Here is a 125,078-nt window from a genome sequence, read left to right on the forward strand (position 1 = left end):
CCACATTACTGCCAGACTTACCTGACTTTCCTTATTAGTCAATGAAACTAAAAATATTCCTATACAAGAAATAGGAGAGGAAACCCACGTTTCTAGCAGTCATCAGACATGAATAACACATGGTGCAAAAAATAATAAGCAATATACAACATTCTACAAAACAGAAAGATAAAGATTGAAGATTAAGATGTGTTCTTCCATGAATAGTCCTAAATGTAGTCCAGCATCGCTGGTCAGTCTTTAAATGCTTAAGAGCAAGGATCAGGTCTAAGATGTCACATAAAAAGATTCTAAGTTTCTAAGACATAGTAAACATTAGGTTAGATTCACCAGGAGCCTAAAAGATCTAACAGGGTTTCCACTGACTTACTCCAAGGATAAACTGCATTTGAAAGTGTGGAGATTGAAAGTACGCCAGGTTGAATTAAGCAGCTTTATGTCTGCTTACAGGTGCTCTGAAAGCTCTGCTAATGCTGGCACACAAAATTCCATCCTGATTTAACCTATATCCTCCACAGAGCCACACTGGAGTCCACAGAGCTTACAAATAATGGTGCAAAATAGAGCTGTGTCCAGCCACTTCCAATCACTCAGCACCAGGCAAATCCAAATGTATTCATCTCAAGGGAAATCATTCCTCCAACAGAGTGGTCTCTAAACCAGTCAGTTCCACTTTAGGACTCCCAATACCAGCATTTCTACCTAGGCACTCATTTTTCATGTTTATCTTTGCTCTTTGAGTCTTCTTGAGTTTCAAGAGAAAAAAAAAAAATCTTTGTGCTATCCAGACATACTGATTTGCAGAGCTACTAGAGGTTAAAGACGATGAGAAGTGTGGTAAAATAGGACATGTACAAAAATCCACACCCATCCAGAGTACGTAGCCTGGAGGTTGGGGAAAAATCTGTATCCTCTACATTCCCCTGTTCTTCAGGTAAAGAGGATTTTCTGTGCATTTTTGCAAATAGAGATTCCTCTGGCTCTGTTGGTGTCTATTGTAAGTGGAAGCACTGTGGGGTGCTTTGTGTTCTGCCGAAGGAGCCGTGGCAGCCGTACGTAGGACTTGCTGGGGAAGAGAAGCTGCCATTTGGGGCAGGACTGGAGATTTCCTCTGACTGCAGCATGGGAAGCATTAAGTGGGCATAGAAATTGGAAGTATTTACTACTCTGTAGTCTCAAAATACTAAATCTGAATGTCAGGCTCGGGTGACTACTGCACCAGGTTGTTTCCCTTGTCAATCAGTCAGGATATGTAGCACAAAAATATCTTCAAATTCCATTAGTCTCAAAGCAAATTGTGGGGAGTTTTGAAATTCTTGGGGCTAAGATACAGAAATGCTAACGCAGCACGTGCCCAGTGCAAGTTGAACAGACACAGTAATTGCTCCTGGTTTGGGAACCGTGGTTATATCGCTACAGCATTTGTATGACAAAACCCTGACACTGGAAACAGTAGAAAATGTCTCGTTAAACTCAGTGGGTCCAGACCTCACCTTAATGCATTTTTTATTGTATTATAGAGGTTTTTCAAACAATATTTCAGATGTTTTTTACTAAATTGTATCACTACCATGTTTCCTATTCTGTAGTCACATATATTTTTCTTAAACTGATACATTGTCACAAATTGTTACACTGCTTTTATTTTAATAGTCCAATGCTCATATTCACATTATCGTATTTAGGTAGTAAGTTTGAAAGGTAATAGAGATAAATGCTTGCTTTAGAGGTATTTTAGATTTTTACTGCATTGTTTTTACTGTATCATCACAAATAGTTTGCTTTTACTATCTTGGATTTTTAAATGTGACTACTATGATAAACAACTGAGTTTTCAAACATTATGACCTAAAAAGTAATTATATTAATTACTATACATCAAAATCATTAGGGCTGCAAGAAAATGAAGGCAGTATTATCCTTTTACAGGATTGTAGTGAATGGAAGATCAGCTTCCATCTCTTCTGCTCTTTTATTTTACCTATTTCTCACTTTGTTACTGGCCCATCATATTCAGTTCTCTAGTCATTATTTTCAGAGAGAAAATGCTTTGAGTAAGGATATCCTGGAACAGAATTTGGTGTCTTATAAAGATCTTCTTTTTTTTCTCTACAAAAAGCAGCAAAAAATCTTCATTAACATTAAAATCTGAAGTGTGTTACAGTAAAATCTCTCTTTTCTAACATGCAAAGAGTCCTTAGCAGTTCTGCAATAAGCACTTTCATCAGTGTGCATGCTTACCTTGGCAATGTAATCTGCTGCTTCTAATAGCGATTTCAGTCCTTTAAATCAGCCACGTTTCCTTACTACATAAGCAGAGCCACCATGAAAAGCTAAATATAATCAGCATTTCATACATAAATCCCTTATTGATCGATTTCTCAACCAGCTAGTCCCATGTGCAGTTCTCTGAATTATTCCCAGGGAAGGACATGGATATTAGAAGAGGATTTCCTTGACCTAGTGATGGATTTTGAGATTTAGAGAGAGATGAAAGTGACAGTGGCAGTCACTATTATCCCTCACCTGAGCAGAAGCTTACTAGCGCTATCAACATGCACAAGAAGAAACAAATATTGGAGCGTACTCTGTCTGGAAACTAAAAAAAATCTTATTGTAAATGACTGTATATTCAGTATTGTGTACTGGCCTGTTTTCTTAATATTGCAGATGCTTTTTTACTGTAGTAATGGGTCTTTACTAGAATAGCTAAAACACCATAAATGGAAATTTCCTGTTTATTTTAATATGTTTATCATATTGCTGAATAATAGGAAATACCATTTTAAACTACTGACAGTTCTTAACTAATCTAACATAATTTTTACATTCCTATTTTGATCCTTAGAAAAGCCCACAAATTGTGAATATATATTTAGTGGAAAATGCTATGATGATGAAGTTTTAGGACACTGAACTAATCTTCAAGTTTAGTATGGATTATGACTTTGCAAATGGTTTGTAAAGTAGCTGCAGCCCTCCTCCATTAGAAGTGTGCAAGGGTTCATCTGTAGAGGCCACATAATCAAGAAAGCTCCCAAGAGGATCCCAGTGTACTTTGAAAGAGAAGAGGTTGAGGTATTTGCATACCTCAGCTTTCGTGTTTCACTGCTGGATACCATGAGAATGAGGAAAATTAAGTTCTCGGGAGCTTGAGTGATTGATTTTTTAATCTGGCATGTTTTACATGGCGCATTTTGGAAAAAAAAGGCATTGCTGAGCATGAAATCCAGTGAAGAAAATCTTTGAGGTAGCAAAAGGAGTGAATGTTCAACTTGAAATGGTATCTTTGTCACAACTGAGACATAGCTAAAGTTTCTGAATTACTTTTTAACTTTGTTTTGTGACAGGCAGAATCCAGGAAAGCAGTCCAGCTCCTGGGACCCCAGGATTAAAATACATTTGTTTCTGTAACCAAGAGCAGAAGAAAGCAATTCCATTAGCATTCATATGAACCAACTTAAATCTTGCAGCCCAGGTGACTGAGTGGTCATTCATAAGTGGATTGACATGCTGTAGATTTAATCACAAACCCAAAATGATGCTCAGTATCACAGGTCAGCCTCCTGACCAGAGAAACAAATTAGACACATCTGCTGCTACGACTTTCCAACCCTGAAGAGAGTCAGTCCATTTTCTGGGAAAGAGAATACACATTTGAAATTTAAAGAATAAAAAATGTTTTAAATAAAACAGTAATGGGCAACATGCATAACATGCCCAGTGGAAGCCAGATATACAAATCTACAGCAAGGTATCCAACATAACAAATGGATGAAGAAGTGAATAATCTTCTAAGTTCTGGCATATGTTTCACTGTTGTCTTCAAAGGACTGAAATACAACTCCTATCCTAAAATCATAGATATGAAAGGAATCTCGGAAGGTCATGGCATCCAGCTAGTATTGAATCAGGATCAGTTTTACCTCTGTCATTCTCATGGGTTTTTGCCTGGTTTGCAGTCTGAAAGATCTTAATGTTCAATGCTGAGCAGTGATTTTGTGAATATGTGGTGGCACTGAGTGTCTGGGACATATGCCTTGTGTGTCACACAAACATCAAACTAATTGTGAACCCCTGCATTTGGTGCATACCTTTGTCCAAAAGTTTTAGATGATCAACCAAGCCACGAAAGTCTATGTTGTGTCTCTCAAGTCAATATGAACTACAAAGGAGATACACATTTTTACTCTGGTGGAGAACAGTCAGTTTTCTTTTAAAATAAGCAGTCCTGTAAAGCAACTCTAACATTTTTTCTTATCTGCTTTACCGTGGAGCTTTTCAAAGAAGTTCTCAAACAGATGAAGATGAGTTCTACTGGCCAGACCAGTACCTTGTCTGACAGTGGCCAGGACCTCACTTACCTGCGAAGAGGTTTGCAGGAGAAGTTCTGGGTGAGCTCAACACAGTGGTCTCAATTCTGCCTTCTTTTAAAAGCCAATTACATAGTTGTCATTGACTTCACTGACAATTACATTAGCTTAGTGTCAATATTTTTTCCACAGGTATTTTTCCTGTCGTTCCGTATTCCAGTGGAGTAACCTTGACTGTTGGGAGAATGACCGCACTAATGGATTATTGTTTTAGTAGGCCAACTTTAATCTATTTTTGTATCTTGCTTTGTCATCATCTGTAATTCTTCTCAATCCTATTAAAGCTACCTATAGTTTCAGACACTCATAACCAAAACACTAGATACATTATACATATGTATTTATTTATAAATAAGTAGGTTTTAATGGCACAACATTGCCTTTCAGCTTACTGTGTTGTAGCTCTGAACACAGATGGGTGTTTGGATCGGGACCACAGTTTTGGCAGGCTGATTTTCTGCAAATACTGTTCTGTCTTTCCTAATGCTGATGCTATTTCAGCAATGAATGTCATGTCAGAAGTGCTGTAGCTGAGAAAGCTCCAGGGCTTCTGGCTTATTTAATATTCTTTTGTGTAGACCGGTGTTACAAGGAATTCAGTGTCATGAAGCACAATTGGCCCCAATGAGGCTTGGTGACTGGAAAACCATCAGCGCAAACTATCTCCACCAGTAGGTGGTACTGTATTTTTACTTTAGAGTTAAATAGGTGCTTGATGGAGAGGGAAGAAGTAGAAGCAATTTAAGATGTGTGTTGGTGTGTTAGATTCCCATAGGCAGATGAGGCTGGAATTGGAAAGCACTGGACAGGCTGCAAGCCTTCTGTGGACATGAGCGCTAACAGGTGTAACACCACACAGCATGCTAAAAGACTGTGTTATAGAATAATAGAATCATAGAATGGTTTGGGTTGGAAGGGACCTTTACAAGTCATCTAGTCCAACCCCCTGCAATAAGCAGGGACATCTTCAACTAGATCAGGTTGCTCAGAGCCTGGTCCAACCTGAACTTGAGTGTTTCCAGAGATGGGGCATCTACCACATCTCTGGGCAACCTGGTCCAGTGTTTTACCACCCTCATTGTAAAAAATTTCTTCCTTATATCTAGTCTAAATCTGCCTTCCCTTAGTTTAAAACCATTACCCCTTGTCCTGTTGCAACAGGCCCTGCTAAAAAGTTTGTCCCCATCTTTCTTATAAGCCCCCTTTAAGTACTGAAAGGTCTCCCTGGAGCCTTCTCTTCTCCAGGCTGAATAACCCCAACTCTCTCAGCCTTTCTTCATAGGAGAGGTGTTCCATCCCTCTGATCATTCATGGCCCTCCTCTGGACCCGCTCCAGCAGGTCCATGTCTTTCCTGTGCTGAGGGCTCCAGAGCTGGACGCAGTACTCCAGGTGGGGTCTCACCAGAGCAGAGTAGAGGGGCAGAATCACCTCCCTCGACCTGCTGGCCACGCTTCTTTTGATGCAGCCCAGGATACAGCTGGCCTTCTGGGCTGTGGGTGCATGTTGTCGGCTCATGTCCAGCTTTTCATCCACCAGTACCCCCAAGTCCTTCTTGGCAGGGCTGCTCTCAATCCCTTCATCCCCCAGTATTGATACTGGGGGTTGCCCCGACCCAGGTGCAGGACCTTGCACTTGGCCTTGTTGAACCTAATGAGGTTCACACAGGCCCACTTCTCCAGCTTGTCCAGGTCTCTCTGGATGGCATCCCATCCCTCAGGTGTGTCAACCACACCACTCAGCTTGGTGTTGTCTGCAAACTTGCTGAGGGTTCACTTGATCCCACTGCCTATGTCATTGATGAAGATATTAAACAGTACTGGTCCCAGTACGGACCCCTGAGGGACACCACTTGTCACCGATCTCCATCTGGACATTGAGCCATTGACCACTACCCTCTGGATGCGACCATCCAACCAATTCCTCATCCACCAAACAGTCCACCCATCAAATCCATATCTCTCCAATTTAGAGAGAAGGATGTTGTGGGGGACCGTGTCAAAGGCCTTACAGAAGTCAAGGCCTTTTACCAGCATCTTCCAGGTCCAGAAACTAGTTTTTGCATGACTACTCTGAGGAGGGAGTAGCACTTCTGAAATGTTCCCAGGCATGACAAGCGCTGTGGCTGGCCGTGTCCAGCAGAATTATTTATATGCCCTGAGCAGAACATGTGATGAGGCTCTCCTTGTGCCACCCAGATTGAGGTAGCTTGAGATGCCTCTTTTCCTCCCAACCTGGAACCTGCAAGGAACAGAGGGGCAGGCCCACCAGAAAACCCTCTGAAAAAAGAAACAGAACTTCATTCAATCTGACCATTCAATCTATTCTTTATCTGTGGGATAAAGAATAGATGTGGTGACGCTGCAGCAGTGCCAGTAGCTCTGAACAGTCAGTTAGGATTTCTGTTTAGCAGAGTTTTATTTCAAGCTAAAATAACATGGGAAATCTAGGCTGGTTGCACAGAATAATGATGCTAAAATATTTACTCAGACAAAGGTGATTCCATTGAGATTAATTCTATTTCAAAGAAAATCATAAGTATATGATATTGTCACTGATAAGAGTGGTAGAAAATGCACTGTAGTTAAAATAGATTTGATATATCTAGCCTTGCTTGTCTTTCATTCATTGTAAAGTAGTAGTTAAGGCAGCACTGTCTGTGCATTTTTAAGGCAACATGTATAGGAGTAATCTCTTCACAACAAGTACAGCAATCTAATCATATTGAACTGCATTCCAGAGGCACAAATTTTTGTCTCAGTTGAAGTTAATTCCTTTACCTGTTGCTCCTGCAAGGCTCCACTAAATCACCAGCACTGGGGCAGATGAAGTTCCCACGGTCAGAGCTCCACTCTCAAATATAGCTTGGCAATTTTTACATGGCTGCATGCCAGGACAGGTAATGAGCCTCTCTGCAGCTGCCGTATTGACCGTACTGTTTGGACCCTGTCGAGTAGCAGCGACTGCAGGCAGAGAACAGTAATGCGAATCAGAGAAGCTGAGCAGTGATGACAGGACTTCAAAATGCCATAGGCAGCTTTCCTAAAAAAAAAAAAAAAAAAAAAAAAAAAGATCTTGCTTCATGTCTGCACCTGGACTAGCTGCACAGTGAACAATTTTTCTCACTGTGGTGAAACCTGTTGTCATCATCTTCAGTATTTATGATAATATAATTAAATACTGCATAATAATACCTATAAGGAACTCTATGTATATGTGTATGAGAAAAAAAATCCTCAACAAAATTAAAGAATTCATGACAAAGCCAAGAAGTCACACAAACTTTGTTTAATTAAGTCATTCATGGGCAAGACAGAGGCAAGATGGGTTTCATTAAGGCACAAAAATGAGGTTTCCAATGGCTATTTTATTTACAAATGTAAAAGTATAAATATTTAGGCTAGATATTCAGTGCTTCCATTTTTATTGAAAAACAACAATTGAAGTCAGTGCTTGCTTAACAGTCAGTTTCAGCAAATCTTTCATTCATTGCATAAGTAACAGAATTTTAACATAACTTCTCTCTTGCATTTTCCATGCATTTAATGGAAAAAATTAGTCCAATATCCCAGAAAGATATAGCAGGGTTTCATAACATCCTTATTTCTCTTTTGAAGAAATGCGAACTGCCACAAAATTGCTTTGACTGTTGGTCCATGCATATTGTTACGTCATACACAAAAGGGCTGACCTGTGCTTCGCCATAGCTGGCATAGCTCCACTGAAATAAGTGGGGCTGTGCTTATTTGCATTAGCTGATGATCCAGGCATTGCTCTAAATCATAGGTGCCATTTTGAATGGCCAGCTAGCATCTTTTTCCTCTTTATGTCAGATGATAAAATTGTATATCAAGACTTTATTTGCTTTCCCATTTGACCTTTGCATGTCATCCAAAATAAAGAAAAATATATCAATGTTGATAAAGTACTTTTAGTAGTTTCTTTCTTCCTGGCATTGTCTCAAAGTCCTTTGAAACTAGTTGAGTATGCAAGGTACTATAGATCATCAGTGAAGTATACACACAGGAAGTATAGTCGCTCCCTTCTGTAGTTATATCATAGATTGCACTTGCTTTACATCTGTCCATTGACTTGGATTGTAAGCTATAAGTTTTTTGTGACTTCATATTTTTTCTCAGAAAAAAAGAGTTTCATAGTGTTTTCACAGTTTATTGCAGATTTAAAAACATGAAGCATGAGCTATATAAAGATTTTCAACCAAGAAACAAGTACGTGTATCTCAGATTAAGTATTTTATTCATTAATTGAAAACACTTTGATGTCCATGGTCTGCTATAGGAGTTGGCCTGTAGAGAGGCAGATCTGCAGCAGTGTTAACCACATTGTTTCTTGGTATTGTTGTTCTGGGTACTGCGCCGCAGTGAAGCCTTGACCAGCAGGTCAGCGAGAGCTGTGCCAGGGGAAGCGGTGGTCTTTGGCAGCTCAGCCTCTCCGCTGCTTCCGCAGGCTCTTGCGGATGTCACCACCTCCCTTCTTCTCTGCAGATCTGCCAACTGAGTCACTTGCAAGACTGACATTTCATGTGCTTCAGTCAAATTGCAGGAAGCTGGAAAAATTGACACATTTTGACAGAAACAGAGGTGTGAACATGCAGAGTTGACAGATCTGAGGGGGCACAGAACAAAACCAGGAGTTAGGAGCAGAGTGCTGCAGACATGTGTCTGTCCGTATACATGGTTTTATGCTATGGGCATGCTTATGTTGTACAAGAAGATGGAAGTTTGCTTCCAAATTTTCAGATTGTGCTTTAAGATTTTAATTTAACTGTTTTAAATACTATTTAAAATTATTACTCTTCTGTAGCAGTAATCTGTGTTTTAGATACGTTAAAGCAGAGAAGTCAAATTCCTTTTATAAGGCAACCTGCACTCGGTTCAGGCCACCTTCCATAGAAGTTCTCATAATGTAGACGTTGTAAAGATAAAGTGGATAGGTAATTAAATGCACAAACCCAAATGCAATGCTCCTTTTCTCCTAACATACTGTCTATATGTTATATAAACTGTTTATGTCAAAAAATAAATACAGAAATAAAAAATGAGACTAAGACATTGAAACTGATCTCTCGGTTTAACCCCAGGACTGCAAAGTCAAGGATGCCTAAGGCAGGGCAAACCGAGTTATTTTGCTGACACCATCACCATATTTCACCAGTCTGCACCAGAGCTAATAAACTTTGCAAAACCAAAGATTATTAGTTTAGGTGCTGTGCTGCAAAGCATGGTTACAACTCTGCTAGACTGGAGGCAGCATGTCCCTGTGGTGCTCTGTGGAGGCGTGTTATATTCATAGCTCAGTTTGGCTCCAGTTTGGGGAGCTCTTGTGCATGCTAAAGGTCCTCAGACTATCCCAGGAAGTTTGCTGGGTAACCCTAGGTTAGCATGGGATGGCTTATTAAGCCATACATTTTGTAAATGTATGTTGCTTAACCACGTGAAAAACAAGGGCTTAGACTTCTACCTCGAAACTATTGATTGGGTAACTAAGATAATTGGTTTTTATGACACCCTGGAGCCTGTTCAACCAGAGGGAGTCATCTACAAGACGATTTCTACTCCTGGAGTCCTGCGTGCCCGTTCCCCGTCACGACGCGCCCACAGGCGCAGCGGGGATGCCGCCTCCACCTCCTCCTGCCCGGCCGGGGGCCGGGGGGCGGGCGAGGGGGCGCGCCCAGGTGCGCCGGGCCTCGCCCGGGCGGGCGGAGCCGCCGCCACCGCCCGCGACGCTGCGGAGCCCGCGGAGGGGGCTGCCCGCAGCCATGGGGCACCGGCAGGCGCTGCCCGCCCGCCCGTCCTGCCGCACAGGTCAGTGCCTGCGCGGGCGCGGAGGGGGAGCCGGGAGGCGCGGGGGGGTGCGCGGCACTGCGCGCGGTGTGCGCTGGCTGCGCGGCGCTGGGGGGAGGCGCGCTGGGGACGCGGCGCTGCGCTGCGCGGAAGGTGCGCGGGGGCGGCGCGGCGATGGGCGGAGGTGAGGGTTCGGGACGTGCGCGGCGCCGGGCGCCGCTCCTCCAGCCCCCTGCGCCCGCACCGCCGCAGCGGCTGTCGTGACTCCTGCGTACGTAAGCCTTTGCTCCGCCGTGACGTCCCGCAGTTGTTTTCCGAGGAGTGCGGCGCTGCTGGCGGCGGGGAGGCTCCTGCGCTTCTTCTCCCGTGGCTGGCTCGTGCCCAAACCCTCTTTTCAGCATCTTTTGTGCATTTTTGTGAATGGGGGTGCGCCGGGGAACGAATCCTTGCCGCTTCTCAGTGCACCGACTTTCGGCCCCAGTAGCCAGGCCTCGGCGAAAGTGGGCTTGGTATTTCCCGGGTGACCGAGAAAGGCGTTTCATGCCCCTGCCAGGTGTGAGCTGGCTCGTGAGCACCATAAAAATGGTCAAATTACATGTCTAATCAAAGCAAAGAGTTTTCCAGATGACTTAGGACCAGTATCTTCAGTGGCAGGATACAAGCGAAGCTGGCTGTCACTAGCAAACCGCAGGGTACGTTAGTCCAAGGCTTTTGCAAGACTGCAAGTTGAGATCGCTACAAGGAGCGTGTAGTACCGGGCTGGCTGATCTACCCAACTCGGATAATATTGAGGTGTTTGAGAAAACATTGTCGGATTTAGCTGAATCATAAAAACACTTTAGAAGTTACAGCAGTGTCCGCCTGAACTCAGACTGGTTTCCTGTTGTGATCAGCCTTGAGTCAGAGCTGAGAGAGTTTATTTTTGCAAGGAGGGGTTCTGCTGACAGGTTCATGTTTGTTGGCGTTTGGAAGTGGGAGGTGAAACTAGCTTAGCTACAGAAACTGGGTGCTGAGCAAGCCAGGCGGCCTCAGAGATTTGTCACCTTCCTCAGTCCTTCCAGGTAATCTTTAGACTGGTCACAGTGGGGAATAAAGTTATAGTAATTCCTGGATCAGCCTCCTCTTCCCAGCTCTCAGGCGGTTCTTTGATCAGTGGAGTGACATACCACTTCACATGCAAGTGGAACAAATGACACATTTTTTAAAACTAGAAAAAGCTTCTCAGCACAATAAACAGCGATCACAACCATCCAAAATTACTCTTCTCAGCTGGCAGACAGAACAGGCGAAAAATCCAACGTCTCTTTGTCAATGTGAGCAAAGATTGTATTTCAGAAAGGAGAGAAGCATCCTGTAGCAGTCACTGAGTGACTTGCTACAGATGGCATGATTAAATTTTCATCATTCGATGTCATAAAGTCAGCTGGGGAATAGAAAACTTAAGAATCAGTAGAAAAAGTAATAGTAGTCTCATATGGAAGGGAATAAGCCTGCCGTTCATCTCCAGCTAAATGAAAGTACACCATTCACAAAAAGGGGGAGAAGAGTGTTACTTTCTTCACTTTAGAAACCCAACACACTGATAGAAAGCTGCCTTTACCGTTGCAGGTAGCTAAAAGACCATACTTACCAAGAGTTTTTGTCTTGATGCTTTCTTTTGATTAAAGGCAAGAACTGTTGCTGCTTCTCACATAAAGCCTGTAGTAGCTGAGTGGTGGTAGTTACCACCATCGCCAGTTGGGTTTAGCATCATTATAAGGTATTGAGAGCTAAGGGATTTCATTCACTGGCAACCTCTCCACTTTTTTGCCTTGCCCTGATGTGTGTTAGCTAAGAAAAACATTTATGCTTAAAGGACTTCTCTGTAATTTTCTTGTAATTTAATCTTTCATAATTATGTCAAAACTTAAGTATATGCAAAATTTTCTTCTTCTAAGACTATCCTAATACTTTAAGATTTTAAAATACTTTCAGATACAGATGCAAATCCCATTTCTTTTACATTATCCAGTTGCAACTTCTAGTAATGATAAGATGGCAGAATACTACCTGTCCTACACACTATGCAAAAGTAGTTTCATGTAGTTGTAAATTCTTTAAGATTTTAATCTTCAGCTGCAGAATATGGACGTAAGCCATCTTGTGGGACCATTTTTATGAAGTCTGGCTTAGCAATACAAAACAACTCCTGTTATATAGAAAGTCTCTTGGCAAACAAGGAAATGTGATTGCACAGTCCAAAAATCAAATGATAACTTACTGTAGTGTGTTTGTTGTACGGTATGGCACAGGACAACTGGGAGCAGGTATTCATTCTCAGTTCCTTACTTGTAAAGAGCGGTATGTCCCAGTGTTAGTATCAGCATTGTCAGCTGCAAATGAAGACATGCTGTCAAATTTCATACCATTTTTAATACTTCTGATATTTTAAATATTCCTTCCTAAACAGTATTAGGTGAGTTATCCAAGGCTGCTTATTGTTAATTGTGCAGTGAAGTACTTTTGACAGAACATTAATATTTCCAGAGCTTAGCTATGAACAGATTCAGAGGCACATCCTTTTCTACCAAGTCTCCAAGTGTTTTTTTCAGTTAGGAAAAAAAAAAAGTGAGTGTATTACTGATGTTGCCACTCAGCAGGATGAATCCTTCATTTGTCATTTTAATTACAGGGGAAACATGGAAAGCAAAATTATTTGTTGCATCCAGTGCTTTATATGAATCACAATGGACTGAGCTTTTGTACTTCTGCATCTTCTGTTTCATATTTTAACATTGTCTTTGCAATAAAACCTTTCTTTCCAAAAAGGCTGTCCTTTAAAAGCCCTTCCAGCCTAGATTCTCTGATCCACTCTGCGTGCTGCAGTCTACCGTGAGAAACTGTGAAACATCCGCCTAGACTACTGAGCCCTCTTGCAGCATTGCTGCCTGTCCCCTGCTTCGCCATGCAAAATAACTACTCCTTTTGTTCTTGGAAATGCAATACCTCTTCTTCCTTTAAAAAAGACGTCTAGGCTGATGGCAATGACGTCATTCCCACAGGCTGTCGTTGTAGTGATGCTGATAAGGCTTGGCTGGCGGAGAGTGTGAAGCTTCAGTCTTAGCTGAGGGTCACCCGGCCCTGCAGTTGGGTTGCAGGGATAGCCAGGGGGACTGTCCCTTGCAGGCTGCGGTCTTCCTCCAGCTAGGGGTTGTTGAGGTTAGATGAAAATTGCTGTACGTTGTAATGAGGCCTCCACCTCAAAGTTTTGTGATTGGTTAAAGAAGACTGGCTCACACAGTAGTCACTGAACAATTTTCATAAAACGTATTAGTACCCATATGCAGCAAGGGTTTGCTCCCTATATAGATTTTTTTTTCCTTCTCTTTTTTTATTTGTTGTTTCCAAATATCAGCTACAAATGTAGAAGCAGAAGCCTGGAATAACAGCAGGCTTACTCTGGCAGGCAAAGTCTGAAATCATGGATTTGGCTCTATGTTCGTGTTTCGGGGATGTGGTCCCTGCACAACACAAACGAACCCTTTCTTCTTGAGGTTTCAGGTTAGCTTTTACGATTTCAAGTTGAATTTTACATTGAAGATAATATTTTATTGTTGCATTCCTTGGTTCCCCTAATTGCTTGACTGAGCCAATTTAGTGCAAAAGGTATGTATAAAATAAGGCATGCACCTGTGAATAACAGGGGTGGGTAATGACCTGGGGCAGCATTGTGTATGTGACGTGGATTTTGTGAGTTATTTGCGTGGTCAGAAATGACAGTTGCTCTGGGAAGATGTGGAAAGGAGTGAGCAGAGCAAGGATGGGGCTCCTTCAGAGCTGTGCCTGGTTCATTAATCACTTGTCCTCCTTTTTCTCCTCCCAGGTGCTGTGCTCTCTTTTGCTTGTCATGACTCCTGCCAAGCATGGTGCCAGATCATCAATGTGTCTGAATCCCGCTCCTCTCTCCTTGCCTCTATGGACGGGACTCTCAATGAAATGAACCGGAGCGTTTCTGCGCCTGCTGGAAGCAAATATCGCCTCTACGTTGGCTTGGCTTTGGCGATAGGTTCCAGTATCTTTATTGGTTCTAGTTTCATACTGAAGAAGAAAGGACTTTTGAAACTGGCAGACAAAGGAGTCCCCCGAGCTGGTAAGCGGTGGTGCCCTCCTTGCTCCTGCTGGAGACCCAAACGCCTCTGTTATAACTCAGCAAAATCAAGGTTCGAGTCACAGATCACACGTTTAAAACCATCGTAGTTCAAAACCATCATCCTTTAATGGTGATCAGAAGTCCTGTCTTGGCTAGGGATGGAAGTACGGTGTGATTACAGGGACTGAGATTTCAGAATTCTTAGGGCTATGGGGGCAGTGGTGGGTATTAAATATAGTGAGCTGGTGATATTTCCTCCTTGACAACAGTTAATACCAAATAAAGTTTTCCCTTTGTCCTACCCTTCAAAATGCCTTTCTCTCTCTTTTCCCATCTTTTTTCCTCCCTCATTTGAGATGGAAAGTCTTAAAATGGTAACTAGATTTAGTTATTTTTTAAAAAAAGAAAGTGCAATACTTACTACAAAAGTTTCTACAGTTAGTACAACTATTCTTCCATCAAAGTCAACAGATGAAGAGCTAGAAAAATGTGGAGAGCTTTTAAAAAAGCCATTGGACTAATTTCATAATTCCCTTTGCAGGGATTTAAATACATAGCATCAGCAGTTTGTCTTTTGTTTGTTGTGTTTGTTGCAATATACTTTTTCAGAGAATTTGGTTATTTGGAAAAAAAAAAGTGTTACTGAATGTTCAATATACTACGTTTTACTGAATGTCCAATATACTATGTTCTATGTAAAAAAAAATTAAAGCATGCAGTGGCATTTTTCTTTCTAATTTCTCTCAATTTAAAGTATAAGCAGAGTCAAAATGCAGCTGACTGTGTATGAATATATTGGATCTGACCTGAGAAAGCACTTTGAAGCCTTTTTAAGCTCATCAGCAATCTTCATGGACATTTTACTTTTGCTTGGAACTTTCCCTCCATGTGTATTTAGTCAAATACCATTTTTCAGAAGTCCAAGTCAAATAGTAGTACAGCGATTAATAAAAAATGTCAGTCAAAGTCAAACGAAATATTCTTCATGTCACAACCAGATAACATGCTCATTCAGTACTTTGTGGGACTAGATGCAAATATGAAGCTGTGGTTTTGTTTATTATAATAAGGTGATCTCTTTCTTCTAAGATGAGATTATTTTTTCTGCTTTCAGGACAGGGTGGATATTCTTACTTGAAGGAATGGCTTTGGTGGGCTGGATTGCTATCAAGTAAGTCACTTCTTTCCTCTCAACCTATATGTAAATGCTACATAAAGCAGACTGTTTTAAATAAATTTATTCCCTGATTTTTAACTCCCCTCACTTAAAAGAAATGTCTTTGCAATCACCTTTATGACAGAAGCTGTTCTGATATCCCATTTCTCAAATACTGTGTTTGCTCTTTGGAGCTCTTTGCAGAATAACAACTTTTTCTTTAATATCCAGTCAAAAAGCAATGGGATTGAATCTCTCCAGCTTCTAGGAGTACTTAGGGGAAAAGTATTTAATTTTCTTCAGCCTTTATTATGTCCACAGGAAGTTAGATAATTTTGAAAGGAAAATTTGCATATATAGTGTAGAAAATATAAACAAAAATCTTTTTTCTATCGTAGCTATCGTACAAAGTATTTATAATAGTATGCCTTTTATTACCCCCCTTCAACCTGGTTCAAATGTTCTTTCTTCTGCAGTGGGATTAGGAGAAGCTGCAAACTTTGCTGCCTATGCCTTTGCACCTGCAACCTTAGTTACCCCCTTGGGTGCACTGAGTGTTCTCATAAGGTTAGTACAAACTGGAAGCAAACCTTGACAAATGAGCCGTTCACTGCGTGAGAGAAAAATACTGTCTTTGGCTGAAAGTAGAGAATTTTAATAAGAAAACTGAAAAGCAATACATGGACAAAAAATGCTTTTTGTTCCTGGGTGGAAAGATCCTTTACTTATTTCCAACTGAATTTTCTGGGTAGAGAGAATGAGAAGTCTTGTTACAAAGACTAATATAATGCTTTCCCAACAGCCTTCCACCTGTAGTATAAAGTATGTCTTATCAGCATATACCAGGTATACTGCTGATGTACAGTGGTAAAAGGCTGTAATTTATCTCTTCCTACAGAACTGAAGCTTTCTTAAAAAGTCTTATCCTGTTCTTCAGTTGTGACAAAACTTTACAAGAAAATACAGTATTATGTATTTTCATAATACTAGAATGTTTTCAAAAACATTTCTTTTCTATAGGAGCATAATTTCATATTAAGGCACACTTACTAAGCATTTTGAGTTTGTTTGGTCTTTTCCCAGTCCTTCTGGAAAGAAGGCAAAGAAAATTTTAGCTTTTTTAATATCCACAGTTAAAATCTGTGGTTCTTTTGAAATATGATGCCCTTCAAACACTCATTATTTCCTATGTATGAAGAAAGAAATAATTTCCAAGTACTTAAGCACATACATTAATATCGCTATTACAGAAGCAGAAAAGACATGGATTATGCTTATAACAAGCTTCCTGGGAAATAATTTATTAGCAAAATGGAATTATTGTCTTGTAAATGTGAAACTCTTATTTTTAAGACCCGAGTGTACTATACAAACCATTGTGTTTAAAACTAACCTGGGCCACATTTTTTGTTTGTTTGTTTGTTTTTAAAAAGATGCTTGCGTAATCTAACTGCTAAAAATGCAGCCGTTCTGTCATAGCAAAACCAGTGTAACTGTCACCTACAGATGTGCTGGGATCAGCATGTAGGTAGATGCAGACTAGCTGGCTGCCTGGCTGCTGCTTCTCAAAACAGCTTGAGTTTTAAGGCCCTCTCCTTTGATGTGGATAGCAATCTTTCCAATTTTCATGAAACAGAGAGGTCGTGAGAACTTCATGTCAGTGAGCTCCTTACCCTTGTGCGAAAAAATAGCTGTAATTTGATCAGTGGGTTGAAAAACTATTAGTGAGCGTGTCCACACACTGTTAAGCCTGCGTCTGTGCCTAAGGTTGTGCTCTAGCTGGCTAATCGTGTGCCCTGTGAGGTGGGCTCATTTGGGCCATGTTATTATCCTTAGGTTAAATCTTAAACCCCTTGGAGAGCCTGGGGTCAGTCCTCTTCGAAGGGGGAGACGTGCCTTCTCTGTGTTTTAGGGGGAGTCCTGGCAAGCCAGGCAGAAACTTTGCCTGGGTGGGAGAGCCTGGGGAGGGATAAGGAGGAACAGTTTCCAAAACTTGTGTGTGTTGGTTCTAATGGCAAATGAAGTGCTTTAAACCATTTGTGGAAGAAAATAACAGCTTATGTGGCCAATCTACAGGTGTGTGAAAGTGCATACCCCTGACCCAGGCAATCGGTAATGAGAAGTTCCTTGAGCAATTTGGACCCCTTACAACCTGGAGGGGAGGGATCAGGGTTGCTAAGCCCCCTAAAACCTGACCTGACCTTCTTGGTCCTGACCAATCTTCCTGCAAAACTCCTTAAAATTTGATTGTTTCAGGCTGGTTTCCCATATATCCAAATTCAAAAGAGGTTTTGAATTACTGTCATGTTACACAGGAAGATTTTGAATGTCTCGTGTGGCTGGTGGAGCTGAACCTTTTATTTATATTTTGCCAAACAGTGCTATATTGTCATCCTATTTTTTAAATGAGAAGCTGAATATTCATGGAAAGCTCGGCTGTGTACTGAGCATTTTGGGGTCAACAGTCATGGTTATTCACGCCCCTGAGGAGGAGGAGGTCACCTCTCTAGATGAGATGGAAAGAAAGCTGCAAGATCCAGGTCTGTATGCAATTGCAATGAACTTGTGCTACAGTTCCCAGGGAAGTGTTCAGGACACTGGATAACTTAATGTGTACTTGGATGTAGTCTGGTATTTTCTCTCATGCGCATTACTCTTCTTCCCTTTCCTCTTTCTTACAGCGTTTGTTACGTTTGTTGTTCTCCTAGCAGTTGTTGCCCTTGTGCTGATTTTTATCGTGGCTCCAAGGAGAGGTCAGACAAATATACTGATCTACATTTTAATTTGCTCACTCATTGGTGCCTTCTCTGTCTCATCTGTGAAAGGCCTGGGCATTGCCATTAAACAAATGCTGGAGCAGAAGCCAGTTTATCGACATCCATTGGTTTATGTTTTGGTGGGCACCTTAATGCTCTCAGTCAGCACTCAGATCAACTATCTCAACAAAGCGTTGGACGTGTTCAATACATCTCTAGTGACTCCTATTTATTATGTGTGTTTCACCACAACGGTTGTGACATGCTCCATCATCCTGTTCAAGGAGTGGAGTAGTATGGACCTGGGTGATATCATTGGAACCCTGAGTGGATTCTGCAGTATCATCATAGGCATTTTTCTATTGCACGCTTTCAAAAATACTAGTATCACCTGGAGTGAGTTGATGTCTACTGTTGCCAAAGAACCATCATTACCACACCGTGAGTACGAAACCTGTCACACTTTACTGGAGAGCATGGAAGAGCCAGCTTTGGCATACGAGGAGGACAATGTTTTATTCAGTCAATGAAACTCTCAAGCGGCGTTCATCATTGAAGTATCATGAATTGCAGACTCAGCCCACCTGTGTCTACCAGAATGCTCTTCTTTTTCTGCAGTCCTCTGGAAAACCATTTCTAAGGCCAGTTAAGTGTGGGCCACTCCTCTGTGCCAGCTGTTCATAGTAATGAATGAAAATGTTCAATAATTAACATGACAGACAGAAACCTGATGGTGATTGTATGTCAGGCAATGAACAACCTTGTCCTATTTTAATGCAGCATCTCCTATTGGAGAATTTTAGCAGAAAAGAATGGTCTTTCTAAGGTATGTTTACAAAGTGCAATTTTCCCATCATGATAAAAGATAATCCTTGCTGAAGTGACAAGCACTCTGCTATTATCTTAGTGATAGCCTTAATATTTCAGGCTTTCTTTATATTTTTATAATTTATTGCCAAGCAAACTTTTAGATAGTCTACTTGAAGGATATTAATTGGAGATGTAATATGAAGAAAATATTGTTTAACCCTTTTAGCTTTTAATATAAAATTTTATGCAAGTTTTTTCATTTTTTATGACCTACCAATGAATCTCAAATAGGAGTCACCAAAAAGTGTATGAAATGTGGTTCTTGGTAACCATTCTCCTTCAAAATCCGTTTTTTAACAGTGAAGTCTTAGCTCTTCTACCTTAGGAGTCCTGAATGGATTGCAGATCCCTGGATGTGCATATACCTTTTTATTTCAAAACTATGACCAAGTTACATTTTAAGAAAAAGCAAATTCATTAGAGGCCTGAACACAGTTGCTATTGGCTTAAAAAAATTATGTGAGGTAAAAGAATAAATTATTCAAAGGTAGAAGAAAACCAGAATGTGCATTTAAGAATTTCCACTCTGTTTTATACTGCTTTAAGGCTTAAGAAGGGGCTTTACTTATTTCTGTACTTCTTCCTAATATTGCCATCTATTAATCAAAATCCATTTAAGCTTTTCAAAATTTTTTCTCATTTTCCGGAAAGATATCGTTGTTTCTTAATAGCAAAACAGTCTTGTTATTTTATATTCCGTTATAAAAACGAAATCTATTTTCCAATTTGTGCACTATTTCTAAAAATACTAGGTAAAGGAAGGGCTATAAACAAGGGGTGAGAAACATCAAAACATCTTTTTTTTAGTTTGGCCTTTTCATCTTTTCTAAAAATGAGTATTCACCTCTATTAGATGTTTTAGCTATTAATCTACTGTAGGCCTTGAAGATTAGTATCTGTACCACAGTATGCTCCTCAGTTGTGGTCACTGATCTTTATCTCATAAAAACAGCTTGCACAGTCCATGGTTTACTCATTACAATCCACTTTGTTGCCACTTTGTGAGCAAGAAAGTAGCTTCAGCAATCAGATGTGTGGGTCATGACGAGCTCATCAGAAAGGTAGTATTTCCAATTTTTGGACTTTTAAGTGAGTTCAGAAGCTTTGTGAGAGGATGCTAGCATTTCAGCAATTAAAAATTGATTTTAATCAGCTGAGATTTATATACCAATCAGAACCTCCTCATGAAGCAGGCTGTATATTCTCTAACGTGCAAAGAGTGTAGTAGAAGTGGACGCTTTGGATGGATAGCGAATTGTTCCGCGAAAGAAAGCTCGTAATTTTCTTTACACTTTGCCTTTTAACAAAAACTTGCAATGCTTTTCACTGTGAATTACTCATACAATTTAAAGAATAACTGAACAAAATATTGATCCTAAAAAGAGAAAAAGAGATCCTTTTGCATAGCTGGTGGCCCCCCCATTTGCTTATACAGTCATCTTATACATCACACTGTGGTGTGACCAAATGGGTTATTTGTACAAAAAAGCAACCAATCCAATTCTTGAATGGATGTGTGTTGGCATTTTTTAAGATATGTAGTAATACTTCCTTTCAGAAAGGTCTGGGCTCTTTTTATACCAAGTCTGGGCTCTTTTTATACCAACTCCTAGCAGTCAATTAACTTGTGCCAAGCAAAAATTCTGTATTTTCTACTGGACCTGCATATCTGCTTTTATACATAAATAACATCTACTAGGAAAATAATGTTATTTTCTTACAATGTCAGAAAACCAAAGTTAATGCTTATTTGAATGGTGTACAGGAAGTCTGTCATGTTAAGAAGTAAATTATTTATTATCTTTTTGTATAAAAAACATTCTCTGTAAGAGGTGTTATTTTTCAAAATGTTTATATTTAGTTAATCATTTGGATTAATTTTTAGTGAAAATATGCTAATATTTCTCTTGTAATAAATTATTCACGGAGTATGTACTAAATGATCTGTGTTTCTTAAACACGGGATAAAAAGGAGTGTAATTCATATTTCTGGTAAGCATTTAAATGCTATTTGATAGATCTGAAGTGAATAATCTTGGTTTTAGCAGCTGGTCCTATGCACACATAAGTGGATTCTAGATTAAGAAGGTCTGGCTGATGTCCTTGCAGTTCATGTGCATCTGACCTGATCATTACCTTCTTTTAGTAGCTTTGACTTTTACTAGTTTTTCTGGTAGGAAAGAAAATTTTCTACTTCCCTAGAAAAGCCACGTGTGAGACTACTATATATTCACCTTGAGCTAACAACTCTGTAATGTTATGATGGAACTGGAGGGAAGAGTATGGGGAGATCAAGAGGTTTTAGCTTCTCTTACAAAATTACCCAATTTGTCCAGATGTGTTATTTTTACCCTGGTGTTCTGTGGAAAGCATCAGCAAGGAACATTTAATGCTGATGATTGATTAGAAGTCAAAATACAGGGATTTTGAGGGACAAAAATAATGGGCAAGTGCAAATGCCTTCCCTTCTAAACTAGGGAAGAAAACCCAAAGCTAATGTATTAGGCATCTCTTTCCCATGGCCAGTCTCAATGGAGAGTATTTCAGTGAGTTGTCAGGTTTTCCAGGCAGTGAAATGAAAGAGATTATCTAAAGTAATTTGAAGTGTTTTGGAAAGTAGGGGGAATGGTTAAGAACTAGAACAAAGAAAATCTCAGAGGCAATACATTGCTAATCAATTATGGCTTTTAAATGCTGATACAAAACAAATCTTGGCAGCTAATCATTACTACTGTACCTCAGGACAAATTAATGGGCAAATAAATTCATTATATATCTGTGCTGATTAAAAGTAGGTAGGTCAAAAAGACTTGGATAGGTTAAATAATCTGTAGGGAATTTTGAAGGAAGTACATAGGTTATTAGTTTCTATAGAAACCTGTTCTACCATCTTCCTTTACCTGCTTTCCCAGCCACGCTATGAAAAATTTTCATCCCAAAGAGTACTGATTCAAACCTTCAACCTCTTTACTCATCATGGTTGCATCCTGGAACTATATGGGGAGTTATATACTCCTTGCAAATGCCATTCTCTTACTGTTCAAATTCCAGCAAAACAAAACTGGCAAGTGTGTTAGAAAATACTCTTTTAGCAGAGCAGGGTTCCCGTAGCTGGCTCCTTTCTGGCAGGTTTTAAAGTGATGCTGAGGTTCAGAACAGGACGGGAAGGCTGAGCGGGAGCCAGGCTGGTGGTGCGTGAGGGAGGAGTGGTGCTTGGTGATGTGTGTTAGTGTGTCTGCAAGGCCTCCCTGTTTGTGAAACTTTATGGCAGGGGTAAAAAAAGTTGGTCTGAAAACCAAATGGCACTGGAGATAAACATCACCAGACTCATACACACAAGTACTTGATCTCCGTTGCTCATCAGAAATACTTTTGACAAGGGAAGTAATTTCATTTTCTGCAAATACGTTCCAGTTTGTCAACAGTGCAGCTTTTTTTAATAGAAAAGAGGTATATCCTAAGCAGCTGGCGCAGAGAGGCTGGGAGTTCTGCCTTTTTTTCCGTAATACTGACTTGCTGCAAGTTTTCTGATGTTTCATCAGGAAACATCAACCAAATTTTTACAAATGCTGAGCACTCGTACATTGACTAGACTCAATACTTTGACTAGACATTCACTGTATGGGGGTGGTATAGTGTCTCCTTCTAACCTTTACTTCTCTTCCAGGTCTCTCTTTTATCACACAAAGGTTTTAAAAAAACCAGCTGAAAGACATCCCTTTGCTCACATATGCTTCTTTATGTTCAGTGACATGGGTGGCATTTACTGTTCACCTGTATAAGTACTCTCATTTTTGCCTGTTTGAATATGGTTAGCGTTTAAGCTAAGCTCAGAGTCACCGTGAGGACTAAGGTGGCCTACTTGGTCTTTATTTACGGGTGTAGCTGTTCTGGTAAGTAAATACACTGTGACCTTTGTCCTGTAGACCTTTCTTGCTGATGATTAAGCGGTGGTTTCACTGACTCTGAAGCACGTTCTAGTGCTTTTTAATTTATTTACTGTCAGCCTGATGATAGCAGCTGTTAAATTTATCTGCATCAGAGTGTTAGTAACAGCCTAGTCATAATTTTCCCAAAGCAGCCTACAGAAAGATTATATTGAGAAGTCGAAGGCTTGGTAGGCAAGCATTATTGGCTCTGTGTATTAGAGCAATATGTTTCAAGGACGGATGCATATTCACCATGGGACAACTCAGTGAAACGAGCATGAGCAGGGTGCTTTGAGTACATAAACCTACCAGAGCTTTTTATTGCACGGTACTGTAGTGTATTCTGTATTAACTTGCAGTAATAAATGTGGCAAAACCAGTTTTACAAGAGCTCTTAAAACAGATGCCTCATACATTATTCAAAGAAGTCCCTATGTACTTTTATATTGCAGAGATGGTTTGAATTTTGCATTTGAAGCGCATAATCTGCTGAAAAGCCATGTACTTCTGTGGCCTGGGCGTAAAGTTGTGGTCAGCTCAGTGTGTGGTACTGTGTTGTATAGATCTGTATTTAGTCATAGGTCTGATAAGGAACAGAATGCTCATAAATGAGTCAATTATAAAAGGAAACAGTGACATCAGTTGGTGGCAATTCTTCTAGCAGATTATATGAAATGATAGGGATATCCTGCTTCACTTGAAGCAGAAATGTCTTAAAAGTGTGTTTGAAGGTACTCCCAAATGTTCAAACAATGGGATTAAGAACTTCCTTTCCAAGGCATGATAACTATCAAAATACTATTGCAGTAAAGGTGACTGATTAATGTCAGGAAAGGGTGTGACCCAAAGATGCCATCATCTTCTGGAAATTCAAAACTTGGGATGATTGATAAATTTCATTTTACTGTTGCAGGTTTTTTTTAAATTTGGAAAAAAAAAATTAAGTTGTGCAGAACTCAATCATTCTTCAGCTAGTGGGTTTTAAGTATTTTGTCTACAAAGTGCTACAAAATGAAATATGATGTATTTACCTATAAATAATTCACAATGCAATCACATATTTTTAAAAAACTATTTATTTGTAATGGTCTGACTCTATTCTATATTAAACAATTATTAACTTCATCTGCCTTTTCTTTTCTATATTTGTATCAACCAAAATTAAGATTTAAAATTAAAAGTGAATAATAACGTAACAAGTAAGGTTACAGACATTGTCCATGTTGGGTATTGCAGGATCCATCTGAGCTAGACTAATTCAAAGCACTTTGTTTTACTGTCAAGTTCCAGCTGTAACTTGTCCATTAACCATTCCGGGCACCTGCAAGGGGAGGACTAAGGCAAGCGTGGGCGTTTGAGTAGGCAGCAGCAGGCGAGGAGTGGGAGACAATACTGGAAAATTCAGGGAGAGGTTTGGATGGATAATCCCTACTCTCCTTCTGTTGCACAGAATTGGCAGAGAAGGCGCCTTGACCTGCAGCGCAGGTTTAAAATGCTTCAGGGATGCTCTGTCTTTCCAGCTGCTCAGATGTGACTTGGGAGCTGCTAAGTGATGACTGCTCCCTTTGCCCGCCTTTATCCACAGCAGTGGGTACGGGCACACGCGTGGTCTTGCTGCCCCTTCTGAAACACTGCTCCATTTCCTCAGTGCGGGATGCTTCGCAGCAAAAAGGCTTGCCTTTAAACACGACCTCACTAGAGCTTTATCAGAGGTTCTCCCATCGTTTTTGCTGCTGCCAATCAGTATTGCCCAGTGCACGAGTCATATTAAGTACCAAATAATTTAATAATATTGTTACAGGAATTAGTGTAGCTCTGAGAAAAAGAATAAATAAAAAGGCCTATACGGTGAGTAAGCTTTGTTACTTCTTTCCAGATTTTTCTCCCTAATCATGAAAACAAAGCCTTGAGAGTCCCAGACCAGTCTTCTGAGGCATCTTTCTCAAATGAGTAAAAATTAGGCCAAGCCTGAACAGCTGCTTCAATATGTAGGATGCTGGTACTGCAGTTTAAGTGGAGACTGCTGTAAAAGGCTGAGGTTTTCTGTATCAGCTACATTATTGACATGCTTAATGCTAACCTTTCAGTAAATACATTAATGTAAAATCTCCGATTATCCCATCTCTGTTATATCTGTGAGGATCTCTATTAACTCTGCAAAACTAGGACGTCCTTCAGGTTTCTGAAAAGAAAAGCAGAGGATAAATTTCTATTAGAGGAAAAAAGCAGAGGATAAAATTATATTTATTGATTGATCAATTATAGTACCAGACTTCAGAAGATGGTTACAAGTACATATGAGCTACCACTTAAAAATTACATTTTATTTTATTAATACAGAAGAAAAGATCAAGTTTATCATTTGAGGGAAAAAAAAATCATCTGTTCTTCATGACACCAGCAGTGTGAGCACAGCCACTTTTCCAAACATTTCTAAAATTTCTTTGTATTTATTTCAATTCAGGACCAGAATTCCTATAGGATTTCTCCCCTGCAACAGGTCACTGGAGAGGAAAGCACTACCTCTCAGGAAACTATGATACTCAGGAATGTTTCCTGGGCTGTTGAAAAAGGATCTTCACTGTTGTATCATCTGATGTATTGCAGCTCAGCATGGAACAAACTCCTGGGTGACGGCAGACAGGAGAAGAGAGAACTTCTTCCCCGTCCTCTCTCTGCTGGCTGGTATCCCAATGGATGTTTGCAGTAAGCAAGCAAGCTAGATGCAGTTTAGATTTCAGTCTCTTAAGCTTTTTTTACTCAGGGTCTAAAAATTTCATATAGAGTTAAAAGATGGGCAAGAAAGGAGAGGTAGGATAAAGGAGACAATGGTAGCAACAAGGTTCCCCAGTTGCTCTTAGTGTATGCCTGCCTATTCACATGAAAGCATTACACACAAAGCTCTTCTGAAAATACTTTTTATCTAAAATTAAAGATTCATTTCCTGTAGACACTAGAGAAGGAGGGACCTTAAGGGGTTACTCAGATGGAGAAGTTGATGAAATCAATGTTTTGATACCAATGTAGAAAGAAATAGGTGCTGGAGAAATGGAGAAAGAACATCAAGTACTAAATCAGAGTGGAGAGGGTGAAAGAGGTGCAGCCTAGAGCTGGAGTGATGTACAGAGGTACTGATGCACACCTGAAAAAAGGGGTTTAAAATCCACATTTAGTGGGCATACCCACTTTGTATATGAATGTGTTAAGGATATCATTCAGAGCAGAGCTAAAGCTACGCATGATATGGAGGTGTGAAAAAGGTGTTACATTTGATGCATGACAGTGAGACAATGGTGGCATATTCAAAACCAGGGATGGTCTAGACCTATTATACTGATGATGTGCTTTATATTTATTAGATGCAACAGTCAAAAGAAACAGAGGCTTGTAAACCTAGGTGTGATTTGTGAAAAGCATAGTGAGCGATACTGAGGATGCCCCAGATGTGAAATAAGGATTTAATGCCTCAATTTTTTAAGATTGCTTTTAGATCCACTTTACAAATTAATAATAAAGTAAAGTAATATCACAGGAAAAGAAAGGGCAACAAACCTCGTGCCAGCAGCTGTACATGACTTTGTACACGGTCTGTGATGCCAAATGTGGTCGATAAAGTCGGTTACCCTGAGAAATCTCACGGACAACTTCAGAATTTGACTTACTTTCAAAAGGCATTTTGCCTTCTGTGAAAACTTCCCACATCAGTACACCTAGAAGTGAACCAAAATATTTAGGACAAAACAAAAACCCCAAACCCACAAACTATTTAACAACATTAGAAGCACAAAAAACACTCTTGATTTTTTGTGTATTCCATTAAAACATGGGCAATGTGAGCTGAATGAAGACAGACTACCAGAAACATTTTCAGCTGATACAATTCTGCTCTCTTTTAAGTCAGCTAAGATGGTGGTCCATGAAACTGAGATGAATATGCATTTGGCTAATGGAGGCGTACCAAGAATGCACATTTCAGTCAAAATTTAATATTTAGGCACAGAGCCTTTCTATTAAAAAACGTACTCATCCAACATAGGCAAGATTTGAAAAATGGGAAGGACTCAAGCTTAAGATAGGTAGTATGGGTAAAAAGTTACACTTTCTTAAATCATATCAGTAGTTTTAGGGAAGCACAGTATGTTGCACATTAACCTAATCAACTCACCAAATGACCAGACATCTGATTTGCTGCTATATTTTTTTAAATGAAAGACTTCAGGAGATGACCATTTGACTGGAAACTTGGCACCTGAAGAGCTGATATATTCGTCATCAATGACATACCTAAAGAATAACAGGAAAGAGCATATATTTTAATGATAGTTAAATGGCAAGCAGTTCTGGCAACATTTCCACAGATCGTTTATAATTCCATGAAAATACACTTTTTCAATTTAGAAACAAAGAAATGGTATCACTAATTTAATTTAAAATGCACACAGATACCCACACTGGAAGCTATGCACTTAAAGAGATTTCTGTTTAAATGAATTATTTGAATTGTTCATGAGAAGTATGTTGGAATAAAATATTTTAATATGCTCTGTAAGACTGACAGGATGGTTGCTATTGTCATCTTCTGGGTATATATTGATAGGAAAGATCCCTACACCATAGGCAGGAAAACCAGCAGCAGTAAATAGTTATTGTCTCTTTTTAAAAGAGTCCACCTTTTCAACGACTTATGCCCAAACACTACTGACAGAGGGCTACCCTTCATAACTAATGGGTGGCATCCACTGCCCAGCCTCACAGATGCTATTTCTGGCATGTTGTTACCGAAGCAACACAGAAAGAAATGTTCATCACATATAAGGCAACAGCTCTTGCAGGTGCACTGGAAAAGTAATTTTCTTTGCCCAAGCGTATGGGAGCTGGCCTCCCAGTTAAGATGAAATTATGTGCCCAATGCAGGCATTTATAGGGCAACATTTTAAAAGGCTGTTAGACTGAGCCCCACCTACATACAAGCTCTGTGCACATTTCCCAGTATTAATGTTCCTGAGCAGACAACAGATGTGCACTACACAACATTTGTTCTTACTGAAGGCATAATGCAAAGGCACCTTTTAAGGCACCTTTTAAAACACCTTTTAAAGGAAATCATCTCATTGTCTCCCTTTCCTATTTTGGTGCAGGCACAGAAAGATGAGAGGTTATTGGATAAGGAACATATGAAATAACAGTACAAAATAACCAGTAGTGGCAGTTGTGCGAGCTCTGAATAATAAGATTGTGATCCCATCACCTCTCCATGGTCTCCCTGGGAGAGTGAGTGCCTGTCCTAGAGCCTCGCCACTGGTCTCCACTTTTTGGCAGCAGTGAGCCATTCAGGTCCATTAGTCTCAGAATGGACCCTGACAGCCTTTTGGTCTCTTACTGTGTTTTCTGGTGCATTTGGATGAGTCCAGGCCTCTGATACTGACCTTGCCCTTTTGGGGAGCTGTGCAACCAGAGGGCACTGCCGTGGTAGAGGACAGCCTTTTGAAAAACAAGTATTTAGTTATGAACTGCTGGGGTGTTACAATCCTTAGGTTAGAAATAAGAAGCAAAACCTCAGGGAAAGGTAAGCAGCGTGGCTGTGCTGATCTAATGACTTGCAGGCACAAGGTGAATGTTACCACCACCTCCCGCTCAGAGCCACACACTGCCGCCCTTCAAGCTCATCTACCTCCAAAGTGAGCTGATTCAGTCTACTAATCCAGCAGAAGAACCAGCCAGTAAAACACACAAGTGAAGAGCTTTGTGCTGGGCTTGCAAGGGGAAAGAAGGAAGGAGTGAGACAACCCCTTTGGGTAGCAGTCGGTCATTTGGTCAGCTCAGCTATAAAATATGGCACGTCCTCTGCGGGAAGTCTGTGAGGGCAGGGCTACGTTTCTCTGGCCTGTGCTTGTCAGAGTGCATCTTGCTCTCTTTCTCCATGTTTGGCTGGTCCTCTCATTAAGCAGAAAAACCACTTCCCTGCTAGAGCAGCGCACATCACACTTCCTGCCCGCCCTGCCAGTCCTCCCTGCCTCCTGCCTGACCTACTCAGCCACTGCCACCTCCGAAGGTCAGCACCAGCACCCGGATCTGTCCCTAGGGACTTTCTGTCCTTCCCACTCCTCAGAAAAGTTGGAGAACTTGTTTCTTCAAGCTTCTGGCAGCCCTGTGCGTGCTGGGTGTTTCTCTGTCCGTGAACTACTTTTGAAGTTTACCAGGCACTTTGTTTACCTGTCTTACACTCACCAGTAGCAAGAGGAGGACACAACATCCAGTTCATGGTACAACAGTTAAACAACATTATCATTTCCATCAGAATTCAAAAATTGACCACAGTGGGATTCCCCAAATCAGCCAAGCAAGCAATGATGTTAACTCAAGGTTGTGCTGCAGCAGACTGAGAACAGGTACTCACTAAACCTGCATCAATGGCCTCGTACCTTGCCATGCCAAAGTCGGATACTTTAACGATGTGTTCAGCATTGACTAAACAGTTTCTTGCAGCCTGGGGAAAATGAGAGAAACATATCTGAAATCTGTGCTAAAGCATTTTAAGAAAAATACAACAGCTGATTATTTTTGTTTTAGCTCATACTTTTTATATTCTAAAAGGACATGAGTGTCTTGCTAAAAAATTTAAGTGAATTTCTGGCTCTGAGTCAGTGAATGTATTTCGCTACTGTGTAGGTACGCATCCATAGCATCTATCAGCTTAAATGCTTCTAGTATGAGTTGCAATATTTTTACATATTCTTGCATGGTGAAAGAAATTTTAGGCTGCAGAGGTTGGTTATCCAAGCAGAAATTTTCCTGAACACTAGCATTAGGACACTCAATGTGATTTTTTAAAAATGTTTTGTGACTTTTTCATTACAGAAATCAGGAACTCCTTGGAAATTTTCAAAATTTTACATTTCTTCAGGCAACTAGGGAGGAGAGCAGGAAGATTTCCTCTCTGCATCCAGATGTGAGCATTGAACAAAAAGCAGAGAGTAAGGAAACAAGCTCCTCTCTTGTGGTTCCGTTTATGAGAGGTAGGGCAGAAAAGCCACCCAGATATCCCAGCATCAAGGTAAGTCAGTAGGGAGCAGAAAAAATGTAGACAGAAAAAGATTTTGTTTTTGAAAAAAAAATCCCCCTTGTTGCTGACCTTTTGTATTGCTGTGATTTTGGTTGTGTTGTGATCACTGCATGATAGTCTTGTATTGGGATGTCCTAACACTGGCCTGCTCCATGCTAATATCCCAATTTTCTCTGACTTCTCTCAGTTATCAAGTAGTTTTTCCAGATGTCCACAGACAAAAGAACAGCTGAAAAGTTTTGGTTTACAGGCAGCAAAACTCTATTTGCTTATTAAATCCTGCAGGGCTAAAGTCTTACAGGTCACTATTAGTGTCCCATAAAATGCAGTGGCATGTTCTATACTGCCAGTATTTACCAAGAACTTCAGAAAACTTATTGTACTTACTAAATCACGGTGAATAAAGCTATTTCTTTCCAGATATTCCATCCCTTCGCACACATCCTGGCACATGCTCAGCAGCACATCTCTGCCGAGTTTCCCTCGCCTTTGCCGAAGGTAATTGAGTAGGCAGCCGTTTTCCATGAATTCGGTCACAACATAGAGAGGCCTGTGGTACGTGCACACTCCGTAAAGCTGGACCAGCTTCGGGTGGGAGAGTTTCCTGTTTAAAATCGCATTTTAGACAGGCTAGCATTTGTCCTTGGCAGGTAACTAGACCTTTGATTCTCGTGATGTTTTTGAACAATACTTTCAGTACTTGATAAACGGTATTCAGTTCAACTGGCCCCAGAGTTGTCCCACTATCTAACACATTTCTGCCTCCAATTTCCTCCAAAAAGTGCGCTCTTTGAATCATAATTGTTCATCAGTTATATAAATGCAGTGAATGCAAAGCTTGATTTGGATGATGTGAAACGGGAAGGTCTGGTTATGACTGGCTTTCAGGCAGGGGACATGACCCTGCAAAGGTTCTTCTCTTCTGGGCTGCGCCAAGACCTGGTCTGGATACTTCCCTAATTTACAATATTAGCAGAAATGATAATATAGTTTCTCAAAAACTTTAGTTAGGTATGAGCTCTGCCAGTGGTCCTAGAGGCACTGAATGGATCTTTTATGGATGAAAGAATAGTTGCAGGACCACATTTATTTATCAGCACATTTAGACCCCATCTTGCCCCACAGCACAAAGCAGTGCACGCTCTAAAGAGAGAGTCTGGCAATGGGCGCAGCGAGCATCTGTGTGAGTCCGATTCAGACCTTTATATCAGCCTTTCCATCCTGCACATCCACCATTCCTGTCAAACTGGTTTGACTGTTTGTTTCAAATGGAATTAGGTTATATTTATTTCTTGGTCATCTCAATGTCAACTGTCAGGTATAATAGCTTTTGTACTTACATCATCACTTTGGCCTCCTCGATGAAATCATCTTCAGACATTGCACCTTCATTGATTGTTTTGATGGCAACCTTGATGGTTGCTTTCCATTTACCCAGCTGAACGACTCCAAACTGCCCGCGCCCAAGTTCTTTCATGAACGTCAGTTCAGATGGGTTTAATTCCCACTCCTCTGTAAAAGCAACCCAATATGTTACTAGTCAGATCAGCTTTCCTGAGCCGTGCTCCAGGAGACATGCCTTGCTATTTGCAGTTAACGCATGCAGCAAAACATCACAATTGGTCATCAGCTATAGCATGCGTTTTAAATATCTGAAGATTTCCACATGCTCATATACGTTTATATGTGAATGTTACTTTACAGCTTGTAGAATGTGATTAGTGTTTAAATTGCTTAATGTAGGAATCTCTGAGGCTTGAAGATAACACAAGTGTTTAGCTTTGATAACATATGAGAACTTTTTTGGCATTATCATATGTGATGTTGAACTCTGAACCAGTTCTGGATGGATCATATTGCTACAGAAATAGTTACTGGCTGCCTCTATTGTAATAACCACAATAGTTCTGCCCTTCAGAAATATTAAGCCTTGAGATTAATGAGAACATTCAGAGGAAAGACACATGATTTTGGAGGTTCCTATCATCAGCCAGATGATAGGAACTTCCTGATCTATACACACAAAACTGGCATTTATTTCTTGTTTTCTAACACTGTATAAGATTACATGCTTATTTCTAAAACTTGCAGAACTGACAAGGGAAATCTTCCCCATAAATAATATTCATTTCAATTTCCTAAGCATTTAAATAAATCAAATAGCTTTGAAAGCTATTAAATGTATATTTGAGTCTTAGGCCTGCTTAGGAAAGTCCAGATAGCTCTGAAATGCACTGTTGGTTGCAACAGAAACACAACAGTCGCTGAACAGAAGGACTCGGGTCAGGTAGTGACGCCGTACAAGGAAATGAGTGTCTGTTTCTGGTGAACATGTGGCTGTTTATGTGCTTCTTATTACTGGGAAATTTCACAGATACAACTTAATTATTAGCTGGGTGAATGCAATCTAAATTCTTGCCTTGATACCTAAATCTCCACCAAAAGATAAAAAATTTACCATAACTAAATCCTGCTGTTGCTGGTGAAGAACATCCACCTGATCCAACTGGATGTCGGAGACGAGTGATAAGACCTGTAGGAGACAAAACAACAATATTCTGTTGACCAATTACTCCATTTTAAAGTACGCTATATCATACTTCTTCTCTCAAACAAAAATACTTGGAATCTGATGTACATTTCTTATTTCTTGAAGTTACTTTTGTTTACAGCTTGTTCAGATAAAACACTACAGTGAGAAGAAATGGAGGAAGACTATTCAACAGGGCCCTGACTACAAAAGTATCTATACTTTCATACAATCAAAAGTGATACTCTTGCTTGTTTGTACGATGTTAGCAATCTTAAATAAATGAGTACTACAATACTGTATCGCCCACCTAAGCGGTCTCTTCCAGCATGATTTCTCAGGATTGTCTCCCATTGCAAGAAATATTTTTGTGTCTGTCATTAATTTGCTTTGACTACATGAGCCAACAGTACCAGTGAGTACATCCCTCACCAAGGACTCCCTGCATTCATTCATTCTTCCCACTGTTACTTTCAGGTCCTTTTCTGCTTCATGTGTTTCCTACAATCCTCCTCCCTCCAGCAAAAGGCTCTGTCCATTCCCATATCTTCCTTCCTCAGCAGTGCGAGGAATCTCTGTGTGTTTTCCCATGTCCACTCATTCAGGGTAAAACCATTTTATATTGTATTAAAATGATGGACAGAACCAAGGTGAAGGGCATTTTTTAATGCTAAAAGTTATAAAAGGCTGCTGTCAGCCAACAATTAGAGGTGGCTAACTCTGGTAGGCTGCAAACCAGTGTTAGAGAGCCCTCGTGCTCCCTAATTCTGCCTTTGATTGTTTGTGGGGTCGGGGTTTTTTGCCAAAATCAGTAGAATGCTGCCTGCTGATGCACAGCATAGCTCCTGCTTTTCTTAAATTGCATGCACGCAAGTCCTTGTTGTAGACAAGGAAAGAATTATGATCAAATTTCATACAAGTCCCATTCAGTCAAATATGAACCAAGAGGATACAGAGCTAGGCTTCTAGCTTTGTAAATTCATTTAATACGTGTAGATGAGTTTGGTAGTTTCACTTCCTCCGTGGTATATGCACACTATAGCTATGACTTTGGCAGAAAGGATCGTGGAATACTTGAATTCGTTAGCAATAGAAAAACTTGCGTCTCTTTGTATAAGGAAAGTATTAGAGGAAGAGTGATTTCCAATCTCTCAAAGTCCTGAGGAGCTTCAAATCATCAGTTGTAAAACCTTATCAGCTTGCATGCATTACCTGCAGCATTGTGTTGATGATATTCGATGAGTTCAGGAACAGATGAAAAGAGATATTTTTCTGCTACATAATATTGTCCCAAGTGGTTTTTCTTAATTTGATAATGTCGAATATCTCCACTATGACTTCTGAAATCAACAAAGGGTTATAATTTTCAGTAAAAATAATTTATTCCATAAATCTGATTAAATTTCAGTTTGAAAGAAAGTACAGAAAAATTGAAAACTTGGGGTACAATTCTCAAAGTAAAATGGCTGTGTGTACCTAGGATAGTGTTTCAGGGGAAAAAAAAAAAGGCTCTTTGAGTGGATCTCTCTCCCAACTTTGGGAGACACTGCACAATGTTTTTTATTGCACAAGTATCGTTGCACCCATAAGAAATAGCCGTAGAGTTTAACAGACGTTCCTCCTAATTCAGCACTTATTTGAATCTAAGCTTTTAAAATTAAAATGCTCTTCATTACCTGAGTTTCCCCCCAAAAGTTAAAAAAATATTAATGTACACTGTGAGATTACATTTTCTGTTCTGCTTCTCAAAAGGCTCCTCATTGGAGCTTTTATTTGATATATTTACTTTTCTGTATTTCTCCACATTATCTGTCTTCCTTGCTTTTTGTACATTTTGCTGCCCATCTACTCCTGCTTTCTGGGAGATTCAAAATGAAGAAGTTAGGTTTGCATTTCAGGCTGGAGGTGGTTGCTGAAGGTTGGTACCCTACTGCAAACATGAGCCTGTGCCCAGCACAGGGGTGGCAGGGAGGGCTCGCCCCACCTTCCCGAGGAGGGGAGAGAGAGAGGAAGAGGGTGCTGGTAGCAGCAATGCCTTTTCCTTGCTCCTCTCACCTCTGTCTTGCTTTAAGAGGAAGAGAAGGAAAGCAGATGCCACTGATGCAGGAGGACACAGGAGGGCTGAGGGAGGAGGGTATAAGGCAGCTTGGATAAGGGATAAGTCTGCGCTGTAGGTGATTGCTACTAGTGTGGGGGAAAAGCGAGTCCTGTGGCAGTCCTCTGGCAAAAGAAGTAAGACTGCCCTGTGAGGAGGTGAGGTGATTTTAGGAGAAAACCAGGAGAAGTTTGGGGACAGCAGAGTCTGGGGTTGGGTTTATAGTGCACAGAGCCTGCAGAGAAGGGAAGCAGTTCGGTGCGGCAGCCAAAGGCTGTGGCGGCGTGGTGTGGCAGCCATGGCACTTCATGTAGAAAGAGAGGCAAGAAGATGCACGTGTAAGGTCTTATTGCCTGTACTGCGTGGGTGGGATGCACAGCTTTCACAGCAGATTATTTGAGGATTTCAATGAGTGCAGTTAATCTTGTCTTGGCAGGACATTTGCACCCTGACTCCCAGGTCCACTGCCCACCATCAACATTTCTGCACATGGGGTAATTAACTCTGCGTGAACAGCACCCCAGTGGTTCCCTGCTCCTGTGCACTGCGTGTCCAACCTACCCACTTACCCCGAGGAGTTTGGGGGAAGCTCTTCCATCACCTCCTCATTCAAACCCTAACCATTCAGAGCAACTCACCCTTTAGCCCGTGAATACACAGACAGCGTAAGAAGTCCCTGTTGGCTTGAATCTCTGACAACAAATGCGCCTTCTTTGGACTGAAAAGAAATCCAAGTAGAGTTATTTTCTGCTTTTGAGCTTGAATAATTCTCCCTTGAGATAGGACTTGCAGCTGATTACCAAATTCTGTGGAATACCTATGACTAGTTGGGAGGGGAATAAAGCAGTGGAGAACGGGAATTGATAGCCAGTGGATAGCAGAGCAAAATTAACCAAGGGAAAATACTAAGTGCCAGGCAATTTCTTGGAGTTAAATAATTTAGGTGAATTATACTCTTCAGTGTGAAGTAGTGAAAATGCTCTGATTTATCAAAAAATCAAATTGTACAAATCACTAGAATAAAATACTGTAAAACAGTTCTATCTATCTGAGCTGTTCTTCTCTGGTGTGTCTTGCCCAAGCCCTGTGTTAGTCCTTGAGCAAAGACATAATGAGTTCAAAGTTCAACCGAGTTAGGCACTTTGGTAACTGATAGAGGGTAGAACGCAGTGTGGCTGGTTTGCTCTATGCACAAGGAAGACACAGGGGTTTTGTTAAGCTCTGCTAACCTCGCTAACTTACTACATTAATTTCAGTCTTCAATGTTTCATACAGAAGACAAGCACAGTAAACTGCACGTAATTCGATTTATCTAGTGTGGAAAATCTACACAGAATTTGCTGGGGCTACAACTTAAAACTCTGAAGTCTAGACAGTCTTCACTGTACGCTTACCCCAGAAAGCCTGTTTATTTTAAAGTACTCTCTCTCTTACCGCACACCAAACAGATTTGGATTTGACTGTGGTAACGCTCTTGATACCTCTATTGATAAATCTTTCTAGATATCATTAGCTCTTTGTATAAGCTGAGTTACCTTCTGGCGCAAGAGAATTTCTGCCTGGCTTCTGTTTATGTTTTTGCAGTACCACCTGCAACGAGGAGATAACCTATCTTTTAATTTCAGCCAGTAAAAATTAATGTTTTCTCTGTTTCACAAAAGTAATCCATCTTAATGTTTGCACTATTCCCAGTCCAAAAACCCAAACAGAACTATCATTGTATATAAGCATCTCTTAATTTGGAATGACTTTATTAGAACACTGTAAATATGACAACTCTTTTCCCCATTCTCTGTGGTTGAATATGAGCTCAAACAAAAGAAAACCCAGGAAACAGTTACACCAAACTGTGATGAAATTTACAGTCCCACTCGCTGCGTCAAGCCTCTCTTCTCTAGAATTTTGCAGAATTTTACTCTTCGCTCCAGTAAATTAGGTTGAAGTAATTTGAATTAGCTTCCAGTCAATGAATTACATGTTCACAACAGGAAGAGATCAGAATATAGAAACATTATGTAGTGAGCCTACAGAAATAGGAAACATCTGGATTCTGACATTCTGATTTATGCAAATGAATGCTGTTGAAGTACTGAGCGTTTGTAACTTCACGTTACACTCTCTGAGCAAATAGTTCCAAATCAAAATGGTTACTTCATTCTAAGAGTAATGTTTTGTAACAAAAAAACCAGAGCTTTCAATAAACATCTGTTCATGTCTAATAAAGACTGAAGAATCAAGCACCAAAATGTATCACTCCAATCCATTTTTAGAAAAGAAAGCACAATTATAATTTTCAAGGGTACTTACTCATATGTTTCTAAATTACTTTTCTTGTTCTCAGTAACATAGTTGCTGGGAATTAGACCTTCATTCCTGAAATGACATATTGAGGATAGTTTAGATTGGATATTAGGAGAAATTTCTTCACCGAAAGGGTTACCAAACGTTGGAACAGGCTGCCCAGGGAAGTGGTTGAGTCACCATCCCTGGAGGTATTTAAAAGAGTGTAGATGTGGTGTGTAGACACAGGGTTTAGTGGTGGACTTGCAAGTGTTAGGTTTGCGGTTGGACTTGATGATCTTAAAGGTCTTTTCCAACCTAAATGATTCTATGATTCTGTTATAGCATGATGTAAAATATTAATAAGATTAAGATATGCATCTTCCTTTTGGTGAATTATAAAGGTTACTTATACTATTGGCTATGTCGTTAGATACTGAATCCCAGTGTAGGAATTAAATAGAAGTCTGAGTCCTTTCATCCCAGGCACAATCTTTCTGCCCCACAACTGTGGATGGCTACTGAAATGAATGTCAGCTGGGATAGGATATTTATAGAGTGCTGAGAGCAGCATGTTAATGAGAATTTTCAAGTCAAGCCACCAAAAAAATTAGAAAAAAATGGCATTTCTTCTGAATCAGAAACCACTCTCTTCATTTCTAACCTTGCAACTATATGAAGTTTTTTTGTTTAAGTGTAAAGTGTATAAAGTGTAAAGTGTGTGCTTGCGTGTATATACAAAATAATAACCCAGTGGACTCTCACTACAAATACGAGTTGAGAAAAAGCATTTGAAAGTATTTAAAGGAGAAATCTGTATGAAAAGGAGACAGTTATTATATAACATATTACTATTCCCAGCATGACAGTACAGGATACACTGAAGAAAATGCAAAGGAGAAAGGGGAACGACATGAAACAAATATAAATGTGGGAAGGATCCTAACTGAAGTTATCCAGCTCTCGAAAACGTCCAGGAATTTTGGATCAGGGATTTTGTTTCAGGCACATGTCTTAGTAATCTCTATGGACTTTATGATGTGTTTACACATATACACTGCATTGTAAAGCACTTGAAGTATGGAAAGCTGGGTTTGCACATGGCTCGGAGCCCAGTGATTCACATGGTCCATAAAAGCCCTTATGTTGCTCAGGAAATTACTGAGTCTAGGACTTAACTCTGCATTCCCAACAGATTCTAGATTCCCCACCCATTTCTGGAGTGGCAAACACTGCTGAAAGTCTGCCCGGTCAATCCATGTGCCTCATACATAGCTGAACACTTTCAAACCTGCCCCTAAATTGTTGCACGTGTCTCATTCTATTTGCCCGGTTTTGCAGGTGTTGTTTTAGTTTTTTTTCTTTCTGTGTAGGGAGATTGAAATAGATGCCCGCTCTCTTACCCGTCTTGGTCTCTTGCCTTCCACCAGTGGGGATCATACTGTTCAAGGATAATGTATTCTTCTGACTTCTTGAGTGGTAAATCTGAGGGTCCTCTAGCATAAAAGTCATAGAGTGCAATAACTCTGGGTTTTTTTGTGTAGTCTTCCAAGACCTCGGCAGGTAGAGGAGGTAACGGCTTGTTCTTTAACTGCAATTGCCTTTTACGCTAGTGAAAAAAAAGTACCTTTCATAATTAGTCTTTTCTCCCTACTATTGCTTGCTTAATTCCCCTGCTATTATACCGTCTTGGTAACTAAAAGGAACTCATCGTGGTCGTTACTTCCCTTTGTAAAGCACTCTCACCTCATCACTTGTAAAACAGCAAGACTTACATTTGAATAGTTTGGTGTAGAAGGCAAAATTACAATAGAAAGTACAGTGAATAATAAACAAGCCATCTACCTAGTCGGGGTGACTTCTACATGGTATGAATGCTGGGACAAGTCTTCAGCTGGTGTAAAAGCAGAGCAGCATTGAAATCAGTGGAGTTACAATGTCTGGAAATTCAGTAATTTATCTGGAGAACTAACACGGAGGGCGCTGCAGACTTTCTTAGCAAATCGGCAGGAACATAATCATTTTCTTTTGCATCAAGTTAGGTTCTAGCTTTGCACTTGGTTATGCTTTGAAAGCTCAGATTAGTCAACTTAGATCTAGTAAAACTGAGGTTGATGTTTCACATGTCAGCTGAGCAAGGCGAGCTTGCATCTGCCCAACAGGGCAATCCCACCCTTCCCACCTCCGTCACCCAAACCCAAAAGCGGGAGAAGGAACCACCTTGTCCATGACAGAGAGCTTGGGAAACCTCACTGTGATGCTGTATTTACATCCGTATGAATCTCTGGATACCTTTACTCTATAATTTTTATGCAATGAAGCACCTTACATGCTCAAGAGTTAGTTACTCCTCTGCTTGTTCTGGTACTGAGCCACCATATGGTACATCACCTCAATTCTCTCTTTTCACCTGCCAAAATGTTACTTACCCTGCACTTCCAAGTAGATGTATAGGAAACGTCTGGTTGTGAGGCTGAGTACTGGGTCACCAGGTCAGTATCAGGGTCCAGGTTCATTTTTGTTCTCATTGCTCTGATTTTGAAAAACATGAAGTGTTTGTGTGAATACATATCTATAAATATTCACATAAAAATATTCATTTATGGATATATATGTCTTGCTTCATGTTAGGGATATGCAGGGTAGAGCTTCTTTAAAATTCTGTACAATTAGCAATTCTACCAAAAATAGAGGGTTTTTTTTAAAAAATGTCCTTTATGTGTAGATATTTTGATCATCCTAATTGCTGAAAAGCTTAAGCATTTCACGTACCTTTTTTGCACTGTGCAGCAGCAGCAGCAGCAGAAAACAGACTGGATGGTGTGATCTGTGAACAAGAACATTTCCCATATTTGCAGTGTTCCTCTTTGTTTGTTTACAAAACTTACAGAATTAAGGACTACGGTATGTGCTTAGCCTCATGATTAGCTCTGTCTTGCTGTGAGATATCTAGCAAATCATTAAGGCTGAATTTGCATCCACCAAAGATGGCGGACCTTTCCTGCCCCCCCTTCTATTTGGTCCCATTGTCTCCCTTACAATGTCTTAGCAGTTATGAGGCCATGCGATGAGCTAAATCAGCTCACTAAATCAGAAAGAAAAAAGACTACCTTGTCAGCCAGAGCAGTACCAATCTGACTGATCACACCACCCCGTGCAAGCTCTAACCAGTGCAATAAAGGGGATGAGAACATCATCAGGGACAGGAGGTGGAGAACTGTCCCCTTCAGCAATGACATAATTTTTAGAGCGTTCAAGCCAAATACAAAACCACACTTACACGACAAGCTTTTTCTTATTGTGAAGTTTGTTAAAGGAGACATGCTACATTCAATTCTTTGAACTAATACTGATTTTCCTGTTTCTGTTGCAGCCATTAATATAATATAATATATACATTAGCCCAGGTTTAAATGCTACCAAAGATGTGCTTTACACTTATGTGCCAAGTGGTTGATAACCCTGAGAAAAATACATTGGACACATCATCACATACCTCATACATTTACAGAGAAATTAATCTAGTATATCTTGTATGAGCAGCAGTGAGGATATGGTATTAAATAGGTCAGAAGGCATTATGAAGATCTGAATGAGGTAAATAAATGGTTGACATCTGCTCTGGTCCACTTCTACTCAGGCTGAGACCTACTTTCCTCAGCTTGTGTTCCCACGGCAGTTTAAGCCAAGCTGTGGCAGCTGTGGTCCTGTCCCCTTTCCCTCTGCACTGCTGCTCATCTCATTGCCAACAGAGCGAGGCGGGACGCTAAACCAGTGGGGTATAGCTCTCTGCTGGGTCACCTCCCTGAACCATCTCACCGTCATGCATTGCCGGTAGGTGGGAGGGCAGCCGCACCAGCGGGCCAGGCTCAGGCTCTCGGTTGGATGTATGCTCTCTTAGGAAGCATGAGTCAGGCATGCAGAGGCAAGGCTCCAGTCGTATTCAGCTGCACTGACAGAAAATAAACTTCATACCCCACTCCAATGAGTGCTGAGTTTTCTCTGCCACAGAGGTCATAGTACAAAAAGAGGTCTCAGAAAGTCATTTGAAAGAGAATATCTAAGGTCTCGGTATTTTATTGTTTTATCTTTCACAAGGTATGTCTTTCTCCCACCAGTGTCTTCCACTTTATTTGTTTATCTCTCATGGCGTTTTTGGCTTGTTGATCCTAATGACTTAATCCAGCCTGCAAAAAATAGGATGTCCCTTCTGTTGTTCCATAAGAGTTTTTGCCAATGACTGTTACCAACGTTTCAGCCAAGTGTGCTGAGAGTGTGCATCCTAGCACTCAAAACATTAAGCAACCTTACTACACGATGAAAATGTAATTATTTTCTCTATAAAGGTACCTAGTTTAGCAAATCTTGCACTAATAAAAGAAGGGAGAATGTCAGATGTCAGAAAGATAAGACCAAAACTAGTTCTTAGCTGAAGAGGAAGAGACCTGTCTCGTATGTGTTTTGGTTAGAGTATTTATCTTGAAAGTCGTGGGGCAATTTCCCTTAGACTGTTGCATCCTGTGAAGAACCTATCGCGTGGGAAGCTGGCGAGCCTACATTAATCAGAAGACACTATCAACTGTTTGATAAAAGTTTCCACTGACAGCTATGCAAAACGCAGCGATTACAAATACCCAAGCCAGCTGACACCAACAATTTTCTTTAAAGAAACCAGGCTGAAAAAATATGGGCAATGCAATTTATTTGCTGCATAATTTTCCAGTGTCCATTAAACTGTCCCTCAGCTGTTTGAAATTATAGTGGATGAAGTTTGCCTGACCATGGTCTCTAGCATGGTTTTACTACAGGGTTGAGATTATTAATATTCTAGGTAAGCAGCAGCTTGAAATGAAAATCACTTTTAAAAAGTCAGCTGGGAATTATTTCTGGTTTCCTACCATTGCTTTTTTGTTCCTCAAAAAACCCCATAAATTCAAGAGTAAAGTAGTGTCACAGTGTTAAGGAGTGAGTGTCTCTAAAGCAGTATTAATTAGTGCCTTGGAAGCATATTGCATGACAGGGTGATCTTGCAGGTACTGTCTTTTGAGGAAGTTATGGCAATTTCATTAGAAAAAGGGTTGTTTAAAATGACATGCTACTTACCAAACCTTCCCAAATATCTTGGGAAGGAATTGTGTTTGTCCCCTGACCTCGACTGTGTTAGGTTCCCATTTCTTTTTATAATCGCTTCTGTGTTTCATAAACAGCAAACACCATGGGTGAAAAAATTCTTGCGTTTCTTTTACTTCAGCCAGTGCCATGAAGTTTAACTGATGTTTATTAAGTATTTAGTGATGTTAAAAAAGGAATATGACATTTGAAAGCTTGTCTGCTTCTTCTGATTAAACCATCTAGTCTAATTAAATATATTATTCCTCATTAGACAACTTGCTCTCCTTATGGAACACTTACCAGAAATATTTAGAAGCAGCACTGCAGAGTTTCAGTGTGATGTTAGAATGATCTTCTAACAAGATTTTAAAGATTTGGCTGTCAGCACAAAAGCGAGGGGTTCAGACCGATGTTATGGACATGTAATTCTGTCTTGCGTTGCTTTATGAGCCCAGCAATTTGAATAAATTTATAGTGTAAGCTCACGAATCCATTTTGCCTTCAGTGAATTTCAGGCTTGCTCTGTTAATGGATGCTTTTTCTGTCTGACCCTCCCTTTACTGTGCTAAAAGCGATTAGCAATAAATGAATGTATGTGATGTTTTTTAAAACATCCCAAGCACATTATGATATTAAGTATTTAGTCTCTTATCATGTCCATAGAACCACAGAAAAGGTACAGGTTAAAGCTTTAATTACAGTGCTTCCTGGGACACATGCTTCATTTGGTGAGTGATTTTTCCAAGCCAGAGTGTCTAACCAATTAAAGATCACAAAGTATGACCAAGTTCTGCAGGCGAGAAGTGACAGATTAGACTAAGGTCATGGGCCAGGTAAGCCCACACTGAACTGAATTGCTGGGTCCTGAGAAGCAGCACAAAATTTGCACAGTTCTGCAACGTTTGGTTCTCCCCTTTCTCCTTATTGGAGTATTTTAACTGTCCAATCACGGCCTATCAATCCAGCAGATATTTATCATACTAAAGACGAGCATTTCCAGCTCTTTGAAAACAAACCTGTCTTTACACATCTGTTCTCAGCAACCTCATAGTTTCTGAAATTCTTCTGTCCATGCATTACTCCTAGAGCACTTGTGGAATTAACTCAGTAGAAATTAATAAAAGCATAAATTATAGCAGTGCAAACTGTTAATTTCTGTTTGGAAATTTGTCAGGTCTGCTGGAAAACATTATCAAGGACCATAGACAGAGGAAGGCCTTCAGTTCTGTAGAGCTAAGTCCTGCTTTAGTTAAACTGAATTAAGTCAGGAAGTTTTGACCCGATAGACCGGAATTTCAGCATCTCAGGCAAAGACCTGTGTATTGATCTATGCATTTTACATCCTCCCTAGTCACTGGTAAGCTTCTTGCACAACACTTTTTCTCCCCTTGATCAAAATCATATTTTTTGAGTTCCTAACTTCTGTTCCTAACTCCCCTTGAGTTCCTACCAGAAAGGCCCAAAGCTGCTCTGCGATGCCGTTTTAGAAAGACTTGGCCAACACTGCAAATGGTGAAAGCTTTGATACACTGAATGAATAATTTGATTAAACTGGCTCACATCTTGACCTTCTGCTAGCAGCTGAGGAAGACATTTACACGCGGGCTGGCTCCAGGTGCCCCAGCAAAGCTCACTGCAGGGCTACAGGAAGCCTGCCTTTCCTGCCTGAAGCTTCTCACAGCTACGCACACCCTCCGGTGACAGGCGCTCTTCCTTCCGTTCTCTTTTCTTCTTATTCAACAGCCATCAGAGAAACTAAGAAATAACAATAGTTTTTAAAACCCTGCATTTTAAGGCAAAAAAATTGCTATCTTTTAAAAGGCAAATAAGAATTGGAAAATAGAGTCTTAGAATTTACTCATTGTTTTAAATATTTCTTCTTGATTTTCCTGTCTGCTACACCCTAACTCAAATCACTGAAATTAATGGAACTATTCTATCTGATTTCAGACCAAGGACCTTTTCTTAAGCAAAACACTCTGGATTTGTCAAAGGGTGTTAGAGTCGCATAGGTATTAGCAGGCCTTGAGCCCCTGGTCCCTAACTCAAGTAACCATATTGAAATTTCATAAATTAAAAACTAATCAGTGATGGCATCAGTGAGAGCTGTGCTTCAGCAAGGAAATCACATTTTGGATTCCATATTTTGAAGAGAACAGAGACACCAATAAAGTTTACCATATTATGAATGACAGACTGCTTGGACAGGACACAGGAAAGAAATACAGGCTAACAGAAAGAACTATCCCATAATTGTTAACAGTGAATTATTTTTTAAAGTCTGTTAATAAAGTACTTATGGACCTATCATTATTTTCAGGCCCCACTTCTCTGTTTCCTACGTAATCAAAAATTTTCCCCGAACTTCCAGAAAAAGTGGTCAAAACTTGCTTCTTTTAAATCCACAGGAAGTGAGGTTTCTCCAGCGTCCACAGCCCCACTGGACCTCTCAGCCCACATTTCTCTGAGTTCTGTCCGAACATAAGCTACCAAAACACATTTGGCTTTGATCCTCAGGGTAAGTCATCATGGAGCTATTAAAGTCAGTAGCTTAAAACCTTAGTTTAAATCAAACAAGATGAGTATTTGAGCTGTTGAATCTAGAATTTGCCAAATCTTCCTTCTTCAGTTGTGTGGAGAATTTAATTTCTCCAATTTCTGATGAAAGCTTGCAACCTCAGACAAAGTTCAGCCAATTCTACAAATAATTTAACACGGGAACAAAAAATGTATCCCATTTCACTGCTCATGTCTTTTTCTTTCTGGAAATGACTATATTAGGATGAAGACACTTGTTTTTAAAACAGTGTCATATTATCTCCCTAGTGACAGGTTAACAAATAGGAATCCCAACACTAGCACAGAGCCATGATAGCCTATTGAATTCTGATGCCCAAAATTAGACCTTTTAGCGTGCACAGTTTCGAAACAAGAAAAGATATCATGGCAAGAGAAGCATGTGAATGAAGTAGAAATACTAGGAAACTGGTGTTGAAGCTAGACTGACAAATACTTAGCCTAAAAATTTGCAGCTGATATTTTGATAACCAACTTAAAGGCCTGAAAACAAATTTATCTGTGCACAACAGAGCAGACGGGATGCTAGAGGAAGAAGAAAAACATTGGTCAGCTGTCAGGAACAGCTGTTTGCTTGAGAAGCTGAAAGATAGTCACATGAAAACAGAGAAGGGAGAGTGAAAACACACAAGTCCTTTGAGATGGTCCATTGCTGCCAGTAGCTGTCCTGATAAAGTCCCACAACACCCAGCGGTATGCTTTGGGTTGATAACAGTCTGTATAGGTGGCCAATTCACACACCTTTGTATGTGCAATCTTCCTCCCATCTTCAGTTATAACTCTAATTTGCAGCCTTGGGGAAGTAGCATCAAAGATACAAGCAACAAGTTAGAGATTAACTTTTATGATTTGCATTTTACGATTTTATTATTTCATGCGTTTCTTGGCTTGAGTTTCTTTTCTGATTCACTGTTTCTCAAAGCATTACTAATTTTGAAAGTGCCGTAGTCCACATCTAAGACTCACACGCTTCTAGCATGTTTTGCACAAAGTTCTTGCTCTTGCAGCAGGTTAACTGTGTTCAGCACTACAAACTCAGCTTCACCCATCAAACCCAAATCTTTACTGTGACCCATGGTATGCCTCCTGAGCTGGTACGTCTGTCAGTTTTCAACAGTATTAGAAAATCAATAATCTAGTAGAAAGCCACAGTATAGTTTGCTTCTAAAAATCCTTTAGAAGACAAGCTTTCAGCTTCTCACATGTGCAAGCTGAGGCTTTCTGTCTTTCCTGCGAGTTAATTCTGCTCTGGAGGAGAGACAGCTCTAGTTCTACCAAACTTTTTATTCATATCAATGCTGTACATGCTTTTAAGGATAGCATGTGGGAATATCTCCCTATCCGTATGTAAAAGTAGTTGCTTTGCTGAATCCATCATACAATGGATTAATATTTGTGCAGCAATTTTGAAAGTCAAGACAAGCAGTCTGAAGAGCTCAAGAGAAAGCTGGTTGGTATTTTTATGGCAATAATTAAATAGCTCAGTTGCCAAGTACGCTGCTGCTGCACAAAACTGCAAGATGAAAATATGTGGCCCAGTTTACTTACAAGTAGAAAGAATCATGTCTAGTTGTCCGCTTAGATTCAAATGAAAATGCAAACCTCTCTTCATCAGTTGTGCCAGTAAAACAGCTCTAGTTGAGCTCTTCGCTCTGATATGAAACATGGTAAACCACAAACACTGCTTGACCCCACCTACTTACCTTTTTTTTTTAAAAAAAAAAAAAAGCAGCTCCAAACAGACTAGATACTAATCTCACATCTGTTTAAAAAAAAAAAAAAGTGTCTGCTTTCTAGTACCAAACACATATTTTACAGAAAAAATTAAACTGTAATCAGTAGGGCTAAGTATTTCTTTAAAAAAAAAGAAAAAGAAAAAATACAGATGAATTTTTGACACCAACATTTGAAAAATGTTCAGTTATTTTGAAAAAATTCAGTTATAATAAAAAGGGGAAGAAGGACTGAAGTTGCTTAAGGATAAGCGAGCTCACGCAGAAGAGATAATGGTGCAGTATTTCAGCCTGCCTTTGAAGACGTCAGCAGAGTCACCAAGACAGCTGCCTCCAGAGCTGTTCTGATCCTTTCCAAAATTAACCATCTAAGGCTTCATTCAACTAAAAAAATGCTTTCATCTAAAAACTAGGTGCCTCACAGTTCCTGACATCCTAAGTAAGTATCAAACCCAATGGCAGGTATGCAGAAATTATCCTCAGGTACTGGGAAGAGGCAGGTGAAGAGGTCAGATTCAAAGCACCCACCTCCATGCGGAAACTGCTGCCAAAAGTCAGCAGTTAGCGTGTTTTATCATATAAACATTAACAATAAATATATACAGACTTAAGGTTCATTGGAAACTATTAATTTCCTGGTTTTCCTATGCTTCATTTTTGTTTTAAGGGAAACATTACTTATTACTGTAGAATTTCTCATGACGTAGTGTTGAAAGTGTTGGCAATGCCATACTTTGCAAGGTCTCCACCGAGAAACTGGGGTGCAAAGGAGCAGTTAGGGAAGGAAAGATGAGCTTGGCTTACCTTAGATCTTCCATGTTCCTTTTTCTACTACAGGTAGAAAACCCTAGATTCTCCCCTTTAACAATACATGCAGTTGGTAGTGATTGGGTAGTTTGGACTCGACACTTTAACAGGTTTGTTTGCATAGTTGCAATAATCTTCTGAGATTTTGTCATTAAGAAAAAGGAAATAGCAATTTAAATCTTTTCTGACAGCTTGTAACTTTTCAATGGAATAGCAAGAGAAAAGGAAAACATTTCTTCCAAGAAACAAGAAGCTTCCTCCTTTTGAACATAAAGGTTTAGACAAAGCATCTCCAAAATTGATAACAGAAATACTCAAATGCAGCAATGACAGAATGTATTAAGCTAACTACAGTTACCTTTAATAATCTGATTTGAAATAGACTTCACCATACTCCTCTCTGCCTACTTGCAAAAAAAATTAAAAAAGGTTTTGTGCAATCTGTTTTCTATTACACATGGCACAAGGGCACAAGTAACAAAAGAAAAAGAAAATATGTAATAGAGTTACTCAGGAGGTGGCTACAGCAAAACTGAAGTGCAAATACTCCTCACATCCACTGGTACAAAGTCAGGTTAATTGAAACAGGCTTCAGCAAGGCCGTGGAGACATCAGCCTCTAGCAGAGGGGAACGGGCATGTAACTTCTACAGAGAGTTCAGGCATTTCTGCACGGAACATTTTATCATGGCCGAATTCATTTAAATATATATTCACGCTACTATATATATATATTTAGTATAGAGTGCGTATACACACAGAGATATATATACACATACATGGACTATGATAACACCAGATTCACATGAACAATGAGTTTGGCTTATGATGTACTGACAGTAAATTACTGGCAACACGTTAGTTGGTTCCAAACAATAGTTAACATTCGGTTTATTTACATACATGTGTAGTATGACATTTTCTGTTAAGAACAGAAAGGTTAGATCACTGTACATACAGATGACAGACAGAAAGAGAAGCCCTCCTTAAACACACCTGAGAGTGTACTTCCTTTCATTTACAACCCCATGTATCGAGTTGTGTATATAAGTGAAGGTAGGACAAACTTGTGCTTCAATATTTCAAGAGAAAAACACACTTTATATAAATAAATGCATGGAATTTATATATTTACAATACATACAGCATATAAATTATTGTATAATTAATCCAAAACAAGGTACTATGGTACACTGACAGCCAGTTGTGCTGAATCTTGGACTTATTTTTCATGAGTAACATCAAGACTAACTGAGAGAGGTCTCTGGTTGACCAAACAGCCTAGAATGGCTTGGGGCGTATCACGGCCCAGTTCTGAAGCAAAGCTTTTTGAGTGTTACACTAAACTGAAGACTGTGCTGTTAACAACCTACCATGTGCAAATTAAAGAGGCATGTTTTGTGTTCTTGATGTGTCATAAAACACCCATCAACTGAGAAAAATAATGTTTCTGGAGAATCTCTGGAAACATTTCAATGTCAGTAAATAGCCATTTATAGATACCTTCAATTTTTAAGCATGCAAATCACTACTAATACTAATGCCTGTGTAAAGAGAAACTCAAACATGGACTGTATGTACACGAACCCAATCCAGTAAACGCAAATTAGGCTCCTGGGCTTTGGCCACATTCTCTTTCTTCCTCCATAAAGGGCTCAACTTGCCAGCTATGCAATGCTGACTTTTCAGAGAAAATATAGACACTGCTGGTATCGCTGAAGATACTGTGCTCATTTCCCAACATCATGTAAAACTCTTTGTGCTGGAGTGGATCAGATGTTACAGGTTCCCCACGCTGTTTAGCAGCATCCATCAGCTTACAGAATCAAGCCTTTAAAAAGAAGTGGGGAAGCCACATCTCGGGAAAGTGGCTTCTTTCCTGTACTTGTGCTGCTGTTGTCTTTTTTCAGAAAGCATCTTCACCCTCTGCAATGTCAATGATTGTGTGAAGCAAGTCTTCAAAAGTTGGGCGTCCCTCTGGCTTCTAAAAACAAAAGCATGCACAGCTGTGATCAGAAAGCAACAAAGTCGTGTTGATTTTGATAAACTATTGGTCTTGCCATCATTCTGTGGCAGTGAATTTACCGTTTCATTAGATGTGACATGCAAAAATATTTCCTTGTGCGGATTTTGGATGTGTCGCTTAGTCTCGGTAAGCATCACCTTTTTTTTTTACGCTTTGAAAAAGCATAAATAGGTATTGCTGGACTACACTCTTCATATAATTAACTATTTTGCATAGTACTACACTTTCTCCTTTTTCTTCCCCATCCCCACCTCCCCCAGTGAATTGCTCCAATCTTTCTTTACGCAAGTTGTTCATGTTCCTAAGAATTTTGAGTGTCATTCTCTGAAGACTCTTTGACTTCAACGTTATTTTTTGGACTCCGAAATGAGACTGTGTCATAGACTTATGCAACAGCATCCTTCATCTACTCTATTTTCCATACAGTTCCTTATGTGTCATAACATCCTGTTTGTTTTGTTTAATTATGGCAATACACTGAGGTAGTCTCTTCTCTGACCTTGCTGACACAGTTAATTTAGCATCTTCTGAATGTCTGGGTAACTTGCACTTTTCCTCCATTTATCAGCCTCTTTAGATTTGTATCACCTGCTAAATTTTGAATCCTCAGTATTCACTTCCCTCTACAAATCAATAATAAATTTATTAAATGAGGACTGAGGTACCTACAGTTAATCATATTTTATGACAAAGATTGACAGTATCTTGCCATTGCTTGTGTCCTGTTTGTGATTCGCAAAGACTCTTTCTCTCCCACGTGATGACTGCTTAGATTTTATTGTTAATAACCCATGATGAAATCAATAAATTTTTAATTAATTAATTTGTTCATATAAATCTTATAAATACATATTAAGATTCAAAGATCATTAACAAATAACTTATCATTATCTTCCAGGTAATTTATTATTCCATTTTAATGACCATTTCAAGCAGGTTACCAAGTACATACAAAATTTAATGATCTTTACTTTCCTGGCTCCTGTGAATAGCTTTTTTGAACTACAGACATATTTGTCATTCCGCAGCCCTCCAGGGCACTGTTGGTTTTAATGTATTTTTTGCTGCATAAACCAACTGGTTTGTCAGTTTTAGATCTCCACCCGTTGGTTTGATGACTAATTGCTCTCTGTTCCAGCACCTTCTCCTCCAAGACAAGCATCAGACAGCATGTCAGCTTTATTACTGGAAAAGAGCAGTTTTTCCCCAGCACCCCCTGTGGCAAAGACTAACTAGAAATAAATCACGCAGCTCTTTCCATTCTTGGCTTCCTTGATTGCTCTCTCAAAATTAGAGGAATCTCATTAAATGCACCTACCCTTAGAGACTTTCCGCTTTAATACTACAAAAACTGTTTTATACTGATTTAGTTGATAAAGTATTAAATTTGGGTTTGCTGCCCCTTTGACCTCTGTGAAAACTGTACAGTCTGTATCTTTCTGGGTTAGGAGGATTAATAGTACAGTGTATTTTTATCTTTCTTTATAAACCTAGGGATTTGTATTTAGATTCAACTGCAAGTTAATCTATATTTCCTATATAATTTATAATCAGATAACAAACTGTTCCTTTAAAAATATTTTTGGTCATTCTGGCATGTTTCTGTAATGATTAATAAACTGAGGCAATATAAAATCAGATTCTCCACCTCTGGGCCATTCTGACTGAATTTTTTTTGCTAGGAGTATTTGTACGCAGATATAATCATGACCAGCACAGATTTAGCAATTATTTCATTTTGTCACTAAATGCCTTTGCATACTTAATCTGACAGTCCATTTATTTCAGAGAAATTTCCTCGGTGGATTTTCTTATCACAGCTCTAGTTCAGTTGCAAACCAGGGGGAGATCTTTGTCTTAGCGATAAACACATGAATAGCTGAGAGAGCTAGATACAGTAAGAATGCTGCAATAGGGATTAACTGCTGTTGCTAGATTGACCTTTTTTTCAATTCAAAGACAAAAAAAAATATAAAAAGTATATACCTCCTGCCAGCACATCATCATCATTTCATACACCTGCTTACAGGCTAGTTTAGGCCGGTACAAACGATGTCCTTGGCTAACCATCGTTACCACTTCATAGTTGGAGCTTTTTTCAAAGGGCATTTTTCCTTCTGTAAATACTTCCCACATTAAAACACCTAAAAAAAAAAAGAAAATAAACATTAAGAAAATAAGCAAATAACTTCTTAAAAATACATGTTTATTCTGAGCCCTGGGCTCAGGATTTCTCATAGATAAATAGTTTGAGATCCATATTCTAGAACGTGTTCACATGGGTCATCGCTGAAAACATCTTATTTATTAAAACCCATGCTACTAGAATAACAGTTCTAAAGGTCTCTGTGGAACTTTACACAAGCATAAAACCGTGCAAATGGTTTCTCTGAGCTTCTTCTCAGATGTCTGAATCCTTCCCAATAACTGGAGCTTAACTAGTATTGATAAAATGTAAAAATAGTGCTTTCTTTCAATGATGAACGTCTTACCAAATGACCAGACATCTGACTTGCTGCTGAATCGGCTATAATTAAAAACTTCTGGGGGGCACCATTTCACAGGAAATTTAGCCCCTGAGGAGCTTGTGTATTGATCATCAAGGACATACCTAAAAAAAAAACCAAAAACAAAAAAACATTATATCCTTCAGTCAGCCTCCAAGCCTGCAAATTATAATTTAGATCTGGATTTGAATATTAGAAGCTCGTATTGCCACCTAATGGCCACGACTGTTAGCATCACATGATAAAAATAGCTTCTCTGGGGCAGCATGGAGGTTTCAGTCAAGACCCAGTTCATTTTTATGACCTCAGAGTCTTCTCTTGTGATTATTAGCTATACAACACAGGTCTAGGCCACCTGCAAGTTAAAGGTCTGCATTATGAGAGAAAATGATGCAAAAGCATACATTTCTTGCTGTGTTTCTCACTGGCCAGTCTGAATTCAGATGTCAGGGGACACGCAAGCTCAGTAGTACAGAAAGGTGGCAAGAGCCAAGAGCAGCATGGTCAAACCACAGTGCTTGAACACCTTCCTTGTAGGCACTGCTCCCCACCCCGCCTCACCCACCCATCAGCCACCTGATGTAGCACCCACGGGTGCTAACAAGGGCAGGACATTAACCCCTCTCCGGGTCTCAGCACCTCCCAGCACTTCAGCTAGAGATATGCAACTCTGAACCATCTACCCCAAGAGGATCCCAAACTCACTGAACAGCCTCTTTCTATCATTTATTTACCAAAATACAGATTAACAACTTATCTCTGCAGCATGAGCTCTGCTGTCCGAGACACCAGCTCTAATATGCCTCCTGCATCACTACAAGATTAAAATTTGTAAGATTTTCACAGATGTTACAGAAAGTTGCTAACAGAAGACCAGTCAGACTACGGAGTCAGTTCGAAGCCAGACCCCTCATGGTAAGCACCAGACAGACTTCTCTAGAGAATAAACTGCCTAGTTTTGATTTTCCAGAATTAAAATGAGTAAGGAAATCGACACGTGACCACAGAACAAACAAACTTTAAAGGCACTGAAAAAAAATGACCCAAAGGAGAGGTCAAAAAAAAGATCATTTTTGCCTGTAATTTTGCTGGGTGTGTGTTGCCTTATGGCTAAGTACAAGGATTATCCCCACAAATGTGTTTGCACACTCAGCCATACCTTGTCATTCCAAAATCTGACACTTTGACCACTCCTGAGTCACTGACCAAGCAGTTCCTGGCAGCCTGCAAAGAGAATGGTTAGATTTGGATGAAAAACTTGCAGTCTCTTGCAGACAAATTACAACGGTCTAATGAGGACTTTGTCCTCACTGCTTAGCAAGTTCACCAATTTACCAAGTTCAGTGGTGTATTCTCATTATAAAAGGTACATCTGCATTTGCTCTTGATAGTACTGTTTTGACAACTAAACCATTTTGTAAAAAACCACCAGAAGAAATTATCATCTCAAGGGATTCATGAATGGTGAAAATGGCACCAATACAGAACAGAGATACACTATTATATCAGCACAAATAGCTATTAACTCTTTATAAAAATTTCAGAAAGATTTTATTCCACTTTCTTGGGAGAGAGAAGCCTCTCATCATTTTCTGTACAGGGCAATTTTAGAGACTTGATTAGACCCTAAAGAGCCAACTTCAACTACTTATAATTTTCTGCAAGAACAGAAGCAGTTATTTACAAATAGACTGTTTCAAAAAGGAATAGGTAAGTTCAAAAATAAAAATTTCAAAGAGGAGTGTATTGCCTAACGGGATGTTACCAGGTCTCTGTGGATAAAGCTGTTTCTCTCCAGGTACTCCATTCCCTCACATACATCTTGGCACATAGTGAGCAGGACGTCTTTACTCAAAACTCCCCGTTTTTGTCTCAGGTAATTGAGAAGGCAGCCATGCTCCATGAACTCTGTCACGATGTAAATAGGCCTCTGTTGTGTGCACACACCATACAGCTGAACTAATTTAGGATGTGTTAGCTTCCTGAAAAGATTGAGATCATGTCGTTATTACTTCCTCCGCCCAGTGCTAGCTCTCCACCCCACAAAACTGCAAAAATACCACCTGCCTGAAGTGTTTTATTTATAATCAGTAAATGGCATCAGAGGCCTGGAACTGGCAATAAAAGTGCCAAGCACACAACTCACATCATTACTTTAGCTTCTTCAATGAAATCCTCTTCATACATCGCACCTTCCCGAATTGCCTTGATGGCCACTTTATACTGCGCTCTCCATTTCCCAAGACGCACTACGCCGAAGAGACCGCTCCCCAGTTCTCTCATGAACGTCAGTTCCGAGGGATTAATTTCCCATTTCTCTATAAAACAAAACAAACAAGAGCCCATGACTGCTGTACTAGGGAACACACCGAACTGGTAGGTGATAGGGAGGAGGAAAGGGAAACTCTGGATTACTAGCAAATCAGGGAATTAGGGAGAAAACGTCTTAGAATTAACTTGAAAATGGAGCATTTCTATATCTCACAAAACAAACATTTAGCTAGACATAACCTTTAAGCAGTTCCTGACCAACACAGAAGGCAAAACTTAAACTTTCCTGAAGCCAGTAATTACACGCTGGTATTATCAGACTTGATTTCAACAAGCTGCCATTGTATAAAGTTGTGCCAGTGCGTAGCAGCTGCTCACGTCACCTGATGTGCCATGCTTAAAACAGGTTATTCAAAAAAAAAAAACCAAAAAAAAGTAACCCCTCCACAAAGATCAAAGGAGCCAAGGTTGAGTCAGCAGTCTGGAGGCTTATGAAGGAGCCAAAGGCACAGCTCTTTAATTGGGCAGAGCTCAAAGTGTCCACAAAAGCGTGGAGGAGGATGCTGAATTCCCCTGGAGCACCAGCGACACATTCTGCCTCTCCTCTCTGCTGCCCTTGGCACCACACACCTACCACCAGCCGTCATGCCGTTGCATGCCGATCCTCTGAGCAAGGGTCTCCAAGGTCCAACTTGGACCCGCATAAGTTAGTATAGCCAAACACAAGTACAAAACTAGGTCTTTGCAAAATTTTTAGAAAATATTGTGGCACCTTACATGTATAAAATCACTAGAAAAGCTACATGCAGATTAATACAACATGCAATTACCATAGCTGAATCCTGCCGTTGTTGGTGCTGTCGTCTTCTTTGGGGTCACTGGGTAACGCAGCCTGGTAACAAGACCTGAGGTTCAAAGATAATTCAAGAAACACAGCTTGCTTCTGAAATAGTGCCAGGCAGCAAATCAGCCACTTGTTCACTGCAAACTGCAACACTGATAAGCTTATAATTATATACAGCTTTGACCATATTTTCTACTATTGCGTTGTTTTGACTGCTCAAAGTGGCTATGAGAGGTGCACAAGAGCAGTCACTGCATCTAACTTGCTGCTGCTTCTTTACTGGTGAGAGATGGTTATAGACATATGCATACATATTTGTGCTTTACAGTTATGCTGGCACCAACAAAGGCTGAGGACCCCTTTCAGATCAGAAAGATTATCTAAAATGTATACCCTCAATGTTACTTTTGATCATTTCTGTTTCACGCATAAATCCCAGCAGTTTCACACCGGGATTTTACATATACAAAATAAATGCTGCATGCTAGCTGAATATTCTCCTAAAATCTTGTCAGAACTCAATACACCATAAGGTAAAAGCAATGAAGCAATTAAAAAACAAGTAGTAAAATCACTTATAATAAATTAAAAGCAGGGTTATGTTTTGGAGCATATATTCTGGAAAATGCCTTTCTGGAAAATCATCAGGAAATGCCGGGTCACCTGAATTAGATATAAACATCTGGAAAATACTGGTCATGAGGGAAGTTTCTGCAGAGACTGGATTTGAAAAAAATATACTGTATTAGTATCTGTGCCTTGAACCTGTTTCCTAAACTCTCCCCATCCCATCATACAGTGGGTGGACACCAGCAACAGCCATCAACTATAGATCTGAAGTGTCTAACCTTTACAAAGACTGATCTTTAGGGATTTCCTAAACAACACGTTACTGTTCTCCTCATCTGTTTGCTATATAGGAAGATTAGATCATTTTAAGCAGCGGTGACCTGCAGGTAAAAAGCTAGTGCCTGGAGAGTACTCTGGGGAAATACCATCCCTATCCATCTGCTGTGGGTTACAGCAGCTGAGGGAGACGCAATGTGGAGTTAAATTAATGATTTTTCCTGACTCGATACAGCTGTTCTTCTGTTACTCTGGGGACAGGAACATATTTATATATTTTTTTAATATATATTTACAGAAAACCTTTCAAATGATTGCCTATATTGAAAAAAAAGTGAAAATGCAGCGTCTCATGACTTCCCTGAAAAAGAAGGATCTATAAAAACCTAAAAACTTTAATTAAAACCCTAAAATGCCTCACACTCCTTTTCAAATCAACCCTAAGTGACAGAAAAAATCCAATTCATCTACCTGCTGCATTATGTTTATGATACTCAATTATTTCTGGAATGGAGTTAAAGAGATGTTTTTCTGCGAGGTAGTATTGCTTCGGTGATGTCACTGTTTCTTTTATATGGTAGTGTCTTATTCCTGATGAACCTTCTCTGGAAAAGTAATAACAATAGTAACGACAGTTAGTAATAATACAGTGTCATTTGTGGTGAATCTTTTAAGAGGAGCACATTGACTAGGAAAAGGAAACCAAAAGGGCCAGCGCTGGTGCCCGATGTCACATGCTTCAGGAACAGCTTGAATATCAAAGATCCCAAGCACTGGTGACTCACCTGCATCCCAGCGCTCAGACCAAGTTGAAGGTTAACCCATAAAACATTAATTTTCAGCCTGGCGAGCTCCCCAGTCCAGCTCACCATATGCTGACACAAACACTCAGGCTGGCAGGAGGGAAGAGACCAAATGGGGTAGGAAAGCGAGGCCTCCTTCTTTGAGCAGCAGTTCAGGTCTACTCTGGATTAAAGCAAACGTGACCTAACCATGGAGTCGAAAATGCTCCTTTTAGTCACCCGTCTTTCCTATCACAGCATCCCTCACTTCTTTGTTGAGCTCTCTCCTGGGCTTTCCTCCAGCCCATGGATTTGGAGATGGATGCAAATGGATTTGGATGAAACAAGGTGTGCAGAGCAGCCACAGAAACTTACCCTCCAAATTTTGTATAAAGGGAAACTGTATACAGGCCAGGCTGACTTGAGTCTCTCACCACAAAACCACCTTCTTTATCCTGAAATGCAAGCACATTGACAGTTTTGTACAAGCAGTTTTAAGCTGCGTGTCTCTTCTACTTGTTCTGTGATTTGTGCATGCCAAAATAAGCATTTGCTTTAATAAAAAAAGCTAATTTACGTGAATTTCATGGTTAATACCGCAAGACTGCTGTACTCACCTCGTTTCTGAGGAGCTGCTCTGCCTTGCTTCTGTTCAGGTTTCTGCTGTACCACCTGCAACACAACATCAGTAACCAAAACTTCTCCAAAGCACGTGATTTCCATAAGATGCTTAAAGCAAAGTATTACAAAGCTACAGATTCAATAATTTTACAGTAACAAAGGTCAACAACTGACCTTTAGTTAATGTACAAAAATCAGCCTCTATTACATTGTGCAGTTATCCCATAAAAATGCCCTGAAACAAATCCAGTGAGATCCCACAGAAGCCAATAAAGTTCAAGTAAGGGAACTAATTTTTCAGGAAAAACACTTCTCAAACACGCACAGGCTGATGGCAGCAGTTGCTCTGATCGGCAGCCCAAAGGCTGTCTGACCGCCCCAGAAAAGCAGCTGCCTGCACACTGGTCAAGCCACCTGCGGAGCTGGCTGCTAGACCGCCGTTTCATTCAATAACTTCACGGCTTTGATTTTCCAGGGAGGACCCACCTACCAAAGAAGAGTTCGAAGTGAATTAAATGTCACGGTTGCACATCCCTGAGCTCGGTGCTGCATGGGCAGGTTAAAGCAGCCACAGAAGCACTGACATTTCAGCCAGCTGCAGCAAGTAATATAAAAAGGAAAAACACGCAGCTTGCAAATGGCACAGTGCAATCATTTTGAGCTATGCTGTCATGGCAGTAACTGAGCAGGGAAGTGGCACAGCAGCCTCTAATCAAGTTCTGCTGTTCCGGAGATAGTGGTTTCTTGCAGTTGGTAGATGACCTGGATTAATCCTCCCTGGACTGCGTGGTGACTCAGAATTATGGCCCCTAGGTGGTAAGGCACAAAGTGGCTGGACCAGATAAGGCAGCCCAGTTCCTTCCTTTCCTTTCTGCCAGCCCCACAGCCCAGCCCAGAGCAGGGCAGGGCTCTTAAGAAGAGCCTCTAAGATGAGAAAGCACAAAGAACAAGTAATTCCCTCTAGTGAAGCTGAGGGCAAAATCCCAGAAGAAATTCTACCTTCTGGCAAAACACAGCAGTAGGAGCCATATGTGGCTGAGAGTAGAGTTTTGGAGCTACTAATGTGGTTTCGTAAACTGTTTTTAATTAGTATTTCCTTACAGCTCCATTTTATCTAAAAGTCATGAAATACATCTTAAGTTCTCAAGCACAACAGTTTATGCTGTACTGAAGTTTGAATATCAAGAACAACATGCTTGGAGTCTACAGTGTTAAAATTTAATTCACTCCGTAAAATTACGGAGTTCTTAAATAAGTACTCCGTAATGAAACATCAACTGGAAAAAGCTTTTTTTTTTTTTTTTAAAGCTACACTTTTATAGCTGGTAAGTTATATGCATACACTGAGACTTAAAATGCACCGAGTGATATATTTTCTTGAAAATTAGAGCTGCCTTCCAAAATCTCAGATCTGTTCTGTTTACTTTGAATGATTTCCACTGTTTCTACTCTACTACCTTACTGCCACACACTTTGGATAGACATGTCACTTTAATATTAAAAAAAAAATATTCAGCATACTTATAACGGGTAAATTTCCTTTAAGGTTTCCCTTTGTCTATCAGAGAATTGGGAGGGGTTTTTTTACTTTAATAGCAAGAGTCTAAAAATTGCATGCCTGATGGTCATCTCGCTAACTTGACTCTACATTATAAATCACAGCAAAATCAATGAGGAGAATTGGAACAAATATATGCCTATTTCAAATATTTAAGTTTCATCTCTGAGATAATTGCTATAGTATGTAAATAATTGCTTTCAAAACTTTAAAATTACATTGTCATTCTTAAAGAACAGGTTTCATTTTATGATCTTCCAGATTTTAATTCAAATATTCACTTACTCATATTGATCGAGGTTGTTGGACTTCTTTCCTGTTACATAGTTGCTTGGAATATATCCTTGTTTTCTAAAAAAATATATAATACATATAGTCTGAGTGAAAACATGTAAAATTGCATGCCTAGAAGACAGTTTTTCATTCTGCTAATTACCAGAGGTCCCTCGCTGTAATTTATTTTTTACTGACCCACCCGCTCTACTGCTGATTATACAGACACTAATTTTCCACATCAGCATTTCCACATTAACTTTCAGTGTGCCCAGAGAAGTGACACGGGCAGCAGCAATGTCCAAGAAAACCAGCAGAAGGGGTGAAGAAGAGTGACCCTCTGCTGCTCTGTCACTTCTGCGCTCGGAGGTCCCAGTCAGTCACTGGAAATACGTTTGGAGCCTGCCACAGCCTAACAACTTGCAATTACCCCTAACATATTGCAACAGGGACCTGATAAATATTGAAGTATGGAAATTTTCACCTTTAAAACCTCAGGGAAAAATTTTAATCCAAGGAATGTAAAGTTGTAGTCATTAAGGCATCTCACTGCAACTCTCTCTCAACTCATTCAAAGATTGCCCCTAATGATCCAGCTATTAAATAAGATGATGATTATTCAAGTCTGGAAGTCGGTGCCTGCTGAGCTGAGTGTTAACGATACTGCTCTCTAATGAGCTGTTCCCCAGGGAAGCGGGAGTACTGTACCAGTCTAGTGAGGTTTTGCAGGCTGGCTGATGCTTTAATTGGGAAACCATAAACTCTTAAATTGCTTTCTATGTGGGAATAAAGATACGGATGAGATTTCAGGGGTCTAATACAGTTATTTATTGACACATAGTCAATATAAACTACTACAACATGGAAATAGTCTTATGAATTTTATAACGAAAAATAAGGACCTCATGTTTACCCATATTTGTCTCTCGCCTTCCACCAGTGAATGTCATTCTTCTCAATCACCATATATTCTTCACCTTTTTCTAATCTTAAATCATGATGTTCTGTAGGCTCAAAGTCATACATTGCTACCACTATCTCCTCCTCTTTGTTGCCATTTTCTTCAACTGGAGGAACAGGTGGCGGAGGCCTTCGCTGAAAACAACCCAACATTATTATCAGGCCGCTCTGCTCCACGCCACCCCACCCTTACCATGGCAGCAGCGCAAACCAGCCGAGCATCCTGGAGGCGAAAGCTGGGCTAGCTCTGGGTTGCCCCAGGAGTGAGCTGCGGTGGCCCGGTGAGGCAGCTGGGGCACGTGGAGGATGATCAACGCGGGTGCTACCCATGGGGCTGGCTCGCGCTGCAGCTCTGCAGCTGCCGGTAAAGGGCAGTGCTAGCCAGCGTTTGCTTTCCAACCCCCTCTCCCACCAGCAGCACAGATACAGCTAATAGGCGCCACTAAATTTCAATGGGATTTTCTCCAGCCTGGGCTTGAAATAGAGCACGATGCCCATTGTCGCATATGGAAATAGACCTTTGCTGTAGGATATAGAAAGAATCACAGGAAATCTAAACACCATCTCAAAACCCAGCAATTATCTATTCAATATTTTAAAGACACTACCTACCACACTTTTTTCTGGCATTGGAGAGGGCAATCTCATTACACCTAGAAACAGAGCATAGGAAAGGATCTGTGTCTATCCATTTAGCTATAAATTTAAAAACTGAATTAAAGGTTTAAAAGGTTTTAGTATCTTAACTAGCTTTCAGGATAGTTTAATAAGTCAGAAAGAAAAGACAGCTCCAGTTAAGCATTAGGAAAACATTGATTAAATATTCTTGCAAAAATATCTTAAATTCAACGGCAAGCTACATTCACCACAGGATTTGGCAATATCTGTGCCACACAGGCATCCCTGAACCAGCCCTCAGATGCAGAAATATGAGAAATAAAAAAGAGACAGAGATTTAAAAAAAGGTAAACAAAAAGGAAGCAGTGTTCTTGTCACCACGATAATCTAAAGGTCTGTTCCTATCAACATCTGCTCTTCTAAAAAAATACTACTTCCCCGACACTTGCTTTGCTAAACAAGGGATAAATGTTGTATGTATTTTTTATTACTTCTCTCAGGTCCAAGAGTATTTTTTTTCTCCTGTGCTGCTTTTTCCCCCCCCGCTTAAAAGGTTGAGCTGTATGTCAGGTTTTACATCTTCTTGATGAATAAGGCTGACCAAGAGCCACTGTTTATTCTTCAAGTCTTATAATGCTACTAAATCCATAGGTCCTCACCATTCCCGTTTCAGGCCCTGATGTAGGAAACCATCTGGGCACTGGTGATTTCACTGGGAGGTAAGCAGTGAATTTTCCTTAAATCGAGGACTAAATAATTACTGTATCCTTATGTAGGACAATATTGCAGTGAGGGTCATGCTTGCACATCTGTGCATGCTACAGCATCTGCTGCTGAACAAGCAGAACCTGTGATTTGGATGCTGGAAGATGCACGTGCCTACGGAAGTCACGGTTCATCCAGGTTCGGCATACGGACGTTTACAAGCCCCTAAGAAAATTCAGTCATGTGTCTGTAAATACATTAAGCCTTCTTGTATCATTTTTACACTGGTGTAGTAACACTGAATGCAACACAGTTATTATTCTTTTACATGGCTATGTAGAAGTTAGTTATTAAAACTGAAGAGCTGGCAAGGATTTCTAGCTGAATCTTTTTTGCCATCAGGTTTTATCCTTAGTCTGAGGTAAACACTTGGTCAAATAAGTTTCAGATGGGAAAAACAAAGCAAGTGAAACAAATTCAGCAACCTCAATGATTCCTTTCAGCTTTTTCTAAACATTTTTTGACAGGACAGTTCACTGACTTTTACATTTTTTACAAAATGCTTGGAAATTAAACAAACATTTTGATTTACTTTAGGCACAGCATCACTGATTCACTCTGCTCTATAAATTTGTCTAATATCTAGGGCATTCAGGTATGATGACAGGATCATATAAAAAAAGCAGAAAAATATGCCAAAACAACTTCATATGAAAATGTCCTTATGTACATACATTCCTATGTACTTACTGTTTTCAAAAAGATTATACTTTTCACAGCCAGGTGCTAATTTTTCTGTCTGTCTGCAGCACTGATAAATTCCCTCTGTCCAGAATTTAGGATGATATTTTACCATTATATTGCTGTTGTTCTTTATTTCTACAAGAAGAAAAAGAGCATATATTGAAAGATATTTAAAAAAAAAAAATCTGCAAGAGGGACATTTTTAATAAATATTACAATATCTTTGAGAGGAGGCGTAATCTTCACTTCTTATTGGCCTTACTACAGCATTGCTTCTCTTAAGGACCTTCTCATAAGTTTACAAGGGGTGACACAATGATAGTAGAGGACATTTTTAGGATAATACATGACTTTGTTCCCAAAGAGAGTGCTATACTTCCTGCCTAAACTGGCCACCCCAGCAGGGGCAGGCGTTTGGTGCATCCATGCAAGGAGACCCAGGCACCCACCTGCACCCTGCAAAGCAGCCAGGCAGCTGTGAGGGCCCTGGGGGCTCTGCCTGTCCCTTTTCTTTTTATTACTGCTGCAAGTGACTCAATTTCCTCTACAAATAGTGTTCTGGATGGAAAGATAGCTGACATTTATCGCTATTCCATGGCACAATGCCTGTGTTTGGCTTAAAAGGCTCCTTACCCCCATCCTACGGGGCTTGCTGAGTTTCAGAGATTATTCCCTGCCCTGTAGTCCCCAGCCCAGGAATTATTTCTTATTACCTGACAGAGCACCTGCGATTAATGTGAACATTTCATGGTGGCAGCTAGCATTAAGACGTTCTTGAAAAAAACGTCTTTACTCACTATGATAGCATTTATCAGATCACATCTCAGTGGAGATGCTTCCTGTCATTTTACATCAGTGTAAGACCATCATCAGGCCCGCAATGTTGTCTAGCTACATTCAAACAAAACTTTTCAGTGATGCCACTAACTAGCTTGGATAAGCTTTTGGATGGTTTACACATTGTGCAAAAAGCATACAGTCAAATTCTGATTGCAGCTGGACTTCACAAATCAAGTCAAACACCCCGACTGATTTAATACTCCCAGGACCCATTATCACATGCTGTGTATGCAAATGACAAACTGGCCCAACAAAAATAAAAATCGGTGGATACATGCAACAGGAGCTCTACCATTTTATTTTTCTAGCTGCTTGTGGTTTGATGCCAGCCAGCAGCTAAGCACCCACGCAGCCATTCGCCCACTCGCCCCACCCAGCAGGACAGGGGAGAGAACAGAAAAAGCAAGAGGAGAAAAGTTGTGGGTTGATATAAAGACAGCTTAATAACCACAGAAAAAAAAAAAAAAAGTGATGTAAAGGCAATCACTCACCACCTCCCACAAAGCAGACCAATGCCCAGCCAGTCTCTGAGCAACGGCCAACGCAGATGCCAAAAAATCCCAACCACCGTCTTCCCCTACCCCAGTTTTTATTGCTGAGCACGACATTATATGGCCTGGAATATCCCTTTGGTCAGCCCAGGTCCGCTGTCCCGGCTGCATCACCTCCCAGCCTCTTGCCCACCTCCAGCCTACTCGCTGCGGGGGCAGAGGGAGAAAAAGGCAAAGCCTCCGCGCTGCGCAGGCACTGCTCAGCAACAACTAAAACACTGGCGTGTTTTGCAACACTGTTTTGGCCACAAATCCAAAACACAGCACCAAGTTAACTCCAGCCTGGTCAGACAGCTCAAGTAAAGGTATCTAAACATGTCAGATGTTAAGTGTGAGCCGTTTCCATTACCTTCTTTCAGATTCCTCACCCACTGATCCCGGCTTTGTGCACTTGGTGCAAAAATATAAAGTGTATTAACATCATATACAACCTGGAGGGTGGAAAAAACAAACAAACGAAAATCAAAAAAGACATTCACCTGGTAATATTCATTTATTTATTCCTCAGGAAACAGAACAAGACAAATGACTCTTACATTTGGCAAAATTAGTGTCCTCAGCCACAAAATGCAGAAACTGGGAAAAGGTTATTAGGGTTTACTATCCATATATGATGCTTTCAGTAGAATACGGAAAGATTTTGTAATGGTACATTATCTTGAGAGTATTCCTTAAAAATGTTTGCTTCACACTTTGCTTTGTTCATTCGTCTCCGTGTGTTTTCTAAACACAGTTCAATTTAATTGCTAAAGCTATTTCATAATCAGATATCCTTTGTTCCCGGCCATTTCATAATTCCTTGTGATTCTCTACTGCTCTGGGGTGATTCTTGCCTTCTTTTTCTTCACTGCGTGTACCGGTGGAAAGGAAGTATTGCCCTGGGAGAAAGGGGCCAGAGCCCCCTCTCCAGCAGTGGAATTCACCCCCACCCCCTCTATTGTAAGCAGGCACAGCATCCAACCCCCTATATCTAAACCTTTCTTTTTCCCCTCTAAGCACTTTGTTTTCTATGTTTATTTCCATTAAGTTCACAATGTGAGAAAATGCAACAAGTTTTATCTTGATTTTCTTATTCCTATATAATTTAATGGTAATTAAATTTAATTTAGTATGAGAGAATGAAGACAGGGAAAATGGGCTGCCAGCTAACCCGTTTTGGAGGAAGACCAGGACAAGGCACTGTCCAGGCAAAACCCAAGCAGAGAGGGTGGGGAAAAGAAAAAGACCAAGCGTATGAGGCACAGCTGCCAAGGGAGGGGACTGCAGGGGGAGCAGAGCTTGCTGGGGATGGGTTTTAATCACTGATCCTCAACCCCCTCCCACACAGCCCCAGAGAGCCAGAGAACGGGCTCAGGATTTAGAAGTGACAGTAATTTCAAGCAAGCTACATCCAAATGGCTTGGCGCTGTTGGTAAGAGCACTGTAATGTTTATATTTTATATAAAAGGAACATACCTGAAATGGATATTTATTTTGACAGGGAATAAAACCATCACTGTTTACAACTTCTACACATTTAATCCTTGAAATATCCACAGATCCTTTTCTGTACTTTTTCTATAAGAGAAAATAAAAAAACGTTATGTAAAATATAACTAATTTATCTAATTCGCTTTTTTTTCCAGCAGAAACTTCTTGCTTTCTTTTCCACTTATGATACTGATATTGCTTTAACTGCAGAAGTCGTTTATAAAATGAGAGAGAGAGAGAGGGTATAAAGATCTACACTGCTGAAAGTGAACAGAGTACAATATAATTGCTTAGTAAAAAGTACCACTTCTTTCTACAGAAAGTTTCCGATCAGTTGTAACCATAGGTTTAATCTACTCTTCTTTACAAAAATAGCTTGAGTACAGATGAAGGAAGGCTTCCCCCTTGCTGATTTTAAATTACAATTAAAACCGGTGAGGGAAATAGGTGAGACTGCATCATCTCATCTGCTCCCTCACTCTGTTGCTGAGTGCTCCCACCATTTTGTGACTACCGTCGTGTTTCACCAAGTTTCCAGAGAAACGGGGATGCTGCTCCGGCAACACAAGTTCCTGCTGAGGCAGGAAGCAGAAGATGGGGGTGAAACCCATCCCTGGGTCAAGCTGGGGTCTGTGTTGAAAGAACGTCTTTGCCCAAGGCTAGCAGAAGCCCTGAAGAAGCAAGGTCAAAAGCACAGACATCTGAGAAGATTTTGCTCGCCTAAACTGATAATTATGAAGATTTTAAAGAAGGAAAGGAGTGCCCACGGTGCTCAGCAGGTGCTGCCCAAAGTAACAATGCATGGAAATACGGTGTAGCTCAACACTGCAGAAAAGCAGCTCCTTGGAAGAACAGCCCATAACTGGAGGTTATGGCTGGGTTTGGTATGGAGGGAGGTTTACTACATGTAGTTAAAGGACATGTAGACTAAAGCCCAGTACACACCACCTCCCACGAAATGTAACAGTGAAGTCTGCACACGAGTGGACCTTTTTAAGGTGGCTGTTTCTGAAGGAATTGTTTGAAACCATTTTCCTTTACCTGAAGCACAAGAGGCTAAAAATGAGAGCCCAGCACAGAAATTTACAACGCGCTCTATTATGTGGCAAAGGGAAACACATGAACAATACATTTCTGAGAGCAAAATGATGATGAATCTATGCAGACTGTATAGGGCCAGCTCTCTCTTTTGGGAGAACCGAGTCTCTAATAAGAGAGGAAGTTTCTACTGGAATCCGGAACAAAACAAAAATGGCAGCAGTTCATGGCTGGTCCTGAATTAATCCACATCAAAAATTTTGACTTGCCAAGCACATCCAACACATCCAGTCCAGAGTGCAGCTTGTGAAAGATGGACACTGTTCACACAATGTGAAAATAATTAGTAATCACTGAATTATTTGAGATACTCCAATCCTTACTCAGCTGCCCTCTTCTCTCCTGAGGATGGAAATTTCAGCCCAAATAGCACAAGTCTGGCACGATCACAAGCAACTGAAAACACAGTCTTATAAACAGAACCAAAGAGCAACTTCAAATACAGCTGTCACAATTCCACCGCCCTAGAAACACAATAGTTACTACCCATGGAAAACATGGAAGTTTCGTCAGCATTTAAAACACATTTAGTACTCTGTCTCTTATGTATATTGTTATGAAGAAAGCAGGCAGAGAAAACGTGCACGCAAAATTCATGCACGTCATGGGCAGCATCAGGAAGAGTGACAGGAACTAAGTTCAGATAAAGCTGTAACTGTTATTTAACATCAGAAAAACCAACACACACCCCCAAAAAGAAGCCCCAATAAGGGGCTTTTTAAGGGGGGGTGGGGGTGGGGAGAATTAGGCATTTTAATGAACCATTAAAAAAAAAATCAAGTCATAAACATTACCATGAACTGTACTACAAAGCTGTATCATGTTATGCTGAAAAATAATTTGCACCAAGTATACAACCTTGGATTTTTGATCAAAAAATCGTTTCAAGTCCTCTGTTTATTTTATGGTATCCCCTTACTTGAACTTTGACTGCCCAAAGTAAAACATACATTCACGCAAATGCCAAAAATTGAGTTACTCAAGTCTCCAACACTTGGTACAGCAGTAAGTATTGCTTCCCCCTCTCCTTGTCACTGCGCGGCAGGCCTGGCAGCTTCAGGGCTGCCAGATTAGCCAAGGCAGAACAGGAGGATCCGAACAAGATGAACTTTTTCGTGAAGCACAGAATTCAACGCTCCACATAACTGTGCTGAAGACACCTCTCCAGATCTTTTCTCCTGCACAACATACAAAGAAGAAACAACACTTGCCACTTCTGGAACATACCTACCCAGCTTTCTGTGTCCAGTGGGGTACTCATGTATTGCTTGGATCCTATCTGCTGGTTAACTGAGGTTGTGGGACAGAGAAAGATGATATGCATTGGCTTTTTTATCTGGAATGACAGAAATTCCTTGGAGGAACAGGCTTTATTACTTTCTCCGAACCTGCCTCTCCTCCAAGAGTCAGCAATTTTCATGCCAGTTCCGGCATTCAGTGAGTGCTCACTCAAAAGGAGCATACATCTGCCAGAAGGACAAAGGACAGGAATCCAGCAAGGTAATCAACTAACACTTTGGGTAAAAAAAATAAAGCAAACCTCCTGATGCACAGCCCATCATTCTAGTAATCATATTTCCTAAGTTGTCCCTTTGTGCACTTTCACGATTTAAGGTGGCTCAGTTTGCTTCACCATGAGATGCTAAATTAAGTTAACTCAAAGTTGACCCGCCTTACAACTCCATCCAGCAAATTAAGCTTAACGTCAGAGAAGATTCTTCTATTTTTGCACACTTTACAGATTTAAAGAAACTAAATACAAATGTACTGCTCCAGACATGTTTCAGATTGCATCAGAAGCAACAGTTATTAATGGCCAGCAGGCTTCAAATTGTCAGGTGTGCAGCTGTGTTTTAGCTCAGCATTTCTCACTATTAAACCAAAGGGCACAGGAGCAGGAAGGAATGACTCAAGAAGAACGCTAAGAAGACTACTACAATTTCTATCCCCTCCCTACTTAAATGATTTCCCTTTATTATGGGACATCTTGCACACCATCGCTGTGTGGCATTTGTTCTGCAAGCCAAATGGCTTGCTCTAGACCCAGGTGTATGGCAGACATGAAATGCAGAATCAAGGGAGAGCTCAAGCCCTGAAGTAGTTGGGAAGTAGAGGTGCAGGCATGAGCCAGCCGTGAGAAATCCACCCACAACCACTCTTTCCAACAAGTGACCTCTGCTACAAAAAGACAAAATTAGTAACAATGGCTAATTATGCAATGTCGAACCATAGGAGGCAGAGGGACATTTTTCACAGTTGTTTTTGGAGGTGGAAGATGGCTAACATAGAAGAAAAAGGTTAGATTCACTGTAGAAATAGTGGCATTTCACCAGCACATTCCTGCATGCTGTCTCAACTGGACACAAGTATTAACGGAGGGTTTGGAAAAAATCACAGGCCAGTGAACCCAAGGGACCTATCAAAGCCGGTCCACCCCTTTTCTGAAGATAGATATATGCCTCTAGCGGGAGGCCTATAGAAGGAAACATGGTTAAAACAGTAAAAAAGGTATAAAAATACTATATCCCAATAAGAATAACAAATAGATAAAAATATGTGCTTCAAAGTCATACTAAAGGTTGGGTTTTTTTAAAAAATGTATCTGCTTGCTGAAAATAACAAAAGGGAAGTGACTATACAGAAACTACTATACAAAGCTTCTCAAAATGCAAAATTACATATGTACTTCATACTTGCCTATGCTTCAAAAACTTGATTTACAGCTTCAGAAGCCCTGCTCCTTGCTCACAATGAGGATGGCCAGTCCAGACAGTAAGTCTTGTTTCCACGCAATGCAAAAAGAATAAGCTATTCCTATTATTTAACATATAAGACAGTAATATCTAGAACTTGTAACACGATAACAGATGTGGAACAAATATACGATTACACAATTCCTTTCAAAAAAAATAATCTTAGAATACAGTAAGACAAGAAATATCTAAGCGTTAGATAAGTATACAATCAAACAGCTCATCCTCTGTACACTTGGAATTACTCCTCTGCTGAGTATAGTAGCTTTACAGCTAAGAAGCCCATATTCCCACTATCAGATAAAATGTTTCTTCAGTGTATTTCCTCTTTGCTGATGAATATATTGTGCTGCTTACCCTCAGAAAAGTGGGGTTGGGGAGTTAAACAATACAAAGCACACTCCACTTGGAAAAAACTCAATGAAAACAAGTTATGTCAAGAAATAACTAGCTTTTGTCTCGCCCATGCTGTCTCTCTCTCTCTCTCTTTGTTGTTCACACTGTTTCTTTCTGCCATGCTTATCCCCATGTAGGAAATCCTGAGGTCATCAGCATGTGACCCATGGAACTTGTGTTCTTACAAGTATAGAAGGTCTCAGCATTACTGACTTCTCCTTTTATGGAGCTGCTCTGCAATGTTACAAAACCTCAGAAAAGCCTGGCTAACTCAACATCCCCTGTAGAGAACTTCTCTGGTAGAATCTGCTCCAAAGCCAAAAGTAAGGGTGTTTGCATTTCTGGTTTTTGTTAGGTTTTTGTTTGATTGGGGTTTTTTTAAATAGCATTGCCATTTAGCAATAAGAAGCACTGGATATTGCTGCAGGGCCCTCTTGAGAGGCATTTTCACCTAAGCAATTACTGATTATGCAAATATAATTACTGTAGCTAGGTGTTAGATGGGCACATTTTCCATCCCCTTATTTTCCAGTGTGTCAGATATGTTGAGGAATGCCCTTCCTCCTTTCAATTCATTTTTTTAATTATTATTCTAAGAAAAGCAAGTATCAAGTATTTCTATTCACCTTTCCAAAATGGCTAGAATCGAGATAAAAAGTGAGAGGTGATTATTATTCTTATCTAGTCTGACCTGATCCAAGATCTGACTCTTGGGAAGAATTTCAAGGGGAAAAAAATACAAACAAAAGTGAGAAGGAGAAAGTCTTAAATCCTGTCCTGCAAAATAGGAAACTGAGAATCCTTTACCATGGCTTGGCTGCTCTGCAGATGCCAACCACCAGCACGGGAAAGACTGAAACGCACCAAAAGAAATTCTCCGTAGTAGCACTGGTGCAACTTCCTAACCACGACTACAACACATTATCTGTAATTTACTCTTCTCCTGCAATTGAGAGGCAGTCAGTCAAATGTATGCAATTACAATTATGATACATTGCTGCAATCACATAAGGCAGCGATATAAATAAGAGTAAAGGACACAAAATAAATCAGCCAGGCCTCTATCCATATCAGGCTCTAAGTCACCTGCAACCTTTCAACTTTCAAAATAACTAGCACATAGCTTCAGGTTCTTCAGACAAATCTTCTCTTCCCAGTTTTCTGTGAAGTCCTCACAGAGCTCTGAGTCTGGCCAGCCCAGTTGTAGCATTTCTGCCCAGTTTTCTCCCCTCTCAGGGCCATCGCTCTGTCCACAGGGCAAGTGACACCTTTCATTCGGTCACCCCTCTAACACAGATTTCATGCCACCTGAACACTAGACTCAGACAACTTGAGCAAAGAAGGGAGGGGAGCCCAAGTCCACAGGCATCACAAGTAAGCAACCAGAGCCCCAGGACAGGACCTGAGAGGTCACCTAGCCAAGGCACAGCTGCTTTACCTACTCTTTCAAGGTTCGGATGATGGAGTCCACAACTACAGAGCTGAGGGTTTTTTTTGTCTTTGAAGATTCCTGTCCATCACCAGTCCATCTCCGAGCTTTAAACACTTGCTGCTCCACCAACTCTTCACCACAGTCCAGGCTTTTGGCAACCTCATCCTTCCCACTGTTCCTGAATCTCACAGGCAGGTCCACATCATCCTTGAAACTTATTGCCCCAAACCAGATGCAGCACTGCAGCTGATGCCTTATCTTCAGATTGTAAGGATTCACAGTCCCGTTTATTCATCCTAATGTAACATTTGCCTTTTTCAAAACAAGAGGGTATCATTGATGCATATCCAGCTTATGATTCACTATCCTGTCACCCAGGTCCTAGCTACTTATTCCCATTGGAATGGGAATTAGCAACTTATTCCCATTCTGTATTTGAACATTTCAGCATTCCTGCCTAAACTTTTACCTTTTGCACTTGTCCACACTGAATCACATTCTACAGAATAAAAAAACAAACAACCAAACCCACCACGTACCTAATCCCAATATACCACTTTGATTTCTAGACTTTTTTTCCAAAATGTTTGCAGCTCCTTTAAGTTTTATGTCACCTGACAACTCAACAAGCTTCTATTTCAGCAACAATATCACTAGTGAAAATACTGAAATGCAAGACAGGACACTCCATTCACAACAGTCTTTCAATCTGAAAACAAGCCACCGATGTCTACTGAACACTGTACCAGTTTCCCATGTGTTCTGCAATCAGATTTACAAGAGGATTATATATAGGTCATTTCTAATGCTGACATCTGAAAATGTCTCATAGGGCAGTGCCAAAACCCTTACTGGGATAAGGGTTATCACAGGATATCTGCTGCTCCTCTGCTACCCATGAGACTTGTTACCCCATGGCAGAAAGAACATAGATAACTGAGATTTTTTTATTGTTGTTCTTGTCAAATCTTTGTTGGCTGATGTGCAATTTTGGTATCTTCCAGATACTTTCAACAAGCCCGATTTTTCCTAGCACTTTTCTGGAAATCATCTTCATAGCTTAGTTTCTCAGCTTCTCCTCTGCACTCTTTTAAAACTAGGCCTTCTCTAGTCTTCCAGAATCTCATTTATCTTCCAGCTCCTCCTTCTTAACACCTTTAAGACTCATCGGCTCCTGTCTAGTCATAAGGTACATATTCTCATCCATGCCTTGTCAGTGTCTCAACAACTACAACCTACACTTTTCAACTTCAATTATGTCTAATTTGTTCCATGTCATAAACATCAAAATTCTTCTAGAAAGATAATTACTGTAGATCCTCCTTTATATCAGACTTTTCTTTTGGTAGATGTTATAGAGAACAGGGAATCATTACTGCAACATAATCAACTTTTTACAACTCAAGTTTCTTTATGACTTGCTCTTTTCAAGTGAGTATTCCTGTGCATCAGTTAAGCTGCCTCCATTCACATGAATATGTGAATTAAATTATTTCTCCGATTTGAACAGCTTTCACTTGCATCTGCTTAAAATTTCCCCAGCTGCGCCTACTGTTATCTGTCTTCTCTTGGGTTTTCAGCCAATATTTGCGGTCTTCCAGACCATCATCAATACAATAGTTCTGCCTATGAGCAAAAAATTTATTTTAAAAAATTATTTTTCCTGAATCTGGGGGGAGGAGGGGAACGGGAACAGACAAACCAGGAACCAGCTTCATGGTTCCCAATGCCAACGTCTACTGCTTTCCAGTAGACCATCTATCCCAGACCCTCTCTGTAAGATTTTTCTTCTCAGATTCTCTCAGCTGCTTTCCTCCTCCCATGAGGTTTCTGGGGCCTTTGCTGCAGAACATGGTCTTCTCGTTCATTGACCTCAATAGCTCAAAATGCTGACAAATTTTATGTGAAGCTGCATTTTGTACAATTAATTCCTACTGTTTGATCTACCTAATTTCCTAAAGTAAAGCCACCTCCTTACTATATTTGCTCTGAGCAGTGGTTAGCTACAGTCCTAGCTCAACCCTCCTCTTCCCCAGCCTGCCATACAACAGCGGCGTAGATAACTAATCTGTGGTAAAACTTTTCCTGGTTACTGTAACGTCTCATCAATGCTTTGCACTATGTCTCTACTCACTTGTTGGCACATCTTATGCTTTGATAAGCAGCTTCTCAGAAGGACTGGGTTTTTGCTATAAGTGTTCAGTGCTGTGGTGGGGGACTAGCAGCCATCACAAAATAACTAAATCAATATAAATATAACATGGCTTATATCATTTTTACACCTGTGCATTTACTTGAAGCAAGACTCAGCTTCCTACATTGCTCTCTCTCATCAGAGATGGATATCTCACAATCCCATTACTCTAGCTGAGCAAAGAGATCTATATATAGGAATGACAATGCAGGTATGGCTATAGGAATCACAATGCAGGTATGGCAATATCAAAGATGCCTGTAAGTTTGCTTGACAAACTATAACCTGAGGAGTATCCATTGGTCAGTCATCTACAATTACCAAGTCACTTGCTAATTCTCTCTCTTGATTTCTGTGTAATCAAGTGCAAAGAAAATAAGTTAAAATTAACTATTTTCCTAATGCTGCTAACCTGTAAAAGCAATGGTTGTAGTCATTATAGAGGTATTATACAATTAGAAAGGGTGGCTACTCATATTCTGAGTTAGGATTTAAATATAGATCTTGTGAAGAAGTTTGAAAAGCTCTCTATTCCATAATGTATTTTTACTCTTTAGTTTTTCATAAGAGGTACAAACACAATATTCTCTATCCAGATGGATGTGACAGGCATCATTCTAGCTGGGATAACTTCTAAACACATTGTTGTACTTCCTCAGCAATATAATTTATGCTGAAAATCACTGCTACAAGTTAATTGTTACATCTTTAATTTTATTCTTCTTCTTTTATTATTATTCTTTTTATTATTATTCTCACTTATTTATTATTATTTATTATTATATTTTTATATTTATTATTATATAATTATATTAGAAATATAATTAGATAAATTTAATTGTTATATTTATTATTTATAATTAAATATTATTATATAGTCTTATTAATTTTATTGTATTATTTATTATTATTTTTTATTATTCTCTCTTTTATTATTATTCTTTTATTATTCTTTAAAGCAGATATGTGTGTGTGTGTGTGTGTTTTAAACTATCTATCTATCTATCCTGACTGCACTTTAAAAATTTAGATTCATTCTTTTTCTGACAATGCTGGGAAAAAAATGTGTTTAATTCCATTAAAAATTGCTAAACAGTAACAGCTGAACCGATTTAAAGCCACAACCTCTCTAAGAGAGACAGTTGTGAAGGTATGTCCCCAGTAAGTACAGCTAAGGGCTTCTACACGATTTATGTGGAAGTATATATCCACTTCTGTTTCCTAGAGGGGAAACAGCAGCCAACTCACAGTTCTCTTCCAGGTCTAGCTGGAATAAAGTTATTGTGCAAACTTGCAAGTATTTTAAGAAAGCTCCATCGTTACTACCTATGACTTGGAACAAAAAAAGGCTCTGCCAATCTACTCATTTCAGAAGCTATTTATCTTACATTAAAAAACAAGAGTAATCAGTGATCAGAAGCATTTTAATACTGAATTGTGCTTTCATTTACATAAAGAATTAAATCACCCATGCAATGACTAAGGAAACCATATAAATCAGGGTAATTAAGTTAAAAATAATAAAGGATAAGCAGTATAGGAATAAACAACAGTAGAATCCATATACATTAATGTTCTGTTAAAAAAATAAAGTAACTAGCATAGCTTTTTGGAACTCTATAATGTTATTATGCTCCAAAGGAAGTATTTGCACAAGGTTAGTGTTGCAATTAAGCTACACAATTTTACCCTGAAACCTGCAGCTTTAGAGTGGGCCCCAGAGCTTTTAAAGTTATTTTTCCTTCCTTAAAATATCACCACGGTAATTTCAGTAGCTTCTGTCTCCTCTCTATTCAAATTACAAGAACCAAATACAACTCTTGCAGAACCTTTTTTCCTTAGGAAGAGATTTTCAAAATTAGCAACCCCCACAAACGTTCAAGTTTTTATTCTGTTTTTTCATTTATATCCTGGTTGGATTTTGTTAGTTGTAACAGTTCTTCTGTTTATGCAAGACAGTTTTCACACAAGTCTGATCCTGATGGCAAATCCCACTACCGCCAGTGAAGACAAGAGCACTCTGCACCTCCCAAGATCAGCTCATCTGAAAGCTGCCTTCTCCTTGACTCCACAGAAGCATCCTTCTAAATAAGACTTTTTTCCCTCTGGGGCTATTATTTGCTTTCTCTGTAGAAGCAAATGGTTTCGCTATACTAATAAATAGCTAAGTGCTGTGCCTACCCCAATATCCTCTGTGCAGCCCCCCCAGAGCTAATGGGTATTGCAGCACAGACTCTCCCCCATTTTGTCCTCCCTCTAACACCGCAGACCCCCATTCACCCAAACACACGCAGGGTAACCACAGGGACCAGCATTTAGCCTATACCTTTTGAAAACGCAAAATCCAATGTAAACCGTTTATTGCTGTAAACTGCAATCCATACAGCAAGCACGAACAAACAATAAAGATGCTAAAGCTTAAAGTAATTTCATAAGCTCATACTCAGCTTCATACTCAAGGTCAGTGCAAGTTGCCATGGGCTGGAAAGCTTAATGTGAGCATACCGCGCCGTGCGTGGGAGGGCAGGAGCCAAATCACACACATCAGCACACTTTTAAACTAAAGAGCATCACTGCTAAGCAAGCTGAGAGAGAGAGAAATACCATGCTGAGAAGGAACATTCGATAACTCCGATAGATATGAGGATACTAACAGTCTGCACATTGATAACAATTTATAAAATTATGACCAGATCTATGTCAGCTCTGTGGAAGCACCACACTCATGCAAAACATCAGTGTAAAATTTTTCAAACCAACAAACTAGCAGGACATCTCACTTGCACAAACCAGTTCCTTTCAACTACTCCAGTGACGAGAAGTACTTTAACACCTACATTTATTATCTTGCCTTCATCTCAAAGAATTTCCCTCACCTAAAACGCCATCTAGAGCAAAAACCTCTAGTCTGGTGGCACTTTTAGTTCCAGCGAGCTGTTCTGCGAGCATGAGCTAACTAAAACATGTTACCTGCTATCATGGCTATTCTGTAATGCAGCAGTAGGCCTGCTCCAGTCAGGGCCATCGGACTGCCCTAATGTCTTCTCCCAGTTCAGAGACATCTTCTGACCATTCATTGAGAAAGAATTCATAAAACTTACTGCCACACAAGGAGAAAGAGGATAAAACAAGAGTACTTGGTGGACCACTCTGGTGGACGCAGTAGCTTGAATGCTATTTCTCTGTGGTTTGCCCTGTTGGCTAACTCAAGAGGAATAAAAGATGGTGTTCCTTTCCATTACAACTGTTCAGCTGATAGTTACTGAAGTATTTCCAATTTCAGTGATAAGGTGGACTCCTAGATAAACACTAAGGTTTGATTTTCTAAACAGAGTCAGCTGAAAGTGTGAATGCACCACACCTTTGAAAACAAACTCCAGAGCACTTTAAGTTGAATATGCAAGATATGAGGCCACTTTTGCCAGAAAATGGCCAGAGGTACCTAGGGCTGTGCATATATGAAGTTATTTCCACAAATTCCTCCTTGGATTTCAGACCTGCACTCCCTTCAAGATGAAATTAGCGATTTGGAAAAAGTCATACTAAAACTTTATCTACATTTTTGCTGGTCAAAAATACAAAAAAACATTCCAAATTAGATATATTTTTTTTAATTACTGCATTAAATATTTGATTTTCAGACAAGCAGGTTTATTTCAAAATTGCTTAACTTTGCTTATTAATTTCCTACAGACTAGTTTTTTTTTATTTCTTAAAAAAAAATAGTTCAGGCAAATGAACAGAAGCATACCTGAAGTAGTATGCTGAGCTTTCAAACCACACAAATTGGGAAGAGATTTCCTAATAAAATATTTCACGCTAGTGTTTCCTCACTAGAACACGATGTGCCTTTGCTATGCAACCAGATTACCTGGAGTAGTTACACTGCAATCGATGACTCCAGCTGACACCAGTAAGCACAGTGCAGGAGTCCTCAAGAGCAAGGGCCAGTTTATGCAAAAATGCCTACTACCTTGCACTTCCAAACCACTGTAGTTACTACTGTCTACGTAAATTTGTTTAAAGCTGGCTCAGTAAGTCTACAATGCATATTTGAGAACATTGTACATACCCGAAGTCTTTCTGACTGTAGCATATTCAGTTCTATAGCACATCTCCATACTCAGAATAGGAAGACGTGCTAGATTGAATTTATAGCTGTTATTGCTGTTTAGCTATTAATTGGCAGGCTCCTCTGCTTGCCATGGGGCTTGCTTGCCTTACTGTATATTAGAGTCTAGTGCTCGTTAGTGGCTGCTTTTTGCTTTCACTGCTTGCTGTGCTGCTGTACTGCTGATCACCTTACTCTGCTGTGCCTGGGAACATTTTGATAACAGCAATGGCGATGTGCCTGGGCTGGCAGATGGCCAGGGCATCGCTGCTGTTTCTGTGCTGCTGTACTGGACAGGCTGGAACTCCAGTGTGAACTCGAGTCAAAGGGACTGTGACCTGTGGGTGAGTCCACACAGGAGCAGGACACCTCAAAGTGTCTGTGGATAAGTCCACGCCAGAGCAGGTACATCTTGAAACACCTGTGGCCATGGTTATGTCTGTGCCACAGCAGGTATACCTCTGAAGGGATTGTGGCCCAAGGATAAGTCCATGCTGCAGCAGGTACACCTTGAAGCATCTGTGGCTGTGCGTGAGGGCTTGCTGGAGCACCTCAAAGTGTGTGGCCATGGATAAGCCCAGGACAGAGCACGTAGAGCCCTGGAGGGACTGCAGCTGTGGGTAAGGCCATGTTGGAGCAGGTTTACTGCTGAAGGGACTGTGGCTGTGGGCAAGGCCACACTGGAGCAGGTCTATCTCTGAGGGCATTGAGGCCCATGGAGAAGGCCACACTGGAACAGGTGCACCTCAAAGTGACTGTGGCTGTGGATAAGTCCATGCCGCAGAAGGTACACCCCTGGAGAGGCTGTGGCTCATAAATAAGGCTCCACCTGGAGCAGGTACACCCCTAAGGGGTGTGCAGTCTGTGGATAAGTCCAAGCTGGAGCAGGGGCAAGGGGAGGAGTTCATTGCAATGTTAAACCCGATGGTCTAGTCCAAAGAGACCAGGGGTGGAGATTGCAATGGAAATACCTTTAAATTGTTGTAACCCATGATTTGAGTTGCATGTTATGGGAATTACTATAGCAGGAACCACCTGAACCAATGGAGTACAAGCCTTACAAGAAGCAGTGCAAGTGCAGCAGTGACCTGAACTGAGCTGGCTTTGGTGCCCAGTAACTCCAAGCAACACACCACCTCTCCTGTCCTGAGTGACCACCATAACAGATGGAGCCCATGGACTAAATGAACTCAGTGGGCATTTGTGGACATTTTAAAGACATTTTACAGGGGTGGTCCATAGACTAAGGGAATGGTATCTGTGTATTGTATCAAAGGATGGGAAGGGGGTGGTTGTGGCTAACGAGGATGTATTGGATAGTGTGGGACCTGAGCATGATGTAAATGGTATGGAATAAAGGGTGGAGAATGTGCTGGTTTTGGCCAGGACAGAGTTAGTTTTCTTCATAGAAAGAAAGTTGCCAGCTGGGGTTAAACCATGACAATATTTTACCTCTTCCCTATTTTTATACATTCATGATCAGTACTCTGTGCTTGGAGGCTGATTCACTTATTTCTTACTATGGTGAGTTTTTGTCTTCATTACAAATGGAATCCATCACATTCAGATGTCATCAGCCACTTTTGCATCATTAAAGAAAAAAAAATACAGAAAATACTCCTTCCAACAATGACAGCTGATAAACCATTAAAGGCTTCATGAAACTTTGAACATTAACTCAGCCTTTTATATGCTTGTAATTATTGTTAGTCCAATATTGCACAATAGTGCAATAATCACATTTCCCCAATGCGCATTTCCACACTTACTAATTCACAGAATTTATGCCAAAAAAAAGAAAACCAAAAGCCATCTCCAGCTTAAACAAAATATTCCTCTTTTCTGACAACATTAAAAATTAATCTCCATGATGCTTAAGGCAATTGGGTATCAATAAAAAAAGGTATCTTTATTTTCAAGCTTTTTAATGTCCATCTTTTTAACCAACTTTAAGGTGATACATCTCCCCTTTTTTTTTTTTTACCAAACAGCATAATGCCCAGAAGTAGTTAAGCCATAAAAGCCATGGTCCTATTGGCTTCCTACACAAAATAAGTTTCCCATGACATAACTCATAACTGTAGAGCTTTGCACAGGTGACCTAAACCAGGACTCTCCTTCCTCAGGTTTCTGTGCTTTGAAATCAGTCTTGAAATTCAGCCTCTTTACTGATTCTGTAGTTACGCTTCATCGATAGTTCACACACCTCCTCCATGACCTACAGTCCAACAATATTCCTAAGTGCAGAAGCTACATTCTTCCTTCTCATGGCAGCAGTGCAGCTCCAGCTTCACTGTAGGCACTTTGTACCATGACAGAGTGCCCAAGCTGCTTGAAAGCACGTATAAAAAGACTTAAACAGGTTATAAGCAAGTTTAAACAAGATTTTACCCTGTTGCTAGTAGTCATGAGATAATTGTTTATTGCTCCAAGTAGGTATATGGCACTTTGTCAAGACATAGGACAGAAAAAAATAGATAAGAGTGCTCCTATAATGTGCAGTTTCTGGTCAAAGAACAAGTGACCCCCCACCACCACCAGCTGCATAGAACAGGTCAATTATATCTCTCAGCAGCATTTACAAGAACAACATTTGCTATGGTTGACTGCTTTCCGTTGTCTTAAATGTTCCACTTCTGTCACCAGACATACCAAGTATCTAATTCTGTTGCCTTATTTACCATCCCAACTTGCCCACACTTTGAGTATTGACTGATCTGGTTAACGAGATTTAATTTAATCTTGTTTTTAAAAAGAAGTGGTATGACTATTCACATGACCACAAACCCTGGGTTCTTCTTGAACTCTCTCTACTGAATTCCCACAGAAGTTAAAATGGAAAAAACAAGAAAATACTTCAGTTTGGCCAGTGACCACACTGGGAATCATATACTTGCCTAAAGCAGAACTCAGCCACCCTTGGCAGAATGCTACCACTGCAGTTACATGATAAAAATGAGGGTGTGGGATCCTCTTGGCTTGGGATTTCCATGCTTATCTTACCAATCTGGACTTTGAATATTGCCAGCCCCGAAATGAGATCAGTCCATACCTATCCTCTTATCTGTCATATCTTTAAATTCAACCAGCATACACAGTAGTCACATTTATTTCAGCAATAAACCTCCAACTATTCAGATGGGCCAGAATTATTTTAGTATCTAATAATTTTTATATAAATTACTTCAGCCAGAATATACAACTGTCTTACTGTAAACACAAATTTACAGCCACCATCATTGGCTTAAAAAAAACCACAAACAACTGAACAACTGAAAAAACCCCAAACTTTTTCCATTTCAGTTGCCCAGTGACACAAAGGAGTAACTACCACTGTGACAGAGACCTTAGTCACACAGTAATTTTTTTTTCCAAATAGAGACCAAGTATTGCTGACAAAAATATTCAGTGTGCCCCTCTAAGATCAGAGCTCATTATTTTCAGACAATATTGTTAAAATAAAATAAAATGCTGATTAATGTTTAAAAGAATCTAAAGTGGGAGGAACACTGAAAATGAAAAGGGTTTGAGGTTGGAAAGCTGTGTCTTACGGCTGAGCCAGTCTAACAACCTGCTGATGTCAACGCTGGGAACATCCTGTCCTCCTCCACCACCTGGCACCGCCTCTGGCACTTGTTGGATCCTGCACCAAGCTAATACAGCTTGCTAACCCAGCAGAACACTAATCCAGCAAAAATAAAAACAGCTCGAATATCTTTCTGCTGATGCTAGCAAGTTTTTTTCAGAGCAGTATATGGATTCCAAGAAGTGCCAGGACCAATTCAAGTGGATGGGGAAGGACTGCAAAGGCTAGGGCAGGGAGGAGATGGACTTGCCCCTTCCAGCAGCAAACTGCTGGGCTAGCGTAGGTGTAATGTATATTTTCACTCCAACAGTCCTTATCTCAGGCTGGAACATTTTAAGGAGTTACTGCCTCCACAGCTGAATGCACTATGGGCACTCCTGCTCCATCTCACTACACATAAAACTGATAGTTTAAACCCCCTCTCAGACAGATCCACCAGTCAGTCTCCTGGAGGGTATTTTAGCTAGAGGACATTCACCTGCAGGGGGAAGGTAGAGCTGGAAGAGGAAAGCTGGAAGTGGTACCTTCTTAAAGGGCAACAACTAGACCTGCAAAACCTGTTAGCTACATTTCTATTTGACCTGAATGTGATCTAGCACAAGATAAGCATGCAAGACATGTTTTACAGGGCTTTTTAATCCCCCACCTATTTATTCTCGGGGGGGGGGGGGGGGGAGTATTCTTTAAAAAAAAAGCTTTCTAAACTAAGTACATGTTTTAACTCCATAGTCAGTAAAAATACATAAATTCACCTTCCAAGGTGGATCGAAAACTGGCTGAACAGCCAGACCAGGACAGTGGTGAGCAGTGGCACAAAATCTAGTTGGAGGCCAGTAATTAGTGGTGTACCTCAGGGGTCAATACCAGGTCCAATTGGTTCAACATCTTCAGTAATGACCTGGATGATGGGGCAGAGTGTACCCTCAGCAAGTTTCCTGATGACACCAAACTGGGAGGAGTGGCTGATACACCAGAGGGTCATGCTGCCGTCCAGAGGGACCTCGACAGGCTGGAGATATGGGCTGACAGGAACCTCACAAACTTCAACAAGGAGAAGTGCAAAGTCCTGGACCTGGGGAGGAACAACCCCATGCACCAATATATGCTGGGGGCTGCCCAGCTGGAAAGCAGCTTGGCAGAAAAGGACCTGGGGTCCTGGTGGACACCAAGTTGAACATGAGACAGCAATCTGCCCTTGCTACAAAGAAGGCTAATGGTATCCTGGTCTGCGTTAGACAAATTATTGCCAGCAAGCTGAGAATGATGATCCTTCCCATCTACTCAGCACTGGTGAGGTCACACCTGGAGTCCTGTGTCCAGTTCTGGACTCCTAGAACAAGACAGACATGGACATACTAGATAGAGTCCAGCAAAGGGCCACAAAGATGATGAAGGGACTGGAGCATCCCTCCTGTTGGCAAAGGCTGAGAGAGCTGGGACTGTTTAGACTGGAGAAGAGAATGTACAGGGGAGATCTTACTAATGCATATAAATGCCTGAAGGGAGTGTGTAAAGAAGATGGAGCCAGGATCTTCTCAGTGGTGTCTGGTGACAGAACAATACTCAATGGGCACAAACTGAAACACAGGAGGTTCCTCCTGAACATCAGAAAACACTTTTTTTACTGTAAGGGTGACTGAGCACTGGCATAGGTTGCCCAGTGAGGTTGCAGAGTTGGAGGTTTTCCAGAGCTATCTGGACATGGTCCTGGGCAACTGGCTCTAGATGGCCCTGCTTGAGCAGGGGGGTTAGACCAGATGACCTCCAGAGGTCCCTTCCAACCTCAACCATTCTGTGGTCTCATTCTTAGTTCTTGACTGTGTCCAAGCTATATTTAGAGAATGGCAACTACAATAGTCCACTGTGGTCTTGAAGCATGGTAAGTGAGCTCAATCGTGCTGCAAGCACAAGCTCTGTCAGAGAAACATGCTTAGCAAGCCTTAGCTCTCCTGTACCCCCTTCCTTCAGAGGTAAGGCAGCCAACACCAGAGGTTGCAGAGTTGTCTCCATTAAGTTTATTTGTTGAATGGCTTCCCAGAGCGTAGAGAATGCTCCACTACCTACTGCAGCCATTTTAATCCCTTTCAACGTTGTGAATCTGTAAAGTAGCCTCAGTTAAGTGGAAAATCTGGCCCCCCTGCACTGAAAGATATGACAGGGCACTCCAGGGGCAGGTGATCTTGATGAAACAGTCTGGAGTTCATCTGAAAAATGCTGGTCTGAGGATTTGCCTAGTTTACACTATTGACTTCTGGTGTAATTGAATTTACATAAAGTGGTAACAGCAATGAGCTGTTAGTCATGCCAAAAATAAACTGCTTCCAACTTCGTTTCAGTCACTAGGTTACATGATCCACTCTAATGGATCTCATCTCTAGTGAGCTTGGTCTGCAATGCACTGCTCCTATCAAATGCTCTTTCTCCTGTTTGAATTCAGTTACTTCCCAGATGTGAAAGTAATGGCCTTCAGAGTAAACATGGCCACAAGTAACTATGACTAAGTTCTTCTACCTTTTCCCCACTTTGTGATAGCAGTGATGTTTCATCTCTCTGGAGAGAGAAAGAAATTGGCTTTAATGACCAGCTATAAAAGCTGTTTTATCTTATTCCTGGCATCCGGCTACGTACTACTGCTCTAAGTAAGAACCAGTTCACATTGACTACCAGATAAGTTATCTACATCTCTGTAAATCTGTATTATAAATAAGAGAAAAGAGAAACAGCAGCTCATGTTCATTGCCACTCATGGCCATTGCTCTCATCCACTCCTGACAGATATACGATATGTATGATATATGGTAGGAAAAAAGCCAACAGTATACAAAACCAAAAAGGAACAAAGGCAGTCTATAGTATAAATCTGCGTCTCCTACCTCCGCTCGACCTTCGTAATATGTTAGCATAGACTTTGTAAGTACAAAAAGCCTCTCTTTGTAGTTTAACGGAGAAGTCCTCTTCTTCTGCTGTGATCTTTTAATCAAAATTTCTTGTAGGATAGTAGTTGTATTCATTTCAGCCACTTGTCACCTCTGGTTTTAGCCATTGAATATCAGTTCCTGTGAAGGCAAGAGGAAAAATCGTTATGATATCTTTAGCAGATCACAGGTCTGGAGATTTCTGTAGTAAAAAGAGCTTCTACTTATAAATGAAACTACCTGAACATACAGAAAGCTGGAGCTCACCCTAGACATCTGGAAATTTACAAAAGTTAATTATTAGACAAGAAAGTTCAAGCTTTGCTCAGCTGAGGGCTGCACTGGCACCTTCCCAGGAAGCCAAAAGCTGTACCTGACTGGGATGAAATAAGGGACACCGCAGGCTAGGTCACAGAAAATGTGGGCGAGAAGGCCAAAACATGCTCCAGGCAAACAGCAGTGTACAACTGCTCTTCACTGCAAAGCCCTAATGTCTATAGAAGTTTTAATTGCTAGGGCCTGTGCATATACAAATGCCATTTGCAAAAATGTTTTATATACAAAATTGAACATGGATCAGTAAAAGTCATTTTGAAAATTCACCCCAATTACATTAATGAAAACTTTCAGACACAAATGGTGGTTTAGAAGATGTCAATTTGAGAACAAAGAATTAGACCTTATTTTTCAGAAATTGCTAAGTATATGCCCTCCATCTTCTATTTAGAAAGACTTCATGCTGACCATCAACAGTCTAAATCATTCACTTTTGACAGTTCTGGTCGCTCAGTAACACCGAGCTGCTTTAAAGTTTTACACCATGACTGATACCTGTAAGACAGACTTAGGAGTACATAAATACAAGCGCACCCACAGTTACTTGGTTTGCAAGTCTGGCTCCAGAGCCCTGCCAGACAGAAAGTGCCAGGCAATCTCTGTTCTTTGCAACAACGCCAGCTTAAGCACAGCTGACCTCCTCCCTCGTCTGCTCGCTGCCACCCTGCCGTGCCACTCTGCCTTTTGTGGGTACGAGTGTTCCTCCTGCTGGGCTGGGAAGCGGGCTAGGGAAGGGATCCCACCAGACATTTCGTCATGCAGCAGACTGCTGCCTCTGCAGACGTAACACATGAGGTGGCACGGAGGCAGGAACGAAAGGTGTGGGAGAGGTTGTGCAGAAGCTGTTCCAGAAACCTTTCCCCCCCCCCATTACCTTTCCCTTTGCTAGCTTTCTGCCAGACCTGCCCGCTGCTCTGCCTGGCCCCCGCCTCAAGCCACGCTCCATAGCCAGGGCACGCTGCAGGCGCAGGCCTCCACCACAGCTTGGGCCAGAGCAGCACGGCTATGAGCTGAAGCCATGGCTTGAAGAAGGAACAGCAGCATCTGCTGAAGCACCAGTGACTATGAATATCTTCTCAGGTGTGTGTATGTGTGGAGGGGGGTAGGGGGACAACCCAAGCCCAAGCCCTAGGTAAGCACTGCAGATCTCCATACCAGTGGGAAATTACCCCCCAACCTATTAAAAAGCACAAGCTTTTTTCACCTCAGAGGGCTTAATTTATGCACCTATTTCCTACTTAAGAGTATTTCAAAATTCACTGGGGAAATGCATGTACATTTTTTTCTGTGGGCAACATAACTTCAGCATGGACAAAATAGCACATTTCACAGCACTGTGCAGAGAAGCTCGAAAAGCTACAGCCCTCCTTGCAACATTACCCAACAAAAGTAAAGTTTAAATAAAATTAAATGTAAACAAATTCACTTTAGTGCCTCTCCTTTTGCTTTGTGCCCAAACATGTCATTATTTGTTGTGACAGTACGTGAAATGACACCCTTTGCCTTCCAGTCTAGTCCTGATACCACGTTCCACTCCCTGTTTTGGCCAACTAAGCTCTTATATCCCACACTCCTGCCATTTCACACAGCTGGATGTAGTTGTTCACTGCTTTAAAATATCCTTTTCTTTTCAAGGTATATCTCTGCATATGCTAAAAAAATTAGTCTGTGGTTTACATGGAACTACAAAATAAGACCAGGTTAGGATGCATAAGTAAAAGACTATAATAGGATTGGAAATGGTGATTATTATGAATCTCTTTTTGTTTTTCCTCTTCTGATGCATGTACATGCATACATTTTGTTGGTCATCTGTCACACTGCATTCCCGGGAAGAAGATAGATCTTGTTTTAATTAGTAATTGTCCTGAGTGCATTCTTTAATTACTGAAGCTGCCCAATTTTGGTTTATTGCCCTTCTAAAAATAAACTGGCAATCTTAAAGGTAATTGCAGAAGGAAGGATACTACTATGAACTGAAAATAAAAACATTGTTCAAGGAATTAAAGTCAGCATTAACTTTCAGACCAGCTTGATGCACACGAAACTGTAAGGGTTCCCATCACAGCCTCTCCCATTCAAAACAATCCTTCTGTTCTCTATAGTACAAATCCTCTGCTGGCACTTAAGAAAAACATAATGATTATCCATCTCAGAAATTGTGATCTCAGAGGTCCCCAGTGCTACAGTAGAGAGCACAAAAAGGATCCAAAGTTAACTATTATTTCAAATCTCAATACTGATAATGCTAAAATATTTTATTTCCCTACCAGCCCTCTTTGGTCACATTAACATCATGCAAGAAAAAAAATGACACTCCTTTTGACAAAATCAGCATTAAAAAAAATAAAAGCATCGATAATGCAATTGGTCAATGTCTGCACCTGGTTGCTACACTGAATTATCACTGCTATGGAGACCTCTGCAGATTACAACCAGTTTCCCAGGTCAGAAGATCAGCCTTTGAATCTGCATTTGGTCACAGAAACCTGTTTTGCTTGGGTTTTTTTCCAAGCCAATAGCTCTAGCCACATTTCTGTTTCCATAAATAAGGCTCAGGACAACTGAACCCTCACCTATTATTCTGAGCGTTCCTTTCTGAAATTGCAATACTTCGTTCAGAAACCCCCTTACCTCTTAGAAAACCCATACATCACTACTTTTTCTTCAGTACAGTTTTAGAACTTTTCTGCACTTTTTCCCCCCAAATATTCCATTGTTCCCTGAGCATTCCTCAGGACACAAAGCTGTTTGCGTGACACATTGTTATCTTGTTCCCAACAGCTGTGGGAGGTTCAGGCTGCCACCCATCTAAACTTTTCACAGTATCTCCTGCCAAGGACTTGCCCTGTTCCCTGCCAACCTTAGTTACATGATAACAAATAGGAACTAATTTGCAGAGATGCTGAGTACTCAGAATTATGACTGAAATCAGAAAGAGTTGCAGATTCTCAGCTTTTTTAGGGTGGGGAAGCATTCTCAATTTTAAGTACAAAAAAGTCTGCATCAACTTGCACTGATCCATCTTCACATTATAGAAATGTTCGCCTGTACAGCCACAAAGTCACCACATGTTTTCCTCAAATCAAACGCCGACAACTATCTGTTAATTCAATATTGGTCAAGATGTACAAAGTAAGTTTTTACTTTTAGACAGAGCTTCTTATGCATGCCACCCTTCCTGGTTTTCACTGGGGAAAACTGAGGCACTAAGCCATGAGGTAACCCCAGCAGCTGCAACGCTACCCATGTACCTCCTGGTTCCCACTCCCAGCTCCTGGATTGTGTTTGGTTATTGAAACAATTAGTCACTGTAAGCTGGTCCGTAAGCACATGTAACATTCAAACTGTTGAATAAATGGATGAAAGTCCCTGTAGAAGTTCTAGTGAGTAGAAAAGAAAAAGCGCATCCCAATCTGACCAGGGCTCAGCCAACCCAAATGCATTAAGTAATCGTCACTTTTTATGGCACAAAGCTTTGTAACACACAGACTCATGGAGTGGTTCAGAAGATAAAAGGCATTCTGAAAAACACACTTATCACAGCAGTCATAAAATGAATGCCAACACAAAACATTTGCCTGTGACTTTGTTTTCAGCCAATATGAAACTGTTTTCTAAGTTTCACCTCTCCTTAGCTATGGTAACATTTACCTAGGAACTTGGGTTCTCCCATGCAAAGTCTTAATGCTAAGCTGATGGGCTGCCATCCAAGATAGAGAATCCCTCTAAGAAATCAGCATCCTTGGCTTTCTGGCTTGGGTTTCATGCATCCTGCACAACTGCTCTTTTTCAGATTTTGGGCACATCAGTCCAAACTGGTAGCTACTGCAGATCTGTGTATTTAACATTGAAAACATATCACCTAGTGCAGTACATTAAATTATGCACTATTAGCTAATTCAGGTTTGTCTGGGTTTCTTTTTAAATCAAAGTGTCAATTTTAAGTACACAGGTGGTACCTTGTAATTCTGACTCAAATCCGTAACTCTTCCAGAAAATAACTTTTTAAATTAATTCAGATCAATTTGCTCATCAAGTTCATAACGTGTCCCTGCAAACGGCTGCAGCGGGGTAAGTGAATTGGCAGCATGCTGCAGCTCTGGGCAGAGAGCAGAAACAGTGCAGAAGGAAGAAGAAAAGGAGAACTCCTTACCCTGTTTTTTCTGCTGAAGCTGTCGTGGCTTTATCATGAAACTATAAATGGAGTTACATGTGAATAGTTACTTACATGAGTATCCAGCACAGGCTTATTTGAATAATTACTACCCAGTGTAAGCAAGGATTGCAAAATCTGCTCTTGTGCTTCAAGTGGTAGAAAAGTCTTTTTGCCCAACATCCAAGGTTGTAGATTCACACTCAAAAAAGACAACTGTATAAGACAACTGTTATTAATCCCTGTTCAAATGGTAAATTTCACAGAAATACAAATACAGAAAAATACACTTTAGCGTAACCTGTCATAATTTTAAAATTGGAATTGAGAGGAAAAAATACTGTAATCATATCTGAAATGTATCATATGCCAGAAAAAGGAGAAGTAAAATACACTTGGATTTGCTTTTTTCTTTTCTTTTTGTTTTTTAAACAGCAGACTCTCGGAAACCGCTTCTATCATATGCAAGCTATTTTTTTTTTTAAACTGACAGAAATGTAATTTTGCAGGGGCACTTTCAAACATATTTCAAAATTATACCCAAAGGTTTGCAAGACCCCAGTCTCTGTTTGAAAGTCACCAAAGAATAACTAGCTAATTTATATATAATCAGACCTTGTGAAAATAAAATTCATATTTGCCTGCACTAATATTTTTAGGTTAAAAAGTAAACAGGCTAAGGGGTAACTTAGTGACAACTCTCTGACCAGAGATTGAGGTAACCATGTGATTTCCAACATACCCTTTGTTCAACTGAAAGCTACTCCTGTACACACACAGGAGTATCTCATCGCAACCATCACAGGTTTTCCAAAATTCCTTGGAAACAGGCTCACTACATTTTACAAAATACAAACATTTGTTTCCTTTTAGCATTATAACTTAGGTAGCTGGGGTAAGTGAAGAAAACCATGCTGAAAAAGTGACAGTCCCTCTTAAACAGGGCGGCTGGCATCGAGGTTGTTCATCACACCAAACTGGACCATCAACTCATCAACCATCACAAAAGAAAAGTAGAGCCAAAGTGCACAGAACAGCTCGGGAAAAAATGTTAAGAGCAGCAAGAGTGCTTCTTTCCCCTTACAATGATGAGTTCAGATTTAGGAAAATGACATGTAGATTTCTTCAAATCATTTGTAAATTCAGCTATTGCTCTTTATTGTGACCTCCTGTAAGCAGTACACACCAATGACTAAGTTATCCTTTCACAGCTTTATAGTGCACCTTCTTCAATTCCCTCACAAATAAATTATTTAGGAAAGGAACCTCTTTATGAAACAAAAATTACATTATTACCATCCATGATGTAGAAAGTAGGTTGACATGGGCATTTTTTTATTTAAATAAATTACTGCTAACTTTGAGTTAGCAACACTATGGCATACCATACAAAGGACGGACTGATCGATTTTCACTACCTCAACAACTTCTTGTATTTTTATTCATTCCTCTAGAGCTGAGTATTTGTAGCTTTTCTTATTTCTTCCACACACAAGCTCTGCAATAGCTATAAACTTGCACCGACTATTTTGCCTTCAGTTTATTCAGATCTTTAGCATTTGCAGTGTTCTTTTCTGGAAGAAAATAAAGCTGAAACTTAGTTTGGGACACAGGAAAGCAAGGCACAAAAAAGACTTTGAAACATCAGTTAAAATGGCAAAATACAAATGTTTTCTCAGCCTACTGACCTTCTGCATGCTCAGCCACCTGTCCTTTCCAAAGATAAAAAGCTTTTGGATGTGTCACCAGCTCAAGAAATAGTATTGGTATTGTGCTCTTGCACTGTATGCCATCCCCAACTTCCCGTGTTTGTTTTGTTAGTCAAAAGGTATTGAGTTCATCTTGTGATTTCATCGAAGACTAGAAAGTCAGCTTCATTTCCGTACTAAAGATAAGCAAAACCCACTGCCCAAGAGTTCAAATCTTTCTGAACACGAATTTGTTCCCCTACTGTATTTATTACCTGCAAAGTGACATTGGTATGGCTGTAACATCTCGAAGCCTGTGTTTCCACTGCTCTTCCAATGCTTGTGAGAAGTCTTTGTTGTTCTTCACCATCATCTATATAGAGTAAAGTTTAACGCCTACCTTCATCCACCCCTTTTTCTCACACAGAGTAATAATAATATGACATGAAAAGCCGATGGTTTATGTTGTTGGGGGAATAGGTCTTTATATGTATACACATATATAGAGGCTAGTTGTAATTCATCACATTCATGGGAAAGGTAATTCAAAATGTACACAAAACCATATACAGAAAACCTTTAACAGTAGGAGAATCTCAAATACTCTGCCTGTCTAGTTTTTTAGACTTGAGAATATTAGATAGTTCTGTAACCACATACATAATGTGGCTTTGCATCACCCTCTGCTCAACCCATATACAGCAGTTAATGGTTGCTATTATTTCCATAATAATGCTACTAGCACTAGCTACTAGTGTTAAATTCCACTCCAGCATCCAAAGTTACCACCTTATTTTTGCTGTAGACTACAAAAAGCTTTTGAGGCAGCCTACCACAATTGAACTGTGCTTCCCGCAGAAGAAACCCAATCTCAAGAGCCAGAACTGACCTCTTCTACTGGGAACCTGTGGTTTTGCGCCCACCAGAAGCCATATGCAGTCTGATAAACTAAAATATCCTGTCTGTCAGTAGGGTTTACTGCATTCATACAGCTTCCAGGCAAGAGCTTGATACATTTGGTGGCCTTAGCACACAGGCAGACCAAACTTTTACAACAAGATAAACTTATCCCAGCTAGGCCTTCTGACAAAACCTCCTGCAACAGCCAGCAAAACCACATGTGAGAAAATTAGCTATATTTTAATTATTACACATTTGATTCAAACAAAGGAAGATTAAAGTTAGAGAAGGCAATTAAAAAAAAGCAACTTAACTTTCTTTTAAAGACTTTCTTTTGAGGGTAGATTTCTGATTTTTGAATGAGGGAAGCAGTGCTATCACAGTGATGAATTTAAACAGCTGACTGAGGATGCTGTCGCTAACTATACACACTGCCTGGTATGGCACTTGTTCCCATTTCCGTGACGCCTAATCCATGCTGTTCAGACAAGAACCAAATCCAAGCCTGACTAATATTTTTATGCACTGATATTTGATATTAACCCTTAGAAGGGAGACAGCAGTTTTTCCCAGGTCTGAACTTTGTTGCTCAGGTTTATTTTTATTTCTAAATATCATGTATAAAGTGCAGAGAAAATGCATTTCTTCACTTGTGCTATGTGAAGGTCTGAAGAATATTAGTTTGGTTTACTTGCACAAATATAACTGGCCCTCAGCTGACAGAGAAGAGGTAGAAAATAAAGCATGAACAGAAAGGGAAGGTCAGGGTCTGAGCTGGGAGGAGGTATATGGCATACTGGTCCTTCTCACATGTGTATGCACCTTGAAAGGAAACAGTCCTCTTTGCTCTGGCAAGTATTTTCAAAGTAAGGTTAGAGAGGAAAATGGAAGAACCACCTCCAAACCAGCACGGCATTGGTTTGGAGGAGCAGAAATCTATTTACTTCACTTCTACATAGACCGAGGATACTCCACCAGTCTCTCGCTGGCCCTGCAGCACCAGGGGGACATTCGGTAAAGCAGAGCTGCTGCCTCAGCCTCTTTCCTAAAATCCCCTGCTGATAAGAAGGGAAGAGAAACAGTAACACCCACTTACTAAAGAAACAGGCAAAGATGAGATTGGCAAAGGAAATGGGCGATGCTTGTGCAAAAGCTTTTCCTTCTCCAGAAAGCCAGAGATTCAGAGGGCTGGAAAAAAAAAAGTCTGTTAAATCAGAGGTTGAACCTAATTCTGTTTAGGAATCCTGAAGCTCACCATTAAGTAGGAGGTCAATTGCTATTGTACACAAAACTGCAAATCTAAGAAAAGCAAATCAAATCTATGGGAAAGAGAAGGGGGGAGAGAGGGGGAGAAAAAGAGGTCAACAGTGCCTGAGGCTATCCTTTTTAATTACAGTAAAGGAGTCAGTTTAATTCACTTTCTTCACAATTTAAATTTGTCTTTCCAAATGTTATACAATCTCAGGTGAGCATGTGATGTATTACACCAAAAATAAGCTCATTTCAGTATTCAAGACACTCTTTTGACATGGTCTAACTAAAGTACTGTAATACAAATTATGACTTGCTTTACGCACAAGGAATGACTAATACTTCCTCAGTTACTTCTCTTTCCAAACACTCCAAGATGAACCTTTTCCCCTAAACAACTACTTGTTCTCCAACTACTGAAATTAGAGAACTACTTGTTCTCCAACTACTAGAGTTAACTCTTTCTGCTCTGCCAGCATACATGCCAAGTAACTGATATCAATACAATGAACCTAACTTTGCACTAACTTGAACGTGATCACAGTCTTGTTTTGTACCATTGGGCTGACATACCTCTTAAAGTGGAGAATGGCAGAAATAAGCCACCTACTAACCATCTAGCACCACCTCTTCTCTGGTCCCAAGCCCATTCATTCTAGAGCTAGAACCAATTTCCTACAGTAATATTTCAAAGCATAAAAGCAACACCCAGCCTTCTAGATCATTACCTGTGATCATCTTAATAGCTATCAAGAAAACTCAATCAGTGGCTGAAGGAAAGCTTTTCAGGCTTGAACATACTTTGCCAGCAATAAGCAAACCTGAACTACTCCTAAGGAGGCTGGCTGTTCTCTGCACCAAAGGACCGCCATGGTGAAGTGCCACTGGTACATCTATATGGCACAGCTGAAGCGATAGAAATCCTGGCTTGGCTCCTGATGGCAGAAAAGCAGTACCCCCCCTACCCTGCACTTGCACTACTAAACACTACTCTGGAATTACTCATTTGGGTGCAGGTTCTGCTGCACCTGCTTGTGATCCTAGCCAGCTTGTTGCTAGCTTCTCTCACCTGAGCTCCATGGAAAAAACAGACTACCCAAGGATGAGTATCTTGAGTCACTCATTCCTGGGTTGACATACAATTTTCAAAGAATGCCATGAACTGGATTGGTTTTAAGTTTTGATAAAGGCTTTACGAATTAAAAATATATTTCCCACGTCTCACAAGAGGTATGTAGAAGTGGTCTGTAGGTACATCCCACATGAAGTAGAAGCAGGCATCAATTATGACTTCACCTCAACCACTCTCTGTCCCAGGCTACCCTTAAATGACCTGATATGCCTTGCATATGTGGAAGCACAGCAGAGCACCTACAATTTCCTCAATGCCTGCAGGAAATCCAGTGATATGGATACAGAGGTTTTGAAATCCATCTTCAAAAGCCAGCCTTTAGTTACAAAAGCTTAGACTATGCAGTCCATCAGGTATAATGATCTGACAGTACTCAAAAAGGTAGCAATTCACCCTCGCAATGTGCCAGCCAGCAGTACAATTAGTGAAATGAGTTTATTTGGAGAAGTTCCTCAAAGTTGAATTTAATCAAAACAACATTTGGTTTTAAGATACCCTGCAAAGATCAACTATATATTTCCTGTTTATTGCTAAGGAAGCAAGCTGTTTACCTAGGAACCTGTCACCTGCTTTTTGGACTTATATTTTATTCACAGGAAATGTAAAGGCACTTTTTACTTCTTCAGGGAAACTACCATTTCCCAAATTGATAGCAGGCTGTAGCTCCTTATCTGTTTGTCTTCTAAGATTACTTCTATCATTTCAATCATCAGATCTTCTTTAGTCAGATGGAAATGTCTCATCAGAATTCAGGTATGAATCCTTTTATCACTTCTGCAGTACTCCTCAAGATATTATCCTTTTTTTGCCCCCCTTTGCAGCTATATAGAAACTATATTATGTCCCAAAATTGATAAAAACTTGTAACACCTGCAACATAAAAGCCAGCTGAGTACTTCAGTATCTACAGAATGACAGCTATACACGCATCCTTGAGCCTCAGTGCAAAGGGATGGCTTGTGGGAAAACCAGTCCCGACCCATCTGTAATAAATTGGCTACCTCCCAGCTAAGGATCACATAATCATAAAGTAAACATATGGCTGGGAAGGGCTGCAAGGAAGTCTCAAGGTCAGGGAAAATTTGCAAAAAAGTAGTTGGCTTTCAGGGAATTTGGGGGAACTCTTAGACATGCGGCTTGCAGAAGAGAAACCTACCTCTGGATAAGCACTAGGTTAGACAGAAGTGATGGCAGCTGTATTGTGTTATTTTATATTAACACCAGTTTAACAGAACCAGATGAGATGGCCCTGAACCAGCTCCAGGGATGTGCTGTTACTTTTTCCTGGGTCATTGAAGACCACAGTCCACTCTCCATATTGCTAAAATCACAATCTTCTTTATATCTTTTATCAAACATCTAGGTCATTCATGTAGAGTAGATGTGAGCCAAGTTTATGTCTACTCCATAGGAATAGCTGTTAACAGCCCCATTGTAGGCACAAAACTAACCATTCCCTCTCTCAAAAGCAAATTAAGCTTAATAAAAATCATATCCTCTTTTTAGTTAGCCTTTTAGTTGTTTTTCAGGTGGTCTATGAAGAACACCTTAGCAGCAAGCTGTAATATTGAAGTTCAATATTGAAGTTTCACTGACTATTTAGGTTATCTGAGGCAAGAGTTAAACAGGTTTGTGAGCAAAAGATTAAGTACAGCTCCTGCATGCCCTGTACCCTCCCATCAGGAGCAATTCCAACATCTGTACACCAGTATTATGCTTTTAATTAAATTAGGCATGCAAAAGATATAGCCCAGGTAACGATATGCTATGTGGTAAGATAGTAGCAATATATACTAAAAATTTATATAACATGGGAGTTTTTTCCCCCATTATAATGACTGTTTAATTCAAACCAAATATACCAGAAACTACACTGTTTAAATACATTCATTAATAGAGCCATTAATAAGAAAGATACACACTTATATTAATAACTGGTTTTAAATAGAGACAGAAAAAAAGCACCCGCTAGACTACATGGAAGCTACACAGTAATAAACACTTCAATAATAAATGGGAATTTCAGCTGAAGAAAAAGCTGTGAAGTTTACTCAGATGATGAACTACTGGCCACAACTCATGTGTTGGCATCCACATTGACTAATGGGTGTATTTCCCCTCAAAGTCTTCATTTTCAGGTAGTATTATAAGGCCACTTGATAACTGTTGCTTTTTTGCACCTACTGAGTGACTGACTAGCCCCAAACATCTCTCATACAGACAGTGCTGATACGTCTAAAGTTACAGGTCAGAACTGCCTTCTGTGCATGAGGAAAAACCCAAGGCAGCAAGTGGGGGACAGGAAATACTGCAAGTTCCTGTTTGTCAAGTTTCCCCTGCATCGTTTTCACTAGGATGTGTCCCCTCCGCTACAAAACAAGCACAAGAGATTGAACCCGAAATGAATGACCATTTACATTTCGGCTGAGATCTCGTACTACGGTTCCCACATCTGGCAATTCAGGGCTACGCATACCAAACCACTGGCGTTGGCAAGGTCAGCATTCTTATCTTCTGATTCCAGACTCTCTTACCCTGTTATGTTGGATAGGTTACAAGGAAAATTTCACATAAATGAAAACCAAAATTCCCTCCCATCATACCACTCCCTCGCTTCACTGAGATGGGACAACACGACTCTCAGTGCAAGAATTACCATTTGATTGCACTCAAAATTGTAGAAGTAATGCTACCAGACCAAATTTCATGTTCTCATGTTTTGTGCATGTCTAGCTCACATACTACTTGAAGGACTGTACTTAGAGCAGCTTTCATTTTCTTTAGTCAGCTAACAAAGTCTTTCAGTTTCAGTGTTGCTCTGTCCTTAAACCACATATATGTTATGACAGGGATTAAAAATTAAAAAACAGACAAAGACCTTTTCAAGTAGAATCCACGCTGCTGGGTACTTTCTGGAGAGACAGTTGGAAGAGTAGGACCTATTTTCCTGAAGTTATTGAGGTAGATCCCACAGAGTTCTACCCTAAAATTATTTGTAGGCTTCTGTTAAATTGTTAAACTTTTACTTGCGTTTCAGCCACTTACTAATGAAAGTCTCCACATACAGGACTGAAAATCCAGGCTGTGACCTTGAAGAATTTCTTTGTCACATACAGTGCAGCCTAAGCAACAAGGAATACCAAAGGACTTCAGTTCCACACATGTCAAAATATAAGTATTAATTCAGGGGAAAAAAATTCTCACTGAATCTGAAAATTAACACAACTGAGGCAGTGCTGTGGTCTCGTGTTTTCCCTTTCCTCTCACTCCTGCGAGGTAGTGAGCATCTCTAGCAAAGCAGCTTGTTAACTCTGCTCTCCTTGACATCCGTTCTCAGATGTTGGGGTGTTTCAACTGTTGCAAGCTAAACAGGGAATGAGAGCACTTGTCAGGTGTCACAAGACAGTTATCATCTTAAGGAACAGTATTCAGCTTAAACTCTTTGAGACATCATGCAATACAGTCACTAATGCTTGATAGTATCTTACTCCACTCTGATTATTTATGGTGAGGCATAAGGATACCACAGACAGGGCATCACCAGAAGTTGGGCTGCCACAATCTGGTACCATTGAGATCAAAACTACAAGGAGTAAAGTTAAAACACTGCAAAGGTAAGATAAGATAGTCCTTTATGGCTAGGTCTCAGGTTATCACGGGGAGTGCCTGCTTCACACTGACTTTCAGAGTTAGTTTCAGCTCAAGAGATCCAGAAAAGTAACTAAACAAAATGGAGGGAATTTTGCTGCTTGCCCATGACTTTGTATTTTACTCAGGCAGCTGTAATCCCCTTCATGCTTTGAGAGCGTGTCTTGGTGAGAAGAGAGCACCACTGCGATGGCGGAGGAGCTGCCTGCAGCCCCTGAGGCAGAACCACAGCCCTCCAGCCTCTCTCACTGCTCTCACACCCCACAGCCTTCCACCGTGCCGTTCTCCCAAACTACCCCCCTCCCCCCCAAAAAAACAGACCCTCACAGTTCATCTGACACACCAGAGCTGTAAATATGCCTCCTCCCAACAACTGAACCCGCTCCATTCAAGCACCACTGAGGATGAATGAGAGGTCACCTAAGCTGCAAGCCTGGCACCAGTCTTCGGTGCTGAGGACGAGTTGGTCCTCACAGCCTACCATGACAAAGCAAACCAAAACAGCCCAACTGGCTGTTTGAATGAAATGGTGGTCTGAATGAAACAGTGGCCTGATGGGAAAAGAAAACCACATTTGGCTACGTAACTAAACATATCTCGTAACACATTATGCATAAGCAAACTGAACTGAAGTCGCATTGGCAGTTTTGAACCTGCCACTCTTAACACCTGAGTGCTAGATTTCTTCATGTTAAAAAAATGTTTTTAAGCATCTTTGCTGGATACAGTACAGTTTAGGTAGCAATTTTACTTCCAAAAGCTCCCAAAGTATATTTAAGATTACCAGTTTAGAGGATCTCCCATGGGACAGAAAAAGCAGTCCATTCAGCTCAACTAACTTTGCACATTAAGAGCACATCCCTCAAATTGGGTCACACAACCCAAGGTGGGACAGGCCCCCTCTCTCCTCCTCCCACCACGGCACTGGGAACAGCTGCAGTTTGCAACTTCAGCTGGGAAGAGATGCTCGTAATTGGGGAGGGGGGCAGGGAAAACACACCCACAATTACTCTTTCTGCCAGGATACAGAGCTCGAGCTTGTGATATAGGACATCCTGTAATTCATCAGACAAGCAGCAACGCTGAATACATTAACAATTTGATGTATTGTGGTTATCTCGCCTACCCTGTAGGCTAGTACAGAGAACCTGACAAAGTGATTTTTGCCCAGGGCTGCCTAGGACAGAGTTACAAGGGATACTACATTCAGCTAAAACTGAAGGGCAGTTATGATCTGGGTCTGATGGCAAGTTATGTGGCTATCCAGGGCGTGGAAGTTTTGTTTAATAAGCATAAACGGTCAGGGAATTGGTCCCAGCCTAATGTGACAGGGGACAGTGCGCCCTCCAGAGGGGCAGGGTCCTGGTGTCCTGCCCAGACCCTGGTTCAGAAGGAAGAACCCTGCTTCCTGTACCACCCAAAGCCAGGTTTTTCTGCCCCATGCTCAAGTGGAAACAAGGCCTAGATCTAAAGTGTTCTTACAGTTTAATCAGATCACAGCTCATCATAGGCACAGGGCTGAGCAAACCCCCCCCCCCAACAGGAAACTCAGCTGTGACCTACTTGAGCATACATGAAGTTAGGCCCTACGTGTGGCAAAGTGGTACCCATTCATACATCTGCTGATAAGGGAAACATGAATGAGGAAAAGCAGGAGTGCCAAGAAAGCGTTCACCCAGGTCCCACATACCCCGGCACACTGCAATTTTTTTTTTTTTCCCTTCTTCCTGTGTTTGTTAAATCTTGCTTGGGATTTTCACCTTAAGAACGGAAACGAAGCAGCCCAGTTGCCAGCCTCCTGCTTTGCCTCGGAAGAGGGGCTGCAACTGCAAACATGGCCAAACACTTCTCCTTCCCATCACCAAGAGCAGAGTCCCGTGGCTGCCCCGACAGATGGGGAACAGCTCTCATACATCAGCCGATGGTCAGGCTCCAGCTTTCCCAGAGCAACTCGTCTCTGTGGCAAGCTCCCGAAAACTATCTCTCCTGCCCACAGTACCAAGGCCGGACCACACCAAGCTAGACACAAGCTTCACTGAACTGCCCAGAATACAGGACAGAGTCATCCAACAAAGATGCAATGTCATATTCCTCTTAAATGTTTGGGTATTGTCAAAACCAAAGACTTCTCCTAGGTGATGCCACTCTTCCTAAGAAAGGTAAACCCTGCCCACGATGGACAGACCTAGTCCCAGGAGGCTCCTGCTAGTCTTTCAGAGATTTCATGATCCCATTTGAAGACAGCAGCCACTTCATGGTGCTTGCAAGGAACAGACCTCTCCTTACTCCATCCCACCTCCACATCTAGGAAATTGTAAAAACCTGCTCCCCTCCCCGCTAAGCATCTCCTACAATGAGACTCATCTCCCCATGTGTAAAAAGAAGTCTATCTGGTTTTCAAAGTTTTATCTCACATGGTATTTTCCCTGACTCTGAATCACTGCCCATGCGGCTGAGCTGGGGCAGGGGATGACTGAGAACTGCCGGAGCTGTAATGGCCATGCGGCAGTGGTCAATCACAAGCCTCTGCTCCCCAGTTCCTCTTCTGCCATGCCAGACAAAGGGCATATGTACCCACCCAAATGCCGGCTTCCCTCACCTACACACCGCTTCCTTTCCTAATGCTTTTTCCTTTAGGAAATACACTTAGAAAACCAGATCAGAAGCAGGGGAGCAGAGTGTTCCTCTGCCTGAGGGCCAGCAGAGCAAACAGGGGATTTGCCTTTAGAAGTTATACCCTCTATTAACAAAAATAAATTTATTGAGACCCAATTGACCATTTGTTAAAACGCAGGTGCAATTTCACTACTTTCTGGAGACTCGTGCCCTGTTGTATCAGCGGCATATCTAATGCCTAGTGCTAGCATGAGGCCTCAGCCAGAAGAATTAGGGTAAATTGGGCTGATCCCTCTGCAGTGAGAAGGAGGTCTGTCAGGCTGCAATCAGTGTAACAAGAGTCATTCCGTTGCATTTTGCATAACGGAGGAAGCTATGGGTATCAGCAGGTCATTTAATGAACATGATCACTCTGTAATTTCCACAGTGCAACAACTGACTGACCATGGCTGTTGCTTTTTAGCTAACTTATTGGTAATTCCATACAAATAGATGCATGTACATAATAAAAATATCTGTAGCACAAATCCTAAAATTATGATAGATGTCCTTCAGAAGCATGTATTGTCTTTGAAATATAAAAACCCCACCACCTCAGGCCTTCTTCTCCAAGCCAACCTTTACTCCACTTTGCCCAAGTACTGCTTTCCATACCTTTTGATTTTTATACTGGTTTTTTCTTATCCTATTTCTGCAGGAGAGCCATTGTAGATTGCTACAACAGTCTTTGGCATAGACATGATTCTTTAGCATACACAAACTTGCCTTTTTTTAAAGGACAGTTTCAAGTTCAGCAGTGAAAAGGTAATAGGTTACTGAAAAAAGTCAGAACAAGCAGAAATAGAAAAACATCTTAGAGGTCAATGGTTAACAGAGTCTGAAGACATTTTTTCCATGATCTTTGCATTGACAGCAGGAAGCACAGACTTCTATTGTCTAACACACAGAAAATGTTTTGCATATTTGAGATATAAATATTTGTATGAAACATACACCATTGTGCATGTTATCTTGTGTATCCAGTCTATAAGCTAACACAACACAGAGGCAATTAAATCTACAGCAGTTTGCACCTACATCTGGTGGAAGGGGAAGACTTTTCTTGATGCTTCCAAGCAATTCTGTGAAAGTAACCACTTCCCAGTTATTTTAACTTTAATTACAGGATACCACACTATCACAGCATTTCTAAATACAATGTTGTTTCAGGGTAAGATGAAACAACAGGGAGCTGATATTGTTTTATCAGCTCTATTTTATTTTTCTCCCTTTTTAGCCATTGTAGGCAGTCATCCAGGTTACTGGATACAATGCAACACCAAGTCTACAATACTGAGCCCACAGCTAAGAATTAAAATGTAACTTAACTTAGGACATAGTTCTAGCTGCCTCACAACCAATGGTTTTAAAAGATTTTAAAAATTCTACATTAACATCAAAAAAAAGAAAAAGGTGGTACAACTATACATTTTGAAGGGCTAATAAAATCAGGTCTGGCAGCTGAGAACCAGAGTTATTTCACAACAGAGTTATTTCACAACTGGCAGTATGTTTTAACTATGTGAATTCCAAATCTTTGTTTTTGATTTTCACACCTGTGATATTATCTCATTTTAAAAAAAAAAGAGGAGGGAGTAACCTGGTGCCAAATATAACCACATTGCTCTGTTTTCAGTGGTTTCAGCAGGCACGCTCACATAGAAATCATTTGGTTCAAAACACTCATAATATTCATTTATAAATTCAGCAGAACATGTAAAGTATCCTTTCATTGAGGACTAATGCAGCGGCAAATGTGATTATTTCACCATAAGATGTAATTTCTCAACAAATAAAACATGTAAAATAAAACCTAGAGAAATACAAAGACTATGAGAGGAGAGTCTGATAGCAAAGGGGCTCTTTCCTGCTGTCCCCTTACAAACCATAACCATCAAAAGGCTATGAGTAGCACCCTGCCTGGGAGCTAGCTCCCCACCTACAAGAGCAGCACCCGTGAAACAAGACCAGGACGCCTAAAGGGCCTCTTCTGCACAGGTGGCATGATCCAAGCAGCACAGCTGGTGTGCTGAAAGGAAAGAGGAGCATGTGCAAAATCACTCTGAGTACTCTCTCAAGTGTAACTAGAAGCCTATTTGTATGGGTGGTGCTTTCTGATGGCCCAAAATACCCTAAACATTTATATAGCAGCCATAAGTAACAACCCATCTTCCAGTCACTGGAGAGTTCTGAAAAATTAAACAGCAATGCTTTGCCCCACAGCCACGCTATGTCAAAGGTGAGACAGTCAGATAAAGCATCAGCAACATTTACTCTAAAATGAAAACAAGTGCTCCAGAAGCAATTTTCGCAAGACACCTTTTTATCTACATTTCTACTACAGTCAGCTTTTCCATCTATAAAAGCTACAGTCTCACTTATTTGATTCATAAAACAATACTAAGTATTTCAGATTAGCAATTCTCACAGTAAGGCACACATCTGTCGTTCCAAGCAGAGAGCTCATGGCCATGTCTACCCTAAAAGCTCTGTTTACAGTTCAAATAGCTATCGGTTGCAACTTATGGGGACGCAGAAAGGAAGCCTGTGGAAAAGCACCGTGCAAATCTAGTCACCCACTGCATGAGCGGCAGGTACGTGGTATCGCAGCAGGAGGCTACAGAAGAGCATTCACCCCCAAGAAAGGATAACCACACTGTGGGACAGAAAGCAGGAGGAATTATTAAGACGACTGAACTTGCACGCAAGGCTAATTGTGCCTTGAGACGAGGTGGAACAGTCTTAGTAAAGCACAGGGGTTACATGGACGTAAGGAAAGACTCAGAGAAGAAAGTCACATAAACGAGAAAATACTCAGCAACTATTAGCTTTAAAAGGGATCTGGCAGCCTGGGCTACAACCCCTTATATTACACAAATTACAGCAATTTTAAGCAAAGGTTTAAAATGCAGCTTTTGTCATAGCTACCGCCTACAAAGCGGTGTGACACTTGGACGTCGAGGAAGGAATACTTCTACGCTTTAAACCGCAAACAGCGGCTGCTGCGGGGTGCGCTCCAGGGGCCACCCCCCTCCCGGGACAGGCTCCCACCGCACACCGGCAGCCGCCGCAGACGGGCGCTGCCGCGGGGGGCGGCCTCGGCTACCCGCGCTCGGGGCAGCCTGCACCGGCTGGCAGCACGGTGAAATAAACTCCCCCCGGTCTCCTTGCGGGGACGGCCCCGCTGCTCGCCAGCCCCGGCTCTGCCTTACCTGGGTGTCCCGGCCGCCGCCGCGGAAGGAGCCCTGGCGCCGGCGGCGCGGAGGGAGGCGGAAGGGAGCGAGGGAGGGAGCGCACTGCCCCGCTCCGGCCCGGGAAGGCGGCGGCGGCCGCGGCGCCTGCTCCTCCCGCCGCCCCGCCGAACGCGGCTCCCCGCGGGGCGGCGGCGAAGGAAACGGCGGGGGCGGCCCCTGCGCCGGAGCCCGCTCCCCGCCCCGCCGCCGCCGCAGCCGCAGCGCTGTGCCGGGCGCCCTCTGCGCTCGGGGCAGGTGCAGGGAGGCGAGGAGCCGAAGCAAGACGGTGGCCCACACCGAACAGCCGTGGCAGGAGCTGCCCGGAAACGCGTCGGTGAAGTGAAAGAAAAAGGCGAATTACACAACTGGGAGCAGGACGCAAACTCTCCCCCAAAATCTAGGTGCACCCGTGTGCTGGCCACCAGCTGGCTTTAAAACGTGTGTGACCGGTACTTTGGCTCAGCTGTTTCTCGTTCCGAACCGCGGTGAAGAGCGAGCACTCGCAGGGCTGCGGGCTGGGCTAGGGGGAAGCGGTGGGCACAGCCCTCCTCTGTCCCAAGTGGGCTGTGCGCCCTGAGGCTGCTTCTGTGTAGCGCCCATCAGGGACCTGCTCATGCCCAGGTGGCCCCCAGGGCTCCAATGCCTTCCTTCAGACTTGTATAACGGTCGCATCCAGCCATCCCACAGATCAGACGCTCATCTACAGCCAGAATAACTGAAGGTGGCTTTTTGCACCCATCAGTGTGGTGAACTTTGGACTTCAGGGTCTATAGTGAGATGTCACCCAGGCTCTCTTCTTTACCTCCTTCTCTTAGCCCAGCCTTACCTACAGAAACTGCCAGACTGCAAAACCTCATTGAGAGAAAAAGAGCTTGTAAAGTTCAGTTGAGATACATCTCTCATGTTTCTAAGTGTCAATGTAGGGGAAAGCAAGAAGGGTCTATGCTGCTTGCAAGCTAATTGTTTTGTTGTGACTAGTGCATAATAGCTGGATCAACACAGATGTCTTTCTGTTCAGCTCGGAGGAAATGACTTACAGGGTCTTTGTTTCCACTTGGGGGATTTCCTCCAAATTATGCTTTTGGCGCTGTGGCCACGTCTCCCGTGCCCATCACACTGCGCTGAGCCCCAGGAGTCACAGGGCTGCATCCCTAGTGCATGGGGCATCTCTGCATCCCTAGTGCATGGGGAGCAGTCCCACCAGCCTGCTCTCACGACCCTCCCTCCACTCCATCCCCACATGTTTGTAGTAGCGTTCACTCAAGTGCCCATGCAGACCTCCTTACCCACTGCCACTGATGCGGTCAGTTTTGCAAAGCAGGCAAATTTTGCTTTGTTTTTCAAGCACCAGCGGCTACAGCTTTCCCCACCTTGCCTGCTGCTGCTGTGGCAGGAGGAAAGGACAATAAAACTGAACAGTTGCTTAAGGAGGGACTTAGAACAGCTTTACCCCATGAGATGCCATTTCTGAGCTCCAGAAAGAATGCTCATCTAGCAGAGAGTGGTTATGCTACAATGTGACTTGACCAGCAGCAGCTACATCACGCCCGAGACTTTACTCCAGTACTGCAGCAGCAGCAAAGAGACAGGAGAACACATCTCAATGGTCCAAAGCATGTAGCTACAGCTGTGCTGAAGGTATCCTTCTTACCACTACTGACCAGGAGTTAACCGCTTTTATGTTGATTGTTCAGTTAGTGGAATATCTGTGGTGGAGGTGTGGATCACAAGGTTTTTTGCAAGCTTTATGAAGTTTGCCAGTTCTCAGTCCTAAAAATGGTCTCTCTTCCCCTCCCACCTTCGTCTACCGCAACGGCAGATAAAGACATCAGCAGAACGGTGGGACCAAAGCAACTACAAGGTGACACTGCTTCTGAGGACAGGGATAAGCCTCTGAGGGACTGAAGAGGGTTGGTCACTGCCTGAAGGCTGGGCTCTGACTAGCTGTGCTTGCCTTGAATTATAACTGCTCTAGGCTGGACAGCAGCTGTGAGAGAAAGAAAAAGAGCTCTGCAAAGGCTGGGTGGCAAAGGATGAGGATGTGCTTAGCAGCCTTCGGGAAACTCTTTCTTAAATGCACGTTGAGCACATGCATTGAGGAAAGGCTCAAATGCTCTCAAAAGCTTTGGGAAAGCTTTGGGAAAAACTTTGGGAAAGCTTTCCAAAAGCCTTGGGAAAAAGCACTGCCCATCATTCTGTGTGGCTTCTCATGGCTTGGTAAGCCGGGCAGCACCATGCATTTGGATTTCTGCTGCACAGTTTTGGTTTCTCATGGCCTGTATGTTTTCACTCTTGTTAAACAGAGCAGGTGGTGTGATTTCAATTTGAGAGACATGCCAATCCCTGCACAGTGCCAGGGTTTGCAGAATTACTGGGGGAAGGAGCTTTCATTTTGCAAGGAGGGTTTTGTTTTCCTTCTGTCCTTCATAAATACCTAAAAGTGCCCACCACCAGGGCTACTAGTGTGTCCTGATCAAATGTATTTAAAGAGCAAAAGTACTTTTCAAATATTAAGCTTCTTTTATACATCTGTATAAATTTTACAGCCAAGAGGGGGCTGAGCTTTCCATCCAGGGGAATGTTTTTGCTTCAGGATTTAAAAAAAAATCCACTTTGCAGAAAAAGCAGCGAGTCGGAACCAGAAATGATTTCATTTCCCTAAAATTTCACATGCAGCAATGTTACGCAAACGTGGGGAATGCAAAAAAGAGGCAACATTTCAGGGCTTCGGTTCTATTGCCAGAAGAGCTCAGTGTTACTTGCTGCATCTTTACTCTCGTTCCTCTTAGAAGTTCAGGACCCCTGTGGACTGGGGTGGCGTAGCATCAGTCCCACCTCTGGGCTGCAAGAATCAGAGCACTTGTTGAGCGAGCCTTTCCTTTGGTAAGCCCCTGGGGACTCAGTGAACTGAAATCACAGAGTGATCTTGCTGCGTTTTGGATTAAAGACACTCAGCTCCTTGAGTGGTGGATTTTGCTCTACTGCAAAGGCAGGGAGAGCGGTGAAGAGTTCTTGTGGCAAACCACCCCTCTCAAGGAAGAAGTCTCCACTTTGGGAAAGACTGAGGCTTATGAAATTTCAGGCTCACATGTGGTGTAAATTACCAAAGAGAGAAAGAAAAATATACAAGTTGGACAGCAACTTTGATAGACTATCTTTTTCAGCAGTTATTCACCTATTTATGCTTCATTATCTCATGGTCCATGTCCATTCTCTCTTTGGAGCCAGTGTTGTTCTTTTGGGTGAGCTCTTAAGTCCAAAAAGCCCCTTCTTGGCAATCTTTCTGGTCAGAGAAAAGCATCTCTACCAGTTCCTTGGTCACAGAGAGGCTTTTCCTCTTTTTCGTTTTCGTGCCTGTCAAACCCTCTTCACCCTATTCAGCCCTTCGTAGTTTCTCAGAGGCTTCTGTGAATGCAGTCACTGAGCATTTCCTCTGTTTATTTTGCTTCCCTCAGTTGCTGTGGGCAGAGATGACAAACAAGGGCTTTTCTCACTCTCAGGAGGGAACCCTGTGAATGAGAGAAAAATTACAGTCATTCTTCATTGTCTGGTTTCCATATCAGCAAATGTGCTGCTTTTCCTTTCTCCAGAGCTTTTTCCCAGTTTTGAGAAATTTTGGGGGTGATAATTCCATTGCACCACTGAAAGTAACTCTAAGCAGTGGAGTGTAATACAGACCTACCATAAAATATTCTTTCTTGCAGTCAGTATTGTTGTCTTGAAGGTGGATGGAGGGACGAGCAAAATAACTGAAAACCACAGGGACAGTATTTGAATGAGGCTAGGTTAGGAGAAGATAAACCAGGAGGCATGGGAGCCATGGGCTCTCTGTCTGGCAGGCCAACTTGCAAGGTGGGCTATGGATTGCTGGCAGACACTTTGAGCATGTTTTGGGGAGATTTTAACTGGGGGCTGGGGAGCAGAACTCAGTCAGGCACCTCTTCGTGCTGTGGTTTTTTGATTCTGCCATGTTTGGTGACATTGGGCACACCAGTCACATTCACAAGGATGTGTAGATCAATACCGTAATTCTCTACCAAAGTCCTGCCCAGCTTCACAAAGGTCCATGTTTTGTCGCCTGCTTCCCTGTAAGGCAGCTGCTAAATCCTCAGTTTTAAAAGCCATGCTATAGTATGCCTTGTAAACTAACAGTTAAGCTTTAACTCGAAGTTTAAACAAAAATATCTGTGTTTTGACATCCGAGCTCCAAAATTTCTTGAATTTTTAGGTATCCTCAGAGACTTGACAGGTTCAAGATCTCAGCATGACTCCAGTAGCTCACATGACCAGAAGGCTTAATGTCACGATATAAAAAAGGCTGGGTATGATGACTGTCAAAGAGTGCAGCAACAAACCAGATCATATGCAAACAATTAAAGAAGACCTGGGCCATCCCATTATCAGAGAGCAAAGAGCAATAGAGGATAGACAGGTAAACACATGGTCCAGGCTTGGACGAGAGCAGCATAGGAAGGTATCTGAAAGAGCACCAAAATAAGTTTGTACAGAGACATCAGGACCAAATATTATGCAAGGGAACTTATTGCAAAGTTTTTTTAAGGTACCAGGTAATAATGAACATGCCAGAATAATTCACCAGTCACTTAACAGTGAGAAATGCATCTTGTAGATGCAGATCTACAAGATGTGCAGTAAAAATTTTGCCTAGTGTGGTACAAAGACTACCATTTAAACCTACCGTTTATGCCTATCATTAGATGAGAGGAAAGGACTTTTAAGATTTTGGGGGAAAAAAGAAAGAAGAGAGGTTGTGCACCTGAAATTACTGTTGCCTTCTGATTTGTAGTCCCATGGAATAGCTGGGCAATATGAATACTAAAAGATTACTAGGAAGGGATGGGGAAGACTAAATATTTGAATAGACCTTGATAGAGACGTTAACTTTCATAGCTAGTGATACTGAAGTTAACTAGTTTACAGCTAACTCAGATATATTTAAAGGAACTACATTAATTTTACTTAACTTCATACATTTAATACAAATGTCTGTACATTAAGTTATCATCTAGACTCCTTCCAAAGAGAGAATTCAGCACTTTTAGAGCCCGGATCATCTAATCTGTTTATTGTAGGATGAGATGAATTGCCCGTGAGCAGGTTTCTTCTTCTCTCAGCTAATCATTAAAGGCACGACAACTAGATCAGGTATTTAGTGCATCTTCATTGTTAACTTTTGAAACTAGAGAACATTAATTCCTTTTAAATATGCCTTCCAGTTTAAGCATACCCATAGAGTTCCTTAGTGCAGCCCATTGTGGTAGTATCTTCTATAGCTTTCTAATGGGAAATGAATAGCAAAGTTCCCCCCCGATTTCTACACTGGCTCAGGCCAAGAGTCTTCAATATTGACTAGCACTTGGCACCTAAAGCCAAGATGTAGGTAGGTCCTAGGATGAGGAGTTGTAGCTCTAGGTAAAGTCTCATGCGAGTCTCTAACAGTGAGACAATTCCTTAAGCTCTGAGGCATAAGTTTTAATTTCCTTGCAGAATATTTTTAGCTTACTTTTGGCTGTTAAAACTCTGGATATTCTTGTTATCCATGTAACAACCTTCCTTTTTAATCTTGCTAAACTTGCTGATGCCCATGGCAATGTGTTCTACGGTCTAATTGTGCATTTTACCAACACTATTTCCCTTTCAGCATTTTATGTCATTTTGTTTCTATTTGATCCTATCTGTGAAACAGAGATAAAGATTTTGTTCTTTTTCTACCTAGCTAAGTTAGGGGAAAAAATATCAATGGTGAGTGAATCCAGCCACAATGTGTATCGAGGGAATGATAGACCCACAGAGTTTCTACTACATCAGGTGAGAGAGCACATCCTCTGCACCAGCCTGTGCTAATGGGAAGTGTTTCAGAACAGGGGGTGGAGGGGACTCCTTGGGGTCCAGGAGCCATGGGGGATCCCCAGGAGGACAGCAGAACGGGGCCTCTCAGCCAGGCTCCATCCCACCACCCCAGCCAGGGAGCAGGGCAGGCGGGGGGGCAGCCAGCTTCAAACAGAGCCCAGATCATCAGGCAAGGTAGTGAGGATGAGACAGGTCAAAGGTCAAGCTGGGAAGTCACTCCACAGGTCAAGGACAGGTCCAGCAATTGCCAGGCAGCCCCATGGTGATGGGGCAGACCCAAGGTCAAGCCAACATTAGGGCACGAGTCAGGGCCCATGGCCAGGCAGGGCAGAGCGGTGGGAAGCTGGAGACCAGCACTGCTGTGGCACTGGGGACTGACAGCCCTGGGGGGCTGAAATGGGATCCTGGGCCATGGGCAGGGTGGTGGGAGGCCCTGGGAGGGCAATCAGGGCCATTACAGCCTGGTGGTGCCTGACAGAGAGGAGCAAAATAGTCTATGGCCTCCCAAATGCCTTATCCCCTTTCTCCCAGGAAATCCATATATGCTAGAGTTTCAAAGTCAGAAATACCAAAATGAAGACCATCTCCATAATTTTACTTCAGAACCCTTGTGCATGTGCATCCTGATGCAATATTTCATTACACAATCACATTGTTTCCTTTGCTTCCTTCTCCACACATCTGCTTCCTCATTCCAGAAGGATAAAGTTTATGAGATGATCGATTCTTCAGTCTTTTCATTTAGATATCTCACAGGCACCCCTATGCTTTTCTTTTCTGTGCATTTTTTGAAGCTTACTATGAGGAGACATTTGATATATTAATGGGATTTTCTGTGGCATCTATCACTACAAATGAATGGAATGGATCATCTCCAGCCTTTAAGACAGATGGTGTAAAGGGGGTACAATAAAGGTCTGTGAAATCTTGAATGGGATGAAAAGGGTGAATAGGAATTTGCTGTTCACTGTCTCTTCTGATTCAAGAGCTAGAGGTTCTCCAGTGAAGCCAGTAAGAGCTAGACTGAAATCAAACAAAAGGAGATGGTTCACCATGCAGCAGCCAGAACATGTGTGGAACTTTTTGCTTTTCAAATGATATTATAGATGAAGCAGACCAGATGGGTTTCAAGAGAGACACTTGGAAGAGGAATCTATTGAGAATCACTAGACAGATGCAACATGACAGATCCAGGAAGCCTTCTGAAACTGAGCGTTGCGGAATACTTGTGTGAAGCTGTCATAAAGGCTTGCCCTGTTCTTGCTTTTCCCTGGTCATCCAACTGCGGTCACCATAGAATGCAGGATGCCAGGCTGGATGGAGCCTACCTTTCACAGATACAAATAAACGTATTTTTACAACAGATCTGTGAGTAATTGCAGCAACATTTATTGCCTGTCCACAAGCCATCACAGGAACTCAACAAGGTCATCCTAGCACTTTCCCCACCATCAACTAATCTGCACCTTGCACAGCCCATAACCTATTTCTCAGTCTTCCATAAATGGCAATCAACCTTCTTTGCTTCTCCAAAGCCTTTACTGCTGCAATAGGTTGGAATTCATGAAAAGTAAGGAGTGAGATAGAAGCAGCTGGATCTTCCACTGAGGTCTCTACTCAGCTGTGACATTTAAGAGGTACTGCATGTCTTGGAGGGAATAGATTTTTCCTATACAGAGAAGGATGTATTTGCCAGTGCCAACTACAAAACTCATGCCTGCTATGTTTCAATGAGTCCATGCATACATCTCCAATGTAGCTGTGCTTCGGGATATATGATTCCCAGCCTGGTCCAGAAGTGAAAACCGAAAACGCAAGAGGCACTGTAATTTTTCATTGGCAAGTTCCATCTCCATAATCATCAAAAAGATCTGCAAGGACATATGTCATCTGGCCTACTCTTTGAGGGGACAGATGATTCCAATACAGGGCTAGGTTATAACTACAATTGTTCAATCCCATCGGGCTCTGAGGACGCAGTGGTCATTAAGTGACCTGGGCACACCAGCACCAAACATGCCAGGTATCTGCAGAATGGCTATGTGTTTAGGAAATCTCCTGCCTACCTCTGAGGACAAGCCAACTGCTTTCTGCTGCTGAATGTTACTTTTACCTGCTTTCACCTACTTTACTCCTTAAACAATTCAAACAATTGAACAATACCTATCCTTCTGGTTCCTCTTTGCAGACAGTTTATTTCTTCTACCACCATAATAACAGGCAGCTTTCTGGCCACAGTGGTTAGACCATGAAGACATTCCCTGCCCTGTTTTATTAAAAAAAGAGACATCCTTATCTGGAGGAAAACAAACCCCTTCTCTTCTGAATTCATTATCAACAAGTTATAGTAAGGAGAAAAGTTACTTTCAACTTCAGGTCTGGCTATCCTTCTTCTACTGACTCAAAAAACAGGTTCTCCAGCCCATCGTGGGGTGCACAGCAGTGATGGTGGGCTACATACTGGATTTGACTTCTCTGCATGAGAGCCCTGTGAGCTCCTTTTTTTCTGAGAACAGACCACATACTTAAAATACAGAAGTACCTATCATCCTCAGAGTTTTTCTACACTGTAAAATGCAAGCAAGCAAATTCATAGAAATATTGTTGGCTGTCAGAAGCCCTAAAAGACAGGCCTCACTTAGCTGCCCTCTGGGGACAGCATACCCCAGTAGAAGACCAAAAAAAGAGACACTGAAGAAGAGAAAACACTAATAAGTCTGACCAGCCCTTATTACTGGGGTAAGAACATGGTAACTGGGATATCATCAGACACGCATCCTTTCTTTGCTATGGCCGGATCAGGTTAAACATAGGTCTCTCCCAAGCCATGGAAGGACAGACTCCCCTGTCACTGTTGCTTCTTTCCTCTGGAGTCCTTCTGAGTTCTTGCAGATTAGGGTCTCTCTGTTTTATGGCCTATGACAGATAAATCAGAGAAAAAGACAATGTAAACATTGGCCATGTTCTGGGACAAATTTTAAGGGATCTGAGAAGCAAAGAGCATTTCTGTAGCTCTAACGTGCATCCGTAGGAGAATAGTAAATAAAAATGTGGGCTATTAGCCCAGTTCAAGGGATACTTACCCATTTGCTAGTTAAATATTGTCCATTTTCACAGTCTATAGCCAAACATAAATAGGATAGCCAAACAGAATAGCAAAAGTTACAAACAGAAAAAGAAGAAATCCTGTCTCCTTCAGCCATCCTTAGAGAGCCTCTGATGGCCTCATTCTTAGCAGCTTTTACCTCCTTCCTACTTTCCAGCCCACTGTTGCCAGCTCACTGCCAGCCACTGGGTTGTGTTTCACTGCAGTAAATGTGAGGATGTATCCTGGCTGTACCACAGTTTTCAAGACACGTGCACTGTGTGAAGAAGCAAAAGCATCATAGCAACAGGCTGGGACATTGGTGCGTGGTGCTATAAACAGTGTGTTATGTCTGGTAAAATGGGTCTGCTTTTACAGACAAATGCCATCCCAAGGAAAGATACTCCTAAATACAGGTCATCCAGCCTGCTTGAAAGGATGCTAACAAGGTACTGACTGCAAACATGCTGGCAGGATCTCTCTTAGGTTATTCTGGAGGGCAAGGACCTGAACCCATAGACTTTACAGGATACTGTAGTCACAACAGGAGAGTATGGTCAAAATACCAAGGAGTTTTGAAAGGACACTGGAATACAGGGAGTCTGGGTTTTTAGGCAGTGCTTAGGATATTGTAGCATTTTTGGTTATAAAAATTGCCCAGCATAACATGGGACATCTGTGCATGAGCTGTGGTTATAATCTAGACTTCTGGAGCAGCAATTATCCATATGCATCACTTGTCCTTTCTTTGATCGCTGTCTCCTCTGAGGAGTCCCCTCTCAAAACTTTTCTTTCTGGACCAGGCAGCCAGCTTCTCCGAGTGGGAGGTCCTGGCTGCCTCTGCTGGGACGGAAGGGGGAGGGCAGGATCATGGCACTGGCCGTGACCTACCACGACGATAGCCCTCACTGATCCAGCAGGGATTAACCTTCCTGCGGATTCCGGATGATTTCCACCATGATGACTTTTTATCCTTTCAGTGTTAACTGTTGTCAGTTGATGCCAGGATTTCCTTTGGCATGCAGAGTTATGCCACCTGAGATTTTGGGATTTTCATATCCACAGTCTAGGCAGGAGTGATAAAGCAATGAATGCTACCTCCATGTAGGAAAAAGAAACTGGGGAGATACATTATCAAACATTCAGGTGATTCATATATTAGGAGTAAAATTCACAAGACTGCAAGGAACATTAATACAGTTATTGATTTAAGGTTCAAAAGGTAAAAGATGTATATCAGGCTGAATTATCCTTCAAAAACACATGCATACACCTCTCTAAAGCTACTGGATCCATCTATTTGAAAAAGGCTTTGCTAAACTTATTAAAGAAGTGGTGGACCTGCTTGACCACAACGATTGGTATAATCATATAACCACGCACATTTGCCAAATCGTTCCCCTTTCTCTCTGCTACTGTATAATGCTGCAGTGCAAGTTGCCATCACCCAGGGAGTTAATTATTAAAAACAGGTCCCTATCTTCAGTACAGTGCAGCCTGATTTGAGTGGTGGCTTGATATGCTAATGTAATAAAATGACAGGAAGTAACGTGTGTGTGTATAAATAGAAGAGAACATAAAGGGTCTTCATTTATTTGCGCATTTTACTCACATACAGGGTCGGCACAGTAGCGCTGGGGAGCACATTGAAGTTCCTTGCTAGTAGCGATACAAAGAAGAGCTACCTAAAAAGGCAAGGATGTGGACTAGGGTGTTGGGTTGCTCAGCTCTGGTGGTTTTCAGCTTGTGATCCCTGGGCCTCTAGATGCTTCTCAGGGGACCCACAGGAGGTAACCAAGAAGGACCACACTTCATTCAGTAGGATCCTCTCTCTAAGGATCCCTTGATCTGAAAATCACAGCCCTGCCAGCTTAAGAGTGGCATGGAGGCAGTGTGGACTATCTGCAGCACGCAGCTACCAGGAGCCCCTGCAGCTACCAGGAACCCCAAGCAAAAGTTGTGGCGAGGTGACACTGCAGGGCAGCCTCAGACACTGTGATAGCACCGTGTGTGGTTTAGAAGCCGCATGTGCGGCCGCTAAGGAAACAGAGTAAGCCTGCTTGAAGAGGCAACTCTTAGGATCCAAAAGGAAGTTTAGCCTTCACAGATGGCAGGGCAAAAGTTAATCAATGGGTATGGATGCTACAGTGAACAGATTCTGATGTCAGCAAGAATGGAATTTCACGGCTGACTTTAGTGGAGTTACACCAAATTCATAGCAAAAATGCTGAAAGGAAATTTTGTGTCAGGATGTGGTCTGTTTAGCTAGAATATACTATTGAAAAGTAGGTGGTAAATGTGTAATTTTAGCTTGTGCATAAAGTCTCATGTGAGACTCTGCATAGGCTTAGAACACAAAGCAAAAATGTAAACATAACTTTTCTCCTTCGGGAGACAAGAATATTTCTCTGTTTAGGAGATTTTTGTATCGTTGTTTTACATAACCATGTTACACTGATTTCATCGGAAGAAGTAGCTGAACGACTTTAATTAGAAGGCTATCACGCCAAAACCCTAATCCACAAGAGAAGTTCAGATTCTGATTGTGGTGACATTATTGTAGATACATTCTTAGTTAAATTGTTCTGAACTTACACATAGGTCAGACTATGGCTTTGCTTATGGAGCTTTAGTGTATTTGGGATTCCCTAACACAATTGCAAACTGGAGAATAAAATATATCATGCACCTGCTTGACTTTGTAAGCCCACTTCAACAAATGCAATCAGTAATATGACAGAAGTCTTCAGTTCAAGCATTTTGCCACATGACCTTAATTTATGCCCTTATCAGGCTGGCACCCCAGTAATGACAATTCAGAGTAAATCCACTGTGATAATTACCTACCTGAATTTATTCTACAGTGAACTTGACATCCTGCACTCACCCTAAAAACCATTTTTCCAGTCTTCATTGATAACCATTAATGTTACATATTTTCAAAAGACTTGCAGCAAATAGTATTTGGTTTGTTATTAAAGAATTAGTAACCATGTTAAAAGGTTTTATTTAAGGGATGTTCACTTTTCAAGTAATATTTACCAGTTAAATAAAGTAGGGACAGAAAATATAACATATTTTTTGGTCTAATTCAACCCCCATGAATTCCACTGCTGTGAGCAAAGCTGAGTGGAGAGGAATGTTGCATCCTTTGCAGTGTCATGTCCACAGCTATGGTCTTGCTGAAAACAATTCTATGTCTTCATTGTTCCTAAAAGCTGTTAAAATTGAGGTATAGGGGCAGTTTGGGATCCTCAAGTGACATAAAGAGGGCATCTCCACTTCATGCTTCATTCCTGCTTTCTTGCAGGAAACCTTTAATTCAAGACTAAGCCTGATCTTGTTCTGTTTGAAGTCCAACTTTCTAACAGTTTTTCAGATCCAACATAGTCTGCAAATATGGTGCTTAATAGATGTATGTGTGCAAGTATGTGCATGTATAGACACAGAGATACACACACGCGTGCACGCACACACACACAATTTGTTATACACCTGTTGAAAGACAAGTTAAAACAATGCAATTTGGTTCATCACTTTGAACTGCAGAAATATGACAATATGAACAACAGAAAATAATCCTACTCTTGCCAAATAATACTCCCCTATGCTTCATTGGATTCTGTCATAAATCCAGTATTTTCAGAGAACCATTTAGCTATCGCTGCTTAGATGCTTAACTCTTAGGAAAAATCAATTGTGATGAGCACTAAAAGCATTTTTTAAAAATAGTAATAAAATTCTCTGGAGAAACCCTCACGTTTTTCTCAAAATTTTCTTGCCAAAATGCTTATGAGAAAGGAAGAAGACTCTAAGTCCCTTGCCTTCACGTGTTTCTTTGTTCTAATGCACAGGCATGTCACTAGTAAGAGATGCCTGTGCCATGACTACGAGTGGGCTGACCCATTACTATCTAGCCTCACATTTGGCTTGTAAACAATAGTAGGAACTGAGCCCATAGAAAATATCTCACTCTTGCCAGCCTGCCACATTGTTTGAGCTGGGAAATCGAGACAAACTGCTACATTCTTGGTTAAAAATAAGAGGCCTTTGAATTTGCTCTCTACTCTGAACTTTCCACCAAGGGTTGACTTTTGTCATTTTGGCACATCTTTTGAGGTCTGAATATAGCCTAGCTTTTATGTAGGGCTTTCTGTACTTAAAGAATTGTGCAGCACTGGAACAGGCTCAGACCTGTTAATAAAGGAAGTGCAAAATGTGTCTTATTGCACCAGGCACCAGCATCCTACCATGCCATAACGTGGGGGCTTGGTTGTGATGGGGGCAAGACAGTGCTACTGCAGGTGCCTCAGCCCAAGGAAGCTTCGTTCTCCTGGAGGAAGCCTAATCTTAGTTCGTATTTAGCTCTAGAGCACCACTGACTGCAGCCACACCTGGGCTGAATCTGCCCCATCTATTCTTTTGATTTTGCATCCTCCACAAATCCCTCACAATGAGTGACTCAGCCTTTCCACCAAGCAACAAAGGCATTTAGAAGGTCACAGCTCACTGGCACACTCCAAAGATTGTTTCAAGCTGCAAATGATAAAATCAGTTAAACTGCGTGTGTACAAAGTACAATACTGCAAGGGGCCAGGGATATTCACAGAGAAGGATTCATACAGAAGGTAACTTCTAATAAAATGTACATGTGTTGAGCTTGTTATTGTCAAGCCCGCAATAAAGGGATTCTCCGTGATGGTAACTACATGTTCAGATATTATTTCTTTATTTTAATTTTGGTAGAGAAATATCATTGTTTAAAAGGATTATAAATTTTATATACTACCTGGCAACAAGGTATGTTGCTATTGCTATGTTACATACCATGTTATAATACCTCAGTTTAGCATTTTGACTGAAGTCAAATACATACATATAAAAATATGTATATTAAAATATATAAAAAAATATATATGTCAGTGGACATTTGCAACATGTTATATGTACTAGCACATTCATAATGATTACATGCATTAACATAAACCAACACCGAATCTGTAAGTTTGCAACTTACCCGAGTTACAAAAGGACCTGAGGGGCTCTGATGCTGCAAGCTTTTAATTCCTGCTGGTTTAATAGGGAGTAAATTGAGGTCAGTTTTTGGTTATAGTATATATATTTTTCATCTTTATATACTGATGTATTTACACTATAGTGAGTTAAATTTGGTTTATAAAATGCAGCAAAATCTTTCCTTCTGTTAAGCTTGTATGGGTTGCCTTGCTTGAATTTAAATTAGAGGTTCCATTATACATCCCTCTTTTCCCACGGTTCAGGTTTTCCCCTGAAACCTGAAGACCTGATGGGACCAATCTTGTGTTTAAAGTTAAACCTGTGCACCAATGTATTGCTTGTTAATGTATTGCTTGTTTTGGGAATGTTCAGACTGTGTAGAACTGCAACTTGAATGTGGAGGAAGCTGGAAAACATGGGACTCAGAACCCAAATCCTTCCCACCTCTGTTATCACAGCAACCCCACAAGCACGGGCCACGAACAAGGGTGGCAAAATCTCGATGGAAGACAGCTGTTTGCCTCCACTCCCCTCAATAATGAACAATTCTAGATTATCTGGTGGTGATGAGTCTATTATCAGCTTAGATTCAGTGGTAGCTAGTTCATACTCGTTTGTTCTCGGGGTTCTCTTTTGACTTGCATAGTTCTTCCTCCCCTGTTTACTCTTCTTACCCTCTGAAACCACACTGGTTGAGCTAAACAAGACACTTTCTGGCCTATCCTGAAGGTATCAGTATTTCCTTGGCCATTTTAAGGTCCTCTTTCCTGAACTTCTCCCAGTGTGTATTAATCTTTCTTCACTGTGACAGAGTTGTTCTGAGTACTCTGCATAAGGTCTCAGCTTACAAGGTTGCACAAATATTTCCCTTTAACCTACTTGAATTACAGCACGTATAGATCTTTAGATTTCATGATGATGTTGCAGTAGTGGTCTTTAGACAACCTGTGATGGACAACTGACTAAACCAGCCTGCCCTTTCTCTTCATCTTTTGTCAGCAGCTGATGGACCTGTACTTACTGAAGAAATTCTTCCCAGTCTCTAAGTCCCTTGCTTTTGTTGTGTAAGATTTCTGTTAATTGAGCCTTTGCTTTATGGCAGTTCAGTCCTACTGTGTGTGCCAGAGGTCTTCTTTCTGTCACCAGTGTATTTCATTTATCATTTCTATTCTTTGGGCATGATCATTAACAGAAATTACAAATGCAGTCAATGCCTAATCCACAGTTACACAAATCATCTCCCTATAGCCTGAGCAGTGTCCCGTAAGTACAGCCATTGCTGTTGCTCTTCAGCTGGTTTCTTCCCTCTGATTTTCCTGCATCATCACACTGACTTCCACATAACACCATGTCAGTCACTTTACTGAAATCTACATGGATTTGCTTTATTGCAATTCCATTAGCTAAAAACATTGTGTATTTTAGCAAAGAAAAATACCAAGTTAATTTGGCACAATCTATCTTTGGTAACTATTTCTCCCATTTTTATGCACTTTTATACCTCTATTTCTTTCACAAAATGTTGAGTCTTTGTAGGCAATTGAGATCATCCTAATACACTTTTGTGGATCGCTTTTCTCCTTAAAGATCACTGCTTCATTTTTTATTTTTTTAATCATATGGTATTGCCATCTGTTTCAGTAAATGCATTAAAACTCTTGCCATTGGCTTTATTAACTCAGTTACTGGGCCTCCTTGAGAGGCTGAGCTCTTTGCCCTTTGGTTTCACCTTGCACATGACAATTTCTCTTTCCACACCCATTCTCATAAACATCCTTGGTTTTGCCTCTGTGTACTGCATCATTATCATTACTGAGGCTGAGCCATATACTCAGGTAGTTTGGGATGGGACCTAGATTATCTTTAATTGCAACCACATCTATGCTTTATAAGGTATCCACTTCTTTTTTATTGTTTATATGGCCAAGGTACCTTTTACTATTTGCTTGAATTTCTTTTCCAGCCTCTACCTAGGCTTGACTTTTGACATTTTCACCTTTCTATGTGCCTTCTGTCTGGCAAGACTTTTCTTCTTTTTCTGTTCCTTGTAGGCTCTCTCTTTACACATAATATTAAGGGTTTCTCAGTTAATTGTGAATGAAGTTATTTCCTATAATTTTTCCCTTTGGGATACATACTTAAGATAATTTAACTGGAGTTAAAGGAACTCCAGTTGCCTTCCACAGTTATCTGACTGAACTATTCTGGCTCAATATGTGCTCATACTTCAAAGCAGCTGAGTAGCACCAATATTTTAAAATTAATATTTCAGCTACTTACATTCAGCAGAGCTTGGCTTCTCATTGTGTAGTACTATTAGGTGTACTAGTAACAAACGAAGCACTTAGTAAACAAAAGTCCAATGATTGCTCCAACCAAAGATCTTAAAATCTAAGGGGGATAATTAAAGAAACAGAGGAAACACAAAGCAGGAGAATGGATAATGAAACAGACCATTTTATCAAATTTTTTTTTAATGTTTAATAGTCCATAAAATGTCTGTAAACTAAAGTAGAAACACAGGAAAATGAGATTATTTGTACTGTATACTTTGGAGGATGATCTTGCCATTGTAGTCAATAAGTCATTACTGAAGAGAAAGAAATCCCAGTTATCCAGTCTGCTTTGTGAATGTTGTGATAATATTGGGAGGGAAACAAATAATTCCATAGGAAAATAACAGAATAAATTTGTCCTGAATTTTTTTACACCAAATTGTTCATCAAGATCCACCCACAAATGGGGGGGGGAGCGAATCCCTGTATCAAGCCTACTGACTTACAGTGAATGACCTGCTGTTTCAAGATCAGTGTATTTTCCTGTGACTTTGCTGAGAGCCACCACGAGAGGGCCATTTGCCTGCAACCCTGCAACCCCTTCCAGGGGATCTCCTGCTCACCCTCACTGCACAGCCTGCTCTCCTAATCCCTTGTGGTTTCTAAACAATATTTTCCCAATTTGCCTCTCATTCACAAAGCCTGTAATATTCTTGCAGTGGGAAATCTAATGATAGTTCTTCTTGTGGACTTCAGCAAGAAGGTATGCACTTAATTAGGCACTGAGAAACGTGCTCTAGGAAACAAATAAATTTGAATTTTCTTTTGATTTCCCTGCAGGGCCTTTGCTTTTGCTCGTCCTTGCTGACAGACAGCCATAGTGGCTAACTCAGCTTCTCCCTGGAGCTAGCTAGTTTAGTTGAGCAGCAGGAGACCACAAGGTGAATGCCACTAGAAAAAGCAGCAATGTAAACAGGAATGTTTTGCTTGATCATCTGCATTATTTGCTGTTTTACCACTGTTGGGTAAAATCAGCCCTCATTTGATATATTAAAAAAAAATACCATACAAGAATCCAGAAGAAAAAAAATCATGACACTGTGATAAATAATAATACTGATGTTGAAGAGAAGAAGATCAGTAAGTGTTGGGACTGGCTACACTGTAAGATTTACTTTGTGACATCCTCCAAATACAAGGAATTTCTTCCATCGTGGAATGAGCAGGGGTTCCTCGCGAAGTGCTCCCAAAATCTGGGCAGGGAATTGTCAGCACAGAGGCCAGAGCACGCACATACCTGTGCTACCTCCCACAGCACAGGTACGGCAAGAGCTGTCCCACCAGAACCTCTCCGCACACATTTGTGCCACCTCTGGGACACCTCCTCAGGAGTGAGCCCTGAGCCACCAGAGCGGTGACCGAGGTCTGTTCACCTCAAGTCCTCTGGAAGAGGCTGGCATGAGCCCTGGTGCACAATCTTCTCCCTGGGAAGGCTCAGCTTAAATGCCCGATTCCGACTCAGGCACAACGTGGTGTCACTAGATGGCGACGGATACCTTCTGTACTGTGCACAATAGCCAAACGCTTTCTCACAACAAAAAAGGAAAGAAAAGGAAAAAAAAAAGAGCAAAAGTTGAAGTTGCATTACGCTGTAGTTTTTAATAATACAGCCATACGCCACTTCTCAAATAACATATTCTCGTTTTCTCTCCAGGCTCAAGTACGGAGGTAGTATCTCAGGCTTCTTTGGTAATTCTTTTGTTTGCGTACAGTATTTCTGTTACTACAACCACCTTTAAAACTGGTCACGCATCTTCCTTTCTTGATTGTAAATCTTAATTATTTTTGTCGGTATTAGCATATTGTCTTCAGACAGAAGCACAGCCTTGTTAAATACAAGTCATTAATGAATCAGTTGAGCATAAACCTAATTTAATTGCAAAGTTTGGTCTATGCTACCTGTATACCCTCTCTCCCCCTTTCACTTACAAATTTTCATGAAACTCTAACCAAGAAGATATTTAAAACATACTAGCTTTTCCAGTATGCTTGTAAATACAGCATTTCAAACTTCCAACATGTCTGAAAGTTGCTCACTTTTCAATTATTTTGCATTCTGAAGAAGATTTGGTGCTTTTTCCTGTTAAAAAAGTGCATAGGGAAAACTGTTTCAAGAAATTCTTGAGCGCAATGAAATCTTTTTCCTTCCAGCATTGGCTTGTTCATAAAGGCGTGTCAGGAGAGTTCTCAGTAAATTCAGAAACTTTTTTTGAGTGTTAGAACAGAAGATTGCTTCATACGGGTGGAGACATATAAGGTTTCACTCAATGTTACCCAAGTGAATGAAATCACTGCAGTCTGCAAATGAACATAAATCATGAATCTTCTTGACAACAGAAAATCCTTTCCCAGTGTTCTGAGTCACTTCGGTCTCACCACAGCATTTTAAGTATGTTGAGCTCAGCAGTTTTCTGAAGAGCAATTAAGTTATTTCCAATTGATTGATAAACATGAAATACGGGTAGCTAACTCCATGACAAAACTGAATTCACATTTGTTAATGAACTGTACATGCAGATATGCAAAAAATGCAAGGAGCAAAAGATCTTAAACCTGTGGAAGGTACTGAGATACCATGATGATGAACCTAATGTGAATATTCAAATATTACGGGGGGTGTCTGCAGTGATCCGGGCCCAGAAGGTGGTGGTTAGTAGCACAAAGTCTGGTTGGAGGCCAGTGCCTAGCGGTGTACCCCAAGGGTCAATACTGGGTCCAGTCCTGTTCAACATCTTCAGTAATGACCTGGATGATGGGGCAGAGTGTACCCTCAGCAAGTTTCCTGATGACACCAAACTGGGAGGAGTGGCTGATACACCAGAGGGTCATGCTGCCATCCAGAGGGACCTCGACAGGCTGGAGATATGGGCTGACAGGAGCCTCACGAACTTCAACAAGGAGAAGTGCAAAGTCCTGGACCTGGGGAGGAACAACCCCATGCACCAATATATGCTGGGGGCTGCTCAGCTGGAAAGCAGCTTGGCAGAAAAGGAGCTGGGGTCCTGGTGGACACCAAGTTGAACATGAGCCAGCAATGTGTCCTTGCCACAAAGAAGGCTAATGGTATCCTGGTCTGCGTTAGACAAAGTATTGCCAGCAGGTCAAGGGAGGTGATCCTTCCCATCTACTCAGCACTGCTGCGGTCACACCTGGAGTACTGTGTCCAGGTTTGGGCCCCTCAGAAGAAGACATACATGGAGCTACTGGAGAGAGTCCAGCAAAGGGCCACAAAGGTGATAAAGGGACTGGAGAATCTCTCCTATGAGGAGAGCTGGGACTGTTCAGCCTAGAGGAAAGAAGGCTCAGGAGGGTCTTATTAATGTATATAAAAGGCTGAAGGGAGACTACAAAGAGGACAAAGCCAGGCTGTTTTCAGTGGTGCCCAGTGACAGGACCAGAGGCAGTGGGCACAAAATGAAACACAGGAGGCTCTGTCTGAACATCAGGAAGCAATTTTTTTTACTATGAGGGTGACCGTGCACTGGCACAGGTTGCCCAGAAAGGTGGTGGAGTCTCCATCCTTGGAGAGATTCAAAAGCCCTCTGGAGACAGTCCTGGGCAACTGGCTCTGGGTGGCCCTGCTTGAGCAGAGGGGTTGGACCAGATGACCTCCAGAGGTCCCTTCCAACCTCGGCCATTCTGTGATTCTGTGATATGAAAGATTTATTACAATGCTCAATTGTGATGATAATCTTTGAAAAGAGTCATCAGTAAATTAATTATACAAATTATAACGATTGAAGTACATACTTGTTCATACATTTTCTAGCCACATGGTATGCCATGAATACCAGCCTCATTAGGAATCTGTTTGTGCAGTATCCTAGAATTGTTCTTGCTCCAGCTTTGGACCATAAAACACATGTTTAAAGATGGTTGTGGTCAAAATGTTAACATCTTTTTTTCTGTGCAGAAAAAGAAGAGGCATATAAATTCATGCCAAAGAGCTACATTTTATACTTGACAATACTAAAGATAGATGTACTTTCAATGGCAGAACTTAGCTGGAATCTTGCCTGCCCTTCAGGCAGGCTTGTAACTTGGTAAGAAGACCAGTGTACTCAATGTCGGTCTCTCTCTCACCCATAATAGTGTTAGTAGTAAATACCTTTTAAAAATGATTTATAAAGGCTTTTAAGTGTATTTACGCACAGATGCCTTTACAAAGCTCACTGCTGTCCACAGTTTCTAGAGGACAGTTACTGAAGATGTGTGCAGAGACATTGACTGTATTTTTGAGTTTCCAAATAACCTAAGTCTAATCTAAAGGGCTAAATGTATTGTCTCACCACTGATGAGGCCAGATATACTCAGAGATATCTTGTATAAATAATTGAAGTTACAATGTTGGTTCTTTCAGTAGAACTAGCTGAAGAGTTTTGAAATTAATTCTCAGAGGGACATATTATGAAAGGGGCTTACGTATTCCACTGTGTATGCAATGTTTGCACATACTATACATTGTAATGACAAATTATACTTTCTATTTTGTCAAAGGTTTAGATAAACACTGCCTAACATGAACATGTGTGGGCCTGCTGAACACCTCCTTTGAGAAGTCTGGCAGGCAACAACCTTCTGCAGGAGACTAAACAAAGCTGCTTAAAAACCAGTCTAGTTTTCCAGGCGTGAAGTTAAATATTTGCTACAAATGTTAACTTCCCACCATGCATCTGCCCATCTTCATGTATTCTTCCCCCTGAGGGATCTTTCGTTCTCCCAGGTGACAAGTGAAATCAAGGTTTCAAAGTCAGATTCTAACAGTTTCGCCACATGTAAAAACAACAGTGCAGCGAATTACAGCCATGAGAAACTAACCACAAGGTTGTCCATGCTAGAGAGCTCAAACGCCATCAAAACAAGGCTCCTGGTGGCCTTTTTCTCAGGAACCACTTGTCAGAGGGATGTGAACTGAATTATTTGAGTGATATGGGAACCTTGCTCAGGTTTCTTTTCCTTTGGAGGGAGTGCTCCTCATTTCCTCCCACCATGTGAGTTAAGAACCTGCCCCAAGTCAGAGGAGAGAAGCACCCATGCAGGTACTGAGATCTGGAAAATACTGGTGTGGAAATGCTGCTTTTCCCTTCCCTCTCCATGTGTGTGGAAAATACAGCATGGGCGCAAACTGCAGCTGCTCAGAAAAAATCTGCAACAGGTCTAATTTCACATGCAGAAGAATTTCTCTTGCTCTTGTGACACAGTGGAAAGGTTTCATTTTTGTGGCATTACTATCAATTAATGCTATTTGTGTATAATCACCCAGGGACCTCTGCTTGGGTGTGGTCTCTCACATCTGGCCAGTGCAAGCTTGGAATCTGATGACCGAGAACTCATGGAAGCCCATGGAAGCCCTGATATTTAATGGGAGGCTTCTGGTCCAAGCCTTGCTGCTCCTCAGTTCCCAAAATGTGAGAAGGGCATTCGCAGCACAAGAGTGAATGAGAAAGCAGGATCATGGTCCTCGCTATTCAAGCACAGACTACGGTGACTATTAACCAGTGACTCCCTTTGTTCATCTCAATTGCTATTACTCTTTGTAAAAATAGCAGATGATTCAGCAGTTCTCAAACTTTTTTCTCACTTCCCCCCCCCCCCCCCGGGAAGTGTATCTTGTAGGGAGAAATAATTGCTAGAGCTGCTGGGAGCAAAGTAATGGTGTCAGCAGGGGACAGAAAGTTGGGGTAGGGAATCTGGGAGACAGACAGCCCATAAAAAGGGCTGGGGGGAGAGGAAGACAAGAGGAAGAGGAAGGAGAGAAGAGGAGAGGCAGGATGCAGGCAGCACACAGACCACTCGGGGCTCTCAGAGCTGCCCCATCACATCACAGAGGAGGCCCCTCAACATGACATAATCACCATGAACAGCTGCAGTTTGACTCAGCAGCTCCCAGGAGCCTGGGGCTCTTTCTGGTCCTGATCCTTCTCCACGCTGTCTGCCTATGTCCCCTGGCAGAGCCCTTCACCACAGACCCACTTCACACTCTGTGCCCCTCCCAGCCCCCGCCACCAGCCCCATCCTGATCCCCGAAGCTGCAGGACAGAAGCGTCCAAACACCTTCTATTGCTATTATAAAAGCATGATTAATGCAAGTGACTGAAGGTTTACCGTGCCACTGACATTTGGACTGAGGATAGTTAAAGAAGAATAAGGAAGCTATATTGCGTTGTCCTGCTGTAAATATTCTAAGTTGGAATAAACTTCCCTGCATGGGTTAAGACCACTATTACACCCACCAACCACTGAATTGTTAGCAGTGTCACTGAAAGTGTCAGTGTCACAGAAGATCCTTATTGTCAAAAACCTTTTTATTGTTTTGCTTGCCTTGTGGAGGACTGTAAGTTCTGTTAATAAAGTAACTGTGCTCACAGACTATATCTGCATTGATACACCAAATGATACAGACTTAAGAGAGAATGAGCTGGATTTACAAACTGGTTTACAGACCAGTCTCCAAGGGTT

The 125,078-nt window shown here is 41.1% G+C and overlaps 3 protein-coding genes across 3 annotated transcripts; 1 reads left to right on the plus strand and 2 right to left on the minus strand.

Annotated features, from left to right (window-relative positions):
* The first annotated feature begins 14,129 nt into the window (after positions 1–14,129).
* On the plus strand, positions 14,130–18,746 carry NIPAL1 (NIPA like domain containing 1). The gene is made up of 5 exons (XM_072862242.1): positions 14,130–14,304; positions 15,419–15,475; positions 15,937–16,027; positions 17,840–18,000; positions 18,142–18,746. Exons 1-5 carry the CDS (start codon positions 14,130–14,132, stop codon positions 18,744–18,746), a joined length of 1,089 nt encoding a protein of 362 aa, XP_072718343.1.
* A 5,368-nt stretch (positions 18,747–24,114) lies between these two features.
* Positions 24,115–46,308, minus strand: LOC140651758 (tyrosine-protein kinase TXK-like). The gene is made up of 15 exons (XM_072861609.1): positions 46,221–46,308; positions 39,756–39,810; positions 39,413–39,515; positions 38,387–38,592; positions 37,011–37,076; positions 36,239–36,293; positions 35,342–35,421; positions 33,821–33,948; positions 32,537–32,611; positions 31,419–31,590; positions 30,466–30,682; positions 29,438–29,502; positions 27,181–27,299; positions 26,568–26,725; positions 24,115–25,197 (listed from the first exon to the last, which is right to left on the minus strand). Exons 1-15 carry the CDS (start codon positions 46,282–46,284, stop codon positions 25,129–25,131), a joined length of 1,632 nt encoding a protein of 543 aa, XP_072717710.1. The 5' UTR covers positions 46,285–46,308; the 3' UTR covers positions 24,115–25,128.
* Positions 46,309–48,140: 1,832 nt separating this feature from the next.
* Positions 48,141–102,427, minus strand: TEC (tec protein tyrosine kinase). Its single transcript, XM_072861508.1, has 18 exons — positions 102,291–102,427; positions 83,271–83,453; positions 64,813–64,914; positions 63,707–63,788; positions 61,973–62,101; positions 60,512–60,552; positions 59,853–60,034; positions 58,952–59,017; positions 57,105–57,159; positions 56,863–56,942; positions 56,177–56,310; positions 54,846–54,920; positions 53,891–54,062; positions 53,510–53,726; positions 52,904–52,968; positions 51,730–51,848; positions 51,224–51,381; positions 48,141–49,195 (listed from the first exon to the last, which is right to left on the minus strand). Exons 2-18 carry the CDS (start codon positions 83,406–83,408, stop codon positions 49,118–49,120), a joined length of 1,893 nt encoding a protein of 630 aa, XP_072717609.1. The 5' UTR covers positions 83,409–83,453; positions 102,291–102,427; the 3' UTR covers positions 48,141–49,117.
* Between the last annotated feature and the right edge of the window lie 22,651 nt (positions 102,428–125,078).

The sequence above is a fragment of the Ciconia boyciana genome, chromosome 5, assembly GCF_034638445.1.
Source record: "Ciconia boyciana chromosome 5, ASM3463844v1, whole genome shotgun sequence".
NCBI classification, from domain to species: Eukaryota; Metazoa; Chordata; class Aves; order Ciconiiformes; family Ciconiidae; genus Ciconia; species Ciconia boyciana.

Coding starts and splice junctions, on each gene's coding strand:
- TEC (XM_072861508.1), bottom strand. CDS start 83,408: ATGAATACAACTACTATCCTACAAGAAATTTTGATTAAAAGATCACAG. Junction 59,018..59,852: donor AAGGCGAGAGACAAATATGG/GTAAACATGAGG, acceptor ATATTTTTTTAG/AAAACAAGGATATATTCCAA. Junction 52,969..53,509: donor GCTTTATCCACAGAGACCTG/GTAACATCCCGT, acceptor TTCTCTTTGCAG/GCTGCCAGGAACTGCTTGGT.
- NIPAL1 (XM_072862242.1), top strand. CDS start 14,130: ATGGACGGGACTCTCAATGAAATGAACCGGAGCGTTTCTGCGCCTGCT. Junction 14,305..15,418: donor CAAAGGAGTCCCCCGAGCTG/GTAAGCGGTGGT, acceptor TTCTGCTTTCAG/GACAGGGTGGATATTCTTAC. Junction 15,476..15,936: donor GTGGGCTGGATTGCTATCAA/GTAAGTCACTTC, acceptor TTTCTTCTGCAG/TGGGATTAGGAGAAGCTGCA.
- LOC140651758 (XM_072861609.1), bottom strand. CDS start 46,284: ATGAAGAGAGGTTTGCATTTTCATTTGAATCTAAGCGGACAACTAGAC. Junction 35,422..36,238: donor AAATTCTCTTGCGCCAGAAG/GTAACTCAGCTT, acceptor ATTTCTTTTCAG/TCCAAAGAAGGCGCATTTGT. Junction 30,683..31,418: donor GAGGAGGCCAAAGTGATGAT/GTAAGTACAAAA, acceptor GATTTTAAACAG/GAAACTCTCCCACCCGAAGC.